The sequence below is a fragment of the Homalodisca vitripennis genome, chromosome 3, assembly GCF_021130785.1.
Source record: "Homalodisca vitripennis isolate AUS2020 chromosome 3, UT_GWSS_2.1, whole genome shotgun sequence".
Taxonomy (NCBI): Eukaryota; Metazoa; Arthropoda; class Insecta; order Hemiptera; family Cicadellidae; genus Homalodisca; species Homalodisca vitripennis.
Window position 1 is genome coordinate 40,023,573 of NC_060209.1, and position 144,179 is coordinate 40,167,751.

Here is a 144,179-nt window from a genome sequence, read left to right on the forward strand (position 1 = left end):
AACAGCATAGATGTTATCTCTGACTTTTAAGTTGTAGCCATTCAGCAACCATTTGAGCGATGAAGCGACAAAGCGGTTCCAGTTGAAATTATCCACATCTAGAAATTATCCACTAGATATATCGAGTATAATTACATTATAGAATTTATATTTCACAATCCTTCATTTATGCACGGACAATAATGAGTTATGTAATGGTACATTTCCATTTATAGAATTTGAATGAAGTCTAATAATTCTGTAGGGTGCTAAAATTTCTGGGTGGATTTAAAAAATTGTTTTAGTATGGTTCATTTATTGTTTATGTATCTTCCATGGCCTATACAGGAAGGAAAATCGGTTGAAGGAAATCCCGATATAACCATTCTGAAGTTAATGTCTTACCTCCTATATCTTGTTGAAAGGATAAATTTAACAGGTATAAGATATAAGTATTTAGAACTTTTTAATGTATTATTGTACTTTGAAAGAGTTTACCTATTTATACTACATAAAAACAATTTTTACGTACGTTCTTACAATAATTTATTTAGTGCTTAAATGCTGCTCCCACTGATTAGAGAAACCTAATTTGGAAGTTTGGTTTCTGTTATAAACTAGTTTATTTATACGAATTTTTACAATTTTGATTAATTTTCCGTGATTAAGAGGTTAGATTTTACTTCACTTAAGTTGTTCCTCCTGAAAGTATGGGTGTTATTATTTTAATACACCATTGTACTATAGTATATAATATTTTAATTAAGTTAAGAACTTTAGTTTTGAAAGCTTTGATTAAATTCTAACTACGGAGAAAGGGCTTAAATCCGGTTATGATATGTTTGCGAGATGATCAAGTGGTATTCACGAGACTTAATTTAACATAGTGCTTTATACGCTCATACACTTCACAGGTCTTTAAACTTGGAAATTGGTGCAATCCGCTATATGTTTTTTAAAAAAGGAACCTTTATAAAAAAACTACGTTTACCAGATTCTTTACAACTCTTGTTGTGATAAACATAATTTATGTAATGACATTACTCTTCAAATCGATAAAAAGTATTTAAATTAATGCAATATTTTTTAGAATTATTGCGTCTATAAAGATTTATTTAGAATTAACGTTAGGTTTCCAAATAGAAGTGTATACATTTATTTGTCCTATACTTATATTACAGTTGTAGGAAATTACGTTGTGTTCTATTTACTGTAATATATAACGATGGTAATTATCCTTAAATGATATTATCCTTTCAAAATATCCATTGACAATAATAATCTATAAATAAACTACTAAATTTAAAGTTAAATATATATATATACAATTTTAAAAGCACTATACTGTAACGTTTTCCTTTGATATTTTGTGGTTAACAATTAAAAATATTATTGTCTTACGATGATATCATTGTATCATTGCTATTTGTTTCTTAGTCGTCTAAATTAACATTCTGTGACATTACATAATGAAAGTGCTATCTATGTATAATAAATACGCCTCGTACAAATTAACTGGAATTGTTGGGATATCTCCTTCTGAAACAGGTAATAAAATAATATCTTTATCAGTGAGGAAAACAACAGTAAAAGCCCATTTACAGATCAACAAAAGTACCAGAGGGTGAAGAGAGAGAGTGTGTGTGTGTGTAATAATGTAAGCTTCTCTAGTTCTCATTGCAGGCTCTTTTTCTAATTGCAGTAATAACCTTTACTTACACGTACTTCGCACATAAAAGGTGTGTATCATTTATAATATCGTAGTAATATCGTCTCGAAAATGAATACATATGTTAACTAATGTGATTAATTATGGAAAATGTCAGGTAAATAAGCCATTTTCTCTCTTTCATAGTTAATTGGATTAGCAAGTCATCCAAAGTTGATAGAATTGATGGTTGTATCCATTTTACTATCCATAAATATTTAGAGCCTTCACTGTCTATATCTTAGGTGTTTATTCCTTCAAAGTTTTTGTTATAAATACATCTTATCCAGAGGAAGAATTATTGTAAACATATCGAAAGCTAATTTTAGTTCCTGAAAGTGAGCTAGTGTAGTCTGCATTTTCGTAATGTTTCCGTTATGTTTAATCGATCTCCTATTATTGGAAATAAAGTTTTCACAAAGTCCTACACGAAACATTTTTTAAACATTACCTAGTTTCAGAAACTCTGTAGTTTGTTGGGTTCATTTGGTAAAGGTTTACTGTTAGAATGATAAAACTCAAAATACAATATTACCCTGCAACACTCACTGCTCCACTTGTAATAGTTATAATGCTTATGCGTGCAAGAGTATCCTTACATCTAAATTATACAATTTAAGTATGGAACGTCAAAAAACTATTTAGGAAATGTAATTTGCATGACATTAATACATCCCCTACGCTTTGTCAGAAGAAAGGTAGATTTCACTTGTGACCGTAATTTCAAAATAACAAACTTAAAATTTTAGTATAATCGTGAATCTTTCGAACATTTAGAAACTCTGTTTGAATATTACATTACAAAACTTTATACAAATATCATTGTAAAAACTTCGATTTCATTTAGCTCAAAGAATATCGATTTTTAATTATCTTATGAAACTCCTAAGACGAAAATACAGCACAAATTATTAATTTAAAGCAAACACTCCAATAATATATACTTTTTATTTCTGTGAGGCTTTTCGTACTTAATGAGTACATCATCAGACCAACATTTGAGTACGAAGACCTCACAGAAATAAAAAAGTATGTATTATTGGAGAGTTTGTTTTAAATTAGTAAATAATTCCAATAGTAACAGAACTTCTAAAATGCATACAGCACAAATTCGAATGGCCACGATCTTTAAATATTGTACTAGATGGGACTGGCTAACAAACTCATATATATATATATTGCCGCTGAACTTCTACAGCTTTTATCAACTGAAAGTACTTGTTCAGATTTATTTCCGAAGTGTTTTATAGTACTTAACACTTTTTTCGCCCGCTACATACAGATTTACTATACGTAAAAACACGTAAGAACAAACATTATTGTTAATTACCTGATAATTCTAAAACACTTCTTTGCGCTGCAATGCGTGAAAACGGATATAATATAACGATTTCTTTCCTAAATTTTGAATGGCAACTCGCTTGAAACCTTAATAGTCATAATATATCCACACTATATTTGGCCCTACTAGATAAAATGAAAAATTATAAGATACAATATGCTATACAAAGTTATCTAGAAGTAAATTTAGTTTTTTATTAATTTTTTTATCAGTTAATATATACTTTCGTTTTGGATAAACTATCAATTCTAAAACGCAGGTTATAATTATTAGCCAGAATTATTCTCTTGGAAATGAAATTCTAGGGTCACTATAAAATAATCCTCCCTTGAGTTTTTGACCAATCAAGCTTACGTATATTCAAGCATTGCTGAAATACATTATTCAAATCAATAAACTAAAATTAGAATTTGAACATTGTAAATCGTAATAATTGTATGGACGAGCATCAAGTGTAAACTAAGTGCGTATGGACGCCTGCTCTGAGTAGAATTAAAACAGTTCAGTGCTACATCCATTAGCCTTAAAATCTATTATCTACAGGAATATGAAATACAATACATAAGTTGGCATACTCCAATGTAAAGTACTGAAGTGTAACTAGAGAGATTCAAGTATCTACCAGTTTATAACAATCTTATTCTATTAAAATACCATAAAATTTAAACCACTCCATTTGTAGTGGTTAATGTAAAAGAAGGTAAAAGTACGCCATACTACGTGTCATGTAGCAGACCTTATTGTTGTCAGTTGTTAGCAATATTTCAAATCTGTAGCTCATTTCACTCTCGATATGTTCTATGGACAGATATACAGACAGACCCTCATTAAATACACATTTTACTCCCACCCAACCCCCTCCACCACCGGCATACAAAAGAGATATTATGTCAGCCAACGGAGTGGATAGGCTTCGAAAACGCTCAGACAAGTTGGAAGTTGTCTTGTACAATCATAGAACTGATTCGTGTCTGTGTAAAAATTACATTTCATGCAAATTTTAAGATATCATGCGGACAAACAGATATACACACAAACAGACAGGAAGAAATGCATGCTTTTTAGTTTATCGATTGATGGGCTTTCTTAAAGTTCAGCCAATAACTTAATACCATCGTACAGCGCTTGATGACGGGAAAGCTCCAGTAAAGACATATTGTTGATATTACTTTAGAACTGTTCCCTCAAACAGGCCCTCAAAGACTGAATGGGAGGGTGGATTGCTTGCAAAAACTAAGTGTAAGGAAATATGAAATATTTAACGATCTCAAAGGCGCTTTATTATTTAGTTAATTACTTCCTATAATCAATCACTAACACATATGCGGTTATTCATGATGCTTTTCTTTTCGAACAAACAAATTTATATATATACAAATTTTTAAATATTTTTGTGCTTTCCAGTTTCATGAGTGTCCCATTTCTTTATATTTAGAGGTAAAACTTTTTTAAATATAAAACCACAAATAGATGTTACACAAACATGTTTTTAAAGGTCGCGCTTCGTTTCGAATTTGTTACTAGAATCATAATGTTTTATTTAGTGGAAAATAAACGAACGGTTTACCCTAGAAAAAGTCTACTTGTGAAAAATGTTTCCATATGTTGTCACTGCACAGAAGTCAAGAGCGTATACACATTACACAAGCACAAATGAAAGTAGGACACTAACAAAAAAATCAAACAGAAGGTTTTTCCCAAATACATTTTTTTTAAACAGTCTATTCCCACATACAATTATTTCATCTAATAAAGATGACAGATTACAATCCTAGAAACGTATTGTTTTATATTTTGTAACATAGAGCGATGAAAAACGTCTGGAATTCTTAATCCTTTCAAATCTTCCATTGTCAAAAACAAATTTTAAGCAAAGAATAATATTGTTTTCAATTATGAACGTACCTACTCTTGCATCTCACCAACATAGATAACGATAAAGCATTAAATTATTGACACAGGTCATTTCGTTTTGTTAAATAATTATATACTTTTGAAAGATAAGACACGATTTGTAGGATTTATATAATCCAGTATGTAAGTGGCTAACCAAACGTATAAATGTAACTCTAAAAGGCCCATTTATAAATATTATAAATACGGAATTAATATCCTAATGACTTATAAAACGTAAAATTATTTTTTGGAAAGCATTCTCGTTATTATATTTATATTGGGAAGTATGAATTATATATGATAGCAAGTTACACATATAAACTCTACCAGCGCTTAGAAGTAAACATATACCCTTCTATCTTTATTCAAGCTACACCCAGTGATAGTTTTCTTTCCACTTTAGTAAGTACCCCTGCTATTACACTAAATGCACTGTAAATGTATTTCTTACCAGTGCCAACAAATCCAGTAAAGCAAAAATAGTTTTTCCCTTTTTAACCATGTTCACCATCATAATTTTTTTTAATAACATTTTTCGAGTAATTTTCATTGATATAGCTGCTATTGACATCTGAAACCGCAAGAAAAGGACATGTTGTCCATTTTAAATTTTTTTGGTTATGTTATTGTAGCGTAGAATCAATGAAGAATTTTATTGTAGAAAAATTCAATGATTTTTAGGTTCAAAAACAATTGTTTAGACCAGAAGCCAAGGCCTTCTTTCATGTTATAGATCATGTTACAGACCAAATGAAAATGTAATAAGAGAAAATGTTTTAATTTCGTTAAATATAGTTTTTTCTCATTTTTTCACTTTAATATGCAGTAAATTGTGTTAAAAAAAATAAGTGTATTTTCTCAAATATCATGTCGATTTATCTATGTATTAGGAAAAATTAAAAAATTATACGATTCAAAATAAAGCATACACAATTATTTGGCACAATTATTGGTTAATATATTAATCTAATTTAAAACAGTCATAGCAACTTAATTAATCATGAGGACAGACAAAATTAACCTTAAAAAATTAAGATGTTTTAAGTGATTTACAACTTTGTAAGTTAAACAGCTTTTTAGTGGAAAATTTGCGATATTTAACTTACCAAGCAAGTTTTTCCACTGTAGCCTTAATATATATTTAACGACAAAAATGTTTTATCAGACTAAATTCAATACCTATTATAGCTCTTAAACTACTATAAATTCAGATGTTATGTATTTTAGAAAGTGTACTAGTTCAGCATTTGTGTCCACTTAATCTTTAACACAGCACTTTATTTAAAACCTATGCCCAATAATGTTTTCTGCTGCCTTAGTTATCATCTTAACTTATGATCAGCTTAAGAGTTGATCATACGTACAAGTAAACTAAACGTCTTAAAACCTTACTTACGAGGTGTGATCGAAAAGTTCCAGGACTGAATTTGTATACATTTATTCATACAACATACAGGTTATTTGAATTTGTCTCCTTCAAAGTACTCCCCTTGGGAAGCTACACACTTTTCCCATCGGTGTTTCCACTGATCAAAGGCCCCAGAAACTCTTCTTTTGTAAAGGTGTTTAGCAGCTTCGTAGTTTTTTCTGTAATTTCGTCAACTGTTTGAAATCTTCGTCCTTTCAGGGGTCTCTTGAGCTTCGGGAAGAGAAAAAAGTCTGCTGGAGCCAGGTCAGGTGAGTAGGGGGGCTGAGGAATGACAGTCATTGCGTTTTTACACAAAAGTCACGGATAACTAATGCAGAGTGAACAGGAGCATTGTCATGGTGAAGGACCCAATCACCACTTTGCCACAGCTCAGGTCTCTTTCTTCTCACAGCATAACGCAATTTTCTGAGGGTTTCAAGATAAACAAAACGATTAATTGTTTGACCTTGTGGAAGGAATTCATAGTAGACGACACCTTACAGTCAAAGAAAACCGTAAGCATGACCTTCACATTTGATTTGACTTGACGTGCTTTCTTGGGTCTTGGAGAGCCTTTTGATGTCCATTGTGATGATTGGGCTTTTGTTTCCACATCATAACCAAAAACCCATGTCTCGTCTCCCGTAATGACATGATCCAAGAAGCTTTCGTCGTCATTTGCCTTTTGAAGAAGTTCCTCAGAAACATGAATTCGGTGTTGTTTTTGGTTTTCTGTCAACAGTTTTGGCACAACTTTGCCGCAACACGACGCATTTGAAGTTTTTCAGTTAAAATTTCCTGACATGACCCAAATGAAATGTTACACTCTTCTGCCATTTCACGGATTGTTAGTCGACGGTCTGATCGTACGAGAGCCTTCACTTTAGCAACATTGTCATCATTGATTGACGTTGAAAGGCGTCCAGAACGAGCATCGTCGTCTGTGGATGTTCGGCCATCTTTAAACCTCTTGAACCACTGATGGCAGCATGATCGGCTTAGACGTTCTTCACCAAAAGTCTCTTGTAACATCAAAAAGGTTTCAGAAAATGTTTTGTTCACTTACACACAAAACTTCACACAAACACGTTGCTCTTCTTTCACATTCATTTTCATTAAACAAAAAAATAGCCAAACTCTATAAAACTAATCTCAAACAAACTGTGCTAATGTTACTTTCAGTGATGTTATGATTGATCTGCCAACACAGCTGTGTTACTGTTGAGTCAGGGAATACAATGGTGCCCACCGCATCGCTACGAGACATTGCATTCCCATAGTATATAAAAAGTCCTGGAACTTTTTGATCACACCTCGTACATAGGAAACTGAAAATTTTCCTCTACAGTTTCATTCATTTTCTAAAAATATTTATTAATTGTGTAGTTTATTTTTTTTACTATCGGAAACACCGTATACAGTAAAATCAATCTAATATCAGCACACAAACTAAATTCTTGGTTTTTTTTCATATTTGTCACGTTACTTGTCCTTCAACTTACAAAATTAAAGATTCAAGACCGAAAGTTAACTGGAATCAAGAATATATCATTAATGGTTATGTAAATTTTTACACTTATATAATTAAGATCAGGTAATTAGTATAACAATCTTTTATCATATTAAAATAAAAAGTAAATTTAAAAAAATTAATTAAAGTAGAATTTAATTTAATCATTTTTCAATCGAAGTGGATTGATGTTTACTTTTTTACTCTACTAGGACATGAAGCTGATAAACGTACTTAGTCCTAAAATGATCTTTTACTATTTCCGGAATAACAGAATATTCTGAATGGATGAGACTGGGGATAGGGGCCACCTCCTGTCAAGATCCACGAGGAAGAATTTTGGGCATTAATCTCAGTAATATCTCCTTGGAAGGAGGGAAATTCAGGTCTGTAACAGCCTCTTCAGTCAAAATAGACAGGAGTAACATGCCTTCGTGTCTAGGCTAGCAAGTGGCTTTAACACTTAGGGAGCCCCACAAACCCCAACAGTCATCTCCTGCTGTGGACTAGATCTGTCGTTCTATGCTTGCAGACCAATAAGCAAATATTTGCGGTTAATGAAGAGCTGTCTCTGAAATCCAGAAGGTTTCCCAGATTTAAGTGGCAAATCGGTGTTGTTGTACACTGTGTAGGTTTAATGATAAAGCATAAACTAGCCAGTAGTGAATTTTCATGTGGTTTTCCAACCTTGGAATCCATCGCAATGGCTTGTGGATTACAGTAACACCAGGGTTTGGCCACGTGGCGACAGTATCTCTAAAACTCTTCTAAAGTGTGTTTGATAATATATAACTTTACAGATGTTGTGGTCGTTGATATCCAAGTTAAACACTTGCTTAAGCATCCGACAGAGTTCTAACCACCTGAGGTGCATAGGGAAATGTCGCTATCCATCAGTGGTATACCTTTCTGAGATTACTTTGTTCCGGCCTTTTATATGAATTTTGGATAAATTAAAAAAATGATTATTCCATCACATTCACATCACTGACCATAGACTTTTAAATCATGGCATTAACTGTAAGTCTTACGTTTGTGTTGCTCCAGTTAGCGTAGTATTACTGGAAACCCAACTTTTACATAACGCATTGATAGTTTAAATTAACGTTGTCTTTGACGATTGCATCTTTTTATAGTAAATTTATCGTATTTCTATATTTATTTATCAGCGTTAACAAAATAATAATGTAATCATGCGTATGTTGAAGTAAGTTTAGCTCTGTCTATTATTTAATTAAGTACAATGTTATATACTAATGTTTCCCAATTTACATTTCTGAATCTGTCGTCAATACCTAATACAAATGAAAACTTTTTAAAGTATTTAAAATAAGATTTAATTGTTACTATGATGAAATAACAAATTTAGTTCAAAACTCGACCGATTCGGTGGTGGGAATCCAGTAAAGCGAACATTACGCTCATCAGTGGAAGTGTTTATTCGATTGGTATCTGTCAAGTATTCACAGACGTTGATGAAATTAATCAGGTGAGAATAACAGGTCGATGGATGAACAAATTTAAACGTGATTGCTCTCTCTTCTTTTTATGTTGTTTCATCCATCTGCTAAAACGCTCGCATAAATTACTATCAACGAGTAGAAAGTATAGTTACCAAAAGTTGCTAGTATATTTTAAAATAAACATATGTATGGAATGTGATTATATGATGAAAAATAATATATAAGTCTATAATATATAGTATTATTTAATAGTTTGCTATTGTGAATTAATTGTTTAGAAGGATAATAGGATTTGAAATATTTACCATTGTTAAATTTTACAAAATAGAAAACTAAATGTAAATTATGCTTTCCTTTCTAACATAACAGTAAGTATGTGATAAAACCTCAGCAGTATGACCTCTAAAACATTTAAGTATGTCTCCATATAATCTTTTAAATTTAACTATTTAGCTAGAAAATAGGATGAAACTATTTCTGTTAATTTAACCTGATATAAGCGGGCATATATAGATTATTTGAAATCAAGATCTAACAACTATTAGGTCATTCCCTCTAGAGCAAAGCATTTAACTCTCTTATACGTGAGATATGTCTATAATTTACTTAGACTTTTGGGTAAACAGAAAAAAAACCATCTGGATTGGTAAAGGTATTACCGTGTGTAAATATAACAACTAACTACTACTTAGGTATTACATACAGAATAAAGGTTGTTGACCTTAAATCAGTACTTACTTAATGGAATTCGTAATAGACTAAGGGTGTTGGTCCAAAAAAAATTACCCATGTTTTCAACACTTCACGAAGCTATGATGGGAAAGGCTGATTCAATGTGAATGTTAAGTTTAGCTCCAGTTTAACTTCCTCTTACGTGCAGCACCTGAAATATGATGCTCTTGCAGACTTGACTCCTGAAATTTGGAGTCATGTTCGTCTGACGGGATCTTAAGGACGAACACGAAGATGCTCAAAGCGAATCATTCCTTCCCACCACAGACGTGTCTTTCCAGAGTGTTCTGTAGGTAATACATAAGTAATAATTAGTTTTTAAATTTAAATAGTAATCCCTTTGCCAATTCAGATGGCAAGATTAACTTTGTCTCATCAGATGCACAATTAAGTGCACTATTTTAAATATATATTGAATTGAATTTGAACTGAATTGAATTGCATTTATTCAAGAAATTATACATTTCTGAGGCCCCGCTAAGTACAATACTTGTAAGCCGGAATCTATATAACTATATTTTTACCACATTTAAGACACATAATTACATTCAGTTATCTTTCAGGTCCTTAAGGTAGTATTTTTAATTTAATTGGGGTGAACATTGGTATATAATATACATACAACAGTGAAATTATTAATTTGTAGTGATTAAAAATATTGTCTGATTATTACTATAAGTTAATACAGTACATCATTCCCATAATACTATTAAATATTTAGAACATTCTGTTGGTTAAGTTATTATGTATATCATATTTATTCATTCTTACTTGATACATTTTCTTCGCATACACGTATTTGATAATATGCTGGCGTACTTCGTGTCGGTTATATCTTTGTTAAATGTAGTGTAAAGTTTTATATATTTATGTGTGTGTGTTTGTGTTTGTGTATGTATAACTTTAGAGGTCGTATTGCAGAAATTTGCTCACATGCTTACTGGTGAAGAAAATGTAACAACTTCCCCCCAGTATCGAGGAAAGTGTTGCATCTAAAGCAGTGTTTATTTGCGTTTGACCTTTCAATTATCTGTTTGATCTGTAGTTCCTTTAGGATGCTTTTCTGAACAAAACTAACTGAGTTGCTTGTAACTGTCAGGAGTCATTCATTCTCTATAGTAACCAATTAAAATCCATGAACTTCCATCAACTTCCTCTTTTGGTTCGTCTTTGTCTGGCCATTAAGACTTTCCTCCATCAAATAACGAGTTACTACTAATATTACATATTTTAATATATTTAAATACTTCACTGATATATTATCTAATTCGTTGTATTTTTGAAACGTAATAATTTAATTCTAAACGTGCAATACATTTGTCGTAAAGCTACTGGGTTTATTGTAAGTTAATAATTTTCGTTATATTTCAATAATATATTGTTTTATGATAGATTTTGTTCACAATACCAGTCTATTTATTATTTTCATTACTAAGTAGATGAAAATGAAAGTACAGAAATTATCTAGCTAAAAAAGTACTTCGCATAAAATTGAATATTATATTTTGAAAATAGTGTTGCATACCTGCTCTATACTCTGTCTGTCTGTGTGTGTGTGTGTGTGTGTGTGTGTGTGTGTGTGTGTGTGTGTGTGTGTGTGCGTGTGTTTGTGCGTGTGTGTACATGTCAAAAAGTAAAGGTTTTTTTATGTAAAAGCTCAACTGGCTCGTGTGAAAACACTTACACGCCTTCAAAAGGTTGCCTTGGTGTAGTCCAATGGTCTGAATTTGCTGTAAGGAAAGATTTTCTTATCTCCTTTTAAATCTTCAATATTGTAAATGAAAACATGTATGAGCTCCCTTCAATATAGGCTGTCCAGTGAGTGATTATTATTAACATTTCAAAGCCTTTAGCTATGAAAGTTCTACATATGCGTACGGACACCTTTAGTATCTTTAAAAATTCCAAAATAAGAACATTCTAAAGGTTTATATTAATTATTGAAGCATATTAAGCCAATTATTTTTTATCTAAGCATCCTAATTGTTTACAGTCTAAATATTTACGCTTACTTAATTAATTTAATAACAAACTGGTTGTTTAGTTATTTCGCACATACATTAATATTTAGTATTACAAATTTTCCGGTTACTCATGCTTGATATATTATTAATTAGTTTTTAACTTTTATGGTTTCAATATCTTTTACATCATATACATTTTGCTCTAGAATGACGACTAAAAGAGTTATTAAAATCAATATGACACCTGTAAAAAATATTGTAATTAATGTAACAAATGGAATGTTATTTATAAGAAAGGGATAGTCAAAATGGCAAGTTGTGTATTATTGTACGATTCAAAGCAATTTAACATTGAAAGAGTATAACTTTAAAGAAAAATATTCTGAAGGTGTTGTAATGTATGAAGCACGATTAAATATCTCGTTAAAACAAGTATTTAAATATACCAAGAGTCTCGAATATCAGCATAATTAAAAGCGTCAGCAGCGCTGTGAGTTGTTAGTCGTCAGACAGCGCGGCTGATTCAGGCTCACTCTACCGCAACATTCCTGTTCATTCTTATACATTATTTCTGGATTTATTTAACTTTCAACTTGCCCTATTGCAGTTCTTCAGTTTAATTACAACAGAAAAACTGGTTACATGTTTTGAATTATTTACTAAATAAAATTAATTTTATTAAAGTAGATAATCATTAATAAATATATTCCACAGGAAGCTCCATTTAAAGCGAATAAAGTCAATTGCAAGGGAACAGACTATCTTATAGGGAAATATACGTTTTCTCCACAAAATCAACACTTAAGAAGGATTTATTTTCATCAATATTTGAGAACAGGGTGTGCCAAAAACCTAGTCCTGAAGTTCCATTCTCAAGCTTACAGACTAATTCAAACACTTTATTTGAAATAAAAGTGAGGCTCCTTGTTTGTGCGTATATAAGAATGCAATTTTAGGTTTTAAGTATTTGATATTTTCAAGACTAGTTACTTTTCAGAATTGTTACATGGTTTTTAAAATATCACCAGTCGTTCATAAAATATATATCTTGCAATGTTTAACACCATATTAAATTTATTTATTAATTTATTTCCATTCAAAAGAATTTACAAACCTGAATAGGTTAGTACGCTGCTTTTGGTAATATTAAAAAACCATTCGGTATTCTTATAATAATTATTATTATTTCATACGATAATCTATAGCCCTGAACTGCGGAATGATTAATAACAGTAACTACGTACCACCAACAACCTTTAGTCGTATACTGCTATAGTTTCGACTTTTAATAAGTCATCTGCTGGTGTCGGTGTCAATAAATATTAAAAGTGAAAATTATCCGTCTGGAGTCGTCATAGTTTCAATTTATTAACACAGAAAAAAACACTACGAATAAATAAATAATACGAGAATCAGTCGGTAAATCATAGAGTTTTAAGCGGCCATTTTCTGCATCTATAGATAATAAGAAATGGAAAGAGACGTTTGGTCTAGGTTGTATGTTTACATAAGAGTTATATTCTAATTTATTGTTACTTTTGTTTAGGGTTAGGTCCAAAACATTCAGTTGTTTTGATTTTTCTGTTTTAATAATGAAATTTAGATTAGGAGCAATGGTTTTTAAATATTTATGGAAAAGATGTAACTCATCTAAAACTTAAAGATCTAACATTACCATTAAAGAAACATTAATAGTGCTTCTACATGTTCATGGTAACCAGTATTGTATACCAATACGACATTATGTATAAATTTATATACGATTGAGATATAATATGGTAAAAAGACAGGTAATGTTGAGCCCGTCACCAATCCTTCATGTTGTATGTAAAATTTACCATTACATTTTTGACTATGAATAATTTGTTTCAAAACATCTTTTTGAACAGTCATTAGTTGAGATATTGTTCCTGGCAATAAATTATATATCTATGAATTTATTTGTTATATTTTCAGTTTCTTGAATAGGTATATTTGTATATAAATTTGTTATAAAAGTAATTCAAAAATAAAGTGAGATTTAATTTTTGTATTTTTTGTCTTACCAATGAGGATAAAGCTATCGAGCAACGGTGTTGAATAACAAATTATAAATTATTCAAAAATATAATTTAAAAAAAAATATAAATATAAATGGTCCGTAAGAGCAAACAATACAGCGCAGATGGAATATAAAATGCATACTATTCAATATAAGGGATGCCTTTTAAACGTAAAAGAAATAAATTGTAATACACGTCACCGGTTGTATTGTATTCTAACAATAACTGCTATACAGTGAAGCGGGTATTTTGGATCCCAGTACAGTTGAAGATAGCCAATATTGTATACTGTTGGAGCTTCATTGGACACAGTATTGAATTTGATTTAGCTTCAACCTGTCAGGTGCTATACATTAACTGAACTGTCTATTAACATAGAACTAGTTACTGAGCTCACGTTACAAGTTTCGCGTTACTGCTGTAAATTGTTGATGTTAAGAAACAAGAAAGTAACTTATTACATATACAGATATTTGTCCAAAGTATGCCTTCAATTTAGTATAAATTAAATATAATGCATTTAGTTTATATTTAAAATTGATATCTTTAAACATACAACATAATAAAAGTACAATTTAACGTATGATACAATACAGTAATATTATAGTCTTTGTATTAAAGTAAAAACTGGACATACGCACTAATGAGTATAACAATCACTCTTAAAAATAAGGGAAGAACCCTTTAAATGAATTATTAAACACGTGTATTAATTTGTTCGTCTCTAATAGTAAATTTATTTTTGTACTTGTTATTATAATTTACTTATACAATGCAATTTAAAATTATTGGATTCTGTATTCGAGAAAAATACATAACCATCATACATTTTATTGACTGTAATAAAAATATTTATTAACTTTATACTAAGCCTGTCTGATTACTGTATATCTAGCGAGCTATAAAGAAATGACGTATTCTCAGATTTCCTGCAGTACTATTTGAGAAGGTAAAATATTATTTATCACTGACAAAACGTTTTGTTTTGTTCATCTTCTAAGTATGATTGTATTATGAATCATAAGCCAATAAATTGCTATGAAATCTCGATATAAATTGTATATTATTATTGTATTATTTTATATTTAAGCAATTTAATGTTACATTTATACAATAAATCATATTATAAATTGCTGAAACGAAGACTTCTGATCCGATATTGCTCGAGAGGCGAGCGAAGGTAAAATCCTTCTCGTCGTATTGACTACGCTATCAGATTGCCTTAGAGAAAAGCTTTCTGCTGAACTGCATTTCTATCATACGTTGAAAGTATGTTTAAAAACTTGCTGTAATAGTCATATTTTTTTCAATTATTGATGACCTGAGGGAGGATTTAAGACGCCATTATCTTTATTAATCTGTAGTTTCTACAATGAAAATTATTGCCTTTATTAGCCGTTTGCAGACTGAGTAAACATCTATTTAATCGTCGACTTCAAATAACAATATATACCACGTGTTCACAAAAAGATTGAACATAAATATAAATGACATATACAATCTATACACTATTATATTTTTATTAGCATTATAAAGTTGCTTTATTTACCTTAATGTATGAATCCTGATATATTATTAATAAAATGAGTTAGGACTGGAAGTAGAAAGCCACCCAGGACACAGTAAAGTGTTCTATTTATCCTACCACGACTTTATTATTATATGTTCTCAGTAATATAAGTAAGAACATTCCAAGCCAAGCAATTTCCACTGCAACCGCGTAATAACCTAGTCTTCCATCGTAAAATATCATTGGCAGCTCATTGGTTGTGGGAATCATTGAATAAAAATACAATTTTAATAATTTAACTGTTTTAACAAAACTATGATAAAGAGGGAAAAGAACCTCTAACTGAATATCAATAGAGTCTTCATTATAGTTTTTATTATATAATATAATGCTGTCATTAAGGGTTCTCAATAACTCTTATCGCGGATCCCTTCAACTCCGAGCCTTGCTGAGCGATGGTAACATCACAGATTTCAAACTCAAATATCCGGCAAGGGTCCTAAAGGCTAATTTTTGGAAGAGTTAGCTAAACTATGGAGCGATTAGAGGATACTTGACAGGGGGTTTTTAAATATTTTGTAAATTGTTTTTTGAAATTATTTGATACATTTTATGGAAATCTACCTCTTTTAATCATTCTTACTGATATCATTTTTATAAAATTATATTTTATCATTTATGAAATGTAGATCCCAAATTCAGTTCCCATCATGCGGGTGTGTATACAAAATACCACGGGTCTTTATACACGCCGCAGTACATCTTTTTATTTTTATTTCAGATACAGCACTAAATAGAGTGGAATAAATCATATTATTTAAGTATATTTCAGCAATTTAACGTTACATTTATATATGCTGTGTACAGATTTTAAAAGTATACACATAACATGGAACCACAACAAGACACTCTGCCGAAAGCATTTACGAATACAAAATACTTTTCGTACGGAAATTAAGGTTGTGATATATTTCAATATAAACAGTAAACATGTGTGTTATTTGATTTTAAGAGCCAAATTCCCATGCTGGCTACTAAAAAAATAGACCGTTTAAATGTTTTTATTGAATTAAGATTTTTTCACTGTTTTATTAACAGATATGTTAATATGTCTTAAGATTTTGAGATAACATAGTCATATTTAATCTTACTATTTTCATATTACAAGTCAACTTATGTTGACTAGTTCATTGTTTTATTGTTCTATTTTTCAATAGGAAATTTCGAGAATATCCACCGGTGACGGGGAACAATAGGATATATATATATATATATATATATATATATATATATATATATATATATATATATATATATATATATATGTCCTATTTGTTATATACTATATTACATAATAAATTCTTTGCTTTAAAAAAATTCAGTTTCAATTTTTCAAAGTAAGAAATGGTAAACATTAGAGACGCGGTATGTCATGAGCAGTGTAAAAGTTGTAAACTTTATATTTAATAATCCAATTTCCAATTTATATTTAAACATAAACGAATTTTTACGACTTTGTAAGAATAGAAAAGTTAACATTGGATTTTGGTGGTAATTTGAGGTATTGGAGGTGTGAATTATTGGATTTTGCATATATCGTACAATTTTCACATAAGTCAAGATATTTGTATGGAATATAAATATAACGATATAAATAGATGTAAGTAATGGCCGAGATTCCTTCAATGGATTTGACAGACGACTGTGCCGTGTTCTGTTCAAAGCTCTGCTCTCGGGGTAAATCGATACTTTCATCGGTACGTTTGTACGTCTCACAACATACATCGGAGATTTTATTACTCAATCTATATTTGTGACGTAATATAATGCTAAATCTATCTCAATTCTTTTACTGTATTTGTTTTTACTACAACAGTAAATTGTAGTATTGAATATTTTTTTTTTAAACTGTTCAAGATAATTTCTTTAAACAAACACAGACACACAAAGATGTTTGTAGAAATACCTCTAGATAATGATAAAACACATGAATTTTATGAATTGATTACAAATAACTTAAAGTTATAACTGCCCAAATCGTTGTATAGAAAGAATATTGTTGTAATAACACCTAAGAGTAATGAATACAAATATGCTATACACTCACCAAAATTCAAAATCCATTCGCCCTCTCCTGGTAGACCCATTTTTTCTAACTATGATAGTCAAACAGAAAGAATTTCAGCTTATATCGATGATCTACTACAAGGGCTTACACAATCATTACCATTATCATAAAAATGTTTATCTGCATTCATTGAAATGATTACAACCACAAAGATTTATTGTATAAAACCACTTCCTGAAAATCCTATTCTCGTAACAGCAGATGAATACTATTTGATTATCTGTTTTCAATATAAAACATAATTTCATGTTTAGATTGATTTGAAATATATTTGCATAAGGTATCTGATACTCAATGAGCTGTACTGTACATGCCATGAGACGATGATGTAAAATCGGGTGATTGCTCCCCATTGGCCGAGACAATTTAACATCACTTGACATCATGTGACATACCTTATCCGTTGGCTTGGTGTTCCTTGTGCGCTGCCCGGACCAGTAGTCTTAAAAAATACAAGTCCGTGACTGGTGGGTTGCTCTCTCGATGCATTCTGAAATGTGAATCTCAATCTCCCTCGTTTCCTTTTTCTCGTGGAGCTCCTTTATTTGTAGTTTGCAGATATTATTCTCAAAAACCTCTTGAGCCGCTTTATATTTTGTGGAGTACGTCAATGCCCTAGAGCGATGTACTTTCCCTCATAATCACTTGCCACACCCCCTTCCCCTCCGATAACAATGTCTATTCTTGAAGACTTTTTCTGTACTCACTGTGATTTCAGCTATGTATAACAACTGTGCCGACCCTGTGGGAGCCCCTCCGGATGATGCAACGTATCAGCCGTTCCGTGCACTGCGTATGACCTGAGAAGACGTCTTCGGTGACTGGCATCATTCCTCTATATAACTCCTTTTTCGTCCAACCTATATTTCACCCTCCCAACCTTCAACTTTTTATTTTATTCTCTCTCGTATAAAACGATTGAGTAGATGTAAATTCTCATACACTAACACATGTCATATTGAAGATTTGAAGGATTTAAATAATGATTTAAATACTAAAAAAATGTCATTACTTCAACCTACTTTATGATTAATATATTTTGATTGGTTCTCACAACGAATACTTTTAAAATTAACAAAAAGTACTATCTAAATATTTCTGGTATATCTATAGATGGCAACCTCATATGATACACTTATTCGTGGGAGTATAATATAAAACATTTATAGCCTCACAAAATGTTTAACCTCTAAAATAGTTATGTGTTATAGATGATAAGTTTTCAAATAACGTCGTAGCATGGCATCTTTTGCGTTAGTTTCAGAAAAATCGTCCACAATATTCTCCTTTTGAAATTTACATAGAACTATTCTGATTTAATAGTAGCAGTTTTAAATTTTTACTTATCAAAGTGTAATTAAAACAAAAGTACGTTTCAAAACAGCAAACGCGACGAACCATCAAAAACTTCCCGTACAATATACAAAAGAGTCCATTCCAATAAAAGTGTATTTTTACGACGCAAGAAGCAACACAGCGGCGATATATAGACTTCATGAGATACTTTGAAGAACATAAAAATTAAATTATACTACGCAAACATAATATTGAACTATATATTTAACAAATAAAAAATTTAACTAAGCAGATTCAGCTATAACATAATCCAAATGTAATATAAAATGTCTTTCTCGACCTATACATCAGTTATTTATTAATTTTATAGCTCATGTTTCCGATTGTGTACTTTTATTTGAGTGTTAATTTGTTTTTTTATTTATTTAATTTATATACAAGGTGTTCACATAAAGGTGTCACAAACTTCTGTGTGTTATATTACTCATCAATTCAAACAAAAACTATCATATAAATATATGTCGAGAAATGTCTAGTTTAGCCACTAGCCGCAGCGTTGTACTTTGCATAAAAATGTATTATCTTCAAATCTATTTAAACTAAAGAAGCCAAATTTGGCACATAGGTTTGAATAGATAAGGGGAAATTACAAAAAATAATTGTGTTATTTTCCTTTATACTAACAAACTGGCATCTTTTGAAAATGTATAAATTGAAATAACAAAAAATCGAGTATAGTTATAAAAACGTACTTGACAGTACCTATTTGGATAATTTTGTTGCAATTCTAACGGTACTTCTTTCAACGAAATCCGTCAAGAAATATGCGAGCACTACTACTATAAAGGTACGTTTGCACAAGCAGGGAGCATCAAACATTTTGTCTTTTGATAGGCATCAGCTGTTTTACATAGGTTTAAACATTTTACAAGATACCAACTATTTGCAATTTTTATAACAATTCCATCAGTACTATTTTCATCAAATCAGTCAACGCATAAGTGAGCATGGCCATTTTAAGTACGCTTGCACAGGCCAGGAACAACAAACAACTAATATTTCCCAACTGTGACATATTTAAAATATTAAAGAACTTAAGCTTAATGGCATCTGATCTTAATAATTACAAATATTTGAGGTCTAATGCGTTTGATAGTGTATTGTCTAGTGTTTATATTATTATACCCATTATAACTCAATTTTGTAATTTCAAATAGGAGTATTTCAATGTTGCTACTATGAGCTGGCATTCCATAAAACCTATAGACACAGTAAGATGAGACAGTCGACGCGTTTAAGCAATCGAATCTATTTCTGTCCGCCTTTTTATCCAATATCTCGTATGGTATTGAAACTTACAACTTTGTATAAATAAATTGCTAAAAGATGCGACAAGTCTAAATGCCGTTTCCAAATGATAAAATAAACTATATATGATAAAAATGGCCATACTAGTGGGATTCCCGTCAGAATCTTAAATCGATAATCTTCGTGGAACGGATTTGTCTTGCAGTATTGAAGCTAATGAGATTGGCATGTAATCGCCAGGATTAGTTAAAATAGAGCTATTGATCTACACTTTTTGAATATACAAGATTTAACTGCATATTTAAATGTATTTAGTAAAATCTTTAATATTATTTCATACACATTTTACACGCTAAATGACTACAAATGAGAAAATAATTTATTATAAGATTTCTGTGGTATGAATTTTAAACACTAACAAAATATATTCTTGTATCGATAAACGACATTCAGCCTCTACACATGTCCAGGAATAGACTTAAAATACGTTCTTAAAAGTAGGACCTAAATAAGTCATAGCTCACTAAATATTATAAAATACTATTAATTATAAAAGGAAAATCTTCTTTAATCGTCCATATTATTTTTTAGGAAACCATTATGCGATAAATATTCATATTAAACAATTGTATGATTTATCATTACATATGAAGCATTTCATGGTTCAACTGAACGCATTTCAAATATTGCACTGCAATCCTCTTAAATAATTATTTAATTAGTATACATTTTTTGATAGACCTAAATTTCATTGAAGCAAAATTTTAGAACCAGATAAGTTAGATTATTCTCATGTCCAACGCGAAACTAGAGATAATTTATAGGATTTTTAGTGTATTCTAAAACTCTAAAAAAGAGTGATAATAGTCAGCAAGTACTACCTCAAGGACGAGAAAATATGGCTAAGGTAAAATCTGTGAGATAAAAAACGTTTGGTGGGAAAGTCGGTTTGTTTCGATTTCAGACAAGGCTGGCGGGTTGGTGTATCTTAAAAATGCTATATCTCCTCAACGATGGCGAAAGGGTGTTTTGGAGATTCATAATAACCCTCCTTTGTTTGGAAATAAAGGAGGAAAGAGTTCTACGGGGATAAATTTCATTAACTTAATGAGACATAGGTAAACATTTTTCTGGAATAATTTATAATAGAAATATGGAAAACTTATTCAGCCTCATATATTAAGTAGTCTTACTTCAGTGTCGATTCCATAAAAGAAAATTTAATTGGAATGTACGTTTGAGTTGTAAATCTAGATAAGACGGGGCTAATAACATTAGTAAGAGGATGAAACCAGATCAGAGCCCTCGTGACACATCGCGAGTTGCCGTTGAGATTACAGTAAGACTCTAACAACGAAAGCGATTGCTTTGGAAACTATCATTCTTTGGTATATCTGTCGGGATAGTTAAACAAAGTTATTAATAAAAATTTCTTCACAAAAGAAGTTGTGCTATGTACTAAGGTATTATCTCTTACGTGATAATACAAAATAAAATTCAAACTAAATTTAATGATAAAATTTAGATAATATATTTGGTTGTTAAGCTATAAAACAATAAGGTCTGTATTCTGATTTAAGTGATTTTTGGTCGATTATTTCTGAAATAAATTTGCTAATATTTGTTGCACATTCCATTTATAAACAAAACATTCCGCAAAATTGGGTTTCATTGGCTAACTTTTCAAATTTTCCTAGGGAAAAGCTTATACACATCAGTTTTGAAGTGCTTTATAAATAGTACTATAGCGGTAAGTTCTCATAACATTTGAAATAAACTGCACAGACAGTACATTATTAGTATTAGTTTAGGAAAAAGTCCCCCTTTAAATGGTGATATGTTTCTAAAGCTGTTTGGGGCTTTTTGTGCAGTTTCGGTTCCATATACTCTAAAAACATTTAGACTTTAGTGGTTATGAAAAACGTTTACCGGTGAGATTTAAACTGTAGTGTTCAAAATATTAGGAGATGTAACGTAAAACCATTATAAAAATGCGTTTTAATACTTCATTTTTATTTGTGTATAGACATTTCTTATTGCTGTTGAACGGTTAATTTACCTAGCACAAAGTCATGTGGTTTTGTGGTATAGTCGATAGGATCGTAAAATACTGATCATTACATTAATTTTAAAACTTAAATCGGTTTTAGATCGTATGATTCTACAAAAATCTAATTTTTAGTGAAATACGTAACCAAAATCGGGTTTTCCGGGTTTTAAAAAAGTTGCGTTTATATGTAGACGATAATTTTTTAAATGTGATCGTTGTTTTAAATAACCACCGCAAATAATATTAACTTATTTGGCTTACCAGTCTGGTTACCGGTGCTTTGGAGACGTAATTCCTGTGGGAACCTGGCCATAATAGAAGCTACTACCTCACAGCTTTTCCCTCTCCCTGTTGCACGTGGAGTTCATGTAAATCACCTATCTTCTGAAATGTAAGTATATATTGTTGAAATTTTTATTTTATTATTTAGGTGAATACTGTTAATGAAAGGTCTAGAAGACTTCAAAAGCAATTACGTTCCAGTAGCAATGCCAAAAAATATTATATTCATTATTATGTATTTAAAGTTAGACACCTCTATGGCTACATAAGCAATAATAAAAGCGTGAATTTCATATATAAAATTTCATGAAATAAGATATTTGATATTCCTTTGTGTGTGAAATTGAATATGGTAGTCAATATATTTTTTAATAAATGTTATAAAACTGAAGTCAAGAAATCACATCACATTCGATCCAACTGACCTAGCTACTGCACTAGCCGTGGCTGTATCATACTTTCTCTCACACACACACACACACACACACACACGTGTGTGTGTGTGTTTATTCTTTCCGTTTTGTAATTACAATAGCATTTAAGTTAAATATCGCAATAAATAATAAGAAGCAACTATAACTCCCAAACCTTTTCCTTCTTTCTAGGAAGGATCATTTGAACTAGATAAAATTATCGAGGAGAATATCGATCTTTACCACAATATAGTGAATCGTTCCAGTATCTTTGTCGAGACAGTCCTCATTAGCAACACAATGACTCGCCTCCAGCTCTCCTGTAGACTGCTGAGGTAATTATGGAAGAGACATTCTAATCGTTGTGTAAACTTGATTATGTTACCTCTAATTGAACGTTTCTTTCTTTTTTCCACCAAACTGGTCCTGATATCCTGATACTGTTTGATTTAATCGAAAATACATAATGTAAAAAAGTGGTTTTAATACAATATATTTTTTGTAAGAAGTATCTTTTAATGATTTAGGAAGAGGTTGTAGCTGTACAATATCCGAGTATTTTGAATTTTCCAAACATTTAAATTCATAATTTAAAACAAATCCTTTGACCTAAAAAAACCTTAGAAATAACTCATGGTTTACATGAGTAGAAATATATATATATATATATATATATATATAATATATACATATAATTATAATTTATATATATATATATATACATATAATTGTTAATCTATATATATATATATATAAAACTATGATATTATAACTAAATTCAAAATTATATTATATTATGTTATTATTTGTAAATGAACAACTAATCAAAACTTGTCTACATGTCAAAATTGTATTTACATTTAGAAAGTTTATTATCAGGTGTCTCTCCTGCAGACTGCTGAGGTAATTATAGAAGAGCCATTCTAATAGTTTTGGAACTTAATTATATTACCTGTAATTGAATTATTATTTCTTTCTTCCATCTAATGGATCATAATGTACACGGGTTTTACTTTGTCTTAAATACGTAGTAAAAGAGAAAATATGTTGCTGTAAAAATTTAATCTTTAGGTTTCAGTGGCAATATCCGTTCTGAAATATAATTTTACTTTTGAAAAATGTATATCCTAACATCGATACCCGTCTAGTAAATATGATATTGACTAAATGTATCAATATTGCTTATAATGACTAAAAACTATTTAAGCTTAAACATATTTAAAAAAAAGGCAATACAGTTTTGTTAGATATTGGTTATACAGTGTGAGGTGTTGGTTATAAACGTAATTAAAGGTGCAAAGTGAGGGAAACTAGGCGAATTATTCAATTTACTCTACTGTAAAGTATTCTAGTAAAAATTTTAGAGCTATTTTGATGATGATATTTATGTTTATGAAAAGTATGTATTTCCTAAAGAATAGTTTGAGGGCATTCGTTGTATATTTTAAGCGTGCAATTTCTTATTTTGATTCTGTATATGAATGTAAAATACATTTATACATATTTTGAAATATTTTAAAGCAATTAAAAATACAAATATTACAAATGATTCAGTGAAAATTAAAATTCAATATATTCTCTTAATTTTATTAAATACTAGCTGTTTCCACATGCTTCGCACACTTTTTGTTAGCTTTGCCCGTGTTTGAGCATTTCTGGTTCAAGGGAATTATATTCCCAACGCCGATGTAGAGTTTACCTTGTTGCTATGATCAATAAAATCTGTCAAAAGTGCATTTTTACAGCCATTGTACACATACGTATACTTTATTATAAAGTAATGTAACATACAAGCCTTAAGTTAAACCAGAAATGTAGTTAACGTAGTAAATAATAATGTAATAATGCAATAATGTGTGTGTGTGTGTGTGTGTGTGTGTGTGTGTGTGTGTGTGTGTGTGTGTGTAATGTTGCGTTAATGTAGTATGTAATGTAGTAATGTAGGTATGTAGGTTGTTGTGTGTGTGTGTTTTTATACATCAAAACGTAACGCCTTCACAGAGCATTTAGCTATTTAATATACGTAACTGTCTTGTATCTGCAGTTTATAATGTGCCTGCGCTTTGATAACTTTCATATTTTGCAGTGCGACGCCGCCTGGTGGTGAGGTACATTAAAGGGCATAACGTATAATCGTTCTACGTAGAAAAATACGCATACAAACCAATTTTTTATAATGATCGATCAAGTATTTTATGAGTCTATAAAGGACATGCAAACAAACATCATTTTATATATACAAATTGATATATATAATTTCAATAAACATTGAATCACAAAAAGTACTTGCTCCGCCAGGACTCGAACCCGGATCTCTCACTTGCCGGGTGAATGTGCTACTATTACACCACAGAGTGCTTACTTTTTCCGATTCAATGATTTTGTATTTGGCCGTATCCATCACATATTCGTTTAAATAAGCAAACTAACATATGATCGGAAGACCAAATACCTTTAAAACGACTTATATATATATATATATATATATATATATATATATATATATATATATAAAATATATATAGTTTTTATATATATAAAGCCGTTTTCACAATTTTGCCTAACTCTGTATATTGAACAGCTCAACTAATAAACATCTGACATAATTGTATTTTTTGTTTTTATAAACAGTCTTTTGTTGTATTAAAACTATATAATTGATTCTTGCGACAAATGTTTTGTCATTATTATATATATATATATATATATATATATATATATATATATATATATATATATATATATATATAAGTGTATTATCAAATTTGTTATATGGTTTGGTATACCAAAATTATGGTAAGATAGCTTAAATGGAGTTTAGATGCTGCTAAAATGATAGTGACGATCCATTGCAGTGCTTTTTTGAGGGGAAGACGACATAGTTTAGTGTTTTCATAATAAACATCGATTTTACTGCCCTTAGTGGTGTTTGTTCTTCAGGAAATTTTTTCAGAGATTGTTCGAGACATTTATTTTATAGATCCCCAACCCTTTACATATGTTAATTTTACTTTGATTTTAATTTAACAAAGTTTTAAACTCATTAGTATGCGCAATCTAACCCTATGTGTACTCTCACATCTGACTGGGAAGCAGGGTTATACTTTGGGAGTCACACTTTGGGATCTCTTTGCAAACTCACATAGAAAGCCGTGCATCTAACTTTCTTCATTGATTTAACTAGTTATAATAAATAAAGGTCAGAATTCTTGTAAAAATACTAAAATCTTGCTAAATACTGTAGATTTGTTTTAAAAAGTTTTCAATAACCTCATTTCGTAAATTTCATAGTAATGAGAATTTTTAACCCAGCTTAACTGAGCTGTAAACTAAAATCTTTATTTAATGTTCAACGTGTGCACTGAAGTAAATACTTCATGTACCACCTAACGTATAAGAGGTTGATTTTACCTTACTAACGATCCGAGCCCTTGTTATTCAGTTCCAATCGTAACCATAGTTATTATGAAACAGTTCGCTTCTTCCATAAATGTAGTACTGAAATAAACACTTCACGGTTGACTAGATATTGTGTACCCCTGTGCTATTACAACCACATTTATTTTAAAAGTGCTCCCCATTTCTATATATTAATTTAGCTATCTTAAACTTTTCTTCATATGCTGGACGTGCTTAATAATTTGTAGCAACTGTGCAAAAGAAACGTGTTTCTTTCCACCTGTTATGTTTAAAAACATATCATTATGTTTCCTCAGCACTAATCAGTTTAAGTAATGATGTTTTAGAGATAAGCATATCAACGTACTTAAACACCATATTCTTATAGTTAATATATAATAGGTAATGTTCGGGTGCGCGTTCTTAAAGAAAAACGTCCAAAGGAATTGATCGAACGTGGCCTTATTTAAATCATCCATGTTGGTATATGTAACTATATCGATTTTTCAATTTAACTTATCTTTTCTAATTAATATACACAATCAAATTGAATTTATGAACAATTTCAACAAGTCTCGATATGTTAAGAATCCTGCATTTTTGAAATATTCAGTTTTTCTTATCTTTATTTATTAGATTCTGGAACAAAAAATTTCATAGTATTCATTCACACTAATTGCTGAACTAGATTCTTATTTGGAGCACATGTATATAAACGTATTAATATAGAGAAAAGTTATCATAATAATTATTGGAATCTGACCTGATATTCAATATTATTTATTAGTGAATAAAAATTATTATATTCCTTCCTAGAACGTAATCTGTGAACAACAATTTTATAGTAATTCCTACAATTATAAGTTAAGGTAATTTGAATTAATATATTCTAAGTCTATAATATTTCTAGTCAACAATTTGAGAGAAAAAAATGGTACGAATAAAATTTAGAACTTAAGCTATAACTGCAATGTGTATTATTCATTGACAGAATTATTAAAGTTTAAATGTCCCAATTATGTATTTTCTTCTATTTCCCTGAATTAAAAAGAAGTAAAATTTAAAATGAAGTACTTTCAAAACTACTTAGCGGAATATACTTGAAGATTTTAAAGTAATGAATTTTGTTCTCTTATATCCATTTTTAATTTTCATTCCTTCTTTTAAACCTGAAACAAAGCGTAATGGATAATTAAATAATACTGCAATATTGAAAGCTGCAAGAAAGAGTTTGATGAAGAATATTGGAGTAAATTGTGTTCCAGCAAAGCTTTATCCTTTGTCTTTGTGGAAGTAATTATTTTGTAACGAGTCCATAACAAAATAATGTTGTGTACGTAACCGTGATAAAATACAACGTTCCTTTAATCATCATAATTTGTTTTCCATATTCTTAACAATTAAAGCCTTCTTTTGAGTAAGCTCATAATTTATTACATACAATAATATTAACATTGTTCTCAGTGTATAAATTATACGATAAGATTTCCACTACTTTTTTATCATTATAATACCTATTTGCTCAATTAAGGTCCTGAGTGACTACTTATATATTATATTTTCAATAATTGAGTACAGAACTTTCTGCGGTCTTTGCCAATACACTCCTAGTCAACAACGCAATCCCCCAACTTTGCAATGCATGCCCGCGTCCAAGTATATGCATTCTAGACCAAGATAGTCCGTAGAAATTTGTTGATTTGTGCTTTTATATAGTTATGCATATCTAAAATGCTAAGGGTTACTCTAATTTCTGTAAATTTGTATTTTGATGTTTGCTTGAATGAGTATTTGAATAATCCTTTTACTATTATTTTAAAGGAGTGTCTGACCTCTAACTTTGTCTCAAGAAATTCGATCACTATTACCTAAATTCGTACCCCTAAAGCCTCTTCAAATAAATGCATTATTTTTATAAATTATGTAATTTAGTGTTATAATTCTGAAGGGTTATATATTCAAAAACACCCTGCAATACAAACATACTACTCTAGATGTGAAAACCTAATGAAATATTTTTAAATCTAAATCATGGCAAAGAATGATATTGCAGGTAATGCTCGATACTAACATTTTTACTATATTGTTGTATGCAGTATGTCATTAGTAATCCTCAGGCGAATAACAACTTTCCTACAAAAAAATTAGTGTAAAACTACAAATACTCGACTTTCAACCCCTCTTTTTTGTAGATGAACCAAGATATAATATACAGATTGTTTTATAGTCCCCTGGCACAGAGAAAGTAAAAAATTAAAGTAAAGATGTCTTATATTACCAGGTGAAGTTAGGTCTGGCCAGATACTGTGTTGTGGTGTATGTAAATATGTATTGCAACCCTTTTTACAGAATGTATTCCAGAATCACATGGTTGGATTTTAATTCCCTCTGGTGGTAGGCAAATGAATTTCGCAACCCGACAACTCCTTTTCAACTGACACACACAAAATGTGTAACATTGTACATATCTGTTGAAGGGCGTTGAAGCTATGTAATATATAAAAATATGTACAGTTAGCTGTAACTGGATTTAATGTAATTCTAGCTGCTACCATTGACATCTTAGATATATCTTAGATATAATTGTAGTGCAATATTAAAGAATTACAAAGAAATTTGACATAGATTTTTGTTTTATTTACGGGTTTAAAATGTTGTGTCTTACAACTGAATATTGGTTAATGACCCAAAAGGAGTTATTTCAAGTATTTCTTTCTATTATAATGCTATTGGTAATCTTTTAAACTGTGATTTCAGAGCGTTAAAAAACAGAACAATTCAAAGAAAACAATAGAATTAGTACGTTATAAAAATAAATTCTTAATTTGCTAATAAGCAGACTTCTTTTAAGATTTTTTGCTCATTGCTTCCATTGAAATATTTAAAGAGGGAGCCAACTAGTAAGAACCATGGCTCTAGTGCTTCCACTGGCATAGGGAGACTTATCAAACCCTCGCCGGATATCTCCCAGGCTGGCGCGGTCTGCAAAGAAACATACTCATTTCATAATTACTTACGTAATGAGAGCGAATTTCCTTTACGCGTTCTATTTAATTGTAATAAACTTTTAATGTACATTATAAATTTGTCTATATAACTATAGTAAATATAGGTCTAAAATATACTACGTTTTTTAAATCTGCAAGATAGTACAAAAGTACTTGTGAAATAAAAGTCATATGAAAATGAAATTAATATTTTAGGCGGTATTTACTCAAATACCATAAAGATTGTAATGCAAGAGTTTTTAAAAGGTTGATCCCTTTTCAGCCTCACTCTGCAAGTCCTCATGCCCCACTGGTGAAAGAGTGAAAGTCGGTAAAGTACGAGAGCAAAATTACTGACGAAACCTTTAATGGTTACGAACAAACAGACAAATTTGAAACCACTGCGCTTGAATAATTCTACCACCCAACATTTTAGGAACGACGTACATCATGGTTATTAAATACCATGAATTTTGTTATTCAATTTAGTTCATTAGTAATAATAGCAACTACATATATCTGTATTCAGAGTTCTAACACTCCTGGATATAAAATAAAATTTGATGTATTGGAAAGTAGACAAAGATATATGATTACTGTTAAATGGCTTTCACTCATTTCAAAAATAATGAAAATGCTATATAAAAAGTATTCCTTTGGCATGTTTGTATGATCTACAAAACCTGATATTGCTTTTTTAACGAATGTTATTTTAAGTTTTAATCAACCACTTATTACATTATTTACCTCATTATTACATAATTTTTAACCTGATTGTGTAAAACTATCGTAATCATAGTAGTGTGTCCGTGTGAATGTTTTAGAGTGGGTAGATGTTCTATCGTATGCAGGTAAGTGTACGTATGTGATTTCTCTGATATTTGTATGTAACTTTATGTAATATATTAATAAAAGTTTCGATTATTTTAATATATTTGTTTATACATTTTTTTATTTAATTATGATTTTAGTACATAAGATTGTATATTTGTATTTTTTTTACAGTTTTTTATCCTTTACATTATCTAATTAGTTTCTAATAAAAACTCTATATTGTATATTAATCTCCTATACGTCTTTATTTTGGTTGTAGTTTTGTTTGTAGTCTTGTGTAGACTTCGCAGAAGGCAGTCTGTTGACTTTTTAATTTTTAGTTTTTTTTTATGTAAGAGCAAGCTATAAACTGTTTACTTATGTATTGTTTATCTGTTACACTGCCTAGCTACTTGATTTTGGCAGTGACTTCCTAACTTTTTCATTTATTGTAAACATGTATGTAAATGTTGGAAAATAAATATTTATTTATTTGTTATAAATTACAATCTTTTTTAATTTTAATTTAGTTGGCGATATAATATATTATATTTTAGCATTTCTAGCTCCGCAGACACAAAACCAAGAAAGTCTGTTCTGCACTTTGAAAGTAAATAATAAATAAAGATTTATGATTAATTTTATATAATACACATAATACCGAGGGAAAGGCTGATGAATATAAGGAAGCCCACAGATTAGCACTAATTTGTATAAACTGTTCTTAGTTAATAAGCGGAGGCCGAGCTCAACACAATTACTGTGGGAGTTTTTCCGGAACTAGAAGCTCCAGCTGCGGCGGTATAAGTAAGTAGTTACTTTGCACAAAATCTTTACACCATATACAATCTATATGCATTTTTATTGCACGTATAAAAGCACCATCTAACCGTCATTTTCCAGGTCACAGTTTTATCATTTAATGTAGAATTTTATGATGATATACTGTAAAAGTTTGTTGAATTCTACCTACTATAGGAACAAAACTCAAAGTGCTAAACGTCAGACATTTTTTTATTTTGATTCGAAATCTTCCGTTGTAAATATGTTCTTGGTATTTTAAATGGAGTTAGAACAGATTAAATGTACATAATGTTTGTTAATACATTGTAAAATACTGTTTTATCACATTTATCAAGTTTATTGAATGAAATAATAAAATTTTTTGCTCGAATTTTAAGAATGAACCTTGACTAATAATCTTATATAATACCAGCAATTCCAGAACCATATATGATTGGAAATTATGTATAATAAGGTTTTTTTCAAGTATATATACAATATTTTGTAATTAAATATTGGGATTAAAATTATTTGTTGAAAATCCTACACTGGTATTTCAAGTTCACCCGAGTTATCCTTCGATATAGATAGGTTAGGATTATAAGCTTTGCTATACTTGTTATTTCTTTCTGATATGCAAAACTAGTTATACTGACACCATATTACATGTGGCGGAATATTATACAAAATATTGTCATTTTATCTGATACCCAAGTTTCTTTTAGAGACCTAAACTCAAAGGAATTCAGCTGAATTTTTGTTTTTTGTACCTTATTATTTATTTTAAATTCCAATTCTTTTTTACTGGATTAGAACACTAGAGTATCTTTCAGTGATTACCGTTTATTATCAGGAGCGTTTATTATGACATTTTAAAAATATATCTTTGACGTTCCTGTTATTTAAGAGAAAATCTCTTGTAATGCCGCGGGTAACTGCTAGTTAATTTTAGTAGGCTGAATATCTCCCTGATTCCATAGATACCTTATTATATATATATATATATATATATATATGAAAAAGAGTATTTGTTTTTGAACATGGTATCCGTTGATAACAGGTTTAATAATACGTCTGGGAAATTCAGCCCAACATTGCGCTGGGACAGAGAGGAGCCAAGTCAGTGTTACTGCATTTCAATCATTTGAACCATGTAATGGAGATTCGGTATCTTTAGTTAGGTATTTAACAAGAGCATCGTGTATATTTAGAATTTTAATGTGTCTTAAATAATTTTCAAACAGTTTTGATAAGTCTATAAATAAATAAATGATTAGTTACGAAAATTAGGCAAAACATTGGTTTTATAATGCAAGTATCATAATACAAGTGTTCAGAACTAGTATTAAAGACAATACTGTATGTATATATAAAATTTTCGACATAAAATTATCTGAAGAGCATGATGCCTATACTACTCACCTAAGAAAATAAATTAATATGCTGTAAGCACATATTCTGTACTATAACACGTTTATATATATATATATATATATATATATATATATATTATATATATTTATATTCCTTATTTTATAAATAGGAAGGGTAGAAACAAAGGTAAATGCTGTGGGAAAAATCTTCTTTTCCCCATTTAAAACTATATCCAGTTTAAAAATCCCTAATAAACATCTTGCATGTTTCCATAATGTGGATATTTTACAAACAAAGTATTCATTTATTATCCAGTATGATTCGCCATCTGATCAAAACGAAACAGTATATGTACTATTTTAAAATAAAACTTCATTGAAGCCTGATAATACATACTCAAAAATATATGTTTATTATTAATTCAACCTTTAGAAACAAGTTTTTTTATATTATGGTAAGCATATTTTATTTTTTAAAGATAGCAAACAATGTATTTTAAATAATATGTCTAACATTTAGATAATAATAACGGTTGTTAGTTCTAATGTAAGAATAGACTAAATTACTTGTATTCTAGTATTTTTTCAGTAATTATAGGTCTTCTTAAATTTCAAGATAACAAAATAAGATAAATATGTGTCCTTAACGCGCTTATTGAGGATTTGAAATGCTAATGCGCTTTAATATAGTCCAAGAAATTGGTTTCCACGGAATAAAGGTCCACGGAAAGACTCAAGAGGCTGAGAAAATATAATTCGCCCCAGATGTGCAGTGTTAGCGCATGTGAATAGAAGATTGGCTTATAGGCTTACCCATTCAGTTTACCCTCCCAATCCAGTATGAATGTTTTAAATTATAATTTTTACAATGAATTATCCGTGACTTCGATAATGGAGGATTAGAGAATGTTTCAAAATCGTGAATCATTGTAATGAAATCATTACTAATTTAGTAAATTATGTATTTCTATAACAAATTTTAAGTGGATAAAGCGTTAAAGTGTTCTAAATAACATTATACGTTTTTATACTAATTTTAATCATGCTTTTTAAGAAAAAGTAAGTAAATTAAAAATATACAATTTAAACTATTTTATGTAATTTGTGTTTCATGTTATTGTCATTGGGCCAAATTTAACAGATGATATTTTCTGAATAGCATGTTTAGTTGATCCGAACAAAATGTTACACAACACGGAATAAAATAAATTGTTTTTGTTTTTAAACATAGTATAGGTACTAATGTGAGTTATTAATAAAAAAGAAGTATAATTCAATAGAGTTTCTGATTTAAATCTAAATAATATAAACTAATATAGGAGTTATGTAATAATGTAGAAATCATACAAATGTCAATTCTTTAATTCTTTTATGCAGTTTTAAGATGGTAAGAGCATTATCTTTAATCTAGCAGAATATTTTATCCTCACTCCAGGAGGATCATTATCCTCAAGTGCATTTTATATAAAAGAGGGCAAAATATGGACAAACTTTGAATACAATAATCACGTAAAGACTGTATTAGTATGAATTTAAGTTGCAAGTTTTTTCACTATAGTAATAAGGATACGGGGAAAATACGTAATTGGAGTTGGAGGATAATACGTAATTGGAGGAAAATACGTAATTTCAAAATCTTTTAAAACGTTTTGTCAATTATTTCACAATGAAATTATTTCACTTATATTAAATTAGGAAGATTTTTAAAATGTGTTGATTCTATTTTATTCATCCAATTGAAAATTGTTTTCATGTGTCCGAAATAGTAGTGGCATAAATTATAAATTTTACACATCAACTATCAATAATGGGAAGGTTAATTGAATGCGAATATTGAGCTCAGCTCCATTTCACTGCACACCCCCCAAATCCGACGTTGCCACATATTTTACTCCTGGAATTTAGAAGCAAAACGTCCAAAATTAACTGTTTGGACACATGATCCATGTGTACATACATACATGGGTATCTGACTGCAAAATAGGTATGTCTGGTATACCCAACAGCCATCAGTGTAAACCACATTGAGGGGTGTTCTCATTGTCTCATGAGGTGCACAATTTAGAATAATTGTGCAATTTAGATTTTTTTGGAACGATCCCAAAGCATGGTAAAGCAACTCAGTTGTCTAAATATAATATAGGCAAAATTCCTTACATATTTTATTTTCTATTTATTTTCTTTCAAAGCTATCAAATATAGGGTACTAGTCAAAATGTGTCAACTATTTTAACGTATTGCTGACAGTGTATGTAATAAATGCCAACATTTACATATTTTGGATAAAATATAATGTACATTATTTACACAATTCAGTGTATGTGTGCTATGAATGTGTAACTTTTAAAATTTGAATATTAATTTAACTATAAAAGTACATCTTACATTAACTGAATATAGAAAATTCCATTTTTATTTCACCGATTGGTTACACAATAATATGTCATAGCAAAACAAGAATGTATTTTCCCATCCTTTATTAGTGGTTTTAGTTTTAAAATTATTAATGAATTCTTTTAATGTTAGTATTCCATTTAGAATGCAAAGACTTACTAGTTTTATTCCAGCTGAAAGTACTGAAAATTTTTAAAGCATTGATTTCACTTTATTTGGTGATGTGTGCAGTGTATAAAATGGATTACTAAACATATTTATTATTATCATACGTGTAAATATAGACAGAGAGAGGCTTTCTATTTTCAATTTGCAGCTCGATCCGTTATCAGAACAAACAACAGAAGTCACTAGAGACATTGTATTCAGCTCTGACAATACAACAGTAGTACACGCTGTATTATGCAGCTGCATCACGAGCATCACAGTGTATTTACTTCTTTCAATCTCAGATCGGAATATTACACTTTCATCAGTCAGTCGGGAGCCTTTGTTTTCCGTCTATGCCCATTGTACTTTTTTCCGTTGTGTTCAAGAGACTTATATTCTGTTATAACTAGTATACAACTGTATACCTCATTTACAGATTTTTATATATCATGATTACACATGATCTCCTTGTTAGTTTCCTTTTGCATAAGATGTGAAACCGTACGTTTTAGGTATAGAATTTTGTGAACAAGTGAACTCGAACATGGATATTGTTGGGCACTTTTATATAGATTATGTTATGGACCCATATATACAGGGGGGAGAATTAAGTCTGGAACCTCTTTTTTTAATTTCTGAACCACAATAGAAAGAAATACCAAAGTTCACACGTGCTTACTGGTGATAGTCACGCACACATCTGCCCAATTACCGACCGGATAATCCCTTTGGGGGACGGTCCACAAGGAGTCAGACAAAATTCTTGAATAGCAGCATAGGTCAATTTTGGTATCAAATTAAAGTTCTTACTTAGCAGAGTATAATGCCGCAAACCGGACTTCAAAAGGTGGATTCATTCAGCAATTATAGCTATTTGAATTTTAAAACAATTGAACAATGTAAATTATTAAGTATTACAAGTAAACACAAAGTTTTGAGTACCTGTGATCAAAGTAAGTGTTCAAAATGTTCCCCTCCCATCATATGACAATGTAGTAATCAAAGCCAGGAATCAATAACTATTACCAATAACACAACTACTGTTAGAATGTGAAAGTGGCAGATTGAGTCATATACAGCATCCACAGAAACTTAACGTTTGGGCGGGTATTATAGGAAATCAAATTATGGGCATAAATAAATAATCAATGGTAATTTAAATGGTGACTCGTGTCTAGCAATGCTCCAAAATGAGATAATTCCTGTACTACAAGCTGCTCTTCGTCGACAATTTCAAAGAATTTATTTCCAACAAGATGGCGCGCCACCACACTTTGCTCTCCTTGTTAGAGAATACTTGGATACAATATTCCTTCACAGATGAATTGGAAGATGTGGTGCAGTAGATTGGCCTGCTCGTTCCCCTGATTTATCTCCGATGGATTTTTTTCTTTGGGGATACCTCAAAGATAAAGTTTATCGTAATAAGCCTCGAGATTTGGCGCACCTAAGAAATCTCATAGTACAAGAAGCTCAAGATATTCCTCGTGACTACCTTCAAAATGCAGTGGATGGCTTTACAACCGCCTAGGACATTGCCAGGCGATGGGAGGGGAACATTTTTAACACTTACTTTGATCACAGGTACTTAAAATTTGGTGTTTACTTGTAATACATTTTTCAATTGTTTTAAAATTCAAATAGCTATAAATACTGAATGAATCCACCTTTTGAAGTCCGGTTTGCGGTATTATACTCTGCTAAGTAAGAACTTTAATTTGATACCAAACTTGACCTATGCTGTTATTTAAGAATTTTGTGTGACTCCTTGTGCACCGTCCCCCCAAAGGGATTATCTGGTCGGTAATTGGGCAGATGTGTGCGTTACTATCACCAGTAAGCACGTGTGAACTTTGGTATTTCTTTCTATTGTGGTTCAAAAATTAAAAAAAGAGGTTCCAGACTTAATTGTCACCCTATATGTGTGGTCAGTGAAGGCCATTGGTTACCTACAAAACTCATTTTATTTATTAGCACCAGGCCCAGAAAAAAAGAAACCAGGACTGAATTTTTATATGATTTTATAGAGCTGTAGACTCCACTTCCACTCTAGGTAGATTTATAAGACACAAATTTCAGAGAATAGTTTTAAAAAATGTTTGACAAAATCAAACTGGAAATTTCTAAAAGTAACTCATCTTAATAGCACTTACTGATAATACTGATAAGCATCGTACCTGCAATGTTCGATCGGTTCTATGTTCAATTAACTAAATTATATGTGAAGATGAAAGTAATTTGGCACTGGATGTTATAAGATTTAGTGTATCGAAAAATTTTTAAAAATTAAAGCCGTCTTTGACAGTAATATAGGGTGAGGAAAATTAAACCAGATTACAAAAATCTTAATAATAAATTATAAAATAATAAATTACATAATTTTTGCTGTTTTGAACCGTTCTAGCTTTCAGTTCATAATGGAGTAAGGGTATAATACTAGGGTAGACAATTGTAATGGTGTAGATACGTGTTGGTAATAATAAATCATTCATAAATTTGATTAGTAAAAATACGTTGGATTTTATCCTAATTTTTGAAAATTGATTATTGTTAGGTACATTTCAAAGAAATCTGTATATCACAATCGTAAGTAAATAATATTTTGTACCTCCAATTCAAATTTAGGAGCCATTAAGAATTGAAACAATATCTCAAAAATGATATAACACGATTAAGATCTTACATCATGAACACATTAATTTATCAGTCATGCGTAAGAAGATCATATTTTAACCTGATTATTATAACATATTTTGCGTATGCAAGAGACTTTCTTGTTCGAATTTATTAAATTTCATTCATCATTGCTGATTATTCCCGATTCGCTCGATAAAATAATTTTTTAATTAGGTCTCGAAAACATACTTTGGGCAGATTAAAGCGTCTACTTCCGGCTCTTGTAATTTAGATTCAGTTTTAAGAGATATTTCCAGTGCCATAGTTGATTTTGCTTGTTATCCCGATGAGGAAAATATACGATTATATACATACGTGGAACTGAGAAATCTGTTCTCGTGTATTAAGAATTATGACGTAATTCCTATGTATTTCCGTTATAAGGGGAAAATCCTGATTGAGTTCATGCAGTACTTCAAAAAGTTTGTTTAGAAGGACTCGCGTTATAGAAGTCTTGTTGTTTTAAGGATTTTAGTCTGGGATGAATGTATTATTAAGATACGCTATTGTTTATTTCACCGTTTACCCATAAACCACTGTTAAAATTATATATCACAATTTCGAGGAAGATTACTTATTTGGAGTACTTTATGTGAAAACATGCACAGTTTCGTTCATTACTAATGGTTTTATAATATTGTTTAGATAATATTTACAATACATTTGATCTCACTGGTGCAATCTGGAGTAAAATTTGGATATAATTTCTTTGATATCATTACTCTACTGATCAAGACGTAATCACGGTATACGTAATAATTTATAAAATTTAAACGTAAACTGATGTTTTGCCATTTTCTTGAACTTCAGTTGAAAGCGTCAACAGCTAATTTAGTGTCAGGTAAAATGTAGTTTATGAAACATTACCATTTTTATAATCTCAAAACGTTTCAGTTACCTTTTCCAGTATTTCTCTTTATTTAAACCTTCTCCCACTTCAATGACTATTTTATAAAAATAATTAGTCAAATTGGTCCAGCCATTCTCAAGATTATCGCTTAACAACACATTTAGCAATTCAACTTAATTCATAAAATGCATTAGTTTTTTTTTAATTCATCACTGCTACAATCTATATTTATTATTCCTTGTATTCACTATGTGCATTATTCTACTGATCAAGCACTTTACAATTATTTATAACATTTAAACAGATGGTCAGTCTATTTATCAATAATTTTATCTGAAAGCGTCAACAGCTGTTTATTGTCAGTAAAGTTTGTATTGTACCATTTTTCAGAATAGTAATTCTTTCTCGGTTTTAATGAATATTTAACAAACAAAAAAAGTCACGTTGGTTCAGCCGTTCTTTATATTAGTGCTTGGCAACACATTTTGTAAATATTTTATATGTTAAAAGAATTCTTTCAGTATTTGTAAAAGAGTTGATTGTATTCGGTCACAATATATATGTTATTTAAATGTATTTTCAGACGGGAGTTGAAAGAAAGTATTTAGATACCACACATTATAATTATGTGTAAACACATGTCCGATTTCTTTAAATATTTTTTTGTCTATTCGTTACCCTGAAAGTAAAAAGCAAGTGTAAATATTTGCAAACTATTATATATCATTATATAGATAAATAAAAAGTAACAACAGAAAAATTACCAATTTACTACCTTAAAACAGTAAGAGGATGATCTCAGCAAAATATTTACACATTTACTTATTATTTGCTTAAGATTTAGTGTTTGTACGATATGTTATGTATACTTGAATATTCTTCAAACAAACCTTCGGAATTTTTCAGGAAGATGTTTTTAATACATCAAATATATTTATATATAAAAAATGTGTTATCTAGTTGTTTATTCTTTTAAATAGACCTCCCTAACAACTGAACATGAAAGTATATACAAGTTAGGCATTATTTATTTGCTAGTATTACATTAATAATGTGTTAAATAGTTTGAAAATGTTTTAAAATAATAAAAATCTTTACATTTCTTGAAGTAGTCAGAGATATTATTACTCTTGTATTGTTAGGCTATTTTTGGTTTTTTATAATTTCTGAAATCAATAAACACATGAGAAACAAAATATTTCCATTTTTATTATTTTACATATTGCTATTTTATTCATTCAATAGTAATAATAGTAAATAAAGTAATCCAAAGTAGTAATTGAAAAGGGCTTTAAATTTTAGATGTTTTCTACAATATATTTTGTTTGCTGCACAAATCAATGACGGTTGTTTCATTGCTTTCTACTTGGTAACAACAAATTAAGCTCCTAGTTAAGTAAACTAAACTAATATACGAGGTGTATCAGACTATCTGGATCACTAAATGTATACTTCAATCAATTAAATAAATAACTCCATATTTTTACCTTAAAGAACTCTGGAAAATTATTGCTAAACCTGTTAGACGCTCCAAAGTCCTTCAAGGATATTGGGATCAATTTTGGATAAACTTAAAGTTTTACAATTAATAGTATTTAAATATCTGCTATTAACGATTAATTTAGCAAAATCTTACCATTAGCCTTGTCTACGGGGTAGACCAGGCTTACCATTAGCCTTGTCAACAAGTAAATAAACTGCTAATGATACCACCTTTTTAAAATTTAGATAAGTATAGGATTTGTATCCCATTTAAAAGGGAGGCTTTAAATATTGAGATACTCAAAACCTTTTCAAGTAAAATATTTTAAATATCAACCTTGACATGTTGCACATCAAATTGAAAGTCTAAAAATACATTTTTTTTATTCAGCTTTGCCACATTTGTAAGGATGATGAAAGAAAACTATTATAAAATAAGTTTGCATATCTTCCTCATAGAATTCGTTTGAACTTAATGATGGTAACATAAACGAATAGTTTTACCTCAACATTCCAAGCCTTCACGGTAGCGAACTTTAACTTACTGATAGGTAATATGGGGCAAATACGTTTTTACAGTCCTCTATAAATTGTGACTGAGGAATTATTTTACTTACATGTAGGAAAGTTGCGATTGGATGAAGTGAAAGTTATATGCGAATAAAAAAAAGATTGTAATTAAAATATTTATTTTAATAAAATAGTTTGATATAATAAAACTAATCAAAATCTGCTTTCACTCAATTGTTTCTATTTTTATATATTTTTAACTTCTTATTTATAAAAACAAATTTTAATTTATTTTTAACATACTTACAGGGTATAAATAGAAAATATTACATCCTGACAAAGTACTGAGACTATTTGAAACTACTCGTTTAAAAAACATGCTTAGAAGAAACTGAAAACAACATAAAAATACTTTACAAAAAACACGAGAAAGTTTTACAGTAGAGTGAACTCGAATAAGTCGCCGAGTTTACTTCGCTACTCCTTCACAAGTCCGCGCCTTTAATTATGATTATTATTCGAGAGTCTAGCGTCTCTTGGAGATTTTGAGAACTTAAGTTTATGATATCTCTACCTTTGCTCTTATTTTATTCAAAACTGCCCAAGTGTCATCTTTATATTTCAAACTATAATAAATATTATGTAGGGTTATCCATATTTTATAAAAATTTATATAACACTATAAACAAAGTAGTTGTGAAAATAGTTATGTCGTTTTAAAATGTTTTCAAATAATATGAATAGTAAAAAAATTAGTGTAATTATTTAGTACTTTTCATATTAAATATTTGTGGTGCAATAATATGATGTTTTTGAAAATATAACATCTCTTTCAACAAAACTATAGTAAATGGAATTTGTTTTTATTTTATTATAAAGCACCAGAGTATGAATTGGCCCATTATTTAGTAGCTTCATAACAATCTCAGAATGGCTATTCAAAAACATTTGTTTCAATTTTTTTAAAAAACACTTAAGCAACAAAAGTATGCAATCGTTTAATACAGCTTAGTTGATTAATACTACACGTAGATTAAATATGAGCTATTAATTAATATTGTTTGACTTATAATAGAACACTAGCCAATTAAGGCAAGGCAATATTGTGATGTTTAGTGTAAAAATCTAAAAATAAGACAAACTGACAATGAGATCAAATATTTTGAAATGTACAAAGCCAAAAAATTAAAGAGTGCGTTTAACATGTGTCGATTAATATTCCTAAAACCACCTAATTTAGCGCTGTTTGTTTGTTTTGTTTTTTTTTTTATTGAGAAATGTTCAACTTAATCCCTCTCAAATTACAGCATCAAAAATACACATTCATGAAACAAAATGGAAACGTTATTTCAATGTCTTAGGTATTACAGTAACATATAAGTAACAAATCTTTATTCCGGTCTCATTATTCTATAAAAACCTATAAATAAATGTAATGATCCATATGAATGTTTATTTTTAAACTTAATATTTTTATTATCAAGCACTGTTAAACACCTAGACAGCATACACAAGGTTAGTTTTGTGTAACGACAAATAAAGAGATTTAAAAAGTAAGGTAGTGTTTTGTTCAGTGTAAATAGTTAAGGTACTTCCTACTCGATAGCGAGTAGCGATGGTCTGGAAAAGATATACAAAGAAAAATGGGAAAAAACAGAGATTGTGGATCTAAATATAGTCTGTATAATCAACAACTAATAGAATTGTAATTTTTGTTTATGAAACATTTAGATTTTAGGCTTAAAAATCATGTTTAATTATTTACAAAAATATTTAATTGACTACACCAAAAATAGAGACATACATTTTCCAAAAGTACCATTTGATATCTCAACGTATAAATACACTAAAAACCAAATACTTATCTTTTACTACAATCATATTTTCTCCTATACCATGCCATTAAGATTAAGCAAAACTGTATACAGTATGATGATTAGGTGGAATAAATAAATAATAATTTCTTTGTATCGGTGTATTTTTATATTTAGGATTACAAAGAATTTATAACATCTTTTCAATATACAAATGGTGAATTTTAAAAGGGAATGAATACATATATTTAAAAAGATTAGAGCACTGCTTTCACTGTAAAACAATACATTACAATCGTGTATCACAACGCTACCTTTAAATTTAATACATGTTACTTAATTCCAATATGGCGCATCTAAGATTGCAGTGGAATACATAAATTTAATCAATATGAAGTATTTGCTATTCGACATGATCACGGGTTTTTATGCTAAAAATTAATATTAGACTCAGAATTTACAATTCCACTGAAATCAAGAATCTGTTACAGCAACATTTATTTCTTTTTTACTAAATATTTAATATTGAGAAATAACATGTTGTGTGTTAATAAGTTATGATCAATTGGTGAAAAAAAACATAAGTATTTAATTAGAAAATGTATCATCACAAATAAACATGCATGAACAAAAATTAAAATTTCATAATAATTAAACGGATTAAACACAATAAACTTATTACGATTTACATTTGTCCATACATGTAATGCTATTTTTAATATGTATTGTTTATATGACTTTAAATTTTTATATAAATATTTTCACAAATATTCGGACGTCTGGAAAGGCGAATATAAAAAAAAAAACAATTTAATTCAACAGGTAAATTTAACGATTGCGTAATACATTCAAAATTATATACATTGATTTTATAAAATACAGGACTGCATTCTTCGTGTGCGAGGGCGCTCCGTAAAATTACGATATTCTCACTGAAACAGTTAAAACCCTAATATTGAGAAGGTGGTTTTTCCTCTTTATATGTACATAAATTATATCATGATCAGATAAATTGTTATTATTTCAAAACTTAAGTAATACGAGCGTGTTTCGCCTGAAATATAAGCTACGAACCAATTTAGTATTAAACATCAATGCATAACAACTGGTAACACAATTATTTCAGATGTTTTCTACCAATCACGTAATGAAAATTAAAATGCGAGACCTATCGTGTTACATTTTGTGTATTCCTTGGTCGAAAATAATATCTGAATTTTATATTTAATTATTAAATATAGATTATATTTTTTATAATAAGAGATAATATAATTCTAGATACATAGCATAACTTCTATCGTAAATAAATTTCTACTATTACCTTTTTTAATCGATCGCTACAGAGAAACCAAGAAATGGTAGCTTCCAAATCAATCAGTTTCGCTGTTAGAGTTTCAGTATAATCTCGCCGACAACTCGCGATGTGTTACGAGGGCTCTGATCTGGTTTTATCCTCTTGTTAATGGTATAAGTCTTGTCTGATCTAGACTTACAACTCCAAAGTTCACTCCAGTTAACTTTGCTGAACTTTCACCGACAACTCACAATGTGTCACGATGGCTCTATGTGGGTTTATCGTCTTGTTATGGTATTAGTCTCGTCTGATCTAGACTTACAACTCCAAAGTACACTCCAGTTAACTTTGCTGAACTTTCACCGACAACTCACAATGTGTCACGATGGCTCTATGTGGGTTTATCGTCTTGTTAATGGTATTAGTCTCGTCTGATCTAGATTTACAACTCCAAAGTACACTCCAGTTAAGTTTGTTGAACTCTTAACGACAACCTGCGATGTGTCACGAGGGCTCTGATCTGATTTTATCCTCTTGTTGTTGGTGTTAGTCTCCAGGTGTGCGGCTTTAAAGCACATTCTAGTTCATTTTACTTACCGAAAACTTGAGATGAGTCACGATGGCTCTGATATTGTTTTATCGTCTGGTTAATGGGTGTAGTTTTCATGAACTAGATTTACAATTTCTACGTATATTGCAATTAACTTTCATGACCTAACGACAACTCGCGATGTGTCACGAGGGCTCTGACCTGTTTTCATCCTCTTGTTATTGGTACAAGTCACAAGTCTATATCTTGTTGCAGAGATTTACAACTCAAAAGTAGAACCCATTTAATTATGTTGAACTCATCACGAGAACTTGCGATATGTCACGATGGCTCTGAATTGGTTTTATCCTGTTGTTAGTCTTCAGATATACAGGTCCAATGCACATTCTCGTTCATTTTATTTAATGGAATCGTTACTGGACTAACATTGTATAACAAATTGTCATGTACCCGTATCTGCCTTGAAGCATCGCCCATTCCTCATAAAAATCACAACCTATTCCATGACTATTTTAATCCCTTTATGCAGCCAATGAATTTGTTTGCAGTAGAGATATCTTCCTCCTTCTTTCCAAATAATGAGAATTAATAGGAATCCCAACTGTTTGAAGAACACCCTTTACAGGAATGGGGTAACATATATTAATCAAGATCCAACATGCCATGTCTAAAGTTAAAATAAGCTAAATTTCTCATCATCTCTAACTCGAAAATTCTGTCTTCACAAGAACTGTACTTTCCTAGCTTTAAGGTAATAATCGCTGGGTTTAACATCAACTTGTTTTTCTTGAGGTGGAGTACACAAACATTACTTTTTTGTTTTTTTTTTATTTTAATGAAATACATGTACCCTATTTTTTCTCGTTATAATATCTTACTAACTAAATATATGCTCGCATTAAAAAAATATTTTTAATTACATATTTCATTTCAGATGGTATATTTGTAATATTTAAAATTCATACAGATGATTTATCTTCATCTATATTGTTGAGTTCATTTTATTATTTTAACAGTACTGTGTCAATCTATGAAATAATGTAATAGACATTTGTTACAAAATAACAATTGTAATAGAATTTTAAGTTTATTATGGTTATTAGAGAGTGTCTCACAGCCCAGAATTCAATATTTCTAAACAAAATCAAATAGAATCCAATATGTATACAGGGTGAGTCAGAAATATGGTAAAATATTTTAAGACGTGATTGTAGAGCTACAAATAAGAAAACAATTTTATATAAAGTTAGGACAGGAAACGCTCCATTAGTGAGTAATGGCTGTGCAGCATCTTTTTGCTTTGTTTTCAGTTCACCTGGTAAAATTAAGTGATTCTGAAATGTTTTGTTCTTACTCTTTAACTAAAATAAGGTGGATGTATAAGGAAAATCACCTAAAAAATCAAATAAAACCACTCAAGAGGTTGTAGTGTGAACAGTTTTTGAGAAAAAATATGAAATTTACCAAAAATCTAATTAAAAAAAATACCGACTTAAATGTTTGATGTCGAATAACATTGTTAAATGACCAATAAACAAATATTTTTCCTAATACAGATTGTAGAGAATTTAATTCTGAAATAACCAAAATAAGCAAAGTTAACTAAATTCGTAAAAAAAAATTATGAAATTGACTCCTCACGTATTACACAACACATCAAACTTTTGCTGTTTTATAATAAGGGAATCTGATTAGTAACAGCTGGTAATAATTAATAATTTAAACAACAGCTGTTTAAACATTTTAAAATAATAAATAATCAGCTGGGCACTTATTATTAGATGACATTTATGTCACCTCATTGTTGAACAAAAAACAACAAACTGTAAAGATACTGTGTGTTTGTGTTGTGTTAAGTATTTTAAACAGTTATTTTCATCCATCTTATTAGTGATTTTGTGTCGGGTGTTTCATTTCTTAAAAATTGAAGGTAATATTTACGTGTATTCAAACTCTGAATTAGCAGACATGTATTTAATGTATGGTTTGGGACGCTGCAATAGTACTGCAGCAAGACATCTGTATCAAGAGAACTTTCCTAACCGCAGGTGTCCAAGCGCAAGATTTTTTGTCACTATTCATCAACGCCTATCTGAAACAGGTTTTTTTGAAGTCTTCGGAGCATAGTAATGCAGACATCGCCCGATCATGTAGGACTGTTGAATTAGAAGAGTTTGTTCTTAATGAAATTTCGTATTATCCTGATAAGAGCACTAGAGAATTGTCACAACAGTTCATGTCAGCAAATCTAGTATTCGGAGAATACTACACGAGTACCAATTACATCCATACCACTTCCAGCATGTCCAAACTCTTTTGCCACAAGACTACGCTCCCCGTGTTGCTTTTTGTCGATGGCTTCTGGGAAAATGTGCTGATCCAAACTTTTAAAATACAATTTTGTTTACCGATGAGGCTCACTTTACAAGAACAGCTATCATTAACTTCCATAACAACCAAACTTGCGCAGACAGAAATCCTCATTCTATCAAATCTAATCGCCCACAACAACAGTTTTCAGAAAATGTTTGGGCTGGAATCTTAGCAGATCATTTAGTCCTATTCGTGCTTACTCCCAGGCTTAATGGAGTGGTGTACTTGCACTTTTTAAGAGACGAGCTACTGACGACCTGCTTCAACCTCTGCATTTGCGCCAAAATATGTGGTTTATGCATGACGGGGCACCTGCGCACTAATCTCTGACTGTTCGTGGACACCTACATGAGAGTTTCACAAATCAATGGATAGGCCGAAGCGGACCCCAGTTTCATGGCCAGCAAGATCACCGGACTTAAATAATTTGGACTTTTACCTTTGGGGACATTTAAAAACATTAGTTTACTATTTCCCAATAGATACCATTGAAGAATTCCGATTAAACATTTCTAATAGAATAGAAACCATTAAGCAGACACCTGGAGTTTTTGAACGGGTCCGAAACTCGATGAGAAGACGCCTGAACGCATGCATTTTGAACAACGGAGGTCATTTTGAGCATCATCTTTAATCTTCCGGTGAGACTTAAAGCGATTGTTTATTGTATTTAAAAATACAATTTGAACTAAAAATATGTTTGTTTTTCACCAGCTGTTACCAATCAGATACACATTTCTTATTATAAAACAGCAAAAGTTTGCTGTGTAGTGTAATACGTGAGGAATCAATTTCATAACTTATTTACAAATTAAGTAACTCTGCTTATTATGGTTGTATTCATAATTAAAATCTCTACAATCCGAATTAGGAAATACAATTTGTTTATTGGTCATTTAACAATGTTATTCGACATAAAACATTTAAGATGGAGTTTTTTTTTATTAGATTTTTGGCAGATTTCATACTTTTTCTCTAAAACTGTTCACACTACAACCTCTAAAGTGGTTTTATTTGATTTTTCAGGTGATTTTCTTTTTACATCCACCTTATTTGAGTAAGAAAAAACATTTCAGAATCACTTAATTTCACCAGGTGAACTGAAAACTAAACTAAATCTTTCGCCAGCCATTACTCACTAATGGAGTGTTTCCGGACCTACCTTTATATAATTTTTTTTCTTATTTTTAGCTTTAAAATCACGTCTTAAAATATTTTACCATATTTCTGACTCACCCTGTATAATAATCACAATAGCCTTACACACAATTTAGGTTTACACACTTTATTCAGTACAATTCTCTTGCTTAATAAAAGTGAATATTCTAGTGTCTTACATATTTCTAAAAAAAATTGTTTATTACCACCTATGATAGTAGTAATAAGGAGCTTAGCTACATGTACCAGGAAACATTTTAAAATTTTAATAATACTAAAAGTGAATATTCTAGTACCTTACATATTTCTAAAAAAAATGGTTTATTACCAACTATGAAAGTAGTAATAAGGAGCTTAGCTACATGTGCCAGGAAACATTTTAAAATTATTAATAATACTGATTATTGTATAGTAATAAATGGTTTCAAAAAAATTATATGGAAAAATGAATAGTAAAGATTATTGATAGTACAACATAACACTTATTCCTTAATAATATTTAGTGAACTATGACTAATATAAGTATTAGTTCTAATTACGTATTTTAAGTAAATTCCTGGCAATTTTGGTCGTAGTTTATAAATACAAGAATATATTTTGGCAGTGTATAAAACGTCATTCAATATAAATAAATTTCAGTGCATTAATCTATATATTGATATTTAAATATAGAAGTCAATATCATTTGTTTTTACAAAGATAGCACATCAACAGTTCCGTCTGAACTAATCCTGACCATCTAACTACGTGAACTGAACTAATTACGTGACTATCTCATTAGCTTAATTCTGCCTAATAAACATGATCTCAGTTTAATAAAGTGTAGTTCATCATATATTTTACATAAATTTTGGCTTCTAGCTTTTCTTCGCAATTTATTTCCAATTCAACAATTCAAGTCTCTAGGATTTTTTCTATTAAATATAAATGTATATATATACATTAAATTGTATAAATGGCAATAGCCTTATTTAATTTCAATAAACATTGAATCGCAAAAAGTACTTGCTCCGCCGGGAGTCGAAACCCGGATCTCTCACTTGCCGGTGTGAATGTGCTACCATTACACCACAGAGCGCTTACTTTTTTCCGATTCAATTATTTTGTATTTGGCCGTATCTGTCACATATGCGTTTTAAATTAAGCATACTAACATATGATCGGAAGACCAAATACCTGTCAAACGACTTTTATTTACATTAAATTGTATAAATGGCAATAGCCTTATTTAATTTCAATAAACATTGAATCGCAAAAAGAACTTGCTCCGCCGGGAGTCGAACCCGGATCTCTCACTTGCCGGGTGAATGTGCTACCATTACACCACAGAGCGCTTACTTTTTCCGATTCAATTATTTTGTATTTGGCCGTATCTGTCACATATGCGTTTAAATAAGCAAACTAACATACGATCGGAAGACTAAATACCTGTCAAACGACTTTTATTTACATTAAATTGTATAAATGGCAATAGCCCTTATTTAATTTTAATAAACATTAAATCGCAAAAAGTACTTGCTCCGCCGGGAGTCGAACCCGGATCTCTCACTTGCCGGTGAATGTGCTACCATTACACCACAGAGCGCTTACTTTTTCCGATTCAATTATTTTGTATTTGGCCGTATCTGTCACATGTGCGTTTAAATAAGCAAACTAACATATGATCGGAAGACCAAATACCTGTCAAAACGACTTTTATTTACATTAAATTGTATAAATGGCAATAGCCTTATTTAATTTCAATAAACATTGAATCGCAAAAAGTACTTGATCCGCCGGGAGTCGAACCCGGATCTCTCACTTGCCGGGTGAATGTGCTACCATTACACCACAGAGCGCTTACTTTTTTCCGATTCAATTATTTTGTATTTGGCCGTATCTGTCACATATGCGTTTTAAAATAAGCATACTAACATACGATCGGAAGACCAAATACCTGTCAAACGACTTTTATTTACATTAAATTGTATAAATGGCAATAGCCTTATTTATTTTCAATAAACATTGAATCGCAAAAAGAACTTGCTCCGCCGGGAGTCGAACCCGGATCTCTCACTTGCCGGGTGAATGTGCTACCATTACACCACAGAGCGCTTACTTTTTCCGATTCAATTATTTTGTGTTTGGCCGTATCTGTCACATATGCGTTTAAATAAGCAAACTAACATACGATCGGAAGACCAAATACCTGTCAAACGACTTTTTATTTACATTAAATTGTATAAATAGCAATAGCCTTATTTAATTTCAATAAACATTGAATCGCAAAAAAGTACTTGCTGCTCCGCCGGGAGTCGAACCCGGATCTCTCACTTGCCGGGTGAATGTGCTACCATTACACCACAGAGCGCTTACTTTTTCCGATTCAATTATTTTGTATTTGGCCGTATCTGTCACATATGCGTTTAAATAAGCATACTAACATACGATCGGAAGACCCAAATACCTGTCAAACGACTTTTTATTTACATTAAATTGTATAAATTGGCAATAGCCTTATTTATTTTCAATAAACATTGAATCGCAAAAAGAACTTGCTCCGCCGGGAGTCGAACCCGGATCTCTCACTTGCCGGGTGAATGTGCTACCATTACACCACAGAGCGCTTACTTTTTCCGATTCAATTATTTTTGTGTTTGGCCGTATCTGTCACACATATGCGTTTAAATAAGCAAACTAACATACGATCGGAAGACCAAATACCTGTCAAACGACTTTTATTTACATTAAATTGTATAAATAGCAATAGCCTTATTTAATTTCAATAAACATTGAATCGCAAAAAGTACTTGCTCCGCCGGGAGTCGAACCCGGATCTCTTACTTGCCGGGTGAAATGTGCTACCATTACACCACAGAGCGCTTACTTTTTCCGATACAATTATTTTGTATTTGGCCGTATCTGTCACATATGCGTTTAAATAAGCAAACTAACATATGATCGGAAGACCAAATACCTGTCAAACGACTTTTATTTACATTAAATTGTATAAAATGGCAATAGCCTTATTTAATTTCAATAAACATTGAATCGCAAAAAGAACTTGCTCCGCCGGGAGTCGAACCCGGATCTCTCACTTGCCGGGTGAATGTGCTACCATTACACCACAGAGCGCTTACTTTTTCCGATTCAAATATTTTGTATTTGGCCGTATCTGTCACATATGCGTTTAAATAAGCAAAACTAACATATGATCGGAAGACCAAATACCTGTCAAACGACTTTTTATTTACATTAAATTGTATAAATGGCAATAGCCTTATTTAATTTCAATAAACATTGAATCGCAAAAAGAACTTGCTCCGCCGGGAGTCGAACCCGGATCTCTCACTTGCCGGGGTGAATGTGCTACCATTACACCACAGAGCGCTTACTTTTTCCGATTCAATTATTTTGTATTTGGCCGTATCTGTCACATATGCGTTTAAATAAGCCAAACTAACATACGATCGGAAGACCAAATACCTGTCAAACGACCTTTTATTTACATTAAATTGTATAAATAGCAATAGCCTTATTTAATTTCAATAAACATTGAATCGCAAAAAAGTACTTGCTCCGCCGGGAGTCGAACCCGGATCTCTCACTTGCCGGTGAATGTGCTACCATTACACCACAGAGCGCTTACTTTTTCCGATTCAATTATTTTGTATTTGGCCGTATCTGTCACATATGCGTTTAAATAAGCAAACTAATATATGATCGGAAGACCAATCAGCATTATTTTATAAATAGATACTTCATATTCACGCCAAATTAATTAATTTCGTGAAGCTGTTACCACTTCATCGTTAACGTAATGCTCATACTCTAAGAAGCGTTATTCCCCTATATACACGCTCACATACAAGTGAATAATCTCTGCTCGAGTAGGCTATCGGCTCAGCAATTGTTTAAACACTTCAGTTTAAAACTAAGATACGTGCAATAGTAAAATCTTGCATTTACTAGCTAGCTAGAGTCTAGCATGTCAGATTGTGTTAGCAGGATATTAGGTGACAAGTATAGATTGAGTAACAAAATCTCCGATGTACGTACAAACGTCTCGATGAAATTATCGATTTACCCCGAGAGCAGAGCTTTGAACAGAACACGGCACAGTCGTCTGTCAAATCCATTGTAGGAATCTCAGTCATTACTTACATCTATTTATACATTTATTGTATCCTTTATAAGAATTATATATATATATATAGATTTTTTTTCTTATATTTCAACATAATCGTGGTTAACTACTCATATATCTGTACTAGCTAGATTAATTGATATAAGCCCTGGTAAATAATTACTTGAGAGTACCATACTCGAGAGTAAATACTGCAGATATTTATATGTCTATATGAGACCACTAGTCTTGTTACAGGTTGATATAACGAAAATAACACTAAAATATTTCAAATTAGATAGTCGTCTGGCCTAAAAAAGATGCTACCATCATGCAATTCTGAATTTGCCGAAAGTGATGTATTATGCTTTCTAAAATATATACAGCTGCTACATAGGGAGTAGAAAACTTAGATTAACATAAGTGAAACTGTAAGAATATAATTTTAAATAATTGTGTAGCTTTTTCGAATGTTCCATTTTCCCCTTCAAACGCTCAGTGTGATTTCCATAAAAATTTTTTAATACGTTAATCTACAAAAAGTTGTGTGTTAGTATACGGTATGATAACGTATATCTGACGTTCTGAAAACCTTCAATTTTTTATTAATGTAATAGTCTACGTGAATATTTTTCCTCCAAAATTTAAATTACATTTACACACACACACACACACTCATGCGCTTCTTTACTCCAAATGTATAGTTAGCATACAAAAGTGTATGCTTGTACAGAATCGCGTCAGTTACTGTGTCACTTGTGTTGCTGCAGTGTTAGTTGAATACTTTTCAAATCTTTACAGGACTTTACGACACAATTCAATATAGCAAACCATCTAACTAACAATGTTATAATATTTTTCTGTTAGCCGTAACGTGTGATAGGTTGATACATAATCTTTCTCTTTTGTAACTTTTATTGAATGTCACATTGATACATAGAACTATTTTGGAGGTACATAAGGAATTGAAATTGCTTGAATTCACTTTTAAAATATTTAATTAAAGTCTATTTAGTATAATGGGTAAAATATTTATATACGATTTGTGCGGTGTTGTGTACACAGGCTCGTGGTTACTTTTGAACGAAAAAGTACCCATTTTAAAATGTATTTGTTTTTTTATAAGCTGTAATAATTAACTAATGTACCAAGCAATGTCTAACGAACTTATTTGTTAAATCTAAGATAACTGACAGTTGTTATTGTGTGGCATCTGACAGGTCGAAGCCCAATCAAACTCAATACTGTGTCCAATGAACCTTCAACAGTATTCAATATTGACTATCTTCTGCTATATTGGAATCCAAAACACTCGCTTCACTCTGTAGCAGTTATTGTTAGAATACAATACCACCGGTGATGCGGACTATATTTTGTTACGATAACGTTAAATCCATTATATTAAAAAGTATATATTTCTCTTTCATCTACTTTGTAATCTTTTCTCTGCGGTATAACATAATACCGCAATAAACTACAATATAATAATAATATTTTCTATTGCGTAATAAACACATAAATACTATCGCAACCGTCAAAGTTAATTATACGCTAAAATTTAGCATTCAATCACTACGTTTGAACCACACTTTCATATGAAAATGTCTTCATTCATCCCAATTCTTAATTACTCCGATTGTTTTCACAGTTTTGCCCCAATGTCTATCAGCTAATCATGTTGTCTCCTAAACGCGAATCATAAATTCATCTATGCTGTTAAATGCTTTTTAAATCAACGCGGCTTTGAGACAATTTTTAAATTCCAGCATTTTTTATTAAATTTGGCAATAAGTTAACAAATTAATCTTCTACCTGAGAAAACATGCAATCATAAGCTACCGTTCTGTGTTTCCCGCTTCGGTAGTTATCCATACCTCTAGGTTCATAAGAGTGCATGTTGCTACCTCTTACAGGATGCACTTTGTCTTGAAATAAAGAGACATCTCTAAAATGTAGAGGCAGATTCATGTGAACAGTTACAGATTTTTGAATGCTGTCTGCAAGACTCTAAGTTGCGATTTTGCAATCATTCTGATGGATTTTTTTAAGAATATACATTTTATAAAAATTTATGTTTTTGCACATCACCACACAGCTACGCTAAAGAATTGATGTGAGGAGATTAGTACATAATACGCCGTCATCAGCACTTCAGTTGGGCAGTATTTGGATAGTTTTTTTCAGTACATAAATGTCTAAAGTCATTTTGCACAAACGCCGTCTACTAGTACATTAGTCAACTTATAGTCTACTGTTATAATATATACATAAACTAACGATCCCTCTGAGGCATGTCTGCTTTATTTCAATCCTTGGTCTCCAAATACCATGATATTCAGTGGTATATTTACCTAAATACATGTTTGTTGATCAAATACAAATGTTAAGTACGACACGCACAATCAGTGCTACTAGTATTTAAATAAATAAAATAAATTAAATCACTTTTATTTAAAGCGTGTCTCAGAAAATTATGACTAGTTTACTAAAAAACTCACTTTCATCACTCACTTTCTTTAGACTTTACACACAAAAAATAATGAAATATAATAAATAGATAATTACTATAATACTGAAAACAATTAATAATAATAAATAATTTTTTTAAATTTATGTGACTGTCTAATGACTAGCAAGATAAAAGTAGATTATTCAGGACATTATTAAAGTAAAAGAAATTCAACATCTTCGAGGAATTGAGAAAGATTATTATATATCTTAGGTCCTTTTTACGAGAAAATGTCACTACTCAAAGTCATTTTAGATAATGAATTAGTTGATAGTAGTATGAATGTAAAATCTGATTAAATTAGGTACTTTATTTTTGGTGTAAGTTGTAGGCCTACTTAAATGCAAGATAACAAAATAAAATAACTATTTCCCCTTAATGCGCTTATTGAGGATTTGGAATGCTTATATGCTTTTATATAGTCCAGGAAATTGGTTTTCCCGAAATAAAGGCCCACGAAAAGACTCAAGAGGCTGAGAAAATATAACTCGCCCCAGATGTACAGTGTTAGCGCATGTGAATAGAAGATTGGCTTATAGACTTACCCATTCAGTTTACCTCCCAATCCAGTATGAATGTTTTAAATTATAATTTTTACAATGAATTATCCGTGACTTTTATAATGGAGGATTAGAGAATGTTTCAAAATCGTGAATCATTGTAATGAAATCATTACTAATTTAGTAAATTATGTATTTCTATAACAATATTTTAAGTGGGTAAAGCGTTAAAGTGTTCTAAATAACATTATGCGTTTTTATACTAATTTTTATCATGCTTTTTAAGAAAAAGTAAGTAAATTAAAAATATACAATTTAAACTATTTTATGTAATTTGTGTTTCATGTTATTGTCATTGGGCCAAATTTAACAAATGCTATTTTCAGAATAGCATGTTTAGTTGATCCGAACAAAATGTTATACAACACGGAATAAAATAAATTGATTTTGTTTTTAAATATAGTATAGGTACTAATGTGAGTTACTAATAAAAAAGAAGTATAATTCAATAGAGTTTCTGATTTCGATCTAAATAATATAAACTAATATAGGAGTTGTGTAATAATGTAGAAATCATACAAATGTCAATTCTTTAATTCTTTTATGCAGTTTTAAGATTTTTAAGAGCATTATCTTTAATCTAGCAGAATATTTTATCCTCACTCCAGGAGGATCATTATCCTCAAGTGCATTTTATATAAAATAGGGCAAAATATGGACTAACTTTGAATACAATAATCACGTAAAGACTGTATTAGTATGAATTTAAGTTGCAAGTTTTTTTACTATAGTAATAACGATACGGGGAAAATACGTAATTGGTGGAGTTACAACATCTTTTGAAACGTTTTGTCAATTATTTCACAATGGAAGTATTTCACTTATGTTAAATTAGGAAGATTTTTAAAATGTGTTAATTCTATTTTATTCATCCAATTGAAAATTGCTTTCATGTGTCCGAAATAGTAGTGGCATAAATTATAAATTTTACACATCAACTATCAATAATGGGAAGGTTAATAGAATGCGAATATTGAGCTCAGCTCCATTTCACTGCACACACCCCCCAAATCCGACGTTGCCACATAATTTACTCCTGGAATTTAGAAGCAAAACGTCCAAAATTAACTGTTTGGACACATGCTCCATGTGTACATACATACAGGGGTATCTGACTGCAAAATAGGTATGTCTGGTATACCCAACAGCCATCTAGTGTAATCCACATTGAGGGGTGTTCTCATTGTCTCATGAAGTGCACAATTTAGAATAATTGTGCAATTTAGATTTTTTTGGAACGATCCCAAAGCATAGTGGAGCAACTCAGTTGTCTAAATATAATATAGGCAAAATTCCTTACAGATTTTATTTTCTATTTATTTTCTTTAAAAACTATCATATAGGGTACTAGTCAAAATGTGTCAACTATTTTAACGTATTGCTGACAGTGTATGTAATAAATACCAACATTTACATATTTTGGATAAAATATAATGGAAATTATTCACACAATTCAGTGTATGTGTGCTATGAATGTGTAACTTTTAAAATTTTAATATTAATTTAACTATAAAAGTACATCTTACATTAATTGAATATAGAAAATTCCATTTTTATTTTACAGATTGGTTACACAATAATATGTCATAGCAAAACAAGAATGTATTTTCCCATCCTTTATTAGTGATTTTAGTTTTTAAAATTATTAACGAATTATTTTAATATTAGTATTCCATTTAGAATGTAAAAACTTATTAGTTTTATTAAAGCTTAAAGTACTGAAAACTTTTAAAGCATTGATTTCACTTTATTTGGTGTTGTGTACAGTGTATAAAATGGATTACTAAAAATATTTATTAATTATCGTACGTGTAAATATAAACAGAGAGGTTTTCTATTTTCAATTTGCAGCTCGATCCGTTATCAGAACAAACAACAGCAGTCACTAGAGACATTGTATTCAGCTCTGACAATACAACAGTAGTACACGCTGTATTATGCAGCTGCATCACGAGCATCACAGTGTATTTACTTCTTTCAATCTCAGATCGGAATATTGCACTTTCATCAGTCAGTCGGGAGCCTTTGTTTTCCCCCCATTGTACTTTTTTCCGTATTGTTCAAGAAAGTTCACAACAGTATACTTCATTTACAGATTTTTATACCATAACACATGATCTCCTTGTTAGTTTCCATTTGCATAAGATGAGAAAACGTTACTTTTTAGGTATAGAATTTTGTGAAACCAAGTGAACTCTAACATGTATATTGTTGGGCACTTTTATATAGATTATGTTATGGACCCATATATATGTGTGGTCAGTGAAGGCCATTGGTTACCTACAAAACTCATTTTATTTATTAGCATCAGGCCCAAAGAAAAAGAAACTAGGACTGAATTTTCATATGATTTTATAGAGCTGTAGACTAGAGTGGTAGATTTATAAGACACAAATTGCAGAAAATAGTTTAAAAAATGTTTGAAAAATCAAACTGGAAATTTCAAAAGTAAAATCTTAATAAGCACTAACTGATAATACTGATAAGCATCGTACCTGCAAAGTTCGATCGGTTCTACGTTCAATTAACTAAATTATATGTGAAGATGAAAGTAATTTGGCACTGGATGTTAATAGATTATAAAATAATATAATACATCATTTTTGCTGTTTTGAACCGTTCTAGCCTTTAGTTCATAATGCAGTAAGAGTATAATACTACGTTAGACAATTGTAATGGTGTAGATACGTGTTGGTAATAAAAAATAATTCATAAATGTAATTAGTAAAAATACGTTTGATTTTATCCTAATTTTTAGAAATTGATTATTTTTAGGTACGTTTCATGGAACTCTGCATATCACAATCGCAATTAAATAATATTTTGTCCCTCCTATTAAACTTAAGGAACTATTAAGAATTGAAACAAAATCTCAAAAATGATATAATATGATTAAGTTTTTACATCATGTACACATTAATTTATCAGTCATGCTTAAGAATATCATATTTTAACCTGATTATTATAACATGTTTTGAAAATGTAAGAGACTTTTTGTTAGAATTTATTAAATTTCATTTATCATTGCTGAGTATTCCCGATTCGCTCGATAAAAGAATTTTTTAATTAGGTCTCGAAAACATAATTTGGGCAGATCAAAGCGTCTACTTCCGGCTCTTTTAATTTAGATTCAGTCTAAGGTATTGCCAGTGCCATAGTTGAGTGTACCTTGTTATCCCGATGAAGACAATATACGAGTACATACATACGTAGAACTGATAAATCTTTTCCGGTTTATTGAGAATTCTGACGTAATTCCTATGTATTTCCATTATAAGGAGGAAATCCTGATTGAGTTCATGCAGTATTTCAAATTATTTGTTTAGAAGGACTCGCGTTATAGAAGTCTTGTTGTTTTACGGATTTTAGTCTGGGATGAATGTATTATTAAGATATGCTATTGTGCATTTCACTGTTTACCCTTAAACCATTGTTAAAATTATACATCACAATTTCGAGGAAGATTACTTATTTGGAGTACTTTATGTGAAAACTTGCTCAGCTTCGTTCATACTAATGGTTTTATAACAGTGTTTAAATAATATTTACAATACATTTGATATATCAAATTGTTACTGGTGTAATCTGGAGTAAACGTTATACACTTTTTCTTTAATATCAATTCTCTACTGATCAAGATGTAATCACTGTATACGTAATATGTTATAAATTTTAAACGTAAACCGATGTTTTGTCATTTAGTTGAACTTCAGTTGAAAGCATCAATAGCTTATTTAGTGTCAGGTAAAATGTAGTTTATGAAATATTACCATTTTCCTAATCCCAAAACGTTTCAGTTACGTTTTCCAGTCTTTCTCTTTATTTGAACCTGTTCCCACTTCAATGAATATCTTATAAAAATAATTTGTCAAATTGGTTCAGCTATTCTCAAGATTTTCTCTTAACAACACATTTAGTAATTCAACTTAATTCATAAAATGCATTAGGTTTTTTTTTAATTCATCACTGCTACAATCTATATTAATTTTTTCTTGTATTCGCTATGTGCATTATTCTACTGATCAAGCACTTTACAAGTATTTATAACATTTAAATTTAAACAGATGGTCAGTATATTTGTCAATAATTTTATCTGAAAGTGTCAACAGCTGTTTATTGTCAGTAAAGTTTGTATTGTACCATTTTTCAGAATTGTAATTCTTCCTCGGTTTTAATGAATATTTAACAAAAAAGAATAAGTCAAGTTGGTTCAGCCATTCTTTAGATTAGTGCTTGGCAACACATTTTGTAAATATTTCATATTTTAAAAGAATTCTTTCAGTATTTGTAAAAGAGTTTATTGTATTCGGACACAATATATGTTATTTAAATTTATTTTCAGACGGGAGTTGAAAGAAAGTAGTTAGATACCACGTATTATAATTATGTGTAAACACATATCCGATTTCTTTAAATATTTTTTTGTCTACTCGTTACCCTGATAGTAAAAAACAAATGTAAATATTTGCAAACTATTATATATCATTATAAAGAAAAAGTAATAACAGAAAAATTACCAAATGACCACCTTAAAACAGTAAGAGGATGATCTCAGCAAAATATTTACACATTTAATTATTATTTGCTTAAGATTTAGTGTTTGTACGATACGTTATGTATACTTGAATATTCTTCAAACAAACCTTCGGAATTTTTCAGAAAGATACTTTTAATACATCAAATATATTTATATATAAAAAATGTGTTATCTAGTTGTTTATTTTTTTAAATAGACCTCCCTAACAACTGAACATGAAAGTATATACAAGTTAGGCATTATTTATTTGCTAGTATTACATTATTAATGTGTTAAATAGTTTGAAAATGTTTTAAAATAATAAAAATCTTTACAGTTCTTGAGGTAGTCAGAGATATTATCACTCTTGTATTGTTAGGCTATTTTTGTGTTTTTATAATTTCTGAAATCAATAAACACAAGAGATACAAAATTTTTCCATTTTTATTATTTTACATATTACTATTTTATTCATTCAATAGTAATAATAGTAAATAACGTAATCCAAATTAGTAATTGAAAAGGGGTTTAAATTTTAGATGTTTTCTACAATATATTTTGTTTGCTGCACAAATCAATGACGGTTGTTTCATTGCTTTCTACTTGGTAACAACAAATTAAGCTCCTAGTTAAGTAAACTAAACTAATATACGAGGTGTATCAGACTATCTGGATCACTAAATGTATAGTTCAATAAATAACTCCATATTTTTACCTTAAAGAACTCTGGAAAATTATTGCTAAACCTGTTAGACGCTCCAAAGTCCTTCAAGGATATTCGGATCAATTTTGGATAATCTTAAAGTTTTACAATTAGTAATATTTTAATATCTGCTATTAACGATTAATTTAGCAAAATCTTACCATTAGCCTTGTGTACGGAGTAGACCAGGCTTACCATTAGCCTTGTCAACAAGTAAATAAACTGCTAATGATACCACCTTTCTAAAATTTAGATAAGTATAGGATTTGTATCCCATTTAAAAGGGAGACTTTAAATATTGAGATACTCAAAACCTTTTCAAGTAAAATATTTTAAATATCAACCTTGACATGTTGCACATCAAATTGAAAGTCTAAAAATACATTTTTTTATTCAGCTTTGCCACATTTGTAAGGATGATGAAAGAAAACTATTATAAAATAAGTTTACATATCTTCCTCATAGAATTCGTTTGAACTTAATGATGGTAACATAAACGAATAGTTTACCTCAACATTCCAAGCCTTCACGGTAGCGAACTTTAACTTACTGATAGGTAATATAGGGCAAATACGTTTTTGCAGTCCTCTATAAATTGTGACTGAGGAATTATTTTACTTACATGTAGGAAAGTTGCGATTGGATGAAGTGAAATTTATATGCGAATAAAGAAAAGATTGCAATTAAAATATTTATTTTAATAAAACTAGTTTGATATAATACAAGTAATTAAAATCTGCTTTCACTCAATCGTCTCAATTTTTATATATTTTTAACTTCTTATTTATTAAAACAAATTTTTATATATTTTTAACATACTTATAGGGTATGAATAGAAAATATTACATGCTGAAAAATTACTGAGACTGTTTGAAACTATTCATTACAAAAACATGCTTAGAAGAAACTGAAAACAGCATAAAAATAATTCACAAAAAACACGAGAAAGTTTTACAGTAGAGTAAACTCGAATAAGTCGCCGAGTTTACTTCGCTACTCCTTCACAAGTCTGCGCCTTTAATTATGATTATTATTCGAGAGTCTAGCGTCTCTTGGAGATTTTGAGAACTTAAGTTTATGATATCTCTACCTTTGCTCTTATTTTATTCAAAACTGCCCAAGTGTCATCTTTATATTTCAAACTATAATAAATATTATGTAGGGTTATCCATATTTTATAAAAATTGATATAACACTATAAACAAAGTAGTTGTGAAAATAGTTATGTCGTTTTAAAATGTTTTCAAATAATACGAATAGTAAAAAAAATTAGTGTGATTATTTATTACTTTTCATATTAAATATTTGAGGTGCAATAATATGATGTTTTTGAATATATAACATCTCTTTCAACAAAACTATAGTAAATGGAATTTGTTTTTATTTTATTATAAAGCACCAGAGTATGAATTGGCCCATTATTTAGTAGCTTCATAACAATCTCAGAATGGCTATTCAAAAGCTAACATTTGTTTAAATTTTTTTAAACTTAAGCAACAAAAGTAAGCAATCGTTTAATACAGCTTAGTTGATTAATACTACACGTAGATTAAATATGAGCTATTAATTCATATTGTTTGACTTATAATAGAACACTAGCCAATTAAGGCAAGGCGATATTGTGATGTTTAGTGTAAAAAACTAAAAATAAGACAAACTGAAAATGACATCAAATATTTAGAAATGTACAAAGCCAAAAAATTAAAGAGTGCGTTTAACATGTGTCGATTAATATTCCTAAAACCACCTAATTTAGCGCTGTTTGTTTGTTTTGTTTTTTTTTTATTGAGAAATGTTCAACTTAATCCCTCTCAAATTACAGCATCAAAAATACACATTCATGAAACAAAATGGAAACATTATTTCAATGTCTTAGGTATTACAGTAACATATAAGTAAGAAATCTTTATTCCAGTCTCATTATTCTATAAAAACCTATAAATAAATGTAATGATCCATATGAATTTTTATTTTTAAACTTAATATTTTTATTCTCAAGCACTGTTAAACACCTAGACAGCATACACAAGGTTAGTTTTGTGTAACGACAAATAAAGAGATTTAAAAGTAAGGTAGTGTTTTGTTCAGTGTAAATAGTTAAGGTACTTCCTACTCGATAGCGAGTAGCGATGGTCTGGAAAAGATATACAAAGAAAAATGTAAAAAAACAGAGATAGTGGATCTAAATATAGTCTGTATAATCAACAACTAATAGAATTGTAATTTTAGTTTATGAAACATTTAGATTTTAGGCTTAAAAATCATGTTTAATTATTTACAAAAATATTTAATTGACTACCACAAAAATAGAGACATACATTTTCTAAAAGTACCATTTGATATCTCAACGGATAAATACACTAAAAACCAAATACTTATCTTTTACGACAATCATATTTTCTCCTATACCATTCCATTAAGATTAAGCAAAACTGTATACAGTATGATGATTAGGTGGAATAAATAAATAATAATTTCTTTGTATCTGTGTATTTTTATATTTAGGATTACTAAGAATTTATAACATCTTTTCAATATACAAATGGTGAATTTTAAAAGGGAATGAATACATATATTTAAAAAGATTAGAGCACTGTTTTCACTGTAAAACAATACATTACAATCGTGTATCACAACGCTACCTTTAAATTTAATACATGTTACTTAATTCCAATACGGCGCATCTAAGATTGCAGTGGAATATATACATTTAATCAATATGAAGTATTTGCTATTCGACATGATCACTGGTTTTTATGCTAAAAATTAATATTAGATTCAGAATGTACAATTCCACTGAAATCAAGAATCTGTTACAGCAAAATTTATTTCTTTTTTACTAAACATTTAATATTGAGAAATAACATGTTGTGTGTTAATAAGTTATGATCATTTAGTGAAAAAAAAAACATAAGTATTTAATTAGAAAATTTATCATTAAAAATAAACATGCATGAACAACAATTAAAATTTCGTAATAATTAAACGGATTACACACAATAAACTTATTACGATTTACATTTGTCCATACATGTAATGCTATTTTTTAAATATGCATTGTTTATGAGACTTTAAATTTGTACATAAATATTTTCACAAATAATCGGACATCTGGAAAGGCGAATATAACAAAAACAATTTAATTCAACAGGTAAATTTAGCGATTGCGTATTACGTGCAAAATTATATACATTGATTCTATAAAATACAGAACTGCATTCTTCGCGAGAGTTGCCGTTCCGTAAAATTACGATATTCTCACTTAAACAGTTTAAACCCTAATATTGAGAAGTTGGTTTTTTCTTTTTATATGTACATAAATTATATCATGATCACATAAATTGTTATTATTTCAAAACTTAAGTAATACGAGCGTGTTTCGCCTAAAATATAAGCTACGAACCAATTTAGTATTAAACATCAATGCATAACAACTGGTAACACAATTATTTCAGATGGTTTTCTACCAATCACGTAATGAAAATTAAAATGCGAGACCTATCTTGTTACATTTTGTGTATTCCTTGGTCGAAAATAATATCTGCATTTTATATTTAATTATTAAATATAGATTATATTTTTTTATAATAAGAGATAATATAATTCTAGATACATAGCATAACTTCTATCGTAAATAAATTTCTACTATTACCTTTTTTAATCGATCGCTACAGAGAAACCAAGAAATGGTAGCTTCCAAATCAATCTATTTCGCTGTTAGAGTTTCAGTATAATCTCGCCGACAACTCGCGATGTGTTACAAGGGCTCTGATCTGGTTTTATCCTCTTGTTAATAGTATAAGTCTTGTCTGATCTAGACTTACAACTCCAAAGTTCACTCCAGTTAACTTTGCTGAACTTTCACCGACAACTCACAATGTGTCACGATGGCTCTATGTGGGTTTATCGTCTTGTTATGGTATTAGTCTCGTCTGATCTAGACTTACAACTCCAAAGTACACTCCAGTTAACTTTGCTGAACTTTCACTGACAACTCACAATGTGTCACGATGGCTCTATGTGGGTTTATCGTCTTGTTAATGGTATTAGTCTCGTCTGATCTAGATTTACAACTCCAAAGTACACTCCAGTTAAGTTTGTTGAACTCTTAACGACAACCTGCGATGTGTCACGAGGGCTCTGATCTGATTTTATCCTCTTGTTGTTGGTGTTAGTCTCCAGGTGTACGGTTTTAAAGCACATTCTAGTTCATTTTACTTACCGAAAACTTGAGATGAGTCACGATGGCTCTGATATTGTTTTATCGTCTGGTTAATGGGTGCAGTTTTCATGAACTAGATTTACAATTTCTACGTATATTGCAATTAACTTTCATGACCTAACGACAACTCGCGATGTGTCACGAGGGCTCTGACCTGTTTTCATCCTCTTGTTATTGGTACAAGTCACAAGTCTATATCTTGTTGCAGAGATTTACAACTCAAAAGTAGAACCCATTTAATTATGTTGAACTCATCACGAGAACTTGCGATATGTCACGATGGCTCTGAATTGGTTTTATCCTGTTGTTAGTCTTCAGATATACAGGTCCAATGCACATTCTCGTTCATTTTATTTAATGGAATCGTTACTGGACTAACATTGTATAACAAATTGTCATGTACCCGTATCTGCCTTGAAGCATCGCCCATTCCTCATAAAAATCACAACCTATTCCATGACTACTTTAATCCTTTTATGCGGCCAATGAATTTGTTTGCAGTAGAGATATCTTCCTCCTTCTTTCCAAATAATGAGAATTAATAGGAATCCCAACTGTTTCAAGAACACCCTTTACAGGAATGGGGTAACATATATTAATCAAGATCCAACATGCCATGTCTAAAGTTAAAATAAGCCAAATTTCTCATCATCTCTAACTCGAAAATTCTGTCTTCACAAGAACTGTACTTTCCTAGCTTTAAGGTAATAATCGCTGGGTTTAACATCAACTTTTTTTTCTTGAGGTGGAGTACACAAACATTACTTTTGTGTTTTTTTTTTATTTTAATGAAATACATGTACCCTATTTTTTCTGGTTATAATATCTTACTAACTAAATATATGCTCCCATTAAAAAATATTTTTAATTACATATTTCATTTCAGATGGTATATTTGTAATATTTAAAATTCATACAGATGATTTATCTTCATCTATATTGTTGAGTTCATTTTATTATTTTAACAGTACTGTGTCAATCCATGAAATAATGCAATAGACATTTGTTACAAAATAACAATTGTTATAGAATTTTAAGTTTATTGTGGTTATTAGAGAGTGTCTCACAGCCCAGAATTCCAATATTTCTAAACAAAATCAAATAGAATCCAATATTTATACAGGGTGAGTCAGAGATATGGTAAAATATTTTAAGACGTGATTGTAGAGCTACAAATAAGAAAACAATTTTTATATAAAGTTAGGACAGGAAACGCTCCATTAGTGAGTAATGGCTGTGCGGCATCTTTTTGCTTTGTTTTCAGTTCACCTGGTGAAATTAAGTGATTCTGAAATGTTTTGTTCTTACTCTTTAACTAAAATAAGGTGGATGTATAAGGAAAATCACCTAAAAAATCAAATAAAACCACTCAAGAGGTTGTAGTGTGAACAGTTTTTGAGAAAAAATATGAAATTTACCAAAAATATAATAAAAAAATACCGTCTTAAATGTTTGATGTCGAATAACATTGTTAAATGACCAATAAACAAATGTTTTTCCTAATACAGATTGTAGAGAATTTAATTCTGAAATAACCAAAATAAGCAAAGTTAACTAAATTTGTAAAAAAATTATGAAATTGACTCCTCACGTATTACACAACACATCAAACTTTTGTTGTTTTATAATAGGGAATAAGTATCTGATTGGTAACAGCTGGTAATAATTAATAATTTAAACAACAGCTGTTTAAACATTTTAAAATAATAAATAATCAGCTGGGCACTTATTATTAGATGACATATGTCACCTCATTGTTGAACAAAAACAACAAACTGTAAAGATACTGTGTGTTTGTGTTGTGTTAAGTATTTTAACCAGTTATTTTCATCCATCTTATTAGTGATTTTGTGTCGGGTGTTTCATTTCTTAAAAATTGAAGGTAATATTCACGTGTATTCAAACTCTGAATTAGCAGACATGCATTTAATGTATGGTTTGGGACGCTGCAATAGCACTGCAGCAAGACATCTGTATCAAGAGAACTTTCCTAACCGCAGGTGTCAAAGCGCAAGATTTTTTGTCACTATTCATCAAACGCCTATCTGAAACAGGTTTTTTTGAAGTCTTCGGAGCATAGTAATGCAGGCATCGCCCGATCATGTAGGACTGTTGAATTAGAAGAGTTTGCTCTTAATGAAATTTCGTATTATCCTGATAAGAGCACTAGAGAATTGTCACAACAGTTCAATGTCAGCAAATCTAGTATTCAGAGAATACTACACGAGTACCAGTTACATCCATACCACTTCCAGCATGTCCAAACTATTTTACCACAAGACTACGCTCCCCGTGTTGCTTTTTGTCGATGGCTTCTGGGAAAATGTGCTGATCCAAACTTTTAAAATACAATTTTGTTTACCGATGAGGCTCACTTTACAAGAACAGCTATCATTAACTTCCATAACAACCACACTTGGGCAGACAGACATCCTCATTCTATCAAATCTAATCGCCCACAACAACAGTTTTCAGAAAATTTTTGGGCTGGAATCTTAGCAGATCATTTAGTCGTATTCGTGCTTACTCCCAGGCTTAATGGCGTGGTGTACTTGAACTTTTTAAGAGACGAGCTACTGACGACCTGCTTCAACCTCTGCATTTGCGCCAAAATATGTGGTTTATGCATGACGGGGCACCTGCGCACTAATCTCTGGCTGTTCGTGGACACCTACATGAGAGTTTCACAAATCAATGGATAGGCCGAAGTGGACCAGTTTCATGGCCAGCAAGATCACCGGACTTAAATAATTTGGACTTTTACCTTTGGGGACATTTAAAAACATTAGTTTACTATTTCCCAATAGATACCATTGAAGAATTCCGATTAAACATTTCTAATAGAATAGAAACCATTAAGCAGACACCTGGAGTTTTTTGAACGGGTCCGAAACTCGATGAGAAGACGCCTGAACGCATGCATTTTGAACAACGGAGGTCATTTTGAGCATCATCTTTAATCTTCCGGTGAGACTTAAAGCGATTGTTTATTGTATTTAAAAATAAAATTTTGAACTAAAAATATGTTTGTTTTTCACCAGCTGTTACCAATCAGATACACATTTCTTATTATAAAACAGCAAAAGTTTGCTGTGTAGTGTAATACGTGAGGAATCAATTTCATAACTTATTTACACATTTAGTTAACTCTGCTTATTATGGTTGTTTTCATAATTAAAATCACTACAATCCGAATTAGGAAAAACAATTTGTTTATTGGTCATTTAACAATGTTATTCGACATAAAACATTTAAGATGGTATTTTTTTTATTAGATTTTTTGGCAGATTTCATATTTTTTCTCTAAAACTGTTCACACTACAACCTCTAAAGTGGTTTTATTTGATTTTTCAGGTGATTTTCTTTTTACATCCACCTTATTTGAGTAAGAAAAAACATTTCAGAATCACTTAATTTCACCAGGTGAACTGAAAACTAAACTAAATCTTTCGCCAGCCATTACTCACTAATGGAGTGTTTCCGGACCTACCTTTATATACAGTTTTTGTCTTATTTTTAGCTTTAAAATCACGTCTTAAAATATTTTACCATATTTCTGACTCACCCTGTATAATAATCACAATAGCCTTACACACAATTTAGGTTTACACACTTTATTCAGTACAATTCTCTTGCTTAATAAAAGTGAATATTCTAGTGTCTTACATATTTCTAAAAAAAATTGTTTATTACCACCTATGATAGTAGTAATAAGGAGCTTAGCTACATGTACCAGGAAACATTTTAAAATTTTAATAATACTAAAAGTGAATATTCTAGTACCTTACATATTTCTAAAAAAAATGGTTTATTACCAACTATGAAAGTAGTAATAAGGAGCTTAGCTACATGTGCCAGGAAACATTTTAAAATTTTAATAATACTAAAAGTGAATATCCTAGTACCTTACATATTTCTCAAAAAATTTGTTTATTACCAACTATGATAGTAGTAATACGGAGCTTAGCTACATGTGCCAGGAAACATTTTAAAATTTTAATAATACTAAAAGTGAATATCCTAGTACCTTACATATTTCTAAAAAAAATGGTTTATTACCAACTATGAGAGTAGTAATAAGGAGCTTAGCTACATGTGCCAGGAAACATTTTTGAAAATTATTAATAATACTGATTATTGTATAGTAATAAATGGTTTCAGAAAAAATTATATGGAAAAATGAATAGTAAAGATTATTGATAGTATAAAATAACATTTATTCCTTAATAATATTTAGTGAACTATGACTAATATAAGTATTAGTTCTAATTACGTATTTTAAGTAAATTCCTGGCAATTTTGTAAAAACTGGTCGTAGTTCACAAATACAAGAATATATTTTGGCATTGTATAAACGTCATTCAATATAAATAAATTTCAGTGCATTAATCTATATATTGATATTTAAATATAGAAGTCAATATCCTTTGTTTTTACAAAGATAGCACATCAACAGTTCCGTCTGAACTAATCCTGACTATCTAACTACGTGAACTGAACTAATTACGTGACTATCTCATTAGCTTAATTCTGCCTAATAAACATGATCTCAGTTTAATAAAGTGTAGTTCATCATATATTTTACATAAGTATTTTGGCTTCTAGCTTTTCTTCGCAATTTATTTCCAATTCAACAATTCAAGTCTCTAGGATGTTTATATTAAATATAAATAAATGAATAATAATAATAATAATAATAATATATATATATATATATATATATATATATATATAATATATAGGGACAGGCTGACCTTTTAATTCGAAAATCAAGTTTTTCTTTTGACCAGAAGAAATCTGCATAGCCTTAGCAAGTTTCGGTTCTCTAGGACATTTATATCAAGTTTCCTACGGACAGACGGACGAAAATATAACGACTCGATTGTATTTTATGTACCGTCTGTTGAACTAAAATCCAAACTATTCTAAAAATGAGTGCTAAAAATGAGTAGCGCCAATTAATAGCTCCTATTCTCTGTAGAATAATTAATTTATGATGACTATAAAATGTGAGAAAACGCTTTATCGGGACTCTAGACACTTACATAACTCCTCCATCAAATAGGGCATATTTTGGGCCGGAAATAAATAATTTCTAACTAACCGATGTTACGAAAATTCTTCATAAAATGACTACTGACAAAGAATGCTCCCAGAATTATTTTATAAATAGATACTTCATATTCACGCCAAATTAATTAATTTCCTGAAAACTATTACCAACTTCATCATTAACCCTATATACACGCTCACATACAAGTAAATAATCTCTGCTCGAGTAAGCTATTGGCTCAGCAATTGTTTTTACACTTCAGTTCAAATCTAAGAAACGTGCAATAGTAAAATCTTGCATTTACAACAGTTGGAAAAACTATTGACTAGCACTTCAGATTGTGTTAGCATGATATTACGTGACAAGTATAGATTGAGTAACAAAATCTCCGATGTATGTTGTGAGACGTACAAACGTCTCGATGAAAGTATCGATTTACCCCGAGAGCAGAGCTTTGAACAGAACACGGCACAGTCGTCTGTCAAATCCATTGTAGGAATCTCGGTCATTACTTACATCTATTTATACATTTATTGTATCCTTTATAAGAAGGACATATATATATATTTTATATATATATATATCATTCTTATATTTCAACATAATCGTGGTTAACTACTAATATATCAGTACTAGCTAGATTAATTGATATAAGCCCTGGTAAATAATTACTTGAGAGTACCATACTCGAGAGTAAATACTGGGCGTATTTATATGTTCATATGGTACCACTAGCCTTGTTACAGGCTAATATAACGAAAATAATACTAAAATATTTCAAATTAGATAGTTGTCTAGCCTAAAAAAATGCTACCATCCTGTAATTCATAATTTGCCGAAAGTTATGTATTATGCTTTCTAAAATATTTACAGCTGCTACCTAGAGGAAAAATTAGATCAACATAAGTGAAACTGTAAGAGTATAATTTTAAATAAATGTGCTGCATTTTCCAATGTTTAATTTATTCCCTTCAAACGCTCAGTGTGATTTCCATTCAAAATGTCTAATACGTTAATCTAAAAAAACTTGTGTGTTAGTATACGGTATGATAACGTATATCTGACGTTCTGAAAACATTCTATTTATTATTCTTATTATTATTAATTTAATAGTCTACGTGAAATTTTTGCCTGTAAAATTAAAATTACATTTACACACACACTCACGCACGCGCGCGTATACTATTCTTTACTCTAAATATAAATTTAGCATACACAAGTGTATTTTAATTGTACAGAATCGCGTCAGTTACTGTGTCACTTGTGTTGCTGCAGTATTATTTTAATACTTTTTAAATTTTTACAGGACTTTACGACACAATTCAATACAGCAAACCATCTAACTTACAAATGTTACAATCTTTTCCTGTTAGCTGTAACATCTGATAGGTTGATGCATAATCTTTCTCTTTTGTAACTTTTTTTAATGTCTCATTGATACAATAAACTATTTTTGAGGTAGTAATTTAAATTGCTTAAATTCACTTTAAAATATTTCACTTAAGTCTATTTAGTATAATGGGTAAAATATTTATATACCATTTGTGCGGTGTTGTGTACACAGGCTCGTGGCTACTTTTGAACGAAAACGTACCCATTTTAAAAAGTTATTTGTTTTTTTATAGGCTGTAATAATTACCTAATGTACCAAGAAATGTCTAACGAACTTGGTTGTTAAATCTAAGATAAATGACAGATCTGTTATTGTGTAGCATCTGACAGGTCGAAGCCCAATCAAACTCAATACTGTGTCCAATGAACCTTCAACAGTATTCAATATTGACTATCTTCTGCTATATTGGAATTCAAAATACTCGCTTCACTGTGTAGCAGTTATTGTTAGAATACAATACTACCGATGACATGGACTCCGTTACATCCATTATATTAAAAAGTATATATTTCTCTTTCATCTACCTTGTAATCTTTTCTCTGCGGTATAAAATAATACCGCGATAAACTATAATATAATAATAATATTATGTTCTATTGCGTAATAACACGTACATACTATCGCAAACCGTCAAAGTTAATTATATACAAAAATTTACCATTCAATCACAACGTTTGAACCATACTTTCATATAAAAATGTCTTCATTCATCCCAATTCTCAATTACTTCGATTTTTCCACAGTTTTGCCCCAATGTCTATCAGCTAATCATGTTGTCTCTTAAACACGAGTCATAAACTCATCTATGCTGTTAAATGCTTTTTAAATCAACGCGGCTTTGAGACAATTTTTAAATTCCAGCATTTTTGATTAAATTGGGCAATAAGTTAACAAATTAATCTTCTACCTGAGAAAACATGGAATCATAAGCTACCGTTCTGTGTCTTCCGCTTCGGTAGTTATCCATACCTCTATAATCATAGGATTGTATGTTGCTACCTCTTACAGGATTGCACTTTGTCTTGAAATAAAGAGACATCTCTAAAATATAGAGGCAGATTCATGTGAACAGTTACAGATATTTGAATGCTGTTTGCAAGACTCTAAGTTGCGATTTTGCTATCATTTTGATAGATTTTTAAAAATATACATTTTATAAAAATGTATGTTTTTGCACAACCTCACCACACAGCTACGCTAAAGAATAGATGTTAGGAGATTAGTACATAATACGCCGTCATCAGCACCTCAGTTGGGCAGTATGTGGATAGTTTTTTTCAGTACATAAATGTCTAAAGTCATTTTGCACAAACGCCGTCTACTAGTACATTAGTCAACTTATAGTCTACTGTTATAATATATACATAAACTAACGATCCCTCTGAGGCATGTCTGCTTTATTTCAATCCTTGGTCTCCAAATACCATGATATTCAGTGGTATATTTACCTAAATACATGTTTGTTGATCAAATACAAATGTGAAGTACGACACGCACAATCAGTGCTACTAGTATTTAAATAAATAAAATAAATTAAATCACTTTTATTTAAAGCGTGTCTCAGAAAATTATGACTAGTTTACTAAAAAAACTCACTTTCATCACTCACTTTCATTAGACTTTACACACAAAAAATAATGAAATATAATAAATAGATAATTACTATAATACTGAAAACAAATAATAATAATAAATAATTTTTTAAAATTTATATGACTGTCTAATGACTAGCAAGATGACAGTAGATTATTCAGGACATTATTAGAGTAAAAGAAATTCAACATCTTCGAGGAATTCAGAAAGATTATTATATATCTTATGTCCTTTTTACGAGAAAATGTCTCTACCCAAAGTCATTTTAGATAATGAATTAGTTGGTAGTAGTATGAATGTAAAATCTGATTAAATTAGGTACTTTATTTTTGGTATAAGTTGTAGGCCTACTTAAATTTAAGATAGCAAAATAAAATAACTATTTCCCCTTAATGCGCTTATTGAGGATTTGGATTGCTTATATGCTTTTATATAGTCCAGGAAATTGGTTTTCCCGGAATAAAGGCCCACGAAAAGACTCAAGAGGCTGAGAAAATATAATTCGCACCCAGATGTGCAGTGTTAGCGCATGTGAATAGAAGATTGGCTTATAGGCTTACCCATTCAGTTTACCTCACCATCCAATATAAATGTTTTAAATTATAATTTTTACTAGGAATTACCCGTGGCTTCACTATAAGAGGATTAGAGATTTTTTTCCAAACCATCATGAAAATCATTACTAGTTTAGGAAACTTCGTAGTTTTTTAATAGAATGTGAAGCATATAAAGCTTTTGGTTTTGTAAACAACATATGACATGTTTATACTAATTTTAATTGTGCTTCATAAGAGAAAGTAGGTACATTAGGAGTAGAGAATTAAAAATCTCTTTTTTTAGTTTAAATTTCACACTTTTATCATTGGGCTAAATTAAAAAAATACCCAATTTTTTTAGAATATATATATATATATAATTATTTATTTAAAATATGTATCGGTTTGAGTATATATTGTAAATTAGTTAATTAATAATTATCAATCGAACGTGTATAGCTAATATTAAAAGTTTTGATTGGTTTAGACTAACATTCACATCCTAGCTTTTTGCAGGTACTGGCTTTACACCAAGTCAAATTTGATTATTTAAAAGTATACCTCTCTACAAAGTATCACATAACTCGGTGGCGAAGTGGTGGGAGGGTTGGAAGAGCAACTGACTGCCGAGTTATTTCGGAATCGGTATCTATAAAAGTGGAGTATATTGCCTCGCTCTCTCTCGCTCGAAATATAAACATAGTGCGGCACTTTTCTGTTGGACTGAATACTACGCTATTGAAATGGGCAAAGAACATCGTTCAAAATTACATTATAATAAATAAATTGTAGAAGTACTGAATTGTTCAAAACCCATTTTGACAATATTTATTTAATGCGAGCCTTTCACTTAATTTTTCAGAACACCAATCTAATGTGGCATTTTATTTACGTAAATATGAATAAGTTCCGATTACTCACATTCATTTAAATGAAAAAATTAACAAATTCATGCATGCCTTCAAAATCTATAACTCGGTAAGTAAAATTAGACTGTTTTTCTGTATTACTTCGTGACCGAACGTTACCTAGTATATAGTAAACATAACATAAGATTAAGGGAATGAGGTAAGTTCTTCCTTTTGTCTCCGAAAACATCATAATTCAAATAGCTTAGTGTTGAGGAAACATTGATTGTCATATTTCAATACAAAAAGGATGATGAAATACTTGTTCCTTTTCTAATAACTGATATTGAATAGTTGACACGATTGACACATCCATAATATCATCCTACAGAGTTTATTAGAGCTAAATAAATATATAGCAGTGGAAAGCTGTTATACACAATTAGGTTGTAATAAAACAAAGTAACATTGTACACAGTGACTAACTGTTGTATTATAACTAAGGCTACGATCAGAACGGAATAACAAGGGTTCGGTTCATTAGTACGGTGTTATCAGCCTCTTGCACTTCTGGTCAACCGTGAAGTGTTTCCATCAGTGCACACGTTGGTTGGTTTTAGTTCACGGCTGTCATGCTGTTCGAGCAATAATCGAAAATTCTTTACACTTTAAAATTTACCAAAGAAAGTTATAGGCAACTTTATAAACAAACCTACGGTTTTTAACGAGAGGTTGGTATTCTTTACAAGAATCCTTTCCTTTATTTTACGCGAGTAGTTAAATCAAAGAATAAGATCAGGAGCTTGCCTTTCCATGAAGTTTTTTGAAGAGATCCCAAAGTATTGCCAACCTTCCAAGCAGCAGGAAACGTTGCGTGCTGCCATAGCCACTTAATTTTTTAATGCAGTTAATAATACGATACAATTTTGTCGTGAAATAGAAAATGTTTCTAAGATTTGGTTGAATTGAATTGCTTTTATTTCCGTAAATCATACAAAATTAGGACCCCTAAAAACAAAGCTTATCAGCGGAGTTATTTTTAGCTATAATAACTAGTACTATATATATATATATATATATATATATAATATGATGATGATATATAATATAATAATAATAATATAAATATAGGATATGTTTTATCGTTTTTTGTTTAATTATATATATATATATATATATCTGTTGTCTAAAAAAGTGGCTTAATTAAACAAAACAACGTTAAAACATATCCTCAGACAACCTATATATTCGTTATAAACACAGTCCACATCGAAAAATTCGGAAACTTAAATGCAATTATAATCTATGGTATTAATAACAACCCAATAAGTAACAATCGACATCCTTCCCCTCCACCAACCCAGGAATGTAGTATACAGGAAGGTAAGGATATCGACCCTATAACCTCAATTGCACGAGCAAATACATTATCTATATTATCATAACTTTAGTTATCCACAGTTTACTTACCCTGTTCATTTTATGTTCATAAAAAATTGATTTAATATAATGTCCTTAACTGACTCGGTTTCAAAAAATCTTAGAGCTATGTTTAAGACCAAGGTTTGATGGGTCACCCTTTCAAATTCTAAACAATCTATCCCTCTCTTTTGTCAAAGTTCCTCAGATTAAAATTCATCCTTTCTTTATTTTTTCTGATCTTTTTATTAAAGTTAGGCCTCTTACTTGATTGGATAGTACTTTTGTATCGTTCTATATTTTTCTTTAAAGAATTTATGACAAACTGGAAGCTTTCATTTACTTTTTTATTGTAATTTCTTCCTCGTTACCATTTCTTAAATATATTTTTAGTTGTTCTTCAAGACTCTCATATAATCGTATAAAATAGAGTTACATATGGTTTAAGATCCTAAGTATGTACTTTATTATCACAATAGTTAAACAAGTATAAACATTCTGCTTTGCTTCGTAAATAATCTGCATATTAAGCTATTTAACTGAAAACCCACTTATTATTTAGGGAAATTATCGTTCAAAAATTACACGTGATTGATATAACTGGAGAGATAAACTAACAATCTCTCATAATCAGTCGACTTAAATACACGCTTTTATTTCTTAGAGAGTAGTTGTTGCCGTCGTATTCGCACGAAATATCCAAAATCGAAATTATACAATTTAGTTAAAACACTTATGACGTAATATGATAGAGTCCTTACATCATGTATATGCCAATTTATTAATCATGCTTACACAGTTTACTCTGATTCTTATATAATATTTTGCATATGAAAGATAATTTTTTAAATTTTATTATATCTCATTCGCCATAGCTGAGTATGCCCTCCATAAAAAATATAAAACATAAGTGTTCTCTTCCTTGTGATTTAATACCGGCCTGAAATACTTACAGTGCCAATAGTCGAATTTACCTTGTTCACTCGACGAAGTAAAAAATATATATGTAGGAATGAGAAGCCTACTTATGTAAATGGTGTCCACTTCCGCCCGATTAAATTAATTTTCGGTTGCCACAGTTGTTTTGGTTCCTGTCTTATTATACCGATCAAAACTCTATATACATATGTAGCTTTTGGAAATCCACTTCAGTTAGAAATCGTGGTATTGTAATTAACTGTCGGTCTAAGATATTTCCTGTGCCTTATTTTAATTTGTTCTGTTCTCTCAAAGAAGGAAATATACGAATACGTACATACGTAGAACCGAGAACCCTGTTACGGGCTAGAGGGAAATCTGACGTAACTCCTATCTATTTTAGGTATAAAGGGGAAATCCTTATTGAGTTCATGCAATATTTTAAAATAATCGTTTATAACTCAATTATAGAAAAGTCTTGTTGTTTTTTGGACTTTTTCGGAGTCTGGGATGAATGGATCTTTGAGATATGTTATCGTTCATTTCATAGATTTCCCGCCACTGATGGTAAGTTTTCCAATTTGGAGTATCTTACGTGAAATCATTCATTTCATTCAGATTCGTTCATGAATATACGCTGCTATAGTGTTATAACAGTGTTTAAATAATATTTACAATAAGATTTATATTTTAACCCTCAAACTGTTGTTCATCAAAATTTTGATGGACACAACCCATTGTGGATTGTTGTTCGTCAAAAGTTTGATGAATAAACATTCCCTTGCATAATCACTCATTACAGTATATTCCGCCAACGCATCGATTCGATTCATGCACCATTGGATTCGGGAAAAAAAAGCCTAAGGAATACTATAGTTTTATTCCTCTTTGTATTGTAGTTGCAACGTACCAAGTTCGTAGTTTGGAACGTAAAAGAAGATTGTGACCGCCATGTTGTCGATGCCGTCTGAGTTGTTGATGTGACGAGTCATGTGTTTTAGTAGGTTTATTTGTGTTTTAGTGTGTGGTGAATTGTTAAATATTGCAATAGTGCAAATAAATATATTTTAGAATAAATAAATTTCTCGAAAATTTTTCGCAAAAGTTTTGAGTAATGACAAAATGAAACTTTTTTCGACTCTTCAAAAAAAGTTATGGAATTTATTTTACTACTGCTGTATAGTTTACTTCATTTTGAGTAATAAAATATGCAATATAACATGTATTGAAGTAAAACTGTATTAGTAAAACTTTTATTAGCAAACTCTTACATATACACCCTATTTTCACAATTTATGCGCATCGCTGCTTTTTGTTATATAGTGTTATTATAGTTTCATAAATTTGTATAATGCTTATGTGTTTCTGAATCTAGAATAAATTTGACACAAAATGGCTATCTCACTTTTATAGTTTTCTTACTATAACTTGGTTTGCTAGGTATGGTCCCCCCCCAAATTAAAAAAAAAAATGTAAATTTTGAATTTCATGGAAAAAAAATTTTAGTAAACATTTTTTTAAGGCCAAATTTAATTACTAATACTATTATATGTTTAATTCTGAACACAAAAATATATACTTATATATATTACTTTTAATTTATATTTTTAATACATTTTTTTAAAAACCCCTTGCACGAGGCTCAAAAACATGCTGCCACTACAGGAAAAAATGACCGCCAGTTGGAGGGTTAAACCCACCACTGGCGCAATCTGAAATAAAGATTAGCTATTAACTTTGTCTTTGATATCTGCATTACACTACTGATCAAGCACTGTATAGGTAATATTTTATAAAGTTTAAACGTACATTAATGTTTGGACTACTTTGGTGAACTTCAGTTGAGAGTGCCAACGGCTTATTTAGTTTCAGTTAAATTTGTATTAAGAAAATATTAACTTCCTCGAAGTTAAACGAATATCTTACAATGAATTAGCCGCATTGGTCTAGGCGTCCACGAGATTATTGCTTGGCAACACATTTTGTGATTAATATTATTTTGCACGTTCATATTTTTTACTCGATTAGCTGTTGCCAATGATTTTGCACGCAATGTTCAAAACTTAGTACTTAGTAAAAAAGACTTATGATGTAATATGACGGAGTCCTTATAAAAATTTCCATCGTAAGTACGAATACATCAGGAACATATATTTAAGTTTCCATGGTGTTCCAGAGTTTCAGAGTTTAACCACACTCTTATATCATGTTTTGCACGTGTAGGGGCATTTCTGGTTAAAATGTATTATATTTCCAACGTAACGTCTGCTATGTTATCGCGATGAAAAAAATAACACCACAGTTCTAAAAGCGTTTACTTTTAGCCATATTGGCCCAGCCGTTCTCAAAATTAGTGTTTACCAACTTATTTAGCTATTGATTTTAATGCAGATGTTTGAAATTCGTTACTGGTGTAATCTAAAGTAAAAGGCAGATATTAACTTTTTGCATTTTATATTTGCATTACACTACTGATAAACTACTTTACCATCAATAGTTTACAATATTTAAATGTATAATATGTTAATGGTAAAAGATGTTTTATTCAATTTGCCAATAATTTCGTCTGAAGGTGTCAACAGCAGTTTAGTGTCAGTTGAATGTTAGTTACAAAATATAAATACTACTATTTTTTCCAGACTTCCAGTATACCTTAGGTAAATTTTCTTATCTTTCTCTCCTTGTAAACCTTCCATCAATGACTATTTTTTTAAGAATAGGCCAAATTGATCCAGGTGTTCCTCAGATTAGCGCTTATTACCAATTATGCGATTAATTTTTATTTATAAGACTAATTTCATGAAGATTTTATATTTATAGGAAGCTGGAACTTGGGTGTCGTATTTGTAAAACAGCTTATTGTATCAGTACAAGATATACGTTAATAAGATTTTCGGTCAGATTTGAGCAGAAGGAAAGGACTTAGTTAGAGTCCACATAATGCAGTTTTGAGTCAGCACATGTCTGATGAGATTAAAATATAATATTTACCTTTTTAGTGGTATATAATAATGTTAGTTATAGAATAAATTAATATTTAGGGTTTCATGAAGTCTGCTATTCATAAACCTTCTAACTTTCTCCTCGGATAAATAATTTGAAATAATAACAGACGAAGCGTTGAGATTAGAGTTAAGGAGAAACTTAGTTTTCATGAAACAAAATTACATTGAGTAAATTTGTACCTGAGAATTAATTACCTTTCTTCCTCACTTTTAACGTAAATGAGTTTTACACTTCCTCAAATGAAAATTTTTAATTGAAATCAAAGTAAAATTAACATCTGTAAAGATCTGGAGTATTCAAAAATAAATTTCTTGAACAATCTCTGAGATGATTTGCCAAGAAGAACCACTGTTTGTTGTGGAAATGCGAAAATATTTTGTATCGTCTCTCAACAAGTCCTGCAATAGATCGTTACTATTATTTTAGTAGCATCTTAACTCCATATAAGTTATCGTATCTTTATTTTGGAATTCCAGGCTATATAACGAATAATGCCTTACATATACAGTATGTAACAGTTACCGAACAATCAACTATCATACACATTTAATCAAATTGAACAATTATATAGTTTTAAAACTACTTTACATTAGTATTAGTATTTTTCAGAAACTACGTAAAATTGAAAGAAATATAGAAAAACCATATTGATATTAAAAAAACAAACATTTAAAACATGCATAAAATATTAATCACTAAAATAAAAATAAACAAATGCTATCATTGTTTAAAATGTTATTGCTCTTTAATACACACACACACACACACACACACACACACACACACACACACACACACACACACACACACACACACACACACACACACATATATATCAATTTGTATAAATGGCAATAGCCTTATTTAATTTCAATAAACATTGAATCACAAAAAGTACTTGTTCCGCCGGGAGTCGAACCCGGATCTATATAATATATAATAATTAAATCGGAAAAATTAAGCGCTCTGTGGTGTAATGGTAGCACATTCACTCGGCAAGTGAGAAATCCGGGTTCGACTCCCGGCGGAGCATATAAGTTTTGTGATTCAATGTTTATTGAAATTATATATATATATTATATATATATATATATATATATATATATATATATATAATAAGTGATATATATAATCTTCTATCCCTGAAATCACTATGAAAACCGACGTAAACTCAAAAAAGTGAAAATGAAAATTAATTTCCTTGAAGTGAGTGTTTTCCTTAATTATTTAATCCCGGTAAAGTTGAATAGATTGAGAACCAGGAACAAACAGTAACATAAGTTCTACATCAACACTATGAGTATAATTTAAAGTTAAAAATTTATTCGTGTTTTAATTATTTATTAAACTCCTGTTAATCATATTCATGCTTGCAGGGATCATATGGATCAGTATTTAACTATTATTCGTATATGTCAGTTAAGAATACAGTTTTGTCATATTACTCTTTCAATATGTAATTCCCTTTTCATTGTATATATATATATATATATATATATATATATATATATATATATATATGTATATAGTTCCAATTACAAGTATTGTTGGGTTTAAAAGTCGACTAAGAAAGCTAAAAAAATGTTTAACTGAATTAAATCAAATGAATCTTTAATATCAATCAAATTTTTAAAACTTAGACCATTATTTGACTAGAATTCCGAGCCTAATCAATTACGTAGCTAAGCTTTTTATTTTAATAATTGTTCCTAGAGTCATTATGAGTAATATTTTAATTTTTAAACACCAACGTAGACATCATAAAATACCATTTAATTCCTTAAAATTATGTAGTAATATTAAGTAGTTTAAGTATTTATATTAATCGGAAAATTTGTGTAAAGTCTGTTACACACTCAAAGGTGACACATCTTGGATTTAGGGATCTGTATTTGAACATTTTTAAGTTTAATCATTGATCGTATTACATTTCTATTTAAAGGTCTTTAATCTATTATTATCTTGTAAAATTTTCAAAACTAAAATTAACCGGGTCACGAAAAGTAATAAATTTAAAAAAAACTGTTCAAGCTTTGTTTTATTTTATTTATAAAAAACAAATATTTTGATAGAACTCCTAATGATATCTCCTTCCTAATAATGATATATGTCATCTTTGATAGCATTGAAACAATTGATTAAATATTACGAAAATATTAGCTTTTTAACTGAAAACATTACAAATAGGAATCTGTGGCATACTATGTTGTCGCAAAATCGAACGCCAAAAAAGACAGTTTTCTACAATAAGCTTTGTAGCATATCCAAGGACGGTGACAGAAAACTTTTAGAACATTGCATAGCTTCCTAATAACCTTAGTGTAATCTTATTGTTGAAAACAAAAGAAAAAAACTTTGCTTCAACCATGGCGTGGCACTTCATATTAATTAACTTTAATTTTGTAATAGTTACACTAAAGGCAAACACTTTAATATATTATTATCATTTATAGTCGGTTATAAATTGTGACTGAAGAATTATTTTTAGTATAGTAAGAAACTGGGATCGGATGAAGTGAATGTTAGATTCTAATTAAAAGGAAAATAATATAAATTTTATAAATTGTATTAAAATAATTTATATAACGCAACTAATACAAATGTGTTATTTTCGCCAAACTAATTCAATATTTGTATATATTCATTTTCTTAAAATATTTAAAAATGTATACAATATATTTTAAAATAATTATAGAGTATCAATATGAAACATTAAATTTTAATAATGTACTGAAAATGTTCTGAATCTATTTGTTAAAAAGAACTTTCTGAGAGGAATTGTAATAATAAAAATTAAGTTATTTGAAAAAAAAACACTAGAATATTTTTAGTAGAGTAAACTTGAATGAAACGCCGAGTTCACCACAACTCAGCACCTTTAATTATGCTGATTATTCGAGAGTCTAGCACCTCTTGGAGTATTTGAGTACTTAAGTTGATGATATCTCAACCTTTTCTCTTATTTTATTCGCATGTGCCCAAGTTTCATCATTATGTTTTTAACCTATAATAAATGTAGTGTAGTGTTATTAATATCTGATAAAAATCTATATTAACAATATAAAAATATGGAGGAGTTAAAATAATAATGCCTTTAAAAATCTTTTTGAAAACAATACGAGTAGTTAAAAACATCAGTTAGACTAGGGAAATGCACGATCATGATGTCTAATTCTCATACCTCAAACTAAAAATAATCTAAACGTAAATGAGACCAACTATTTTGAATTAAACTCAGTCAAAAAATCAACGAGTGTGGGTAGAACATTTATCTATTAATATTACTAAAAACACCTAATGTAGCATTTTTGTAGTATATTGAGATATGTTCAACTGGATCCCTTCAAAAATACTGACTAAAAATTACACTTTTCTAAAACTAAAATTTAACAATTTTTCTGACATTTTAGTTTATAGACAAGTTTTTTAAGTAAGAACTTTTTGTTCTGACCTGAACAATCATAAAGGGGAATAAAAATTTTATTGTTTCTTATGAATGGATCGTTTTTATTATCAAGCACTGTCAAAGAACTAGTGATTATATACATGGCTTTTTGTGGGTAAACGAATAAAGATTATTAAAAAAGGATTGTAGTGTCGGATTCTGTGTAAAATAATTGGAATACTTTCCTAAACAACAATTAGTAGCGGTAGTCCGGTGTAGATAATGCAAAAATCTGGGAAAAATTGAGAGGGGGTTCTAAAACCCAGTCTAATCAACATATAACGAAATTGTATTGTTGTTTCTGTAAAATTTGGTATTAAAGCTAAAAAAAATTTGTTTCAGTACTTATCAAATTTTAAAACAACTATGAAAAACATTGTTGGTATTATATTAACTAAACGAATATCCTTGTCTAATATACATTTCCAAAAGTACTATTAGTTCTATTAGATCGTTTGAACAGATGATTGTACTGGAAACAAAAACTTATCTTTTACCACAAAAATATTTTATCCTATATTTTAGTTATTTAAGATAAAGTAAAACCTTATACGTTATCATGATTAGGTGGAAGAAGAAATAATAATTCAATTGTATTTTAATCGTGTTTTTTATAAACTCAGGATTTTTATCAGGACTGATAACATATTTTCATTAAATAGAGGGCCAAAAAAGGTATTGTAGCATCCTGGTTAGTATAAAACAGTTCATTGAAATCGTGTATAACAAGAGCACTTTTACATGAAATACAAGTTATTTAATTCTTATATAGCAAATCTAAGATGGAAATGGAAAATATAAATTTAATCGGTATAAAGTACCTTGCTACTCAATAATCATGAGGAGTTTTTAGGCTACCATTAGTTTTCGGATTTGAAAAAAATTGTAAAAAAAACTATTAAAATATGTCTAAATTATATTAACAACACGGGTGAAGCAAATATTAGAGCATGGGACATGTTAATTTATTCGACTGTATAGATATGCATTATACAACAAAATATACCTCCAAAATTAATTTTCCCTATACTATATGTTTCAGATATTGTAATACAGTGTAAGTTAAGGTCAATTAGGTGAAACAAGAAATAAACATCAAATTAGAGGTAATTTAATCAAGTTCCACAGCGACCAGAATGTCTCTTCCATAATTACCTCAGCAGTCTACAGGAGAGCTGGAGGCGAGTCATTGTGTTGCTAATGACTGTCTTAACAAACATACTGGACTGATTCACAACATTGTTGTTTAGGTATATTATCCTGCATTATAAAATATAGTTGAGCGGATCCTTTCCAGTTAGAAGCGAATGTTTTTGATAGGTATTCTCTTATTGCTTATTGTTTAACTTATATAATTTTGCAATAAACACGGTGAGCATAAACAGTTATTTGTATGTGAAGAAAACAGCATTTTTCCGGACGTTTGCCATCGTTTAGTAAAACAGAAAATCAGTAACACTACTTTTAGGGATCTGAATCTGATCTCTTCTTCATGTCAGTCTACCTAAATTTACCAATTTAACTGAAGAAGAGATCAGATAGCAGATCTCGAAACGTAGTGTTCCTGATTTTTTGTTTCAATGAACGATGGCTAATGTCCGGAAAAATCCTGTTTTCTTCACAATCCTTCCATCATCAAAAATAAACTTCAAACATAGTACAGTATATGTATGTAATATGCATGTTATATACTATGATATATGTTTCATAGTATCATATTGTACTATATGTATACTCTGTATCGTAGTAATTTCAGTGTAGTCGTATGTGATTTCATACCGTTCAGTCTCATATTTTTGTCGCATAAGTATATGACTACCATATTAAATTTTACCAACAAATCGGAGATATGAAATCTTATTTTTAAATTACCTTTTGTGTATGTTATTGCTGTTATTATTGATCGTGTAGCTATGAAGATGTTTCATTTAAATACAAAAATAATATATTCCCCTACACACTGAATAACTTTTTTACAATGATATTTGAAACGTAATTGCTTCCAACTTCTGAAAGTATTCATTAAGTGGTTAACTTTTAAATATACGAGATAACAGATACTTGAATTTATTTCAATGCATTTGTGATTTCTATCAATTCAAGCATCATATGGGCAATAAACAGCTCTCAAGTAGTAATTCTTCGTTCCCACAGGAATTACGATTTCAAAGCACGCATATGGGGTAGCCGGTAGTTCGTAACCAAAAAGTGCAGCTCAATACTATCTGCAATGGTTATTCACAATATCTCTGCAATTATTTTCATCTTTGTAAAGTATACGTACACCTATAAAAGTTTTGGTAAATATGTTGGATACATTTCACACTAAAATTAGACTTCTCTTATAACTATACAACCACAGTTGTTTCAATTTTAAAATAAAACTAAATCGCTTAAAAAGATCTAATTTTTTGAACTTTGGAGTAAATTACTTACTCGGTTTATCATGCTACTCCATTATAAAATGTAATTTCACAAATAAAATAAATAAACAAAATACTCATTTTAAAATTATTACACTTAAAATTTATAACAACGTTTACAGAATAAAAATACCAATATATATATATATATATATATATATATATATATATATATATATATATATATATACATTTGACACTAAATTTCATGCTATTTGTAGAAATATGTAGTTTATAGAACTTAAACTTTTTATGTACATACTTTTATCAACACTCCAACGTCTTTACAAGAGAAAATAAACAAATAATGAAATTATCAAGTAAATTTAGCGATTGCGTAATAGGCTTACAATTATAAACATCGATTCCATAAAACTACGTGACTGCATTGTTCGCGTGTTTGGGCATTCCGTAGAATTACGAGGTCCACAACTATTACGTATGTTTTGAAATAGTTAAAAACATTTGAGAAGGCGGTTCTTCCTGTTTAAATCCATATAAACTATATCGTGATCGGATAAAACTGCGTTATTTCAAAACGTACGAAATAAGTTTTCCGCCCGCAATATAAGCCACTAACCACTTTGAGGATTAAGAAAAGTCTATATGTAACTAATGGTAACACAATTATCTCTGATTAGTTTTTCGAGCCAATATCGCTATAAAAATCTAAATGCAAGGCCGTATCCCATATTATGTACTCTTTGGACGAAAATAAAATCTGAAGAACATGATTTAGTGCTAAATTGGTTGGTATTCTGTTTCTGATTATTTTACTTTTAATTCTATAATTCTTTTATTTTTTTTTCTTTACCTTTAATTCTTTACAAATATTTATTAAACAGTCCCAACAGAGAAATCCGTTTTGCCGTAAGAATAATCTCTACGACAAGTTGCGGTGTGCCTCAAGGGCTCTGGTATGACTTTATTCTCTTTTTAATGGCGTTAGTCAAGTTTGATCTAAATTTAGAGCTCCAACTTACATTCTAGTTTAATTTCTTGAGTGGAACTGATACCGAACTAACATTGTAAAACCAGTTGTTACGAAGCATTAATTGGCTCAATATATTCCATTCCTCATAAAAATCACAAACCATCCCCAGAAAGTGTTTATCCATTTATTCAACTGCCAACGAAATTGTATGCACGAAACATAACTTACATTTTCTTTCTAAACAAAATAGAATAAATAGGAACCCCAGCTGTTCCAAAAAACACCCTTTAATGCAATGGAGTGGAAATATTTTTTTTTAAGATCCAACGTCCCTCCCACCTTGTCTAAACTTGAAAACTTAAAAAAAATGTCCTATTATCTAACTCGCAAATTCTGTCTTCACTGGTAACTACACTTTCCTAGCTTTAAGGTATTAACCACTCAGATTGACATTAATGTTGTCTCGAGTATTGGAAGACACTATAAATACTGTATACACAAAAATATAGAGCTTCCTATCAGATATTTTAATAATATTTTATAGTTAAAATATCTCAATAGCTAAACATTTGATTGTATCCAAGATTATATTTAAATCACATATTGAATTACAAACGATTTCTTAAAATTCATAAATATGACCTATCTTTACCTAGAATGATGGGTTAGTTTTATTATTTAAACATTACTGTGTCCATCTACGGAATAATTTAATATATTTGAAGAAACTATGAGTTTGGTACGGTTATCTGCAAGCGTTAGTATTTCTACAGCAAAACGTTTTGACGTGACAACGTCTTAAATTAGGTTGCGGCTCGGAGTCACTCATGAAAAAGTGTAACGCCCGGTAACGTTACGATGCCCGTCCAGTGAGTCCGCCGCACGGGATCCGCACGGGATAAAGCAGATAACTGTGGGTCCGCCGCACGGGATAAAGCAGATAACTATGTTTATTCGTGAAAATGTGGAGTGCTTAGATTCGTCATTTACAACAACTACAACAATAAAGGTAAATAATTGTACACTGATATTTCATTATCGTAAACTATGATTGATTGATTAATTGTTAGATTGACACAAAAGTTGAGAAACTGAGTTTATAGGTTATGTCATACTATTGACAAATGTTGATAGTGTTAAGTAAATTATTAGTTTAAATCACTCTGCAATCAATCGTAATTCAGTCGATTGAGAAGAAACAGCGCGTATTGCTAGTCAAACATTTAAAATAACAAATTATAACCTCTAACCTGTCATAACAGTGCGACCAAACAAACGAACTAAACCGACCAATCACCACGCGCGGAGTTAGAATTTAACTGTGTTTAGCAAGAATTTCAAATTCCAATTTTAGTAAATGTTTTATTCAACTTTACCATTTACAATAACAAATTTTAATTAATTTCAAATTATGTACAATGTTTTAGTAAACAAAATATATTTCTATAGTTAAAATTTGTGCAATTCTTATTTTCATTTAATTCCTTGTTCCTATTGTGCAATTTAATAATATTCATATCAATAAATATTATACCGAGAAAAAGACGTTGTCACGTAAAATCTTCGCCCGTAAAACCGACTTTACAGGCAACCATAATTTTTTTTTTATTTATAAATAAACTTAAATAAAACCCACCTTTAATAAAATGTTCCTAATAGCCATACACACATTTAAATTTAAATAATTTGAACAGTAAATCTTCATTGCTTATTAAAAATGAATAACTTTGTACCTTCCTTATTTCTAAAAAGTTTCTTACTTACAAATGGTTTAAGAAAGAAATACGGGAGAATGAATAATAGAGTTGTTATAGTACAAAATCGCATTCATTGTTTAATAGTATTTATTGAACTGTAAATAACATAAGTACTAGTTTTATTTACTTATTCTGAGAAAATTCCTGGACATTGTGTATAGTCTGGATGTCGTTCACAGATACAGGTAAATATTTTGGAAGTGTTTAAATTTCATTCAAATGAAATCAGTTTAAATGTATTTATTTATATATCTATACTCAAATATAGAAGTCAAATCCCTTGTGTATTCAAAGACTGCAGATCAACAGTTCCGTCTTAACTGATGGTGACGATTACATGACTATCTCATTAGCTTAATACAGCCTGACAAATCCTGTCTGTCGGGATAATCGGTTACCATTAAATTGGAAATGTCTCATAACATAAAACATAGCTCATAATATCTTTTGCGAAAAGCATTTTGCCTTGTGGGATCTCTTAGCAATTTATTCCCAACAATTTCCAAGTATCTAGAACGTTTCTATCAAGTAGTATTGTAAGTTATGACAGACAGACCTTTTTACTAAAAAACAATGAATTTCTTCCTTAGACCAGGAGGATTCTACATAGGCCTAACAAGTTTCAATTCTCTAGGAACTTCAATTTCTCAAACATAGGCAGAAGCAATATATACAAGGACTCAATTGCTTCTTATGCATTGCCTACCTCATTTAACTGTATCCAGAAAATACAGAGTGTTCCAAAACCGAGTAGCACTAATAAATCACTCGTGCTGGAGGTGAAAAAATGGAGTAATAATGAGTACGAGTATAATGTGACCAAACATATTATGGTGAAAAGAGACACTAACACACGAAGCCAATTCTTTCATCGAATAAGGCTTCATTTTTGGTAGGTCTTAAACAACGTTTTGTAATTGACTAACATCACGAAAATTCTTTTAACAACTATGTCTGAGAACGGACGCTCCGTTTGTGTCTGCTTACGTGATATTTACATCAAACAATTAACTTTCTGAGAATATTTAAAAATTAATTGTAAACTTCACAAATTTTCTCAAAATTCAGTACTTTATACTCTTGGTTTGAAACACAAGCGTCCAATGAAGTACTTCAGATTGAGTTAGAATTATATTACGTCACAACGATAGATTCCGTAATAAAACCTGGGATATATTTATTGTGACGTACAAACTTCCCTATGAAAGTATCGATTTACCCCGAGAGCAGAGTTTTGAACAGAACACGGCACAGTCGTCTGTCAAATCCATTGAAAGAATCTCAGCCATCACTGACATATTGCCGTTACTGGAGTAGCGAAAATCCTCACTGGATGCGGGAGGCACATACGCAGTATCCATTAAAGGTGAATGTCTGGCTTGGTGTGATAGGTACCCTACCCAGTTGGTAGGTCCTTTCTTTATTGAAGGAAATTTAAGTGCAATATCATACCAACGTTTGCTAGAAAATGAAATTACACCAGCACTTCGAAACATGTTTGGAGAAACATTACCAGAATATCTGGTTTCAACAGGACGGAGCACCCCCACACTACGGCATTGACGTAAGAGCCTATTTAAACACCGTTACCAATATATTAGGACCAAATTTGTACCCCTTGAGGATAACCTACGTCGTAATTCACTTCTGTACAACTGACAATCAAATTGTAGTATTTATCTGCAGTATTCGTTTGGTTGCAGTTTTGCTTTACCGGGGTTATGGCTACTAATGAAATGTAACCAAATAAAAACTTTGAACAGCCGCCATTTTGTACTGGATCAATCTTTTTGAGTGCGGTTTGCGGCATTAAACTCTGCTAGATAAGCCCTTTAAAATGATGTGCATATTGACCTATGCTCCTATTTAAGATTTCCTTCTGACTCCTTGCGGGACGTCCCCATGATATTACAGAAAACTTATAGTTCCTTCAAAAAGTAGATTTTTAGGTGTAGTATTGATGTACCAAATCTTGTTCATTTATCTGTTATCGTTTAGAAAATATTATACCAGTGCAGGACTTTATGTACACCCTGTATTTATACCTTTATTTTGTTCCTTATCTCGGAAATAAGTTTATTTGTATTACGATGGTACGATATACACAAACCTCTATAATTTTCACATGCCATAAGTTATATTATTCTGACAAAGTCGTAGTAAAATATGTTTACATTGAAATACCCACCAGAAGTAGAACTATTAGTTATATTTGAGGATAACTTCACTGCTGATGGAATAACGAGTCTCTCATATTCGAATTATTACAGTTTTACTTTTCAAAAATTGAAAATTGTACCTTATAAAATCTTACTAGTTCAACATAAGTTGACTTTTAAGAGTAACATTAAATTATCTTGTTCCCCCTTTTTCCTAAAAAATGCTCAGTGTCATTAACTTTCAAGGTCTTAAACATCCATCTCAAAAGCTTGTGTGTAAATTGATCTGTTTCATAATGTTTTTCAGAGATTCTCGAAACATTTTATATTTTATATACAATAACCGACATGAAAATTTGCCTCCTAAATTCAACTAAAAAAAGACACACATAATACGTTAATTTAAAACTACATTTCCCATACAAAAAGTATTTTGAATTGTACTGAATCGCGTGAATTCATGTTCATCGTGAACTTCTGTTGCTGTCATGATATCTCTACACTTTTTAAATCTTTGAAGGACTGTATATTTACGGTATATTTAAACAAGTATATGAAATCAAACTACAACCTATTCAAGAATTCTAAAATCCCTTCCATGTTAGTTCGTAGGTCTGATAGGTGAGAGCTGATACATAATCATTCCTTTCTGATGCTTATAACATATGTCATGTTAATACTTAAAAACATCTTAGAGTTATATAAGTAAGTTTTATTTGCTATATAAACTCAAATAAGGTTTATGTAAGTCTATTTAGTGCAATAGCGACCAACCTACAGTAGGTTTTGCATTTCAATTATAAAATTATGCAAATAACCTAAAATGTATTATAATTGTATTCTTTTTTGATAGTTCAACTAAATAACCTTCAATAGCATTGAGTTAAAAAATTATAATGAAAATGGAAATAGTCAATTTGTCTATTAGAGACCGATAAATACAACATGTGTTCAACATGTAATTTTATAGTTTTTATTCTTAATTTATTGAAGCAATTGTATTTATTTTCAACAATGCGTGTATTAGGTTTCGACTTTAATAAATAAATTATAAGATTGTATACAATCAATAAATTAATAAATATATCAATATAATTAAATTTTACAATATGAAACATTTATTTTTCTTACACGTACCACATGTTACTTGTTCCGGTTTACAGATAATATGAAAATTAATATATTAAATTAGAGTGCAACGTAATTGAATTTAAAAACATATATTCATATATCAGTTGTTATTTATGACGTATTTTTAAAGAAATATAACCCATATATGTCAAACAATATTGTATTTATATGGCGAATTATATTGTGAAAAAGTGTATTTTAGGGTCCCAATGTCTAATTTTTATCACAAAAGCCAACTTTCGTTTAAGGCATGCTTTGACCAAACATTTATTGTTCCGAAAGTTGGTTATTACTTGATTACTATAATTTACTAAAGTACCAAAACAATTTCTAACGCGTACCTGTTTATTAGATCTATCGTAACAAACAGTTCTGTTAGTGTATCCCATATAACAGGTCGACGCTCACGATCATCAATACAGAATTAACCACAATCAGTCTTCAATATTGGCTATCTTCTATATTTGAACCCAAATTACTCGCTCCAGTACCTGAGACAATACAATATTTCGTTTCGTTTACGTTACAAAGTCATCCGTTATACTGAAAAATATACATGTTATCTTCCACCTGCGCTGTATTGTTTGCTCTTACGGAGAAGCGTTATTCGTATTTTCATAATAGAATACATTTTTTAATAGTTATAACTTAAAATCTATATATCTATATATATATTGTTATGTTATTAACTCCACTTATTGGATTATCTATATATATATATATATATATATATATATATATATATATATATATATTATATATATATATAAATGTATTGAAAGCAACTAAAACCCTTTTAAAATCTTTTTATTGACATACACGTGTTTCGGTTTTAACCATATTCAGTGTACATTAACATCTAAATAAATAATAAACAATTATATACACACAAGTGGACCTTTTAAACATATGTTAAATTTAAATGACATAGTTGTGATTTTCTTATTAGTAATCTGTATTAATATTTTAATTTTTTTCAAAAATTCGATTTGTCTTATTTTTCAAATTACTATTTTAAATGTTATGAGGATCTTTATTATAATTTAGATAGTTATGTAATTCTTCTTTTGTGTTTAATTTCTCTCCTTTCCTCTCGATATCTAAAATCTCCATGTTCTTTTCAATATTTGTGTAGTTATGGTCAGTTTCCAATAAGTGTTCAGCAAAATTCGATTTTATTGTAAACATTGATTTTATTTGTTTTCAAAGCTTGTATGTGTTCTTTAAACCTTTTATTAAAATTTTTTCCAGTTTTCCCAATATAATAGCTTTCACAGTCACAACAGTTAATTTTGTATATTCCAGATTGTTTGTATAATTCTTGTTTGTCATCATTTTGGTTCACTTTGTTTTCAATAAGTTTAAATGTATTATTTCTTATTTGGTGACTAATGGAGAATTTTGAAAGGTTTTTCGCACAGCTTTGTTTAATTTAGTATTGAAATGTACACATGTATATTTCTGAATTTTTATAGTACTTTGTAGTACTAAATTAAACAAAGCTGTTCGAAACACCTCTCAAAATAAATAAAGTTTCTGCAGAATTTAATTAATATACTTTAATTGCTTACTAAATCTAAGGAACCAGCCCTTAAGATTTTCTTGTTTTGAATTAACCTATAGTGTATAGACTTTAAAAGCGCAGGAAGTTAGCAATGAAGCAACTAGGATTAAAATGTTTTCCATTGAAAAAAAAAACGTTAATGATTATCATGAGTGCTATAAAAAAACTTGAACCAACTAAGTTTGTTACCTGTAACAGAGTTAGTCAGCTATGTCTAACTTGAGTTAACTTGGGCTGACGCTGCAATCCAGAGCAACACTTTCAGGGCTACTGTGTTGTTAACAGTTTTCCTTGTAAACTTCCTCTCTACAAACTTCTTATTGAAACTTTACATTTTATAAAAATAAGCTGCACCTGTAAGCATAACATCACTGGCCGTATTGCAAAATGTAATCATAACTTATTTTACTGACAAAGTTCTAGAGATAATTTATTATCTGCACTAATCCTTTAAAATTGTAAAAAAAAATTAAAGAATTAAACTTCGTTTCATTAGAAAAAAATGCAAAAGACTAATTAAGTTAAGAATATTTTTTAATCTTAGCATGACTTGCCACGTGTTCTTCTACTGTGAACAACTGAACCAGTATTCATAACGTTGTTTTTAATGCGTGATTCATTTAAATTGTCTATAAAATGAAACCTATCTATGTATGCCTCTTGATATGCACTGGATGACAGATTTGGTAGTTTTAATATTCTAGTTATTACATTTTTATGTTTGTTTTTACTAATTTCAGTTTTAATTAAGACATTAACAATGACAACAATTTACCGAACAACATTTAAACTAAATTATGAGTTATAGTTATTTTTTTGTGACAGACAAGATTGTTATTTTCTAGGAACTAGTATTATGTTTTAATGGAAATATTCGTAACAAATACGTGATGTCTTTTTAAACCGCAAAAACAGTGCGTATTATGTTTAACCAATAATTTAAAGAAACCTACTGCTGAAAAAATCATAATAATTATGAATTATAAATTTACCATTTATAAAAGAAATTTACCAACGTCAGAAAGTAAATTTTTAATTTATTAACAAATAATTATGAGTAGTTGCAGTAGCAAAAATAAACGAGTACGTTGTCCTAGCTCGTTGGTAAGAGAACGTTGCTGTAGCAATATGTATGAATAAGAGTAGGTTGTAGTTGAAAAATAGTTAGGAATGTATTTCAGGAATAAGTTTTTCTAAATAATGCGCTACAATAAAAAGAAAGGTCCTTTATGAACAAATCAATATTTGATCTAATAACGAAGCTCTTGACATATGATACAGTGTAGTTAAAGCTACTTCTAATTCCAATTTTTCAAAGAACTCATACAAAAATGCAACGTACATACAAAATATTTCCTCGTATCGTGTAAGGATCTATATATCTTAATATTTGTTATCTGAAACTGCTACACATACAACGCTACAGATATTATTATACAACGCTTTTATTACATAACAGATTGTGGAAAAATTTCGCCCGCATCATTTTCAAGATGATCAAATGTGGATTTTATTATATGATATATTCCTTTATTTCTACACATTTTTATTAGCCAATTTAGGACAAATTCGTCACTGTTTTCACAATTGTTGTATCATTCAGATGACTGTCGAACATGTAAGATGTGGTGTTGTAGAACAATACTGGTATATTGGTTTCAATTATCTAGTACTAGGAGCGACACACATGGTCTCAAGGGAAATAAATTAGAAGCCTCTGAGATATTGGCTCTGTATTTAATAATTTATCGTTACGCCCATAAAATAAGCAGCTATGTCTATATACAAGTCGCGTTTTCCTAAGGTACAGTGGAATATTTTGTTTGATGTGAGTCTCGATTCTCAGCGGAATTAATGTACCATTTGAAGAGAATGCTACTTACCAGTTTAAAACAGATACTGAAACATTAAAATTACTTCAAGTAATTAATTTTTACTTCATCCTTTTTATAATATTATATAGTAGAACCTATAACTGTATTTCTATGTATTATAGAGTAATCAAACTATATCAACATTAGTTTATCGTTAGATTACCGGTAAGGTTATTCATGATATTTCCTTACTCGTTATTCTCATTAAATAGATAAAACTTTCTTTACAGCAATAACTTTACAACACGTTTTTTCAATAACTATTAATACCTTTGTTTTAAAATAGTTATGCTATAAGTGTTGAAGATTTATTCTTGTGTCAAATCGCCCAAATTCGCAAAAATAAAGGAATTTGGCATTCCTCGAACAATCACTAAGTGGGGTGTCTTCGATTCTGTTGTCCGCTGTGAAAAATGTTGTAGATGCTTTTGATATGTCAAGATTGAGAATTGTAATGGCAATGAAGAGAAGACAAATGGAGCCCACTCAATGGAGGAATTGACATTCTTCGAACAGTCACTGAGTGGGGTGTCTTCGATTCTGTTGTCCGCTGTAAAACATGCTATAGATCCTGTCGCAATGTCAAGAGTCAGAACAGCAATGGCAGTAAAGAGAAGACAAATGAAGCCTAATCAATAAAAGAATTAGTCTTCTTCGCACAAATCTCTGAGTGGGGAGTGTTCGATTCTGATGCTGTTTGCTGTAACACATGTATCTCAGATTCTGTCATACAATCTTGAGCAAGCTTATAAAATTCTATTTTAACATGGTAATAATTTTACAATGTATACATTTTTTAAATTTGTTTTTATTTTGAAAATCACGAGATCACTTAACTGTATTTTTCGCTTTTAACATTTATATATCTATCTAATTTGGAATAAATACAAACTGTATTTTCATAAAATATACCTCGAAAACAAACACATATTTTCATTTAAATGATTTTTATTTCTTAATATTAAGCCCTTACGATATAATTTGTTTGTAACATAATGTACTTTGTCACATTCATCATACCAGAACTAAATTTTTTCTGCGCGATATAAACGCCACTAATAAATAAAAATGTATGATAATTTAAAATTACTCCAAAAATTTTATAATATTACCTCCTTAAATAATTTTGCCTAACTAAAAGAAACATGTGCTATCTTGGTATGAGGTGTAAATTAAACATAACACTGGATAAAATCGTGTGTTTCATTCAAAGTCAACCCACAAACGATGCCACAGTTACCATTCCGAAATGCACCAGTGTGCTGCATGGAATTTTCTCCATAACTGTAACAATTCCACCGACCATCAGTATATTGGGACTCTACCCGGTCTTGGACCGTTTCTATTGGAGTTTACTTGTTGCAAGTTATCGAATAGTAAGTAAGGGGTTGATTTTGATGTAGTTACTACAATGTATTTCAGTTTTTTCTCCCCTTCAAGCTCAACGTTAAGTTTATGATTAGACAACTGAAGATGATAGCAGATAACAGTTTTTGAAACTTCGATTTTCTGGTACGAACATGCGAATGTTGAGTTTAGCTCCATTTTACGTTCTACTTTATGCTTAATATAAATTAAACTTTGTTTTTTAATATTTTCCCCACTGATGTCGAACCGAGGAAATTTAAAAAAACTTCCTCGTAGCCATATTTTACTAGTTTATCTCTTCAACGGATGTGGACTTCAAATTCCATGAGTCATGTTTGTGATAGAATAAATTTTCAGACGTTGCACTTAATGAACCCTTTTCACCATTGGTTCATTAATGTGTATATAACGGTGACTCTAATCATGTTATGATTGTATTAATTTATACCTGTTTTTGGACGGATAATATGTATTAGGAAAGATATACCGACTTTTCTATACTTATAGTCTCACTTACGTTTCATTTGCTACGTAATTGTCAACACCAATTAAGTACGGAGTATATGATAAAAAATAATAACAGAACCATTAAAATTGGTTACACGTTCCAAATTATTGGTTAATAATTTGAATGTCTTTATGTGAATTGAAGAACTAATGTCTACCTCTATTAAAAAAAATTATTTTCTAATAAAAAACTTCTCGTTAAATTAGCCTTATGGTACACTCCACATCTAGTACATAACATCCTTGACTAGTATAATACTAAGTATTACTTGCACTAAAAATTGTCACCTGATCTGTTGTGTTCGCGTAATAAGACATTTTAGACGATTACATATGAACATTATGATGCTTCCTTGTATGTAGTTTATTACTTATGTTTTGAAAAATTAATATTATACAACTATATAAAACTTAATGGAGCTTATGGAGCTAAAATATATGGAGTATCTGCTGAAATGTTCACAGTATCGTACGCCCTAAAAGACCCATGTCAGGGTAAGACATAACAATTTTTGCTTGATGTTTACAAAATAATTTAAGTTAAAAAGGTTCGATGCGATATAAGATATTACATAAATTAGGTCGTGGTTTCTTAAAAATCTATATTTGTACATTATTTAGAAACAAGGACTCACAGAGAATAACAATAAATTTTCTTGCATCATTTTCGTAGAAACGTATTTCCCAAATTGTACAACTCCATAATGGCTCTTCTGGATGTACTGTGGAAATTGAACAAGCTTAGAAATTTATTAAATTTGATTAGTACCTCTTTACTAATTTCGTATAAAACTTATGCCCTTTAGAGGTCCCACATCTAATGAAAATCTAAATTTTAGCAACCAAAAATCACAATTTTATGTTTTACCAAAGCTATTAGGAAAATAATGTTTATTATTTGTATGTATATATATATATATATATATATATATATATATATATATATTTATTTATTTTGGCAATTCCCAAGAATACGATTATTTTAGTTATAATATTTTATATATTTACTTCCAAAACCAATCGTAATAGTCGGTTCCCTTATTCAGATATTCAGTATAGGAAAGTTCGGTGATGTATAGATTTACTACAATAAAATTGATTTTTAATTTCAGCACCCAAAAAGTGTAATTTCCTTTGCGAGAATTTCTTCGTATTCGAATCACTTTACTTTCTTTATATAAATATGTGTAAGTAAATTAGTCCTGTGAAATATCTTTTTTCAAAGAGGAAAAGAGCAAATAATGGAAGAACGATTCCTATGACATTTTACGTTACAGTTTATTTTTATAATACAACCTATTATGGGTTTAAAGTACTTTCAACTCATTCAGTATACGATTAACATTTTAAATATTAAAGATATTATTTCACAGTATTTGTATGTTTGTATGATTACTAATGTTTTCATCTTTGCTAAGAGTAAATAAATATCTTTAGTTTATTTAGCAAAGTTTTCCTCGTTTAAAGCAGTTATTATAATACAGCAATTCCTAGTACTCCGGATACATCTCGGTCTGTTATCTCAATAAGTCACAGTGTTTCCTAGCGAGGAATTATATCAACGCTAAAACGCTTGCACTTATACATTGGGGAAATTGCCAAAGCCAAATATGATCTTTTCTGTATAAATACTCTGCGAAGGAATATTAATATTCTTGCATTGCAAAATGCAAGGTGAGTATTTTGTAAACCTTTCTAATAAACCCATTTGATATTTCATCTTCAACATATAAATTGCTTGGTTTAATTGGATAGTGAGGTAAGATACGTCATAATTAACGTCGAAAACGGTGACTGTGGAAAACAAAAAAAGAAAAAGAACCATTACAAGGTAAAAGAGATGAAGCATGATGTCACATTTGTGTGCCGGAAACTGGCACGTTGTGACCGGATATTTCCCCCCTGATCTTGCACTGAACTACATGTAAGCTAATCCAAAATGCAATATTTCCTTTATTATGTTTCTGTAACATTCAATGAATTTCCATTTCAATGTGTATGTAAAGTGTGTATGTAAACAAAATTATTGCCCAGTTAATTATTCATGTTATATTTAATCCTTGTAATGCAACAACATCCTTATAGTACAATATTAATTTATACTTAAGGTTTACCATAAAGAATCCTTAGTTGCATACTGAAATGTACAGTTTGTATAGTTTTGTGTAATGATGCCACAAATTAGAACATATAATAAAAATAAATTGTAATTGTTAAAAGAGTATACTGTGAACTTTAATTATATACCATTTTTCAACAACTCTACAACACAAGTGATATAAAGCTACCGTAAAAGACTTAAACATTTCAGCTTGAAATGAAAATTTCATGAAAAACTAAAAGATAATATCTTTTTTTTACTGATTTAGTTTAACTGGCATTACAGATAAAAAATGTCATAGTAAGGATCTTATTCTTGAGTTTTTATAACTCACTTCATTAGTTTCAAATTTAGTTATTTATTTATCCAGTGCCTTTACCGATTTTTCTACCACAGAAAAGTTTTAAACCCTCACCACTCCAAAATCCCCCATATGTATGGGCCTTCCCAAAATCCACAAACCTACCATCCCTCTCCGGCCCATCATTAGTTTTCTCGTGATTCACCTTGCAGGGGATTGTCTAAAGTCCTCTTGGACATCTTAACACCATTGGTAGGAAAAACTGACTCTTTTCATCAAAAATTTCAGGGATTTTGTAGAGAAGTCAAAATCCTAAAGTTGACTAAAACTGACAAACTGGTAAGTATTGATGTCGAAAGTCTATTTACAAATATACCAGTTTCCAGAAACTCTCGGAATTATTAAATCACGTCTCAAAAGAAGACCAAAACATTAAAGGATAGAACTAAACTTCCCGTGCCAGTAATTATGGAACTGTTAGAACTATGCACCCAATGCAATTATTTTGAGTTACAGGGTAAAATTTACCGTCACGATGAGGGGGATGGCAATGGGTTCTCCACTGTCTCCTATTTTCGCCAATATCTTTACGGAGGAATTTGAGCGAAAAGCTTTGGCTTCTGCTCAGTTCAAACCGAAAGATTTGGTGGAGGTATGTGGATGATACCTTTGTTATTTTTTCTCATGGAGACATTGGAATTAAATAATTTTTTTGAATCACATTAATAGTATTTCTCCTTCCATCCGCCTCACAATGGAAGTGGAAGTTCAAACAAGCTCCCACTTTTGGATGTGTCATCTCTATCTCTCCCAAAGAGATAGGGATGACCTTAAGACAACTGTTTTTTCGAAAAGATAACACACACAGGAAAATATTTAAATTATCAATCTAACCATCAAAAAATCTGTCAAAGAAGGAGTAGCCTACTCGTTGTTTGATAGAGCAAAAGAGCTTTGTGCTCAGATAAAGATGGACTAAAAGAAGAGTTTAAGAAAATTGAATCAGATCTCAGAAGTAATGGATACCCTCAATTAGTAATAAATAAGTCCAAACGAACCAGAAGAATCATTCCTGTGTCAGAAAAACAGAATTGTGATAATTTGCGTTTATGTTAATCCCTTATGTGCCGGGATTATCGGAGAAAATTAGAAGAGTAGGTAGAAGTACAACATTAGAACCGCGTTTTAAAACACACAACACTCTTAGACAAAGCCTCGTAAAAACAAAAACCAAAAAATGGCACACAGGATTCCAAAAAACTGTGTTTACAGTATAAAAATGTAGTTGCAATAGGGAATACATAGGCAAGACAAAAAAGACCACTAAACGTAAGGATAAAAAGAGCACAGAGAAAACACGAGAAAGGGTTCTCACAGAAAAGTCAAAATTGCACACCATTGTTGGTCCGAAGACCATCATATGAATGGGATGAAGCCAACATAATACATCGGAAACCACATTTATTCAAAAGGAAATTAATTGAGGCAACATACATTAAATTGGCAGACCAACCAATCAGTCAACCATCAGTCTAGATTAGGCCGCTTTGGTTGCCAATTCTAAAAAATGAACTAAAGAGAAAACCAAAAGTATCAAACGGATCAGGTATTTGTAATAAACCAATGCGGATTCACAATATGGTTTTAAGAAGTTCATCTCGCTTGAACCAATAATAACGAAAGGGCCCTTCCTGTGCCTTTTCCTTTTTATTTCCGCCATCTTGTTTTAAGCCAGCCGTGACGATTACCATTGGCTAGTCCCTCTGGTCAGTCGTAGGTGGTTAGTAGACGAATGAAGATGATTTGTTTATTTAAACCTAGTTTGTAATTATGTATTAGGTTAGTTCTTTACCCGAAGAAGAGATCAGATTGCAGATCTCGAAAACGTAGTGTTACTGATTTCTTGTTCATTGAACGATGGCAAATGTCCGGAAAATCCTGTTTCCTTCACAATCCTTCCATCGTCAAAAATAACCTTCAAACAAAGAGAATTTATGAAATTCATTACGTTTCCTGCAAACAGTACATATAAATATGTGATAGAAATGTATTAAAAATACACTGTAAGTAAAATGATCCAAATTTATACTCTAGCGGTCATTTATGTTCAGAGCAGTTCATTCATTAAGGGCATTGTAATGAATTAATGTAATATCATTAAAACGTCAATGAGTCACAGTCGTGTTATTTCAAAACACTTAAAAATAAACCCTTAACTTGAATTTTATATAGTATAGTAGTATATAAGTATAATTTTATATATACTTATATTTTATATAAGTAAGTCATTTCAGGACGTGAAACTGCTTTAAAGATCAGAAATTATGATAAATAAATAAAGGGAATGTCCGGAAAAAAAATCCTATTTCCTTCGCAATTTCATAAAGTTAGCTCGAATCTCAAATATATTACCGTATATCAAATGTTCAAAGTGATAAAAAGCCTTAACATATTATGAATAATAGCAATCGCTTTATAGGTTATTATGAAAAAAATTTGCCTATTTACATCACATTTTTCTCCCTCATACTTTACATGATATAACAGTAATTTAAAAAAAAAACAGGGACTTTTTAAAATTATTTGCAAAAATGAAAGTTTATTCAAACCATAAACCTTTCTCCATGTAAGCATAAAAATAAAATGCCAATTCAATCCCTGTCAAAGTATAATCCCAAATGGAAAAAGATTGTCAAAATATCAGAATACATAAATAATTATATAAGTATAATGTTTTTCAGGCAGTCAATTTCAATTTCTTGTAAGTGTTTATGTATCTAAAATGGAAATATTTTAAAGGCAGAATTATAGGGTATTGAGCGAGTAGTAACGAGCTGTATAGGGTGTCTTTTAATTGTGAATCTATTTTGTGTAAACTGTAAATCTGGTTTACTTGTAAATTATGATACTCATCCTTATTCTCGTTAACTTATACAGCTTTATTGGGATCCGTATCATATTTCGAATATTCTTTTATGTTAAAACGTATAATTATAACAGAATGTATTCACTACATTGAAAACAAAACAACCAAGAAGACGTATGTGACGTGTCTAATGAAGATAGTCTTGTAATCGAAAGGTCTCACAAAATCAAAAGTTATTAGTATTAGTTGGTGTATTTTCAATGTAGTGAATAAATTTAAAATAGCCTATATATAAAAACAAATATTTTATGTATAATATATATATCAAATATAACGTACCTTTTGTGTAGGTTATAAATATTATATGTAGCATTTATATTGCAAATAGAATAATGTAACCTGTGGCTCATGTCGAAACAGTAACAGTTCAATAGAGGGACATTCATGGCACGAATCATTTTAGTAACATCCTCTCGTCATTCTATTGTACTTTTGAATGTGTTTTAAACAACTTAATCAACATATACTCGTAAATATCGGTATATACCTGATACTTGTCGCTTTTTTTGGAAACTAGTGATTGGACCACAAATGCTGTTAATGGTAATAGTTTTGTTTCTTAATTTCTGATTTAGGAATTAGGACATTCAATAAAATAGTGTTAGAATTAAAATAAACAAACACGCGTTTTAGAACATTTTACTGTATCTTTCCACCATGCAGATAGTAATTATAGCGGAAGATATTATCTGTAATTAGTTCCAAGACACCAAAGGTGATCCTGTATTCTAGGGTCCAGAGAGAGAAGGATGGATCATATGCCTGGGCTCGCTCTATTGGGCACAGAGGCTTTACGCTGGGTGCAAGAAACAAGGAATGCTTGTGTGACATAAAAAAAATTTTTTTTTTAGTTTTACAGTAATACACTTATAAAACAAATAGAATAATTGTAATTAATGAACTTCAGATTGAATGAGAGAAATCAAAGGAATTTTATACGATGACGTTACTTTTAACTCGAAAAAAGAATTAAACTGATATAAACTTATTTAGTAAATTGAAAATGGCTGCCTGAACAACAAGTAGGTTTTAATAATCAGGTCTTTCAAAATAAATGAAAAAAATGCTCACATGAAATTAACATTGGAATCACACCTGTAGACTGCGGTGTAGAGCCTTGTAGCCGGATCTATTTCAAATCTGGAATAGGTACATTCGTAAGGTAAAAGGTTTCTAATGGTATCAATGTGTATTTGAAATAATAATTTTAGATCCTTAAGATTCCCATACAAACAAATTTTTTGTCATCCTTTTTGTGATCGGATTCCTTGATCTTGTGCTGATAAGCAAGTCTATTTTAATGTTTTTATGGATTGTTTAAGTTTTTCATATTCATTTTGAGCAATAATCCATAATATATATTATATTTTAATTTTATGAAACACTCTAATTCGAGTACATTGTTGTTGCACTTAATTTATTCTATTATAAATGCTTATTTATTGGTTTTCGAAGAAAACCAGGTTTTTTATTTCACGTTATTTGGGGTATAATAACGCAGTAACTATTCCCGGTTTTCCCGAAGAAGTCGTTTCGTTGTAAACCTAAATTCTGGTGATATTTTACCGTAGTTGATATTATATCTTTGATGGATTGTATTGTAAGGTTTAGAAAGTGGATACCGTCAATTTTGAAGAGCGTTGTTAACACCAAATTCCTAACAACCATCAGCCTTCTGTTTTCATTCTTCAAGGCTGTGATGAAACCCCATTCTTATAAAGAGCCACTTTGGCTACAATTAAGTCTAAAACTTAAAAATAGAAGACGAGACTTAGCGACGTGCACAACACATTTTCCGCGAATAGAAGTGAAGACCCGAGGTAATAGTATACAGAGTTGTTGGGGTATCCTATAAAATGTTTGTGGGCTATCTTCTCCGTGAATTGTCTCACAGAATTTATTCTTGAGCTAATAGTAACATACAAATTTTATCCTGTAGCTTCTATTTTCTTAACGTATGATCTGGTTTTCTATCTGGTTTTCTTTCTTGAATATTATTGGTTCAGTATTGTAAAACTTACTGCAGTACAGTTACATCAGTATAAGAGAAGTCTAAATTTCTCACCTAAGTCACACAGTGTAACTTCTAAGTTTGAGCATTGCTCATACTCAATAAATAGTTTAGTTGAATTAAGTACAGGAAAAATGTTTACTTAAATTTTAATTTTATTTAAGGGGCTTAACTTTAAAATAAAGAAATATGCGATATGTAAAGTAACTTATAAATATGTCCATAAACCCCGGATGGAAAGTAATCGTCCCCTGACAGATAGTTAGTTATATTGCCAATGGTAAGGAGTGGGTAGAAAGATAAACCATTTGGAGAGAGGTACGATCCACCCTTTGTGAGGAAACGCTTGCAGCATAACAATTACTTGAAGTATGCCTTGGTTGATTCTCTTACATTCCTAGAAAACCTTACTGTTACTACTCTTAGTTGATCTATTTTGTTCTGTATAAATTAGTGGGAATTTGTTTGTAAAATGGCTGTCTGTATACGCCTATGAAAGAATTTTTTAGAATTGTATTAATTTTAGTCTATAAATGTCTATGCTAGTTAATAATTTGTATCGTGTTGTAATGTGTAAAATGTGTGTATATATATATATATATATATATATATATATATATATATATATATATACACTTTTTGCGATTCAGTGTTGATTGAAATTAAATAAGGCTATTGCCATTTATACAATTTAGTGTAAATAAAAGTCGTTTTACAGGTATTTGGTCTTCCGATCATATGTTAGTTTGCTTATTTTAAACTCATATGTGACAGATACGGCCAAATACAAAATAATTGAATCGGAAAAAGTAAGCGCTCTGTGGTGTAATGGTAGCACATTCACCCGGCAAGTGAGAGATCCGGGTTCGACTCCCGGCGGAGCAAGTACTTTTTGCGATTCAGTATTTATTGAAATTAAATAAGGCTATTGCCATTTATACAATTTAATGTAAATAAAAGTCGTTTGACAGGTATTTGGTCTTCCGATCATATGTTAGTTTGCTTATTTAAACTCATATGTGACAGATACGGCCAAATACAAAATAATTGAATCGGAAAAAGTAAGCGCTCTGTGGTGTAATGGTAGCACATTCACCCGGCAAGTGAGAGATCCGGGTTCGACTCCCGGCGGAGCAAGTACTTTTTGCGATTCAGTGTTTATTGAAATTAAATAAGGCTATTGCCATTTATACAATTTAATGTAAATAAAAGTCGTTTGACAGGTATTTGGTCTTCCGATCATATGTTAGTTTGCTTATTTAAACTCATATGTGACAGATACGGCCAAATACAAAATAATTGAATCGGAAAAAGTAAGCGCTCTGTGGTGTAATGGTAGCACATTCACCCGGCAAGTGAGAGATCCGGGTTCGACTCCCGGCGGAGCAAGTACTTTTTGCGATTCAGTGTTTATTGAAATTAAATAAGGCTATTGCCATTTATACAATTTAATGTAAATAAAAGTCGTTTGACAGGTATTTGGTCTTCCGATCATATGTTAGTTTGCTTATTTAAACTCATATGTGACAGATACGGCCAAATACAAAATAATTGAATCGGAAAAAGTAAGCGCTCTGTGGTGTAATGGTAGCACATTCACCCGGCAAGTGAGATCCGGGTTCGACTCCCGGCGGAGCAAGTAATTTTTGCGATTCAGTGTTTATTGAAATTATATATATATATATAAATTTTTGCTGTGTATGAAAGATTACCACTTTCGAAACCAATTCTATAATCACTATAATGATATATTTATTTACGTTATGACTGTCTCAGATTTTCGGATAAAGAAAAAGTCCAAGCATAGGATTTTGAAAACATAATACTAGTCTCCTGAAACACGGCCATCTAATAAAAGAATTAATAAGACGAGGACGAAATAAAAATTTGAAAACTAGTAACTAAAACTTGTTACTACAAAGTTTTATACAAAATTTACAATATCTTCAACATGTTGCATACGGTACGATAGATAAGAAATATTTAATATAAAAAGGGTTGAATTACTAAAATATTATTCCAAATGAATGACTCTACTGTTAGTGTACTGCTGCAGGTATTCCAATAAAAGAATAACAATAATTTATTCCAGTAGTTTTAAAATTATTACGATGCTTCTCTCAAATCGCTTCAGAATGTGTATATTTACGCATGCGTTAGTTTTTAAACTACTATATTAGTAATAAACAGGTAAAGACGTTTTTTTTACAGCCATAAAAAATTAATCAATTCCTACTTTAGATTGTAAAAAGGTACCTACTTTTAGCTTAACATTATTGTTTAATATATTAATGGCGTGGAATTTAGGTAAACATACAAAAATATTTATCCATATAATTATATCTTGGTTCGTTTGTACGTATTGTATGGAGACAGTTTAAAATATAAATATAATATGAATAAAATTAAAAATTATTACAAACATTAAAGAATTTCGGAGCAAAAGGAAAAATTTTCAACTTTTAGTTTCGAAAACAACACTTTTCAAATAATATTGATTTTTTACACATTTTGTAAATGGAAAGTGTGTTTTTAGTAACTAATAAACGTAGTTAATAATTATCTCTAAGTGCCATAACTTAGTTTAAGTCTTTATAATTAATATTGGTAGATATTTGATGTAATAGTATTTTTATTATACAGTAAACATTTTTAAATTTAGCTATGTAAAGAAATCAACCTCCGATGTAAAGTTAATCGAGAGACAGTAGTTAGCATACTAATGGGCTGGAGGAGAGTGGCCCAATCATTAGTGACCTGAACGACACTTACTGTTCTCTCTTGTCTCGAGAATAGTAGTGCAACAGTTATCTTCATTTGCATTCTGGGGCAATGTCTTAATACTTATGTAACAGGCAATAGCCAGACAGTTAGCATGCAAATGGGATGGAGCAGAGTGGCCCAATCATTAGTGATCTGAACGTCACTTACTGTTCTCTCTTGTCTCGAGAATAGTAGTGCAACAGTTATCTTCATTTGCATTCTGGGGCAATGTCTTAATTCTTATGTAACGGGCAATAGCCAGACAGTTAGCACACAGATGGGCTGGAGCAGAGTGGGCCAATCATTAGTGACCTGAACGACACTTACTGTTCTCTCTTGTCTCGAGAATAGTAGTGCAACAGTTATCTTCATTTGCATTCTGGGGCAATGTCTTAATACTTATGTAACAGGCAATAGCCAGACAGTTAGCATACAGATGGGCTGGAGCAGAGAGGCCCAATCATTAGTGATCTGAACGACACTTACTGTTCTCTCTTGTCTCGAGAATAGTAGTGCAACAGTTATCTTCATTTGCATTCTGGGGCAATGTCTTAATACTTATGTAACAGGCAATAGTCAGACAGTTAGCATACAAAATGGGGTGGAGTAGAGTGGCCCAATCATTAGTGCTCTGAACGACACTTACTGTTCTCTCTTGTCTCTAGAATAGTAATGCAACAGTTATCTTCATTTGCATTCTGGGGCAATGTCTTAATACTTATGTAACAGGCAATAGCCAGACAGTTAGCATACAGATGTGCTGAAGTAAAGTGGCCCAATCATTAGTGACCTGAACGACACTTACTGTTCTCTCTTGTCTCGAGAATAGTAATGCAACAGTTATCTTCATTTGCATTCTGGGGGCAATGTCTTAATACTTATTGTAACATGGCAATAGCCAGACAGTTAGCATACAGATGGGCTGGAGGAGAGTGGGCTCAATCATTAGTGACCTGAACGACCACTTACTGTTCTCTCTTGTCTCGAGAATAGTAATGCAACAGTTATCTTCATTTGCATTCTGGGGCAATGTCTTAATACTTATGTAACAGGCAATAGTCAGACAGTTAGCATACAAATGGGGTGATGAAGTAGAGTGGCCCAATCATTAGTGCTCTGAACGACACTTACTGTTCTCTCTTGTCTCTAGAATAGTAATGCAACAGTTATCTTCATTTGCATTCTGGGGCAATGTCTTAATACTTATGTAACAGGCAATAGTCAGACAGTTAGCATACAAATGGTGTGAAGTAGAGTGGCCCAATCATTAGTGCTCTGAACGACACTTACTGTTCTCTCTTGTCTCGAGAATAGTAATGCAACAGTTATCTTCATTTGCATTCTGGGGCAATGTCTTAATACTTATGTAACAGGCAATAGTCAGACAGTTAGCATACAAATGGGGTGAAGTAGAGTGGCCCAATCATTAGTGCTCTGAACGACACTTACTGTTCTCTCTTGTCTCTAGAATAGTAATGCAACAGTTATCTTCATTTGCATTCTGGGGCAATGTCTTAATACTTATGTAACAGGCAATAGCCAGACAGTTAGCATACAGATGGGCTGGAGGAGGAGTGGCCCAATCATTAGTGACCTGAACGACACTTACTGTTCTCTCTTGTCTCTAGAAATAGTAATGCAACAGTTTTATCTTCATTTGCAATTCTGGGGCAATGTCTTAATACTTATGTAACAGGCAATAGCCAGACAGTTAGCATACAGATGTGCTGAAGTAAAGTGGCCCCAATCATTAGTGACCTGAACGACACTTACTGTTCTCTCTTGTCTCGAGAATAGTAATGCAACAGTTATCTTCATTTGCATTCTGGGGCAATGTCTTAATACTTATGTAACAGGCAATAGTCAGACAGTTAGCATACAGATGGGCTGGAGCAAGAGAGGCCCAATCATTAGTGATCTGAACGACACTTTACTGTTCTCTCTTGTCTCGAGAATAGTAGTGCAACAGTTATCTTCATTTGCATTCTGGGGGCAATGTCTTAATACTTATGTAACAGGCAATAGCCAGACAGTTAGCATACAAAATGGGGTGAAGTAGAGTGGCCCAAATCATTAGTGCTCTGAACGACACTTACTGTTCTCTCTTGTCTCTAGAATAGTAATGCAACAGTTATCTTCATTTGCATTCTGGGGCAATGGTCTTAATACTTATGTAACAGGCAATAGTCAGACAGTTAGCATACAGATGGGCTGGAGCAGAGAGGCCCAATCATTAGTGATCTGAACGACACTTACTGTTCTCTCTTGTCTCGAGAATAGTAGTGCAACAGTTATCTTCATTTGCATTCTGGGGCAATGTCTTTAATTACTTTATGTAACAGGCAATAGCCAGACAGGTAGCATACAGATGGGCTGAAGTAAAGTGGCCCAATCATTAGTGACCTGAACGACACTTACTGTTCTCTCTTGTCTCGAGAATAGTAGTGCAAAACAGTTATCTTCATTTGCATTCTGGGGCAATGTCTTAATAACTTATGTAACAGGCAATCGTCAGACAGTTAGCATACAGATGGGCTGGAGCAGAGAGGCCCAATCATTAGTGATCTGAACGACACTTACTGTTCTCTCTTGTCTCGAGAATAGTAGTGCAACAGTTATCTTCATTTGCATTCTGGGGCAATGTCTTAATTCTTATGTAACAGGCAATAGCCAGACAGTTAGCATACAAATGGGGTGAAGTAGAGTGGTGCCCAATCATTAGTGCTCTGAACGACACTTACTGTTCTCTCTTGTCTCTAGAATAGTAATGCAACAGTTATCTTCATTTGCATTCTGGGGCAATGTCTTAATACTTATGTAACAGGCAATAGCCAGACAGTTAGCATACAGATGGGCTGGAGGAGAGTGGCCCAATCATTAGTGACCTGAACGACACTTACTGTTCTCTCTTGTCTCGAGAATAGTAGTGCAAACAGTTATCTTCATTTGCATTCTGGGGCAATGTCTTAATACTTATGTAACAGGCAATAGCCAGACAGTTAGCATACAGATGTGCTGAAGTAAAGTGGCCCAATCATTAGTGACCTGAACGACACTTACTGTTCTCTCTTGTCTCGAGAATAGTAATGCTACAGTTATCTTCATTTGCATTCCTGGGGCAATGTCTTAATACTTATGTAACAGGCAATAGCCAGACAGTTAGCATACAGATGGGCTGAAGTAAAGTGGCCCAAATCATTAGTGACCTGAACGACACTTACTGTTCTCTCTTGTCTCGAGAATAGTAGTGCAACAGTTATCTTCATTTGCATTCTGGGGCAATGTCTTAATACTTATGTAACAGGCAATAGCCAGACAGTTAGCATACAGATGGGCTGGAGGAGAGTGGCCCAATCATTAGTGACCTGAACGACACTTACTGTTCTCTCTTGTCTCGAGAATAGTAATGCATCAGTTATCTTCATTTGCATTTTGCGACAGCTCTCAAATACTTTGTAAAAAATATTATTAATACAGTTATAATTCTCAATACTTCACCAGTAACAGAATCTGTAGTATTCAGAATCTGTATTAGGTTTTTGCGTATCCAATGTATACGTTTCATACTCAAGTACACTTATATTTGTGTTATATAAATTATTCTCTGATACAATAATTTCTACATAGTTATACATTTTACTTAAGTTTAGCTATAAATATGTAATACAATGGTAATAATATAAGAAGTATTTATTTGCAATAAGATTCCTTTTATTATAAGGATTTTGCTCTGAGATTTTATTTAACAGTAACATTCTGCTCTCCTTGACTTAGTTCCGTATGTGGTTCGGTTCCTTGTGATGAAAAATAATGCACGTGATGTGTATTAGATAACAATCTAACGATATTATTAAACGTTAATGTATTTTAACACATCCTACATTACAGACGATTGTAAGATGTCAGTCAGACGTAGAAATTTTAAACCTTCAAAGGAAGCAGTTATTAAGGAACGGGGCCAGATTGCGGAAGCACAACAATTGTGTGTCAGCTGGAAGGAACTACGATTACAAGAAAGGGTTTATGGAGCTCAGAGATCCTTTTGTGACTGAATATTTCCTGAAGTCCTTTGTCATTGAGGCTCCACGGAGAAACTCCACGGTGTTGTAGCAACACCTCTAGTAGGGCATGTTTACTCAATAAACATATAAGTTGAAATGTAAATCATATCTTATGTTACAGAAAATACGTTGACACAAAAACATGTTTCGTACATTTGAAAGCCCTTTTTACAGGGGAACCAATTTCAATCACGAAGTTTTTTTATATAAGGGAATACCTATTAGTGTTATTTATTATATATATTTATACCTATACAGAATGTATCCTACAAAATACAGGTATGAGGACTTTAGGTATAGAAAGAAAATTAAATGTTAATTAGCTAACTAACACTCTACAAAATGTATTAGTGTGTTACTTAAATACATTTAGAAATTGCAATTGTACATGTATGAATACACACGGGCTCGAGGGCATTTATGTATAAGAGTGTAAGTATTGGAATGTATACTGTATGAGGTGGAGTATTTATAAGACTTTATGCACGCTAATTTTCTGTATCTTTATCTTCCAATGAAACATATTTTTACCAAGCGTTTAGGGAATATTTTCCCTCCAATTTTTTATAATCAAAATCCGATTTCCGTCTGTGTGTACGCTTGAAACTATAGTACAAAGTCAACTATTGAATTCAAGTGTTTAATTAAACTATACCTCTATTGCCTCCATATCAGTATTCAAAATAATATTAATCGGTACATTGAGAATCTCAAGATATATTGTGTTGAGTTTCTTTTTTTCTGCCTATCAAAAAAGAGTGATATCAGCTAGGCGACGGCCACTCTTCCATTATTTGTTATAGGCTATACATGCTGTAAGTACCCGTACGTATTATAGATCTAAAATGTTAAAAGTCGACAATTAAGAGCGCTCACGAGATCTGACCTTGAATTTAGGTACTATCTTGAGACATTTTTTCTTTTTTTCCAGAAGTGCGGAAAGGCGCCACCAAAACGTGATCTGACACCGGAAAAGTTAGACGATCTGGGATTAGATCTGAGGTCGTGTAAGTACCGATCGGAAATGCCTCTGGCCATCAGTGCGGGTGAAAAGAAGAACATCCCAATCAGCTCAGATCACGTGAGCCTTCGTAAAGGTTTTCTTGAACTTTGATACTAGAAGTAACATATTTATAAACCTAATCTATACTTGCTTATATCGCGTTATAACAAGAAATAGATAGGAATAGAGTGGCTCACTTCTCGCCGACATTGATTCCTTTTGGGAGGCAGGAAACTTGAACTGATTGTCATAATGACATGTAGTTTTTCACAGTAAGTGAAATAAAGTCTTTTGTCTCTAATTTTAGGTCCATTGTAAGAATAACTGTTCCCAAAGTAGTGGCCTCTGGATAATAGCAAAGTACCGACATAAGAAATGATAGAATACTGTGAAAGTTGAAACTGATCAAATTTTCCACGACTTCTTAGAGCATGTATCTATTTTGTTGGATGGGTTCCTTTCATATAAAATTTACAAATGTTTGCTTGGATTTAATGTGTTGAAACTAATAGTGGTTCTCATGTAAGGTATTTTGAAATTTTCTTTTGATGTCTATCAAGTAATATTATTTTATGATTTTTAAATACATTAGCAAAATCATAGAGTGAAAATATTTTTATCGTTTTTGATGTAACTTTGTGAGTTTGTAAATTTGTACCACAGCCTAGAACTTTATAACAGAGCTATACTTTTTGATTCTGCTTTTAAAAGGACAGAAATATATGCTGTCACCCGAAAATCATTATATATTATTCACTTGGTATTGAACTTGTATTTATTGTATTGTTTTTCGAACGCAAGTAAACTTGGTTTGTGTCTAATTGTGTACAGAAAAATATAAAAATGAATTGAAAAATCCGTGATGTTGCCTTAAAACATATTCAAACACTGATTACTGACTCCGAATTCAATACACTGGGCGAGTATTGAAAATAATCTTTACCGTCAGCTGGTGAAAATCCCAGATTTCTGTATTACTGTGTTTCCTTCAGTATACACGATAACTTTGGAACGAGTAGAAAAAGAGGGTTGAAATATAGTGTGAATTTCACCTCTACTTCCTCTATACCTAAATTGAAAATGGTAAAAGCCGATCAATTGTAAGTCGCTCTTAGGGTAAGGTTGTTCTATGTTAAGGTATAAACACGAAGCAGCCCACTCTAGCCCTAGTTTTGGCAAGTATTTAGCCTAGTTAAGATAAACGTTTTTTTTTTTCTTTAACAAACATAACCAATGTGCGAATGTTCAGTGCTTAATTATTTATGTACGAAAATTACCAGGGAATACACTTCTGCAGCTACTCCTTTGAGGAACAGCACTAAGAGAAGTTAAAGATATAATAATATATTCACCCATTTATTCCATAGTTAATTTTCTACTGTGGTACTTTCTATAAGTCCATACTTAAAAACAATAATACATTTTACGCCAGATTCCACACTTTTGGAGAAAATCACCAAGGTCTAAAGAAGCTTGGGATTGCGGTGTACTTCGGTGGTTGGGCCCGAATCAGCCATTGTTCCTGTGGTAATTACACAGTCTGAAGTGAATACTCCTCCCCTACCACCCTCCCCCACAAACACTCCATATAGTCACCACCGCACTATATCCGTTGTGATTCACAGCCTTGAATCTCTCAGACATGCCCGACCTAAGTGAGAGGTGTATTACTTAATGCTCCTTTTTCAAACAAATTTAGGTACTCCATTAATTTAAAGAATAATGGCCATAAAATAACATACCATTAGCTACCAGTAGGTACCCACGATTACGCACGCAATTCCCAGATTGAATACTATACCCTCTTAGTGGACGTACTTATGATGTACTAGGACGGAGCCGGGTGATATGTTTCAAGTAGAAATAATTATGTATCAGATACACTTTATATTTAATAGTATGACGCTCGATATCACTTCATTTGGAAAGTACTGGGCCATAAAATGACAAAGTAAGAGATACGTGAACCTGTTAGGAATAAATCCAGCCAACCCAGAAAATTGAGATGAACAATTGTAAACCAATCTTAGTGAGATTATATATAAATGAATTATTAAAGCTACAATGTCAAGCAGTATAGATAGACGGATGCTTATGAAATCACGAATATGAAACAAATCTTTCATCAAACTGTTAGAAAACTATCAAAAGGTTGTTAGGGACACAACATTTGTAGGCAGACGTGAACCGTGGCTGAAGTGAGTTTCACAAAAATAGAAAACTTGGAAAGAGACCGGTTTAATTAACGATGTAAGAATAGAAACTTCACACGAAAGAGAAGATCCAGATACAATAAGACACAAGGGACTTTACCTGTTTCAATTTAAAGTATAGGAGTCTCGGGTATTACAATTAAGACAGAGAGACTGCCAGCCAATAAGAGACAAGATGAGTGGTCAGTTGATTATAAAGAGCCAACCAGTGTACGAGTAGCTCATTGATGTTACAAAAAGTACATGATGAGCAATTTTTATAAACGTTATATACTTTATAAAATAGACGGTTAAATTTATTTTAAATTACTTTCCTACTGTAGATAGAAAATAATTTTAAATTTTTAAACTGAACTGTTGTAAATAAATAGTCAGAGGATTAATAATCAAGTTAATGTTTATTAATTAGCAAATATACACATTAAGTACACCGACAATGTAACACGTGGAAGACGTACGGAAAAGAATAATAATAATTTAATCTATAACAGCTGTTGTAAAAGTTGGCGCATGCGCACGTTGATTTCTTTGCTGTCGTAGTGTGTGTCTGTGTGAACCACCAATACACGCGGGTATTGTCAATTATTTATAACACCCCCCTCCTCAATATCTGCGTGGATCGGTTACTTCAGACCCAAGGTCCCACAATGTTGCCAGTGTTTGATTGATGGTAGTGATTTCGTGAAAATATCGGCTACCATTTCGTCCGTCGGTATATTGTTCCACCTTGATCTGTCCTTCTTGCACTTTCTCTCGGATGAAGTGATGACGAATGTCTATATGTTTTGTCCGGGGGTGAAACATAGCATTTTTCTGACATCATTTTGGCACTCTGATTGTCGCAAAGAATTGTGCCGTCGATTGACTCCGTTTGCTCCCAATTCAACCAGTAGACGATTCAGGAATATTGATTCCTTTGCAGCCTCGCCCAGAGCCATGTATTCGCTTCGGCAGTTGATTGTGCCACTGTTTTTTGCTTTCTGGCTTGCCAGCTATAGGCTGCGCCGCCCAACAAGAAGGTGTATCCTGTGTATGACCTTCTGTCCAGTGTACATGCACCCCAATTTGCATCAGCGTAGCCTGTCAATTTTTCCGATATTTCCATCAAAATGCAGGGAATGATTGGCTGTCCCTTTGAGGTATCTCAAAACCTTTTTAGCCGAACCCCAGTGATGATCGGATGATTTGTCGTTGAATTGTGCGAGCACACTCACGGTGTATGCTATATCCGGCCCTCGTACATACCGCCAAGTACATCAATGAGCCTACCAGCTCTTTGTACGGATGATTATTCGAAGATTTTCCTCGGTCTTCTGCTGTTCCCTCGATTTTTTGTACTTGGACTCGCTGGTATTTCCACCGGGTTTACAGGAATCCATTCCAAATTTCTTCAAAATTTCCAGAACGTATCCTCTTTGTCCCATTTGATCCCGTTTTGTTGATCAATTTCGATGCCTAAGAAATATTTGGCTTCTCCAAGGTCTTTGATGCCTATTTCTTTATTTATTTCATGTTTTACGTGATCCAGCAGCGCCTCATTGTCCGAAAATACCAACATATCATCTATCCAGACAGCAATTACGATGATATTATTTTCGCGCTTCGCAGTGAATAAACACGGGTCTGATACCGTCGGTTGCAATCCAATTTTTCTTAAAATTTTGGTTAAAATGGTCGTACCACATTTTTCCTGATTGCTTTAACCCGTAGATAGCCTTTCTTCAAAACTGCATACTTGTTCTTTTTCTTTAATGCTTTCTGCATCTCCATAGCTGCTTTGTATGTCTTCGAATCATGTCTTTCAGTTTGTACGATGTCATTCACGGCCTCAGCTATCCCCTCAGGCAGCTCCATGTACAGCTCTTCCTTGATCTCACTGTTCAAATATGCCGTCTTGACATCCCAATGCTGAACTTTGGTATTAAACCCTTGCTGCTAATGCCATCGCAGTTCTAATCGACTCGAATCTTGCCACCGGAGCAAATGTATCGTCGTAATCAAATCCTGGTCGTTGAGTAAACCCTCGTGCGACGATGCGCGCCTTTCTGCGCTCGATTGTACCGTCTGGATTTAATTTATTCTTGAGTACAGTTCGTGTACCGATGACGTTTCTTGTTTTCCCGGCCTTGGCACTACTTTCCAAGTCCCATATTCGAGATGTGACTTCACCTCGTCCATGATAGCACGCTTCCACAGCTCAGCGTCATCTCCAGTTAATGCTTTATCTGTTTGCACGTCGACATTGAACACTAACTCCTCGAAGATGTGTCTATCTTCGTTGTTATATTCATCAGAATCGCAGGAGTCTTTTTGCTCGCGGTGTCTCTTTCCAACTTGCACAAAGGATGATTCTAACGGCCTTTTCAAAACACGACCTTGCTCGTCGTCAATGAATACGTCGTTGTCACCAGTATTCATATCTTTTCCGCGGCCTGATCCAGTGCTAGAGACACTTTCGGGTCTACGATACTTTCGTGGACGGCCTCGGCTGCCGGTCCGTATCTTAGCGGTCTGCCGACTCTTTTTTCCTTTGACGATGAAGATCTCCCCCGTTTTCCTGCTCGTTGACGATTTCTTTTTTCTTCTTCTTCTTCGAATTCAAGTGGGTCCAATTCCGACCTTCGCGTAGATTATCTCTGGCTGGGTCCTGAATTTTCGATTGTTGATTCTCAAAATTTTTATTTTTTATCGACTCTTCCAGTGGATCAACGTTGGCTCTCGATGACCCATATTCTCGTCAAAACGTACATCTCGGGTCACGACCGTTTTTTCCAGTATCCAGCCGCACTCTGTACGCTTTTGATTCCAGGTCGTATCCTATGAATCTACCTGCAGCAGCTCTCGGGTCCATTTTTCCAAGTTTTATCTAACACGTACGCTCTCGAACCAAATATACGCATGTGTTTTGAGGTCCGGCAACTTGCTGTGCCAAATCTCGTACGGGGTTTTTCCACCGATACATGTACTTGGACAGCGATTCCTGATATAATTCGCCGTCGCAATGGCTTCAGCCCAAAATGATTCTGGCATCCCGGTCTCGATCAGCATGCATCTGGCTGTATCCAGCAGCGTTCGGTTCTTCCTCTCCGCTACACCGTTCTGCTCAGGTGTGTACGGCGCTTGACAGTCTTCTCTGGATCCCTCCTGCTTCAGGTACTCGTCGAAATCTCCATTTCGGTATTCCCGACCGTTGTCCGACTGTAAAAATTTAATTTTTTCGGCCAGTAAATGTCTCAACAAAATTTTTATATTCTTTTGAACTTACCGAGTACTTCGGATTTCTTCTTCAAGAAATACACCTCGCACCACGTACTGTAGTCATCGGCAAACGTCACCATGTACTTCGATCCGCCGTTGGAATTTGCCCCTCATTGGCCCGCAAACGTCGGTATGTACAATCTCTAGTGGCACTCTACTCCTGTCAACACCTTTCTGTGAACGGTCTGGCAGCCTGCTTACCGCGACAGCAAACGTCGCATACTGTTTGCTTTGCCCTTGAACGACAAAATTTATCCCGTTGCCAGCTGCTCATCAAATAATTTATTGACTGCATCCATGTGTATATGCCCAAGTCTCCTGTGCCAAATTTTCGGTGAAATTTTTGCCCCTTTTTTAAAAGGTTTTTGACTTGACGTGTCCTCAGAATTTGCTTGCGCTCGCGTAACCACCTGCGCATGTTCAGTATTTTCTTCTCTTACAAAGTACAGGTCTCCCAGTCTATCGGCGATAATCACGGTTTTTGCCATCTGTATTACGTACCTCAGCTAATTTGTCATTGAAGATTACTGTATTACCTTTGTCAGTAATCTTCGATACCGACATCAGATTAGTTTCTTAATTCCGGTACATACAGTGTGCCATGCAAGTTCGCGGTTGAAAATAACTCCACCACTTACATTTATCTTGGCTACGCCCTTTATATTTGCATTTGTCGATGCTTCTGTTGCTAACTTGAGCACCGAAACGCACGTCACCGTATCTTCAAGAATATCCTCGTCGCCGCACATGTGAGTTTGTGCATCCACTATCCAAACACCACTTGGATTGGCTATGACCTTGAACATATGTTGACCTCTTCTCGGTTCAGTTCCGAGATGTAAAAATCCTATGCTACCCTAGCACTTCCTTGTGTTGATCTTCCATCCTCCTTTTCGGGACAATTTTTGGCAAAATGGCCAACCTTGCCGCATTTGAAGCATTTTCCCTTGAAATTACCTTTTTTCGCCGCCGCTGCTACGTCTACCAAAATTACGTGTTTCTGGATCTGGCCATGAATGCTTTGTCTTCGGCGTCTTGTGAATCGCCTACCCTGGCCAAACATTCATTTAAGATTTTTATCTTGAGCTCTTCCGGCTTTGGCAATTGATCACGACTCTCGATTTACGCATCTAAAATTCTCAAAACTTGGTGGCAAACCGTGCAGTATCATAGTAGTTAACAGATCTTCATGAATCTCGATATCCATTTCCGCCAATTTTGTCAACTACGTCGAAGAAGTTGTCCAGGTACTGGTGTATACTTTCCCCCTCCTTCACCTTGTGCACGAACAGCGACTTCAATAACGTGGCTTTCCTTGCCGGCCCTTTTGACGCGTAGATCGTTTCAAGTTTTCAGCCACAGCTCAACGAGTTGTCTTACAATTTTTAATATTTTTCAAACTCTGATGGCGCCATCGCCAAAATGATGCTTGCCTGAGCTGATTGATCTCCATCTTCCCACTTGACTACAGCGCTTTCCATTTTCAACACTTTCTGCCAGTTTCTGGAGACTTCCATCGGCAATACGGCCATAATTTCTTTCTGAATCAGCAATGCCCGAATCTGAATTTTTCCATGTGTCCGTAATTGTCCTTCGACAGTGCTTGTATATTGCTACTTGTACCCAGCCATCCCTTTTAGGTTATACAAACCACTTTTTAACACAAACGTGATACACACACTTAATTTCACTTTTACTGACTTTTATTTAACTTTTAATGCCCAACGCTATCACACAAACGTTACTGGGCCCATAACCTGTTTTGTAAATAAATAGTCAGAGGATTAATAATCAAGTTAATGTTTATTAATTAGCAAATATACACATTAAGTACACCGACAATGTAACACGTGGTGAAGACGTACGGAAAAGAATAATAATATTTATCTATAACAGCTGTTGTAAAAGTTGGCGCATGCGCACGTTGATTTCTTTGCTGTCGTAGTGTGTGTCTGTGTGAACCACCAATACACGCGGGTATTGTCAATTATTTATAACACTGACGTATTACCTCAAACCGCGTACGTAAGTGACATCAACGTAATACATTTATTTAAATTTTGCCGTCAGGTTTGAGAGACGCCTTGTCACCTTCAACAAATCCGATTTTCCCGACTGTCTATATGAAGACATTTTTATATAATTATGTAATGTAGAATCCGCTACATTATTGTAAAATTTATTTTACTAAATGCATATGTAGTAAAAATATTTTATATACTAAAAATATTGATGGGGAAATTATATCCGAAAATCTGTTATATTCCCCGAGAACAAAGTACGGATCTAAGAAAAAATTAAAACTAATAAATTCACTTAATGTCGAGCAACATATATAGCTAAAGAGTCACCATGATGCTGACAACGTCTACCTATTTATTGAGGATTTCGAGTACCTCTGGCTCCTTAGCCAAAACTGAAGTTCACAGGACGACTTCCTTAGTTGGAAGGATGCTTGGTTTGCTGTATGGACTGAGAGTGAAATCATCCATTTAAATAGATCACCGTGAGTATGTTGTATCTTGAGTTTTAAATCATTAGGAATATCAACAAAACTTTTAATGCTGTAGAACACAATAAATAATCTCTGAAACACTAATGGATGTATCACAGTAAATACAAACCAAAAGAAGGGAAGCAGAGGAAAATAACACCAGTACACCACCTAACTGCGAGATAGATTGAACTAAAATAGCTTCTATTTTGTTGGGCAAATCCTTAATAAACTCATAGAGAAGTGGAAGAGATAGTTCTTCAAGTTTACTATAATACCACGAGAGCTCTTGCTGTCCGAGAAACAAGCTCTACGATGATCAGGAAACGACGGCTACAACAGTAGTGCGGGGTGGCGTCGGTTTTATTTTTGACTATAAGAATGCTTACAGCAAGTTCTTACTCTCTCTCCCGGTGTACGCTCAATTAATTGTCAATCACTTGATTTCAAAATTTAATGGTGATCTTAAATAATAGAAAATTATCATATTAGTAGTAAAATACGAATTTGTTACTTGAAATACTTTCCCAAACCTATGGCAGAAATTGTGTACTTTTAATCCTAAAATATATAATCTCGCGGAAAAAGTCTGGGTTTTATCGAGAGCTACCTATACAGTGTGTGTCTGTTAGCGTTTGTAAGTATATGTTTTAGGGAATTTCATAGTCTATGTCAGATCTGATTTCCTTCTCATATTCCAAACTGTAAAAAAAGTTGTTTGAGGTCGCCAATGTTAGGGTTATAGATTGTAGAGACTTCTCCAATTTCAAACTTTAGAGAAATTAAAATAGTGTTATTTGATGTTAAAGGTGTGTTTTCTTGACATTTAAATGTATTAATAGGTCCGGTCCGCTGATTATACTATTTCCAGTAAAAATCCATTTTAAATTTATCTAATCTCACATGAAAATTATGGTACAAATATAAACACTAAATATATGTAATTTAAGTTCATTTATTTAAATTATTTATTTATATCCCTCTTGTATCAATATTTATGTTTAATTAAAACCTATCAACCAAAAAAATTTAATTAAATTTAAAGGAAAGTGTTTTTTTTCCTATTTCTGTGCAAGAATCAAAAATAAATAATATACTTTGCGTGGGTTAAGGACTTTCCTTTTTAAAGATGACGAATATGAACTAATATGAAATATTATTATAATATTTTTTTAAACCTAATAGTGACACAAAATATGTCGAGTGATGTAAATCTGTACGAATAACCTTGCCGCAGCATGATGAGGAGAAACAATAGGGGCGTAAGTAACGCATTAACTGATTATAGCCTTGCAGTAGAAGTACAAATTGCCGCATTACCACTTAGATTGCAGTAAATCTTGCAGCAAAAGGAAGCCATTACTTTGAAGGCTTAGATTGATAGTAGCAACAGTGCTCGACTGCTCCTGACGTTAATAGGGTATCTTACTGTTAAGAATTGAACAGATTTGTGGAAGTTACTGGATTGATAGTAGCAACAGTTCTTGACTCCTACTGACAATAATGGTATAGCTTCACGATTTTGTTACTGGTAGGAACTGGTAGGAATAGATTTGTAGAAGATTCTGTATTGATTGCTATCACAATTCTTCACTTCTACTGACAGTAATGGTTTAATAGTTACTGGAATAATAGCTGCAACGTTCTTCACTTCTAATGAGAGTAAAAATATATCTTTGCTCCTATGTTGTTAATAGGAAACTAATAGCTTTGTGGTTGTTACTGGTTGGACAGTTGTAACTGTTTTCAACTGGTACTAACAGTAAAGGTGCATCTTTGCTCCTATGTTGTTAATAGGAAACTAATAGCTTTGTGGTTGTTACTGGTTTGACAGTTGTAACTGTTTTCAACTGGTACTAACAGTAAAGGTGCATCTTTGCTCCTATGTTGTTAATAGGAAACTAATAGCTTTGTGGTTGTTACTGGTTTGACAGTTGTAACTGTTTTCAACTGGTACTAACAGTTAAGGTGCATCTTTGCTCCTATGTTGTTAATAGGAAACTAATAGCTTTGTGGTTGTTACTGGTTTGACAGTTGTAACTGTTTTCAACTGGTACTAACAGTAAAGGTGCATCTTTGCCCCTTTGTTACTGGTATAATCTCAATAGATTTATTGAAGTTGCTGGATTGATATCTGGTAATATATATATATATATATATATATATATATATATATATATATATAATATATATATATATCCTTTCCGTACATTTCGTCACGAAATATAGATGGTGTTTCACGATTTTTTCCTTTGTTTTTTTAAGATTTCAAAGACTATTACAGAACTATCTACCAATTTAAATACAAGATTGTCCTAATAAGTGGAAACTCATCATTGTATTTATCAATGTCCTCTGCAAGACTAACACAAATCCCATTCCTTTTAACTAATAAACTAAAAAGTGTTTTAAACGCAACATGTATTCTGGTGTGTTTTACAGGCGACATATTCACACAAATGCTAGTGTGATCATCATGCTAAAAATAGCAATAGAATCATACTAACACAACACAGGGTACAATGTTTCTTTTCTAGATATCGATATGTAGTTGTTTTAGACATAACCCTGTAAAATATAATGTTTCAGGAAAAGGGAAATTTATGAATGGAGGAGTTTTTAAATGTTGCATAAATGTACTAAAATTTGTTCGAAACACCCATCAGGAAAATAAAAGTAAGCAAATTGCCTTTAACCTAATTTACTTTGAAATTTAAAATACTATAAAATATGAAAGGTTATAAATGAGCCCATGATATAATTACATTTCCTATTCCTTGGTGGATTTATTTTTTGGTATTTTAATTAATATTGTTCATTTAATGTATTATGTAAGATATATAATTTATTCAGCGTTTCTATAGAGAAAAATCTATATAAAACTAATGAATGAAACTATCGTATATGAAAATTTTAAAATTAACAATACGTTAATGCCTTCATAACATCTTAAAGTTTACTTTTAGGATCAGGTGTAACGTTGCGCAGCTAAGCGGTTCGTTTACTTATTCATCACCCTTTAAGGATATTTTTCTGTTCCTAAGCAAGCAGCTTGAAAATTTAAATATAATAATAGTAAAAATATTACCATCAAGCACTGCGAATTCTTGTTAACATTGGTTTTATAAAGGGTGTCAATTAATTGTAACAAGGCCTTCCTATTTGCGAAACGATTTCTGATAAAAATACTAATATGCCATTTGAGTTTATGAAAATTACACCATGATATCCATATTTTACAGTGACTTTCTGGTTCTCATCACATTTCTTGGATAAAATCTGTAAAATATTACGTGCGAACATAGGAGTTGTACATAAGGCGAAAGATCTTTGTTAGTATAACACAACGCCGGAAACTAGACCTTAAAATATTCACTCTATAAAAAATGGCAGGAGTTAAACATGTTTAAACATTTTTTATAACTGATCCTGTGACAAATTTAAAGAAGTTTGTCTTGTACCGACCTGTTATTGAATAAAATAATCCAAGTGTGTCCCATTTGTGGCCTAACAATGATCTAATCAGTTGTAAAATTTGGATATTAGGTTTTAAATATATCAACGAGAAATATATTGAGCTACTAGTTATATCTGGTCTTAGTTAAGCCGAATGTGCAGGCTTAGTTTGATAAAATTTATCTTTGAGCTATCTTAAAGATAAGAATATCCAAAATCTTCAAACAAAATAATCAAGTAGTGATAAATCGAGAGCCCGAGAATATCCATTGCTTCACGTATTTTAAAACCCCTTTGTGGACATGCAGTATTTAAATAAATAGCATTTTCAAAACTAAAATCAGATTGAAAAATCATACTAATTTGGGTTGTTGATTGTTTTATTAAAAGAATCATAAATACATTGCGTTATTTATATAGATTTGGGGATAGCTTTAATATACTTACTAATTGTTAAGTACGTAGTATTGTATATTATGTAAGTTAAGTAGTGTAAATCTCCAACCCAAAATCATAAGGTTTTGTAAGGTATTCTGATGGTTTTTTTTTCAAATATGTTGTAGTTAAAATTTTTTATTCGCTCCTTACAAGAGTTTATCGATTAAATTCAGAATTTAAATACTTCCTCTTTCTCTTGTTCAATAATCAACTATCGGCACTTTATAAAGGAGTCATCGAGTAGGTCGTTATTTATTCACCGACGTGACAAGCATTTTATACAAGGTACACTCGCACCTGAAGCTTCATTGTGTATCGTAATCAATATATCTCACGCATTCCACTTCTTCACACTAAGTTTATAAAAACTAGATTGCTGCACATTCTCACACATGTACGGGAAACACCTCATGTAATAACATCTTAATATATTTTTATAACAAAGGTTTCACATAACAGATATATATATACACACACGGATAAATACAAGATAAATACTACGGTAGTACTAGTTCATACTACTCAATCAATTATCCAATTTAGATTTACATTATATTTCCTAGAATCCAAAATTCAAATAATGAAAATTATTTTTTAAGAATAATTAAATTAATCAAAAAAAGTTTAAGTATGATACAGTACATACTGATCTGACACTGACATTGGTAGATTAAAGATTGAACTTTGGACACTCCTCCCAGTTACAAGGACACCCTCTTGTATTTTCACTTTCATGTATTGTTTATATCAGTGATTTCCTTCGAGATCATGGAATTTAATGCCCTACGAATGATTTTGTGAAATAAATTTAGATACGCTAACATATGGTTTTATACGTATTTTATTAATTAAGGAAGTTAATAAATAATAAAGAAATGTTCTAGAATAGTTTGTTGCACAGTAAACTCAACTGCAGGTGCAAAAATATTTTTAATCAAATATATTTTTTAGTTCGGAAGTTTGTGTGTAATAATTACCAATCTTTCGAAGTTATCGTAATGCTAAAGACTGTAAGAATAAATATTGATTATATTAAAATAAAATACATGTATTTTGACTGTGATAATTAAAATTTACTCACATAATGGTATTAGATCTACTTTCATAAAAGAGTGTAGATATACCTTATAACTTATGTATATATGTGTTATAACGTAAATACTACAATATGAACTTAAAAAACATAAAAGACTTGCTATTAATATGTATAGCTAAGTTATAATTTTAAAATAATATATAACAAGCGATTGTTTGGCATGATCGAGCATTACGTGACATTAATATCACAATCTGGTATCCAGGCTGTATTGAATAAATCATTATTCAGTAATTTGTTTGTCATTTCGAACCACAGGGGATCAACTAGTGGCGGATCTTTACAGATATATATCCCCCAAAATGATAATTAATCTGCTGATTAGGGATTATTAAAATTAACTATTCATGGACAGACCCACGGATTATTGGTTAATAGGGCTATTTATACTATAACTAACTTCAGCTTATCGCTGTTTGTATGTCGTATGTCAAATAAAACTTATACGGGGAATTTTAAATATGTGGATTTTATTAACATTATTTTTTAACAATATAATTCCAAGTAGAAACGGAATGGTTCAGGGCATTATGCACAACAGGCAAAGGTCTGAGTTAAGGCATCAATTTAGCACAGCACACAAATTCTAAACAATTTTATAATAGTTTTAATGTGAATAGTTTTAAATAAAAAAGTTTTATAATGTGATAAAATCTAATTAATATTTATGTAGATCATTGTATAGTAACATTTTATATAATACAGAAAGTTATAAACGATGACAAAATTTTAATTCTGCATGTATAGATGGGACTCGTGTCCAATAAGAGCAGTTTAAAAAAATAGAACCCTAAATACACACTTAGGCAATATTTGGTTGAATACTCAACGGCTTTTTTAAGTGTTTTACGTTAATTATGGTATATGTGCCCTACTTAGTAATTTATAGTATTCAAGGGGCAGTTATTCGTTGTATGTATTGACCGAGAATCGCCCGTCTGTTTTATACCTTGCAGTTGAAAAGACACCGAGAAGAGCAATACCCGATGTCTCATATTGGGACAGTGGCAGAAACTTAGAAGACACTTTTATGAAACTTCTTAGTTGTTATAGTATCCTGAATAATAGAATTTTACAGATATTTGCATAACTCAAAGTAAGTAATTACCTGAATTACAAAATTAATAGCTGTGTTAAATTAGACGTGTTCCTCTGAACTACCAAATAAAGCCAAACAAAAACTTTGTTTCAAAGTTGGTTGTTTTGTATAGTCGTAGATATTATATTATATGTGTATATGGTATATATATATATATATATATATATATATACATATATATTTATTTATTTATATATATATATATATATATATATATATATATATATATATATATTGCAAAAGTTGCATATAAGAAAACTTTTACGACAAACCACAGTAGTACTCATACTAATATGAACCTGAACCGGCCAGTGTGGATAAGTAAACACCACTGTTTTATTTGTTTGCAATACAGGAAGGAAAACGGATTGTAAGGAAATCCCGTATTTAATCATTCTCAAGTTAACGTCTTGGTCCCTGTTCCCTAATCCTTTCCCGACTGATAACTGTTACTTGGCTTTGTCGTAATCGCTCTCTGAGCTGCAGTCAGGAGACGGATTAGGGCTGTTCTGTCGAAATCCAATTGTTTGTTCAATATCTTCCCTTCCTTTGTGTTGTTGAATCCTCGGTGACTTGTTGTTCCTGTGATATAAAGTTTGTGTTTAGTCCACGTGATATATTCAAAGCTACACAAAATGTTAACCAACTCAGTTATAAATGTATTTTATTAGCTAACTATGACTAAAAGATAAAAGGGTTTCGTCCCGCTTGGATTGGTTCCCTGCATGATTGTATCGTGTTTATGAGAGCGTTCAAATTAGACTCGTACGTTTTTCTGGACACTGATCATAGAATCTTTTAAAACTTCCAAGAAATCCTTATAAATCATGCAATGTTCACAGTATCGTACATTTAAATTAAACATAACATTTCACTTAGTAAATTATGGTAGTGTTCAAAAATTATTTGTTTATATATACCATCATTGTTTCTTAAATTTAGATGTAATTTTTCTAGAAATTTCTTTGCCGTTGGACAGCATACCGGTCATTTATTTTGCATGTATTACCAAGTAAGTGTGTTTTTGTTTACTTGGTTCCATGCTTGGTACCTGATTAGTCAACTGTTTTGTTTTAAATAAAACACTTTTTCTTCTTATTAATATTACCCAATAAATCTGTAAACAGTAGAGTAACTTACTTATGATTATGTTTTATTTTCCAGATTAATATAGATATATGCTGTGGTTATGTAATTCTGACAATTAATTATCCACATATAATTACTGGTTGTGATTATAAGTTGTCTCGAGGAATGGCTAATACCAGCACAAAATGTTTAGGTGAATTCTTGAATCCTTGAATTGACGACTACTTTGAATTAATCTTCCTTTTTGTAACAACAGCTGCAATGTCGATCCAAGATGCTGATGACGCGCATGTCAGTCGACTGCAGTAAAAGAAAGTAATTTTAAAGTTTTATTAAATGAATAATTCTTTAGGCAAAATTCCAAAGTACACAATGAAACCATTAGGCCCACCTCCAGGTATAATTTTATGACGTTTCAAGTCATACTTGTTTGTTAACACCTAAAAATGGTGCTTGTATGTTTTATTTGCTATAGTTAAACTTATAAGTTAATTTTGCAGTATCGAGTATTCATTACCAATCTTAGAGATCTCCAATACCGTGTGTTTCGTTCTTTCTGCACGTTCTTATAGAAATAAATCTTCATATTAAACAACTTATGCCACTTTATTTACTCATGCCATTATTATCCTAAAATTGTATAGAAACAATGTACAAATAGGTGAAGTGTATCAAATTTTAATACCATATTTCACGGAATCTGTCTTTATCACCCTCAAACTTTAAAATTATAATATATATGTAAATTTATAGTAAACTCAATAATACTAAAAGATATCTCAAGTATTTCTTATTTTATCAATCATATAGTTGAGATGTATCGGAGAAATCGTTACATCACCATCAATACTTGTACGTGTGAAGAGGTAAATAATTATGTATAGAAATTAAGGCTTGCACTAATTAGTTCAGTTATGTTATAGTATTTTTTGTTGTATATTTATATACTTTTATTTATGCTTTGTAATTTATTTACAATGTTTTGTAAATCAGTAATTTACCGAGGTAAACTTCTCAAAAATAGTTATTTAATTCGTGCAAGATTTCAACACCAAAGTGTATCTCCATATTCATTTATTGGTTCACTAATAATCGCCTAGGTATAAATATTTGTTTTCTGAAAAGATTAGAAAGATAACTATAGTTGTAAAAATTGCTAACTTGTTTAAAATAAAAATCTTTTAAATGTTATATCCATCAATACACAGACATAGAATACTAAATATGTTTAGACACAATTATTGATACCGTAATTATAGTGACACAATCAGTAAAGTTTTTCTTATTAATCATTGATTAGTTAATTATAAATTTACAAAATATTCGTCGTAAAAATTCTTGTTGCTAAGCAATGCCTTAACACATTTTCTCATAGTCATGCACTGTAGAATGAACCTGATATGTAATATGGGAGATGTAATATGTAATATTATTGTAATGGGATCTATAACCAAACTCATATTTACATCGGATGTCTGCAATTAGTATATCAGTATTCAGACCAAGAGTTTATTAACGCTACGGAGAAAAGAACAATGGGCATAGACAGAAAACAAAAGCTCCCGACTGATGAAAGTGTAATATTCCGATCTGAGATTGAAAGAAGTAAATACAGTGTGAAGCTCGTGATGTAGCTGCATAATACAGCGTGTACTCGTGTTGTATTGTCAGAGCTGAATACAATGTCTCTAGTGACTGCTGTTTGTTCTGGTAACGGATCGGGCTGAAAATTTTAAACAGGAAACCATTCGGGTTATATTCAAATATTATAAGGAACATACGAGTATTATAAGCTGTTTCATCATAAATATGTATGTAAATGTATATAATACACAAACATGTAAAACAAATTTGAGAGAAATTCAATTTTAACAGAAAAGTATAAAATAATATGTTTCTGTTCTATGCGTATACGAATTCCTTTTCATAAATTATTATTATTCTTATTCGTCCAGTAATTCGATTAAAACATTTCAATTGAAGTTTGAAAGCTAAATAAAATCCTGTAACACTGAAAAGTTTAATAAAAGATTTTATACTCGTTTATTTTGTTATTTAAAATAAATTATGTTATTAATATTATTTTGATAATTATTTCCTTCAACTATGATTAAAATTTTAAAGTCACACACGTAGAGTATAGACATTTCTCCCATTATTGTCATTGAAAGGCCTGAAGAATTAGTTCTAAATGATGATTCAAATAGCTGCAGGCTTGACTCAGATGATTATTCGTCTACATGCAAAAGAGTCTGCCTTAACAGTGATTTTGGCCTAGGTCCCTGGGATGATAACCCGTGACTTTTTCCAATCGGATACCAGCAAAAGAAAAGAAAGGAAGAAAACACTTCTTTATTGAGGCGAAATTAGGATCCTTTTTTACATTTAGTCTCTTAAAAAAATTAATCTTAATAATGCAAATTAAGGCTCATTAACTAAAAGTTTGCAATTACGGTATTCCATTCGCTCTTCCATTCACACAGCCACGATTCAAACAGTAACCCCCCGCTGCCCGCTACTTCCGGTCCAGGTACCTTCGTCTCAGCTCCGCCACCAAACCGTTCCCGGCTCTTAATTTGTTTGACAGGTTCTGGTAAGGAGTTCCATAATCTACAGGCGGTAACGGTGAAAGATCGGTTATAGGTTTTCGGTTTTGTGTATTGGAATTCTGAGACTTAGTGCACTAGGCCGAGTTTCTCTAGCGCCACTCCCCGCCAAAAACTGAAAGTTTTCACATCAATATTTTGGTGAAACCGTATTATTAATAGAGTACAACAATGACAAAATTCGAATCGATCTTGAATCAGCTAATTTAAAAAATGATAATTGATAATAAAAATACATGGCCTAACATGATCCCTTGGACGTAAATCAAACAGAAAGCGAATGCAGTAATTTTGTGGTCTTTGCAGTTCAGTGCTAAGGACTACAGTCATGTCATTGATTACAGAGTTGCAGCAGTTAAAGTAGGGAAACACGAGTGATTTGATGAACAGAAGTTTAGTGTGAAAAGGTAGAAGTCCTTGCATTCGTGTCAGTGTGTGCACAGCAGAGAACACCCTGTTACAGGTGTACACCACTGCATCGGTCCATCCTAGTGTGTACCACCAGAGACATCGAATGAAACACTAACATTTTTCATTAATGTATAAAAGTAATGAACAATGCTTATTATGAGCTTGAACTAATATAAACTAGTTTTCAATGTTATTTGAAAGGTAGGAAACCAAAATGTTTAAAAATTGTTTCTTTGCTAGTTTTTTAGGTGTAATCATTTAGACATTTTTCAATTTAATATGGTAATATCTGAATAAAATAATTAATACTTTTATAATATATGCATTTTCAACTTAATTGGTTAAATGCAATGCATTTATAGGTTCTAAACTGGCTGTTCACTAAGGTTAATTTTTTAAATTCCATGTGCAAATGTACAGTCTTTGGGAAATCGGTAGATAATTGCAAAAAATAAAAATTAGAAAGGAGGCAAATTTCGAGGGCAAATTCAATTAGAAATTATATCATGTTTTTCCGAATTAGGATCATAAAACATCACTTTGTATGTGCCACTTCAAGTGGAAGACAATATGCGTGGTATAATACTAAAATTGATGATCCCTATAATATTAATTTTACTTTATTAATATATTGGTAATAAAGGATTTTATAAAATTGAAAAATTTCTATTTTCCTTATCAGCATGATATAGTTAAGTATACGTTACTGAAACTGCTTACAAGCTATTTTGGATATTGATATCTCGCATTTTACTCAAAGAAATATAGAGTACTTCACATATTTATGGTTTTAAAATGATTATAAAAGGTGTTTTTCCAATTTTTCCAAAATCTCCTATGCCGTTTGATTACTAAGAGGTTGTATGTTCCGAATCTTCTATTTTGAAAATAATTTTTTTAATATATATTTCTAAATGGTAAACTTTTTAAAGCTAACTTGTACCTCCTACCTGACTAAATTGCACTCAAAAGATAGATTTTCCAACTAAAACAGTGTTTTAATTTAATAAGAAAAAGTAATTTTCAAACATTGAAACTGAATAGCGAGTCCAGATAATTCCATAATCCAATCTTCCACGCACTTTCTCTAATACTGCATAATTAGGCGAATTATATTTTCTCCCCGTCTGGAGACTTTCCTTGAGCCTTTACTCTGTGAAAACGAATTTTTCTAAACTATTTTAAAATGAATTAGTATTTAAAAGCCTCAATAATTCCAAAAGCTAATAAAAAATGTTACATGGTACCAACAAGTTCTAACATACGTGACCCTACAACTGAAACTTTGGCAGCATATTTATACTCTTTTATTAATTTTCTTTAATTTTACGACTAATCATTCTTATTTTATTAACTATGGGGTAATACAAGGTTTAGTACAAGAGGAATCACAAGGACTGGCTTCCACTACTTTTTAATGTAACCTTGGCACGGATAATAATGGCATTGCAGCTAATAATATTGTTTCTAGTAAGACCAGAAATGGATGCACTTAAACTGTTTTAAACATAGTACGTTACAAATCCTTGCCAAGCCGTTATATTTTATATGCACTAGTACAATAATTACGTTAATCTGTATAACCACATGCGGTCAGTATCGAGAGCCTCTACTAGTACAACCGTTTGTTCGAGTAACAGTTTTATCTGCTCCATATTCTGGGTATATGTGGGTTTTAGGTTGAAAAGGGATAAATATTTTGCATCAAAATTCAATACCACTTCGAATATGTGATATTTTTGCGTTTCCTTATAAATTGACAAACCCACGATAAACACCTTCACACAAACAAGTATAAAGTCTATTTATAAAGTAGCAGTACGCCATACCACATTTAGCGTTTTAGAATTTAACTAAGGGGGTAGAGTACGATAAGCGGACCCGGTTTTTTATATCGAAATTGGCAAATGATATTACCATATAATCATAACCATCGATATAATCAATTGATACTGATTAATTATTTTGAACAATTAACTTAAGTAATCTATATGAACAGCTGTAAACACTTTCAAATAATAAAATTAACGTAATATTTTAAATTTCACATAAGTAACATTGTGTATTAAAAATGGCTGTCAATCTTTAGGAAGCATCACGAAATTGCTTTAAAAGACGAAAAAACATGTTTTTTTATGGCTTCAAAATGTTGGGTTAGTACCTAAGAATCCATTATGTGGTATTTGTGGAAAGGTATCAAATGTAACTGTCAAGGAGCTAACATGTCGTCTTCAGATGTAAAAAAGAAGGTAATGGTGGACACAACTTTAGTAAAAAGGCACTGAAGAATAGTTTTTTTTAAAGGGTCAAAGTTCGGACTGTGCAATATTGTGACTTTTAATGTACTTCTTTTCCAGAAATTCAGAAAAAATTACGATTTTTTTAATTCTTGAGTGTAGTTCCTGATTTACACAGTCCATCTAGAAGTACGATATCTGACTGGCTGTCGTTTTGCAGGGAAGTGTGTTTTGTTTGGATAGATGATCAGTTTAATAGGGAAGAAAAGCTTGGAGGTCCTGGAGGTGGTGGTGGAAATTGATGAGTGCAAAATTGGTAAACGTAAAAATAATAAAGGGAGGTTGATAGATGGAACCTGGATTCTAGGTTTAATAGAAACTATACCGGAAGGACAAAAACGTGGGGGTAGATATAGGATAGATATTTTTCCTGAAAACAAACGAGATGCAAATACTCTCATTCCTCTCGTACTAAAACACGTGCAGCCTGGAACAACCATAGTTGCAGATATGTGGAAAGCATATTTTAGTTTAAGTGATTGTGGTTTTGTCCATTTTACTGTCAACCACAGTGAAAACTTTTTAAACCCAGCAACTGGTGCCAACACTCAGACAGTTGAAAATTCGTGGAGAGCTAAAAACGTAGTCTAATAAGTGGTATCCCAGCCGACCTTCTCGCAGATCACCTTTGTAAATATTTATATAGAAGAGAGGTACGATTTTCTGAAGAGGACGCTTTCAACCATTTCTTAAAAGTTGTAAAAAATTGCTACCCAGGCGAAGACATGTAGATAGTTCGACAAATTTCAGTTTCCTATTCTAATTAATTTTATGTTCTAATTTATTTTCTATTCCCAAAGTCTGTTATAATTTCTTAATTATTTATGGTTTTGCTGTTTGATTGTTCTTGTTCGGATTCATTTAGTTAAAGTTATGTTTCCCTGATTTTGGTTATGTTCATTTATTATTTGTTACATCATTAAATTCACATTTTAATTTAAAACATATGATTGTTATTACTTTTATATCGATTGATAGTCTTTGATTGGATATGCGAATATTAGGTATCGAATATTAGGTATCGATGATTATATTCTTCGATATAAAAAACCGGGTCCGCTTATCGTACCCTACCCTCACTTATCGTATGCATGCAAAATTGTATGTGTATATTTACATGTATTAGTACCATCACATGTGAAATGTCCATATGATTCCAGTCAGTTTGTTTATAGATTGATTTATTGTGTGGTTGCAATCAAGGTTATCTATAACAATAATGAAAAATATTCCCTAACGATCGGAAAAGCCCCATCCAGTGAGATTCATCATACTCAAACTAGAAGTTGCTTACAATATAGATGATGATTTATAAAAACTTTCTAATCTGTAGGTCAGTTCTCAATATCATATTAACGTTTAAATGGTTTTGGTTCACTTAGGGCAAGAAGGTGAGAAACCTCTCATACCACTTAGTCCTAAAACGACCTTCACGCTTGCCACCGGAGTGATATGATGGCTAAGCTTGGTAGTAGGGGCAGTTCCATGTCATGGTCGCGTGTGAAGGAATAGAGGACACACTATATCTAAATCATGTAACATCGGAAGAAGGGGTGACCATTACTGTTCCTGCCTCTTTAGTCAAAATGGGCAAGGCTTTTGTTCAGGCTATCAGCTTCTTAACACTAACGCCAGCAGTTATGTTCCGCAGCAAACAATATCTACCAATCCACTTTTCGATTCCAATATCTTGATATTTGTGGTTAGTGATGTTCCGCTAATGCACATATATAAGGTTGATATAATTAAAAACTCAGCTTTTGCAGTGTCTAGAGAAGGTTTCAACTAGGAAGTGTAAAATTGCTGCTAAAAGTGGCCCTTTTTCTTATGAGAGAACATAACTATTGCTGTAGGGTCTAAAGCAAACAAATTTTCAGAAAAGATTTTGAAGAGAATACAACACGAAACAGCTGCTACTCAGTTTAAAACTCAACAACTTTACACATTTATAGAAATTCATAAGCTTTAATATTCTCTGGCTGTAAATTTGTTATAAAAACCGAAAAACTAAATATAAAATTAGTGAAAAATTTTCATTTGAGTTGAGATGTTAATTATCTGTCTTTCTTCTTGGTTTAAAGTTACGATTGAATTGGACGATTGAATTCCATAAATTAAAAATAGCATTGAAATTAACCACTGAAAGGCGTTGGCAAGCTAATAAATACGTTTGCGAGGGATTTTGTCAGCAGAAGCTCTACGCAGTCCGATGACAACGTGTTTTACTGTAGAGGCTTACATCCGAGTCCTCTCTGTCGTATTGAGCCTTCCAGTGTTTTTCTCTTGGACAGGAAATAATTTATTACCTTACCAACGCACTAATATAGGATTCTGTCAACAGAAGCTCTACGCAGGTCCGAAATGACAACGTGTTTTACTGTAGAAGCTTACATCCGAGTCCTCTCTCTCGTATTGAGCCTTCCGTTGTTTTCTCTAGGAACAGGAAATAGGACCAGGAATAATTTATTACCTTACCAACGCACTAATATATAGGATTCTGTCCAACAGAAGCTCTAACGCAGTCCGATGACACAGTGTTTACTATAGAAGCTTACATGTGAGTCCTCTCTCTCGTATTGAGCCTTCCATTGTTTTCCTCTTGGACAGGAAATAATTTTATTACCTTACCAACGCACTAATATAGGATTCTGTCAACAGAAGCTCTACGCAGGTCCCGATGACAACGTGTTTACTGTAGAAGCTTACATCCGAGTCCTCTCTCTCGTATTGAGCCTAGCCTTCCGTTGTTTTTCTCTTGGACAGGAAATAATTTATTACCTTACCAACGCACTAATATAGGATTCTGTCAGCAGAAGCTCTACGCAGTCCGATGACAACGTGTTTACTGTAGAAGCTTACATCCGAGTCCTCTCTGTCGTATTGAGCCTTCCGTTGTTTTCCTCTTGGACAGGAAATAATTTATTACTTACCAACGCACTAATATAGGATTCTGTCAGCAGAAGCTCTACGCAGTCCGATGACAACGTGTTTACTGTAGAGGCTTACACATCCGAGTCCTCTCTGTCGTATTGAGCCTTCCGTTGTTTTCTCTTGGACAGGAAATAATTTAATTACCTTACCAACGCACTAATATAGGATTCTGTCAGCAGAAGCTCTACGCAGTCCGATGACAACGTGTTTACTGTAGAGGCTTACATCCGAGTCCTCTCTGTCGTATTGAGCCTTCCGTTGTGTTTTCTCTTGGACAGGAATAATTTATTACCTTTACCAACGCACTAATATAGGATTCTGTCAGCAGAAGCTCTACGCAGTCCGATGACAACGTGTTTACTGTAGAGGCTTACATCCGAGTCCTCTCTGTCGTATTGAGCCTTCCAGTGTTTTCTCTTGGACAGGAAATAATTTATTAACCTTACCAACGCACTAATATAGGATTCTGTCAACAGAAGCTCTACGCAGTCCGATGACAACGTGTTTACTGTAGAAGCTTACATCCGAGTCCTCTTCTCATCGTATTGAGCCTTCCCATTGTTTTTCTCTTGGACAGGAAATAATTTATTACCTTACCAACGCACTAATATAGGATTCTGTCAACAGAAGCTCTACGCAGTCCGATGACAACGTGTTTTACTATAGAAGCTTACATGTGAGTCCTCTCTCTCGTATTGAGCCTTCCATTGTTTTTCTACTTGGACAGGAAATAATTTATTACCTTACCAACGCACTAATATAGGATTCTGTCAGCAGAAGCTCTACGCAAGTCCGATGACAAAACGTGTTTACTGTAGATAGCTTACATCCGAGTCCTCTCTCTCGTATTGAGCCTTCCGTTTGTTTTCTCTTGGACAGGAAATAATTTATTACCTTACCAACGCACTAATATAGGATTCTGTCAACAGAAGCTCTACGCAGTCCCGATGACAACGTGTTTACTATAGAAGCTTACATGTGAGTCCTCTCTCTCGTATTGAGCCTTCCATTGTTTTTCGCTTTGACAGAAAATCATTTATTACCTTACCAACGCACTAATATAGGATTCTGTCAACAGAAGCTCTACGGAGTCCGATGACAACGTGTTTACTGTACAAGCTTACATCAGAGTCCCTCTCTCTCGTATTGAGCCTTCCATTGTTTTTCGCTTTGACAGGACATAATTTATTACCTTACCAACGCACTAATATAGGATTCTGTCAACAGAACCTCTACGCAGTCCCGATGACAACTTGGTTACTGTAGTGGCTTACATCCGAGTCCTCTCTCTCATATTGAGCTTTCTATTGTTTTCTCTTGGACAGGAAATCATTTATTACCTTACCAACGCACTAATATAGGATTCTGTCAGCAGAAGCTCTACGCAGTCCGATGATAACGTGTTTACTGTAGAGGCTTACATCCGAGTCCTCTCTGTCGTATTGAGCCTTCCAGTGTTTTCTCTTGGACAGGAAATAATTTATTACCTTACCAACGCACTAATATAGGATTCTGTCAACAGAAGCTCTACGCAGTCCGATGACAACGTGTTTACTATAGAAGCTTACATGTGAGTCCTCTCTCCTCTCTCGTATGAGCCTTCCATTGTTTTCGCTTTGACAGAAAATCAGTTCGCTTTGTTACCTTACCAACGCACTAATATAGGATTCTGTCAACAGAAGCTCTACGGAGTCCGATGACAAACGTGTTTACTGTACAAGCTTACATCAGAGTCCTCTCTCTCGTATTGAGCCTTCCATTGTTTTCTCTTGGGCAGGAAATCATTTATTACCTTACCAACGCACTACTATAGGATTCTGATACTTGATTATTGTTATTCCTAAGTATAATGTCATACAGTAGACTCGTAGTTTATAATAACTACATGCATTCAACACATTAGCTAAGCAACTACACTGCTTTGAAATTATTTAGCCGTCGTGCCGCCTTAAATAATATGTTGTTGTATTAATCCCATAACTATGTATACTCGTACATTCCATTTACCTGTATGAAAAAAGAATAAAATATTGTATTAGAGGTTAAAAATTTTAAATGAGCTCTAAAATAACGAATATGGAAACATTCACAAAAGTAATGTAGGGATGCGTGAAATCGAATAATCCACCAGGTTATCCGCAGGTTATTCGACAGATTACCACCTCTTTTTGAGAACCTTATTACTTTTATTACAATAGTTTATTTCCAAATTATTTTATATAGTAATAACGCCACAATTATGATAGCAACTTTATTATAGTATAAGTATTTTTTATAAGTGGATATATTTAGGTTATTTAAATATTACATTTGTTTCAGCATAAAATCGTGTGGAAATATAACTAAATATAATAGCTTCTATACTATGCATTCTTAAATTTCACGGCTCGATACAAAAATTAAGCAATACCAGCATTGCAATTAAATATGATATTTAAGTTGATATAATTAAAGATACGTTTCATGACAGACCTTAATTGTAAGAATTTATATGTTCCATAGTTTCAAATTCAAATGAAGGTAACTTTTTGTAGGAAAAATTAAAATAATCTTGCTTTAAACTTAAAGTTTTATATTTACTGACAATATAGAAAATTGACATGAAAGCAGTTGCACAAATATTCATATTATTGGCTGATCGTTAGCAAAACCTGTCAATTTCTGGAAAATTGCTGGAAAAATTTCAGTTCTGTCTGACTGTCTGCCTATCTGTCTGCCTGTCCATGGGATATTTCAAAAACGAACTAACCTATTGACTTTAAATTGTACAAAAACCTTCATTTCTATAGGAAAAACATTGATTTCAATTATGATGTGTACTACTCAATAGAATTTAGCCAATATGTTTGCATTGGTCAACTGCAGAGTAAATATTTGTATAAACAAACTTAATACACCCATAATAGATTGAAACGTGTGACATACTAACACAGGTAACTAAACTATACCAACGCATAGCAACATTTATTGATTAAAACATTGTTATGAAAACCATATGTAGTGAACAAAATTTTGAATTGTTCATATAGACAGATATCTCGAGATAAATTTCATCACGGGACATAAAATTTTGTAAAGAACGATTTTCCTTAAAAAAAAAAAAAAATAAATAAATACAAAACAGGAATATTTTCCATAATTCTCATAATGTGCCATTTCAAACCATGGAATTTGATTGAGCGTGGTTGACGCCTATCACTCACTAGGCTTACCCAATATATATGTTGTTTTTTAGCGGATGTAACATTTTTGCTGTATGATTCTCTGTCCTTCTATATGTAAATAATTAAGTTAGTTATAAACTTTAAAAGTTTAAGTTAAACTTCAGTGAACCCTGTTACACGAAACGTGGTTGGCCGTTACACTTACCTTGTTTTATTACCTGAGTGTAAGTAAAGCCTGTCACTCGTGTGGCTGGAAAGGTTTCATCTTTGTCTGTCTCTATATATTTGACTGTCCCCACGATATCTGGAAAATTAAGTGGCCTATAGATTTGAAATTTGAATTGAATGTTTAATATAGGAGCATTTTTAATAAGGCGATGGTGATACATGTAATTCCATGGGATTATCAACGCCAAGCCGGTGATTATTATAGGATTAACGCCAAGCTGAGCGTTGGCAAATATTTTTACAATTAATATATAGGTAACTTTGATAGAAACTTTAAAATAGCCGAAAAATAAATTTGTAAACAAGCTGAGTACAACAATATGAGATTTTAACATGTTAAATATAAAGATGTGTGGATTGTTTATAATAAAATAAAACAAAATTAAATAGATATTGGCTATAATATGTACAACCTTGTATTTAATGAGATTTTGGGGTTTAAAGTAGAGTGAATATTCAAAGTTTCAATAGCCGGAGTGGTGAAAGTTTCGAGTGATTAAAGCGTATGATGTGTGGGTTTAGGATAAGTACACTAATAATGCCACCGCTTGCTGAAACTATTTCGGAGTTAGATTGACGACATTCAGTGAGCGAATAGACGACTTTTTCGTGTGAATACAGCGCATTATAAGTGAGTTCAGGGAAAGTGTACTAATATTGCCACAACTAATTAAACTGTCAAACAATTTTCTCACTTAGAATACTACGTTTTAGTGAACGAACATGTCAGTTTCGTGTGATTGCAGGGCATAACAAGTGAGTGAGGTACACTAATATACACTAGAATTGTCTCCACTGCCTTATCCAAGAGAAATGTTTGCTTTTGAATGCTTTTAAATACGCTTTGTCCTAGCATTGCTATTAGATATTATGTTTTCGCGAATATGCTACTTAATGGCGCTACTCAAGCGAAAGCGTCTACGCTAATGACAATATAGTAACATGGCTTCGTACGGTACTAATATCTCTTAGCTTACAGTGTTCCTGTCTATAGTATAGCGTCCTTGTATTATAATATATAACTTATATTGTTTATTGTCAAAAGTACATATGTGGAGATGATTAAACGTACTAATCCTATATCAAAACTCGCATCTTTCATCTTACCACACAAAGCCATTCATACGAGGATGTGTAAGGTATAAAATAACATACTTGCAGCACTATATTTAATTAAAATATTTAATAGTAATAATTTTCTAGTGTGGGAAGTGCTTTTCTAAGAATTATTTTACAGACTATTTAACAACATCAAAATAAGAATATTTGCATTGTTGGCCAAAATTTTAAAGTATAATTACTTCATCGTTAGTAATAAGCCGATAACTTCTCTACAAATAACCAACTGATCCTGTGACAACATCTAGTCTCTAAAGGTACACCAGAGAAAACTAATATATAGAAGCTTTCATGCCATTCATCCACTGATTTTTCATATAAGTCAGCTAAGTTTGCAGTTGGCCCCTACTCCGGAAGTCCCTAATTCTAAGAACACATGCAGCTTCTTTGATGTACTGGGGCGGAAATACTTTACCTCACTGGTGGTCTGAGGTGCTGAGATGATTTAAGAGCCAGCCTTATCGGTGTACATATTAATATTAGCCCCAAAACAACAATAATACGGTTCACATACTTTTACGACCTTACTTCATTAGTAGAAATATGGAAGCTGTGTAAGCTATGTCAATAGTTGAAATATTAAAACTTTGTTATTACAAAGGTATGATTACTTGTAGCATAAAGTAACGCTTTTGAAAGTTTTCTTTTAGGTTTTTAATGTTTTAATTAGTGTAACGTAACCAAACTGTGTTCTATTATGTCGTTTAAATACTCGAAATGTATGGACTTTAAGACAATGAGAAACCCTTCTTACTTCTAGACGCAAATTGAGAGCGTAAAAGTGTTTAGGTTTAAAATTGATCTCGACATAATTACTATAATTTGAAACAGTGAAACGTAGATTAGATTTTATACTGTATGTTCTAGAATAGGTGGAAAAAACTTCCTAAAGTAGTTTTCTTGAAAATTTTGATACAGTTTAATTTTCTATGTTTCCACACATCAAAAGCTACATCAAAGGAGAAACAGTTGGAATGTTTATTTGAGTGTTTCAGGGAGTTAAATGTTATTAGATTAATTTCATTCTCATCCTTCGTTATTAATTATTATTTTACTTAATTTAGTGCTAATTAATTCTTGAGAATAATTAGAAAATGAATTAATATAATATTTATTTACCTGTCTGCGACAGTAATCCTCATCAACATAGCACAAAAATCCACCGTTTAGTGTTTAGCTTGCTATGTAGATCACATAGACATTGTATTTTAAGCTAAAATATTCACGTTTTCTATGAAGCAAACCAAAGCAACAAAGTAAGTTCATCACGAGCGTTACTGGAAAAGTGTCATACAATTATCCTGCACAATATATTCTGTTTGCTAAATTGTATATGCTTTGTTTCGTTGTCATGTTTATTCTTAAGTCTAATGTAATCGAAACCACAAAGCGGAGGTTAAGATTCCTAAACAGAAGTTGGATCTTGGCCATCGGCAATTGTTGGGGGAGCAAAATTCTCACACAGTAAATTATAATAAGAAAACTATGTGAATGTACTAAAAGCAGTTGAAATGTAATACTCATCAACTAATAATATCCAATAATTATAAGGAAAGGAGGGTTCAGTTGAATGCCTGGTTCGACCTTCGAAGTTATTTGAAAAAAATATATAAAATGCTACCTCATTATAGGTGAAAACTACGCATTCCTTATACGACACTGAAATTTCAACACATAAATAACACTATAGTAAATCCAACCAGTCCTAGACATAATATTGAAAGCCTATTAACTACCACTTATGAATTAACGATGAACTGGCTTAGGTCAGACTATGAATAGTTATACGATGTCCAAAACTGTCTAATTTAGTCATCATTGTATTAAAAAAAATAAACGTAAGCGACATCATAACTCTAAAGAGTAAGGTTACCGTGGATAAGTAAAGATTAAACATTTTTAAGCTTTTTTTCAAAACTTGATCTAATAAACTCGTTTGGGGATGGAGGTTGCCCAAAATTTTTTCATAAATAGTGTTCAGCCAACTACAGGATAGTTCATATTAAAGGGTTGAAATCAGTGCATAATTGCATTATATTTATTTTCGTTTCCAAGTCCAAAATAAAATCCTAACACGGTCTGATTATTTGGATGATAATTACTTAGACATTACGGATAGCAAACCGTAAAACATACAGTTAATAATTAACTAATTATGAGTTATGTATATTTTATTAGAAACGTTTCTACAATATTATAATTTCAGCTCTTTTTTCTGAATCATTTATATCGATTAGAATTTGTTGTCATCAAACTCCCTCAGATAGGAGTCTCAATAGAGGACACCTCTTGGACCGTAGTTGTGCCTTATGTAATAGATAATAGGTTGTAAAGTGAAAATTGCAATATCTCCATTATTACAGTACATTCATTATCACGAGTGTTTCATTTTGATGAGCCAAGTGTTATTTACGGACAATTCTTTGTAATAGAAAAGAAAATATTGTAACAATAAGATGCAACCTGTTTGTTCACAAAGTAACACCTTTATTTATAAGTAGTTAAGTAAACAAACAGCCACTTGTCAATAACCAAAGGCCAAAGCAAGCCCATAGTTGGAAGCCCGCCAACACGCCAAGTGGAAGCATCTGGTGTGATATGATAGGTCGTCCCCAAGTTTTTGTTGGAGTAACCAATATCCTAACAAGATTTGTTACTAAAGTCATGAATACAAATGGAAATATCATACTTTTTTTAAATTTTTCAGTCACCTATATAAAATTTTATTCCAATCATTAGAATAAATTTTATAGAATAAGTGTTAAAATGCTCATATACAATGTGATCGTAACATGTACTATGAAATAAAATTTAAGTTCTTGTATATTGGTATTTAAAATGTTCTGTATACTTTTTATACTATCGCATTTTATCATTCAGCAAATTACTAACACTTTCAATACGATCATCTATTCTAGCGTAAATTCACTTCTTAAGTAATACCAGTAACATAAAATATTATAACAAATATTAGGGTGTGTACAGACTAATTGTATCATTGCCTTAAAATACTATAAGATACATACGTTTATATAAATACTCTATCATAATATGTTACATAGTTGCGGGCAGAATGCATGAAAATAACTTTAATATTCTTATAGCAAGACATCGTAAATAAATAATGATTAAATCTTTCTAACTACACATTATCGTTATCTTATGTACTTGTCTAAATAAACTACTTAAACAATTCAGTTTTATTCGACTGCATGTCACTATGTTAAAATGAATGATTTGTCTTTGTTTAAATATCATATTATTAGTGAAGCATAGCAATAACATAGCACGGTTGTGATTCGGTTGGATTTTCAACTGGGTATGCAATGCAGCAGCGGGCGGGGTAGAACACAAAGATTACGGTGGATTTTTATACATGAAAACTTACATGTCCTATCTTAAATTACTTTCAGCTGTAATCAATTTACTTAATAAATAGCAATTTAAACCTCTAATTTAATATACCTCTATTATTGTCAATAATATTTTATGAAATGACACTATTTTTAGTGTTTTTGTGTATGCAAGCAAAGATTGTTTCTAAGGTTGTATTTGCACTTTACAAAAAGTATAAAAGTAATAGCTGTCCCTAAAACAGGTGGTCCCATGTTCGAATCTCACGCCATGATGTGCATCATGACTTTGTATAGGTGGTTTGGAAATATGCTGCCTATGGACTATTGCGATTTCGACGTGCCCTCCCCCAAGCGGACGACCACTGTATTACCGTCCCTCAGCCACCACGTTTGATCATTTCAAAGAGTAGATATGTCATGAAATGCTTATATCTGTTGACTAAAACGTATAGGTTTTAGCGGCAAACGAGAGAAACCGAAGTGATAACATCAACGACTAAATACGTTATAGCGATTACAGTCCAAAAAAAACTCAAAGTTTAAATTTAAGTAATGAAAAAACAGCTTGTTTAGAAAATTTCAAACTAATTTCAACACTAGCAAAAGTTACATGTCCTATCTACAAACCATCACACAAACTTTCTACCTCACAATCCCCATATGTATACGTGGTCTGTTCTCTTTTACTCATACAACTATATATTATAATAATATACGTAATGATATACACATATTTTATTCATTTTTTTATAATATCGTACTTATAAGTTACTGAAAGAGTTACTTAGACGTTCGTACATATATAATTTATTATGGGATCAATGAGGCAAACAACTGTGACACCGATAAGTGAATTTTAGGCGTCCAGAAGTATACCTTTCAAGCGAAGTAGGCATCTCAGTACCACTTATGTATGTATTTTTTTCGACAGGATAAGAAGTTAAACTCATCTATAACTACTAGAACACTATAAATATCCTACCTAGACCACAAGTATATTACAAGTCCTAGAAGTAAGCAATTTTGTATTGAAGTAGGTTTCCGAGACCTATTTATTTGTAACAGTATGATAATAAACAGTAACACAATGCTATGTTGCAAAAATTTAAAACTATATTAATTAACATGTAAAATGTATGAGAAATTTTTGGGATTTAACACATTCATTATAACTCTTCTTCGTCTGATAACAAACAATATAAACTGATCTTGCTTGCCAAAAAATAATTCTCAAAACAGGAAAGTAATTTGAAGTTGTATTTAAAAAGGCACTTAATACTTTAATATCAGATAGTAAATTGGTTTTCTTGTAAGTAAAAGGAAACCAGAGGGCTGGAGATTCTGGGAAAATACCATTCGCTCAGACTGCATTGTCATTGGCTTTTAAGCTTACTAATAAAGTCTTATTACTCTATCTTGCCATAGCATTTATGCATAGCTGTATATCTTCACAATATTACTTAGCCTATTTTGTTATCATTAAAATTATTCCTTAATTCTTACATATTCTTAAGCACAATAAACGTGAAATAATCAAATTAAATGTGAAGATATTTGTGACGTTCACGGCTTTAACAA